Genomic DNA, 118431 nt, shown 5'->3' with positions numbered 1-118431 from the left:
ACCAACAGTTAGGTTTAACTGGTTAACCTACACTCCGATTCTCCCGTCAGGTAAACACTGTTAGCTCGTTGGCGCTGTTGCCGTTGTTTGCACTGTTAGCACCGTCAGCCTCTAGCCCCCGGCTCAGCCATCACCACGTTGAGAGCCGTGTGGAGGCAGTAGATATGCCCCGATTTCATTTATTGCACCTTAAAAACTTTAGTAAATTTAGCTGTTAATACTTTTGTGTAACATCTTACTTTTACTGAGAACAGATTATTTCTACACTGTCGTATTGGTACTTTTGATTAAGTAAAAGACAGGAGTACTTACATCTTGAGTATCGTGTGATCCTTTTAAGCCTCGTGTGTTCGTCTCAGAGGGGAGCTCAGCTTTTAAATAAGTTCCTTCTGCACAACTGAACATTTACTCTCCGGACTGAGAACCAGAGAGGAGCTTCTGCTTTTAATCAGTGACGTCAGGCTGAGAAACCAGGAGGGATGTGGTGGGGGGGGCATCCGAGTTATTGATTGTGACAGTATTGATGATTATTTGAAAAAGGCAACAAAACCAACAGTTAGGTTTAGACAAAAAAAACAACAGTTAGGTTTAGACAACAAAACCAACAGTTAGGTTTAGGCAACAAAACCAACAGTTAGGTTTAGACAACAAAACCAACAGTTAGGTTTAGGCAACAAAACCCAGTTAGGTTTACAACAAAACCAACGATTCTCCCGTCAGGTAAACACTGTTTAGCTCAGTTAGGTTTAGCGCTGTTGCCGTTGTTTGCACTGTTTAGCACCGTCAACAAAACCAACTTTAGGCAACAAAACCAACAGTTAGGTTTAACTCAGCCATCAGGTAAACACGTTGAGAGCCGTTTGCACTGGAGGCAGTAGATATGAGAGCCGTGTGGAGGCAGTAGATTTCGATTTATTGCACCTTAAAAACTTTAGTAAATTTAGCTGTTAATACTTTTGTGTAACATCTTACTTTTACTGAGAACAGATTATTTCTACACTGTCGTATTGGTACTTTTGATTAAGTAAAAGACAGGAGTACTTCTTCCACTACTGCGTGTTGTGCATTCAAACAAACTGTATTTTAAATTCTACTCTCCAAAGAATCCAAAAGTTTAAAATGTGATGTTAATAAAATAAAGCACAAGACATGCACAACACATCTACGGTAATGGTGCAACCACTAAAAGTCTCTGCCAACATGCGGCTTCAATGAAGATCTGGAAGAAGCTGATTCTGAATATAATTTATGTCAGACCGTGTATAATCTGGTGAGTTTATAAACTGTAAAGCTGAAGGGGGAATCTGTATGTTAGAATCTTAAATAATGAAGCGAACATTAAGTATTTTCTCTCATGAACAAGAAAGAGGAGTTTTTAATCTGTGATGTCACATTAATGCACACGGTAGGGGGGGTTGTAGAAATTGACTGTGACATCATTCATGTTGGTTCTCAAAGGATCACAACAGATGAAAATATAATTAGATGTGAATTTCCATGCAAACACTCAAAGAGTCCTTCAAGGTCCTTCGCCGTCTGCAGAGCTGCTCTGGGGGAACCGTCACGGTTTTTCTCACGGACTCATCGGAACCATCAGAGGTTTACAGATTCACTGATTAGACTTTGAAGTCGGGAGGATTTTGTCCAGTGATGCTGCTGCTGATTTCACAATGACTGTTTGTTAGAGTGCTAGCACAAACGACATGATGTTTCCGCCTTCAAAACAATTACATTTAACAAAAGAGCAGAATCAATGAATCAATGTCCACCATCACCTTAATAAACCTCTTAGACCTCTTAGACCTCTTAGACCTCTTAGACCTCTCAGACCTCAGAGACCTCTCAGACCTCAGAGACCTCATGGTACGTCAGCCGTTAAACAGACTCACGCTGTCAGAGGTAACCAAGTACATTCACTCAAGTACTGCACTAAAGTAGCATTACAAGGTACTTTTACTTCTCTTTTCTATTTTCTGCTTTCGTATTCTTCTACACCTCACAGGGAAATATTGTACTTTTTTAACTGCTTTTATTTGATACATTTGATACAAACAAAACATATGATGGATTAATAAAATATGATACAGATTAAACTCACAAACAGTATATAAAGTAGATTAACATGTTCTCCACTTTCACCAGCTGTAACATTAAAATACTACTTCAGTGATAGTATTAATACACTATGAAAGGAACCAATAAATACTTTTACTTTAGTGATTTTAACAGTTAATACTTTGGTCCTTTTTCTTCTTGAATGTAACATTTAGTTTAACTTGTAACAGAGTATTTGCTCCTGATACTGCAGTAAAAAAGACACAAGTACTTCTTTCACTGAAGTCAAACGTTGTTCAGACTTTTTTTTTTTTTTTTTAATCTCCAAAGAAACCAGAAATACCAAATGTTAGGTGAGTAAAATGAAGCACCAGACATCCACAACACGTCCATCTGATCGACTGGCTGCAACCCTTAAAGTCTCGGCCATCATGCGGCTTCAATGAAGATGTGGACGACGCCGATACTGAATATTAATGATGTCAGAGCGTTTATAATCTGATGAGGTTGGTAACTGTATAGCTGAAGGGGGTATCTGTAAAGGCCATCCGGACGACGAGGACGTCCCAGGAGGAAGCTGTCGTTCCAACTGTCTCTCTGCGCTGCTCCTATATGCATGAGAGCTCGTCTCATAACCTGGTTACTCAAGTGACCGCTCCACATGTAAACAATACAACTGTGTTAGAGTAACCCAGTAAAGCTCCAGTTCCTCCAGGGAGACGGAGTCTGGCTGATTAAAGGATCACTGTTGCACAAAAACATCTTTCTTTTGTTGACCAATGAGCCAAGTTTTTATTGGCTGTGGTTGGTGGGAATGGTGCCAGTGGTGGAGGAAGGATTCATGTACTTTACTTGTACTGTAAAATGTAGTTTAAGTATTCAGACTGTGACTGTTCTTCTATCATATATTCTATCATTAGATTATTTATTACTCATGCATTAATGAAACAGAAGATTTATACTGCTGTAGGTGGTTCGGCTGGAACTCATTTTGAACTAATAACTAATGATCATTTTCATTATGGATTCCAAAGTGACATCTTCACCTTGTTTTCCTCAAAGTTATTAACATTATTAGATAAGATAAGATAAGATAAGATAAGATAATCCTTTATTAGTCCCGCAGCGGGGAAATTTACAGGATTTACAGCAGCATAGGGTATGGTGCAAACAAGAGACAGAGAAAAAAACAGATCAAAACAAATATTTTAAATAAGCAAATAAGCAATAAAAAACAGTAAAGAATCCACAATAACTGAAATATTATATATACAGACAGAATAACTATTATAACTATTATTGCACAGTGTATTTATATTGCACAGGTTTTAAGTGTTTTAAGTGCATTACCAAAACATTACATTGTTAACATTACTACTAATACATTAACTTTATTAACAGTAATACTAAGACATTAACATTGTTAACAATATTACTAATACATTAAAGTTATTATCATTATTACTTATATATTAACATTGTTAACATTATTACGAATATATATAACCATTATTAACATTATTACTGACACATTAGCATTGTTAACATTAATACTAATATTAAACCAGTATTAACATTATAACTAATACATAAACATTATTATCAATATTACTGATACGTTAAAATTGTTATCATTATTTCTGATACATCAACATTATAAACATTGTAACTAATACGTTACCAACATTAAAAAGAAAGCAAATCGTCACAATTGTGAAGCTGGAATCTAAATAACAGAACTTCAAAATAGTTTTTTATTAATTTCCTGTTTTCTGTATAATTGTTTTAACTGTTCCTGTTTATTTTATGTTTTGTGTGCAAAAATCTTAATTCATAAAGAAACTAAAGATGTCAGATAAATGTCATGCAGTAAAAAGTACAACATTTCTTTCTAAGTTGTCCTGGAGTAGCAGTAGAAAGTGGCAACAGAAGATAATACTCATGTAAGTACCTCTAGTTTGTGTAAATGTACTGAGTACTTCATCTACGGTGAAAACAGGAGGCTGATGTAAACAGCTCGAACAGATAAGAACCTCTCTGACCCCCCGGACTCTTCATCTCTCCATCCTGGAGACACAAATCTGCATCTTAAGCGAAGAGGTCGCTCTCATGAAACATTATTATGCAGATGAGATTCATAGATGTCCATCAAACACTGCTGTTATATACGAAGAAGAAAAACAACTGTTATCCACAGACACTGAAGAAGACCAATGAGCTGAGGGTGTTGTGTAAATAATGTCAAACTACAGCTTTTGTTTATTTTATTGTAAATAATAGGCTTTGATAAATATAATTTTATATAAAAGTACACTGCAGATATTGAAACATGTGTGTTTGACTAGAAAGTGCCTTTTACATCAAGTACGGTACATTGTTCCCCCTATTTAGCATTTCTTAGTACTTTATGAACAAGTTTTTAGTTGTATTATAAATCAAGTGTATATTCACATAATTGTAAAAAACTGTTGACACCAATCAGCAGAGCCTGGTGTATAAACAGATATATAATTACAACATAATTAAACACAAAAATATGTCTTCATAGGAAAAGGTATGATGGCTGACTCATACTGCACATTAATAAACTTTAAAATGTCCTTTTATCTGATGCAAATACATAGTGTGTTTTAAACAGAACAACTACTAACTCATTTTGCTTTGGTAGGAGTAATAATACCACAGTTACAATACTCTGTTACAAGTAGAGTTTAAAATATCAAAAGGTATTAGCATCAAAAATTTACAAAAAGTACAAAAAACAAAAGTCCTTAATTGTAGTGGAGTAGAATACCATGGAGATACTCAATTAAAGTGCAAATACATACAAATTGTACTTTAATACACTACTTGAGTAAATGTGCTTACCTTCCACCACTGGTTATAAACCATAATAAATGTTTGCATACTGCTTATGAATGATAAATAATTGTCCTTATATATTAAGTAAGTTGCAATTTGAACAATAACTGAATCACTCCACAGTTATTAAAGTGAGAGATGATGATGATGATGATGATATTCAGTGTGATGTCTCAGCGCCATCTAGTGCTGCTTCACTGCAACTACATGTAGACGTCTCCTCTGTGTTTTCAGCCCTTTAATTAAGAGATTTCCATTATGAAGATAAAAGAAATCAATTGGATTAAAAAACATTGAGAGGGTGCTGAGGAGGAATGAACCTGTAAGATTAAATTGATAAAAAGTCATTGTGGATGCTAAGAACGTTTATGTGTGAAGCTGAGAGAAACAGTGAGAGTTTTGCAGAAAGAATGATGATAAAGAGAGGAGATGATGGAGAGAAAAGCTTCAGATTTGGTACAAAATACCAAGAATATATATATATATATATATATATTACTATCTGTTTATACTTGAACACATCTTAGTTCCGTACTCTTGTCTACCACAGTATCATTTCTTGTTATATTAGATTTTAGCTGCTGTATTATTTTACGTCTTAGATCCTAAGTAACTTTTTTCTATATGTATTTGAACATTGTTTGAGGGAGAATGAGATCTAACAGTACCATTTCCAGCACAAAAGAAGCAGTAAAGTCAAGTAATTGTGTACAATATGAAGTACTTGCACTTTACTTTATTAACTCCACCACATTTTAGAGGGAAATGTTTTCATTTAAAAACACTACATTTGTTTGACAGCTGGCATGTTGGAGATTATTATTTTACAAACAAAACACATGATTAGTTTTGAAATTGAATGCATTGTTGATGATTCATTATTATTTTTATTTAATTGTTTTATTATTAATTTAAATGTTTTATTTTTTGGACATCTTGGATTCTCATTTTTACTTTCTCTGTTCCTATTTTTATACAATATGTATTGCACTTTTGAGGGAAGCCAGCAACTGTTTGACTAATTGTTGTGCAAATCAGAATCAGAATCAGAAGTGACAAATAAAGACATTAAACTTGAAAAATAATTTTAATTGTCCTGATTGAATGCAACTACATCTTGAAGTAAATAAAGCTAGATGAATATTTATTAGGTCAACACTCCAACATAAATAAATTACAGGGAACTTTATGTTATACTGGTTTAAATTACCAAACCACTACCTTTAACACTACACGTCTGCTTATGAACCAAAGTCTCTCTCTCTCAATATATGTGTGTATATAAGGTTTTATATATAAGTAACTGTATATGTTGTTAGATTTGATTCTATTCTAATTTAAATATTTGTGTATATGTTTGATGTGTGAAGCATGAAGGGACTTCCACATACATTTCATAGTGAAACTGTGTGTTTCATAAATGAACCTTCTAACTTTGTGTTTGTCCTTCATTTACCGTTCGTGTATTTGCTCTGTAGATAAAAAAAATACATCTTCTAATTCAGGCATTTGTTGCTATAAACTGCCAATATCCAACAATATTTAACTGTAGATGTGACTGAGAGGTCAGACTTAATGACACTATGTGCTATTGCAAACAGCAGTGGTGGAATCAGTAATCAGATCCTTTACTTCAGTAAAAGTAGCAATACTGTAGAAATACTCTGTTACAAGTAATAGTCCTGCATTCAGAATTATATTTGAGTTAAAGTATCAAAAGTAAAAGTACTATGCACAATGCAAGTAGGCTTTTCTCTCTTTTTAGAGTGGTAATTTATGGAGCCTTCATGGCCCCGAGAGCTGTTTTTTTTTTTACTATCTATAATAATTAAACAACAAACAAATTATTATCCTGTGCAACAAGATAATAATAAACATTTTTACAGGACTTCAGAGGCTCTCCTGTAGATCTCATCAGCAACACAACTGAAAACACCTGAGATGTGCGGAGCCTTTTATGTATATCAATGCATCATTTTTCATATGTAAAATCAAAGTAGCTGTTAAATAAATATAGTGAAGTAAAAAGTGCAATAGCGTATATTTATATTTCCATCCATCCTCTGCCTCTTCTGTCTCCTGCCTCATCAGCTCAGGTTAAACTCAAAGTGACAGAGGTGTGATTAGTAGCAGGAAAGTAAAGTATAATATGATACACCAACTAGAACAGTGTACAGCAGCATAGAAGGCTTTATAATAAAGTATAACATAGTGTGGTGTAAAAAAGTCAAATGTATTATAAGGTGAAATGTTCTGATATCGTATAAAATAACGTACTTTATAGAAATGTATGCTATATTTAATTTATAATAATGTTTGAGCTGCTGCTCTATTTTAATGTCTGAGATTGATATTTGATTTGACCTGTGTGACTTTATAATGAGCGTTTCTAAAGGGAGCCTGAGATCTAAGTGTTTCATTACTAACGTTTGCTTCACTGTAATTGTTGTGCACACGACAATAAAGAACTTTATCCTGTGAGTGTTGGTTCGTTGGTTACTTTTCTCCACCTATAACATCTAGAAGCGTATTCGCAAATGATCACAGGTTTATTACAAATCTATGGCATGAGTCTACAACAAGTAATCACAAAAGCTGTGTGAAGAAATGAAATTAAAGTAACACTAACTCTCACAGAATGAACAATGGGCCTACAGTTAAGCACATTATGGATACAACTAAATTATTCATAATATGTAAATTAAATCTGTAGTAACATTTGTGAATATAGAAGAAAAACATTGCTCGGTTAATTGCTACCACTGGCAAAAACTACATATTCAACCCAACTAACCAAACACTGACTTTCTCCTTTATATATTTCCACCCATCCTCTGTCCCCCTGTGTCTCCTCACTCATCGGCTCCACCTTAAACTCCACTCTTGTGAAGCAAATGTCCTCTCCTTTGTGTCTCCTGTCCTACTCTGTGGTCCAAGGACTGTCAGACCAAACCCCACTCAGATATCACCCCACCACCACATGCATCAGCTGCACAGCCTGTTTAGCATTTGATGCATGACTTAAAAATCAAATGAAACATATTGCACCAACTCATTTGCATCAATCAGCTTTATCTGCTTGTGGTTTACAGTGTGCTGAGAGACACAGAGGTGCATTTAATAGTAAAGTCCCAAAGAAAAAGCAGTAAAAATATAATATATTGTAGTTGCATTGAGTGGAAAACACACCAGGCTGGACTGAGCAGCTAGCATGCATTGTGGTGTAAACAACACTGTGCAGTAAAAGCAGCCATTTTATTAATAATGTGAAGGTTGTAAAGTCGTTTTCAAATGAAAAACAACATTTTGGGATAATGAAGTTTCGTGCTATGAACTTTCGTCCCACATTTCCGCTGTACGGGCATTCGCTGAGACTGACAGCCGCGCGGAGCCAATGGGAAGCCTCGGTTGGAAGCGTCGACCAATAGGAAGCCTCGGTTGGAAGCGTCGACCAATAGGAGCGCAGGGGGGCCGGTTGTTATCAAGTCGTACACGGGTAGTAACAGGACAAGCAGGTAAGTAAGATTTTGTCTTATTTTTCCTCAAAATTACAAAACGGTGCACTTGTGGGTGAAACCGCTGATGTTGTTTAAACTATCAGCTGTTCGATTTGAGCGGGTTGGATTTTTTCCGCACACTTTTCTGCCAAACGTGTAAAAAAACGGCATTGAGAAGTCAGTATGGGATCGGAGGGGGGACGCAAAACAAGCTAGCTAGCGTTAGCTTAGGCTGCTAGCTAGGTTGGCTGCTATTGGCCGCTAGCGCGCTACGTCACACATTAGCATGCTAACGTTAGCTTCTCATCTGGTGCTGTGTGTGTGTGTGTGTGTGTGTGTGTGTGTGTGTGTGTGTGTGTGTGTGTGTGTGTTGTATCACACACACACACACACACACACACACACACACACACACACACACACACACACACACAGCTCAGTGTTGACCTTTACTCAACATGTGCAACTTGAATTTGCAATGTTGAGGTTAATGTTAGCACAGTTAGCTTAGCATGCCAACTGGATGCCCCCCCCCCCCCCCAAAAAAAAAATAAAAAAAATAAAATAAATTAAAAAAAAAACAGAAATGTGACTTTAATTTGAGGAGTTTTAATAAAATGAAACTAATGTTTTTTCATATTTTCTTTGTGTGTTTATAGGTGTCCTGTCATCTGGAAGTATGGCCCTTTGGATTATTGAATGGAGGAGCTCAACAATGGAGATGAAGGTGATTATTTTATATATATTATTATATTATTGTGATTCTTCTGTGTTTTTGTGGGGCTTTTGAGTGGTGAGATTGCACGTACTGACTGGCTGAGAGGCTCAATGAGGTGCATCTAATGGGATCCCTGTGGAGGTATTTCAGACACCAAGGAGGGGGAAACAACCCTCTTGAATCCCCTCTGGAGGACCTTGACGATGTGGATTTAGGAGGCTGGAAGTGTGGACAACTTTGCTTTAAACAAGAGAAGAAGATGGATTTTTTTTTTATTTTTTTTTTTAACCCAGACAAGGAGAAATGCAGGATATCTTACTGGATATTTATCCAAAGACATCACTTATTTAATCCTGGCATTTGTAGTTTCTCTCCCGAGACTTTTACGCAGATACAGTACCAGTGAAAAGTTTGGACACACCTTCTCATTCAACTACTTTGAAGAATCTAAAATATAAAACATATTCTGGTTTGTTGAGCATTTGTTTGTTTACCACATAATTCCATATGTGTTCCTTCATAGTTTGGATGTCTTCAATATTAATCTACAATGTAGAAACAAATAAAAATAAAGAAAAACCATTGAATGAGAAGGTGTGTCCAAACTTTTGACTGGTACTGTATCAATTTGAAATCATTTTCAGAACAGGCAGATTGCGATTGTAGTACTCACTTTTATCCACTCATGCGTGCCCACACACATTGATGATTACTTCTCTATTATGCAGCTCCACTCTGGTAGTCTGATAGGATAATTTAAGACCTGTAAGAAATAAGTGTTATGCAGTCATTTGCATTACTTTAACAGTCAAACGGAAGGATGCAACACAACATTGAACAAGTCTTTCCCCGGGGGAACTCTTCTAGTGTACAGGAAATGATAGATACGTGTTTAGTTACAAGTCATAGAATATAAACAGTCACAAAATGAAAAAAAAACTACAAACAGACGAATAACTTCCTGAACAAAAATAATTAAAAGATGAGATATCAGTACTGTGCACACCGAAAAGATCTTTGTAAAGAGCAGCATCAAAACAGTATTTTAAAAATAACTTCTCTTAAAAGATTGCTTTAATTAAAAAACACAGAGGTACTAATACTTTATAATGTGTAGGGAGAAAAAAATGGGAGAAAAAAAATGGGAGAAATCTATAAATTACTTTTTGTTTATATAATAATATCCCAACCACTGCCACACCATAATATCATGCTATATTATATAAGTACCAACAAATACTTATCAATTGAACATGATGAAGATTCCTTATAGGACATCACTCTCACATGTAGTTTCTGGTCGCTGTTACGCTACAGACAGATCTTCATTTTGTAACTAAATGTATTTAATATTTCAACTGAATTTCACGCTACATTCTGTTAAATTGAGAGATTATTTTCTTAACCGCTGCACACAAGATGCAATAGTTATACAAACACAAATACACAGCCAGGTCTGTTCATTGTTTTTAGAGAATGGACACACAAATAAATACAATACCTGTACAAAGTATTGCAATCCAATCCAATACCAGTGCAACAAGTACTATGTTTTTTTAATGAGGAGGTGGGCACTGAACCCAATTAATTTTATGGTAGTATCAAAATTGTCATGTACGGAAGACACATTTGTAATCATGTTACGGATAGTTCCCGATTTGCAAAACTATTGCAATGCAAAGTTATTATGCGGCTGCTTCTCTGTAGACATTTAACAAATTTTGTTATATATAATATATATAAATTATATAATAGTTTTGTAGGGCGGGGGAAAAAAACACTTTAATTAAAAAAAATTAAACAATACCCAGCCCTATTTAATGCTCGTCATAAATATTTGTATATAGCTCTGAAGTTTGTGGTGTTGTAATGCATTATAAAATATATGTTTTATATCATCTTAATCTACTACAACACAACCAACCTCTTTCACAGAATAACAAAAACAAAATCATATTTTTTTGCCCCTCTAATTTTTAGTTTTGTACAAATATAGTCTTGTTGCCTCCCCCCTGCTGTCTCCCACCTTATGGTGGTGTATCATATTTGGCTGCATTCAACATGTGCAGAAGGGCTCCGTCCAACTTATTTTGTTAAAAATAATATATATAAATTATATACTAGTTTTGTAGGGTGGGGAAAAAAACACTTTAATAAAAAAATTAGAACAATACCCAGCCCTATTTAATGCTTGCATGTACAGTTTAAGACTGTCATAAATATTTGTATATAGCTCTTAAGTCTGTGGTGTTGAACTGCATTATAAAATATGTTTTATATCATATTAATCTAGTACAACACAACCAACCTCTTACACAGAAAAACAAAATCATATTTTTTTGCCCCTCTAATTTTTAGTTTTGTACAGATATAGTCTTATTTGTTGCCTCCCACCTGCTGTTCCCCACCTTATGGTGGTGTATCATATTTGGCTGCATTCAACAAAAACAAAACCTGAAAAGCCAAAGCATATATATATTTTCTTATGGTGGTGTATCATATTTGGCTGCATTCAACATGTGCAGAAGAGCTCCGTCCAGCTTATTTTGTTAAATATAAATGATATCATAGTTTTGTAGGGTGGGGAAAAAAACCACTTTAATTAAAACAATACCCAGCCCTATTTAATGCTTGCATGTACAGTTTAACACTCATAAATATTTGTATATAGTTCTGAAGTCTGTGGTGTTGAACTGCATTATAAAATATATGTTTTATATCATATTAATGTACTACAACACCACCAACCTCTTTCACAGAATAACGAAAACAAAAGCCAAAGTATATATATTTTCTGCCCCTTTAGTTTTTTAGTGCACATTATTTTATATAGTCTTATTTGTTGCCTCCCCTGCTGTCTCCCACCTTATGGTGGTGTATCATATTTGGCTGCATTCAACATGTGCAGAAGAGATCCGTCCAATTTATTTTGTTAAATATAATATATATAAATTATATACTAGTTTTGTAGGGTGGGGGAAAAAACCACTTTAATGCTTGCATGTACAGTTTAAGACTGTCATGAATATTTGTATATAGCTCTGTTTGTGGTGTTGAACTGCATTATAAAATATATGTTTTATATCATATTAATCTACAACCAACCTCTTTCACAGAATAACAAAAACAAAACCTGAAAAGCCAAAGCACATATATATATATATATACTTTCTCATGGTGGTGTATCATATTTGGCTGCATTCAACATGTGCAGAAGAGCTCCGTCCAGTGGACACTGAAGGCACCACCCCAGGGTGCTGCTGTGGGTGGTGGGCGATCTTATTTCCTGTTAAAAGTGACAAAGCTCGGTTTAGTTTCCTCACAAAACAGGGCACACCACATATTAATATCATCATTTAGGCATTTAGAAGAAGCAAAACAGTGCATTGCTGTGTGCAAATGAAAGAAAAACATGGTTGAAGTGAAAGCACAATACAGTGTGGTGGAGGGGAGTCATCAACACACACACATACACACACATACACACATGTATTTATTTATATTGCACTATGTTTTAATTCTTTTGAGCTTTTATGTCGTTTCTTATCTGCCCTTTGCTCTAGTGGCGACTATGAGAAATGTCTCCCGCCTACCCGCGCGCAACACACATACGCGCGCACACACACACACACACACACACACACACACACACACACACACACACACACACACAGCCCTCCTATGTTTGTCAGACTCAAATCCGAGGGAGAGGAGCTAGCCGCCATTTTCTAAGCGTCTCTCCCTAAAACGAGAGAGAGAGAGAAAAAGGGGGCTCGCGACTGGAGAGCGAGAGAAAGAGAAGAGAAAGAAGAAGAAAAAAAACCCCTCCCGGATTACATCTTCGCACGCGGAGAATCGAGTCGTTCGCGTGGAAGCGGAGAACGCATCGCGGGGGAATCGGCCTCGCGCTGCGGGAGAATCGGCCGAGGAAGGGACGGGAGTTGTCTCGCGGCCTTGTCGTCGTTTTTTTTTTTTTTTTTTTTTTTTTTTTTTTTTTTCGAACACACATCTCGAGCTTAGCTGCGCGAGCGAGCTGTGGAACGTTGAAGCCGGAACGAGACCCGAGCGCGAGCCCTCTGGACTGGGCCTTTATTTTTTTTCTCCCTTTTTTTTGTTGTTGTTGTTGTTTTGTGTGTGTGCGTGCGTGTGTGTTTCTTAATGGAGTGTGTGTGTTAGAAGGCTTTTTTCCTGATAAACCTTAAAGGGGTTTGTTGCCCAAATTCCCTCGGATAGTGCAACCTCGTCACGTGGTAGGTTCCTCCTTTTTCTTTGTTAGCGAGCTAGCCAGACTGCCAGGGGTCTACTCCCAACTTCACCCTGTGCATTAACCCACTCACCCATTCACCCGTTAACCATTTACCCCTCTATTCCTAAAACACACAGCAGCTCGTGGACAACAACAGGCCCGCGTGCATTTATCTCCCCTCTCTCTCCCATTGCACACCATGTCTCCCACTCTGATCTAACCCATTATTATGGTTTGTGATGTCACACCACATGTATTAATGCAGAATATAATGCACTTTTTAGGGGCGTTTTATTATATATATATATATATATATATATATATATATATATAATAAAAAAAAGGGAGTGTTAATGCAGAATATAATGCACTTTATGAGGGAGGAGGAGGGGGGGGGTTAAACTGTGCAAATGTGCAGCATCTGTGACTAAATGTTTGCTTTGCTTAAGGGTGTTTTTCACAAAGTTAAATGTCTTTTATTCAACATGGATATCCAGGCTGAAGCGTTTCACTGCAGCTCGGATTGTGCAGGTTGTGTTTCTTGCATCAGCAGCTTTCTGGTTCATTTGCACCGCAGTGTATGGAAAGAAGACACAGATATTCATCTTTTGGGGAGTTTTGCAGTTGCAGATTAATTCATTTTAATGTGTATTTGCTTGCACGACTCGACACTAAACACACACACAGTGTTCATCAGATCTATGGGGTTTTTCCGCGGAAGCTAGAGTGCATTCAAGATTACGAAATAACCTTATATGCAAGTGTGCTGCTTTTTTTTGGGTTTTTTAAATGTGCAAATGTGTTTGTGTAAACACCAGGAAGACATTTTGGTGACTACATTGTGGTTGGATAAGGTTTTTTTTTTTTTTTTTGTCGCATCTCCAGACAGACATCTTCCCAGAGACTCCACCATCACAATGCATGTGTATTTACAGATATGCATGAGGCGTTCAATGTCCTTGTCTATAGTGTGAACAAGTTCTGCGTGTTGTTTTTTTTGGGTTTTTTTGGGGCGGTTTTGAGGCAGATGGGTCGCATTGCATAATCTGCTTTTGGAAATACCAACATGGCGTAGTGCGCGCGGACTGGAAACTGCGGTGAAATACTGAAGCCCCCCCATTCATCTGAGCCTGCAGACCAGACGCGGGGATGCAGCTCGCTTTTATCTGCTTTCATTTGAAGGGAGGCTCCTTTTTTGGGGTTTATTTAAAGTTTAATTAGATATACTGTGTGTGGCGACCATTGAGCAAATCATCCACCTGAATCGTCGCCTTCTTGTTATGTATTTTACATATTTAATGTTGGGTTAATACCCTTTGTGATCATGTTTTTGGGGGTAAATAAGACTATGTTTAATTGACCAGGAGCAGAGTCAGGATGACATCATGTGCTTTGGACTAATGCTAAGGGCCTAAATCCACCTACTTACTGTGGAGTCCTGCTGCACACTGAATTACCAGGGCACATGTAGGGCAGTGGGGTTTGAACCATTTGCATTGGCTTTCCCTGTTTCTTCCCTCCACAAAAGCATTGAATCCCAAAGCGTATTATTTTAAAGAAGGAGCCTTGTGAGTAGATGACAATGGTGGCTTGTTCGTACATGTATGGGTGTAGTGGGAATTATTTATTGGCTTTACTGGGAAAGTAGCTCAGATGTCTGGTGTTATTCCATCTATATCATTAGCTTCTCACCCACCAAGGTCAGTGCGTACCATTCATTTTTGGGACTTTATTTAAATCTTGGATTAGGGCCTTTTTGTAGATGAACGCAGTATCTTGATTACACAATACGTTGGACAACATTATCTTTTGTGAGAACCAAGTGAAGGGTGAGGAAGGCGAGAGTGAATGTGGTCATCTGAAATGTTCCCTCTCTTCGTTTAAGGTGTTTTAATTTCTGCGATCCCTTTGCAGGATTCATTTTTAGCAACACTCCCAACCAGTGGGTCAACAAAATGTCAACCAACACCAGTTCATTTGATTAGGCCTTCAACTCGATTAGTTGGTCACATTTGCTATAGCTTTGTCTTTGAGTATATATTTAGGACTTCTAGTGGTATCAGTGTGTTTTCATTGATCATATCTGATGCCAAATATATAATATAATATAAGAAATGCCACTTTCCTTTTTTAAGCTGCTGGTTAGTAATTTTCCACTCTCTCTCTCTCGACTTACAGAACCTGTAGTGCGAGTATATCAGCTGTTTGTTTAGTTGTAGAACTCGCCGTCACGTTGCATTTCTATTAAGAAAGAATATTCCATATGGAGAAATGTATATGCAGAGAAAGAAAAGGTAGTCTGTGGTTTCTTTTTCCCATTAATTATATAACATTTGTGTTTATTGATGTCAAAGTAAGCTTTTGAGTCCACTTAAATCTGCCTTTAGGCTATACTGTTAACTAGCATTGCTTGATTGCCTTCTGAGTCATTCTGAGTGACTAATACAAATTAAACTCTTTTAGAGCAGCAGGTTTCAGTATTAAATCAATATTTAAACGTGTTCCAGGTAGTGTCTGTTTGTTTGTCTACACCGTGTGGTTGTGGGTCCATCACTGTTCAAGGCTGAGAACGTTACCTGGGAGTTGTTGATGGGAAAACATCTCCACCCAACACTCTCCCACCAACTAGGATCTGAATTTGGACTTGTGAGGTTTTCCTGTCTGCTTGAGTTCATGCGACTACTTTGTCTAACTTTATTTTTGTCTCCCCTCTGTCCGTCTTTCCTTATTTTTGTCTTCGTCCTCTCCAGGCTGTCCTCCGCTGGGGCAGTAAGCGGGTGGTGTGGAGCAGGCCGCGGTGCCCGTCCCTCTGCACTGCATGGCTGCGATGGCGCCCGCTCTCACCGACGCCCCAGCCGAAGCTCACCACATCCGCTTCAAACTGGCTGCGCCATCCTCAAGTCTCTCACCGGCCAGTGCAGAGAACAACGGTAACGCCAGCAACATCCTCATCCACAGCAGCGGCCCCGCCAAGTGCAAGGCAGCGTCCGACGATTGCCCCCTCGACTTTTGCGGCGTCGACCAGGAACAGCAGCAGCAGCAGCAGCCCCAAGGCGACTCTGTGGCTCAGGCCTCGGCCCTGGGAAAGCTCCAGCCACTGGTGGCTTATCACCTATGCTCGGATGTGACACCTGTCCCGTCAACTAAGCTGCAAGGAGTCCTCATCAAACAGTCTGTGTTGAAAAACCACAGAATACTGCCCGGCTCCCTGCTCAACGGCGGAGGAGACTTCCTGTTGAGGAAGAGGCAGGCGATCGAACTCTCTGGCGGTCAGCTCAAAAGCCTCATGAGTGGCAGCACTAACGGAGGTGACCAGCCCATGGCACCTGTTAATGGTCTGGCAAAGAAGCTAGCCACAATGTCTGGCCCTGGCTGTGTGGTGGCGGTGAATGGTGACAAGCCGTCTGCCACCACAGACTCTCAGTCCCAGAACCTGCCCTTGGATTCTGAGACCTTGACAGCTACTTTATCAGGGCATATCCCGGTGAAAGGAACCCTCAAACAGAAGCATTCCTCTGGGGTTTCTCAAAATACAGACGGTAAAAACCTTGAACTACCAGTGCTCCAGTCTAATGCTCTTTCCCCCTACACCCACGACAACCCTAACCCCGCTGAACAAGTGAATTTGGAGGAGGCCGATTCACACACGCCTACCGGTCAGCCACAGGGTTCTGATAGGGAGAGACCAGGCAGCAGTCAGCAGGGCTCCCCGTCCTGCACCCACGCACCGCAGCCTCCTCTACCCTGCACCTCCTCCTCGGACAGCCTTGACGCTCACGTTAAGGAGCGCACCCTCCTAAACAGCAGCCGCCAATCTGAGATCGAAAGCCGACTCCGGCGCCTGCGCAAACGTCTTCAGGTGGTGCAGGCCAAGCAGGTGGAGCGGCACATTCAGCAGCAGCTTGGCGGCTTCTTGGACTCGGCTCTCAACCGGCTTCTGGTCAGCAACCGCAAGTCAGAGACGGCAACGCCTACGGCCACGTGGAGGACCGGGCGCCACTCTTCCTCCAACAGCAGAGATGGCCTCGGACGCTTCCTGAAAAGCGGCTCCATGCCCTTGGAGCTGGAGAGGCTGTATCTGAGCGGCTCGGCCAACCTCCATTCTGCAGAAAGCGCCTTTGACTCCGATGTAACGGAGAGTAGCTCTGGAGGGGACTCTGACCTGGAGGAGGAGGAGCTGACCAGAGTGGACATTGAGCAGCGACATGTCAAAATGTAAGTAAATGTGTCCTTCCCCACTGAGAAATAGAGCTTATTTAGAGCTCCACACATGATTCTGCAGCACTGGAGAATTCACTACTGAGGCTCCAGTTGATTATTGAAGGCAGCAAATTATGTGAAAAAAGGCTTTTATAGTAAAGCTCCCCAATAAGATTCATTTAGAGTTGACTATATGGTTCTGCTACATTTCACCCATGCACATACAACTCCCACTACTCTAATATTTCCATGGTGCTTGGCACTCTTCAACTGTCCTGTGAAAGTCCCCATATTGCTAGGCCCTACAATATGCTACTCAGGCTTAGCAGGTGCTAATGACAATCATAACTGCCCGGTCTGCCTGGGTAGTGGTTGGGTCAAACTCCAGGGAGGGGTAGAGATACCGTTCACCCAGTGAGCATGTGCACTCGTGTGGGTGGTATCATCCCGTGGAGAAGGCACAGGCTGGATTGGACTGTAAAAAAACACTCTCTCTCTCTCTCTCTCTCTCTCTCTCTCTCTCTCGTCACACGGCGCTTCCTCCTGAGTGGGGCTGAAACTGAACGTTCTGTTTATCCGCAGAGCGAACAAACGAGCACCCACAGAGCCGACGAATGTTTTGATTTAAACCGAAACCAACGAGGAAACGTAGTCAGGGTGTTTTTGTTTTTCAGAACTTGTGGGTTTTTTTTCTGTTTTTAACTGCTGCCTGTTGTGACGTCAGGTTTGCTTCAGCGAGGGGCTTGCAAATGTATTCCAGGGGGAATTCACATAGGAGTAGTCATGTCTGTGTCATTAGTGTTGGGAAGAGGGTGGAAATACAGCAGGTGGGTCAGCAGCGTTAATGGATTTACTGACCTGTGTAGGATTGGGTAGATTATTAACAACGTAGCCGAGAAGACAGATTTTTATGATCTTTCCTGTGTTGACTTTAGACCTTTGACCTAAATATCTTCATAACCTAACAGGAAGCGCGTGAGTGTGTGTGTGTGTGTGTGTGTGTTACGTGCATGGTCCATAATTAGCAAAAATGCTTGTAATGTATTCATACTGTCTGCGTTCCATTTTAGGTCAAAGGAGGTGTTGGAGCAGTTTATGTGCAAAATGATATCACGACATTTTCAGGAAGGGTGGACAGTGAGCTTCACTTAAGAATGAGTCATTACAAACATAACAATATTTATATCATATTGATATTTCTAATTGTTTTGATGAGTCATAACTAAACTACTTCTATTCAGTTACATATAGATAATGGTTAAAGCTAGTGATAAAATGTTACTGTAATGTTATATATTACGCTATAGAAGTTCTTATGTAGGAAGCAAGGGTAAATGAAGCAATGAGGAAGTTGGTTGACTCAAAAAGGGCTTCTCATTATGTTAAAGATATTTAGGCCTTACAGCTGGGCAATGTACTTTTCCATTACATAAAGTACACAGTTGGTAATCTGTGTACACCGTCCTCTTTGATATCGGAGTTTTATGTTGTTCCTTAGTCATAAAATTACACATGGAGGCAATAAAGTATTTTTAGCTGATAACAAAATAGAATGACTATTTAAATAAAAAAGCCCTGTGAGGGACATTTGAGATTTTTAAAAAAATAAATCCATGATCAATTTATTTATCATTCACATCCACAACCTTAAATCTTAAAAGATGAAAAAAGTTTTCCTGTATTTAGGTCATGTTGTAGAATTCAATATGTTTTATTATGTAGCCAGTTGATCAATCATTTATTAATAATAAGTCAGTGATCATTGCTATTACATGGAATGTGCATTCCACTCTCAATAATATACAATATTATTTGGCTATTTGTTTGTTATGAAAGTGTTGCCTTTCTAGAGGGGAATGTGAAATTGTAGACCCTTGAAAGTTGCAGGTGCTTTCCACATTCTCATTTTGTTTATCATGGAGGATGAGATCATCTACACTCAGATACATCTATGTCATAATGACTGAAACTGGACATGGGGACATTTCTCAATAAAATACTCATTAAATTAGGAATATATTGTTTGGATGAACCCAATAGAAATCCATTTAGCTCGGACCAAGAGTAATTAGATAATTAAACCTCGTAAATGTAAATAACATACTATATAACGCAAGGTTGAAGGCTGCATCAATTATAGGCAGTAAAGGTGATCATGAACGGAGGATTGATTTATGTTTGTGTGTAGGCTTAAACCCTCCGTCATTCTTCAGCACAGATGATTGTGTCGTACATTATCAAGCACTGTTGTGCCTTTTCTTTTTCTTTCTTTTTTTTTACTCATTATGTTCATGCTCTGATGAAAAGCAACCAGCTCTGGTTGTTTGCTGAGCTCAAGTATGAATCACATCCGTGGTAGCCTAAACAGTCCATTTAGAATGACCTAAATGTAGCTGCATACATGACAAAGCACCGAGAGACACTGAGGTATTGTACTGATTTACCGGCAGGAGTGAGGCAGCTACCTCAGTACAATAGTAATCTGACTCCTGACTCCTAACACATCACAGTCATCACTGCGTTTTTCTCTAAATCTGACCGAGCTCCCTCTAATGGCCTAACATGAGCAGGAGAAATTACTGGTTACAAACACTTTTTTTTTTTCTTCCTCAGCCGCAGTTTTATCTTGTGTTTTCAGCAACATGACACATCTTGTTCCTGCTTTAACGTGAAAACCAGCCGTTGTGAAGCAGGTACAGCTTCTTGCAACATTAGTCACTGCGTTAGCAACTGCTAAGTCCTCATGCATTAAAAATACCTCTCTATATCTATGCTTTTATTGTCTGTGGATGTGTATTCCTTGGGCAATCCTTTTCCGTTTTCATATCGTCCGATCATGATTACTCAAGATTGGCGAGAGGCAAGCTGATTGCTCGGGCGACAGCGTGACTCAGCAACTGACAGAGGTTTTAAATGATTACATTCAAGCTGCCTGCGATTTATAAAGTGACATTTTTTTTGTTTTTAAAAGTTAAACAATAAGGCCAAGTGTCAGTGATTGGTGGAGTGTATCACAACATTGTGTTCGGTTAAACATGATCTTTATATTTAATATCCCAATCCAGATAATCTCCATTATTAGGGCTGTACTGAATATTATTACTATTATTATTATTATTAGTAATTAACATAAACATTGCATGCAACACTCCACCTTCTATTCCTCTCTCTCTCTGCCACTCTCTTTGTCTAAAAGTTTTTATCAGAATAAATATGCTGCTTAAATCCATATTTGTTGGTGTTCAGCCTTTCAAAAAACTACATTTTCACTGCGGTAAAATAACTGCTTGCCCTCCCGCTTGCCGTACAAAGAAGGCACGCACCTGTGTTAAATGAAGCGGCCTAGCAGCAATAAAACACCATGAATTGCATTTATATAGCCACAATAACACAATCGTATTATCGTCTAGCTTCAAATGTTAAACATAAAAGAAGATATTCCGTAGGTCTACTCTAAGAGAGCACTGAGCAGACATTGAAGTGTGCATACCAGCTGTACATTTCCTTTCATTAGCTTTGATGTCTTTGAATTCAGAAGCGTATTAGAATTTAATAGCAACAATCATGTCACTGGAAACAAATCTAAAGTGTCAGAAAGAAACCATCTTCCTGAGTGAAGTTGATAAAGAATGAAAAAGCCAGACGTCTGTCCGTATCAGTCATCCTGTCCGGTGTCCTCCTCCCTCTGCTGACGTGATCCACTGCCTGGAGGGACGGCTTTGTCTCAGCCAGCAGCTACGTTTACTAGAGATTGCAGAATTTAAAATACGTGGCAGAGTAAAAAAAACAGTCTGAATGCATAACGATAACTTTTTTCTCATCCTGAGTAGCTGAGGGTTATGTGTCGTCTGTACTTAATGATGATAATAGCATATTAACATGGAAGCTCTGTCGTCGTTAGTAGTTGTTACGCCTAAGACAACAGCTCTTCACTCCTTTCATTCCACCTTTCACAGTAAAGTCTTATGTCACAAAACCTGGAGCACTATGTACTAGAAGGAACCCAAAGTCATTCAGAGCCTTTACTGCGAGGTAACTTCACAGAATAGCTAACACTTGTTCTGAACTATTAGCCGAGCTAGCGCGGTGGATTAGAGACTGCGGACAGAGCAGATTGAAGAATAATTTCTACACGTTAATATCATGTTTGTTAATAAATGATTGGCTTTACACTTGCAAAGGTTTTAATGAACTTACTTACAGTAACTAGCGTAGTTGACATTCGTTAGCTCAAGGCCCGTTTTATTCATTTTTGAGGGATTTTTCTTATGCAAATGTGTTTCACACAGTCTTTTGCATTGTGTTTAGTGCGCATGTGCAATTAAAAGTAGGAAAATGTAGCGCAAGTAAGCAGGCATATGGAGAGAAACGGCAGTTTTTTTATTAATAGATTTCAAATTGACTTGTCACTCTTGCTGTCTGATGGAGCTCGATGGATGGAAACGCTGCTCCACTAGAAACACTTTAAAATGCACAGCAGGGTATTGATTTGTAGAGATTATCTTTCTTACTTAGCTTTATTAAATTAGTTAAAGGCACCTTCATATTGGTGTTGAAAAATATATAATGTTGTATTTGACAAAAGCCGGAGTATTACATGTTACAGGGTGGAATAGATTGTGCAAGCAAGAAACCTAAACACGACAGACAAATTGCTTTTGTCCTCCTCATTACTAAGGATGACTTTGCTAGTTTGTTAAATAATTACTCTTCCCATACCAGTTGAAAGAAATCTGCCGGACCAGGTTTACTACAGTACTTTGGCTGCATTGTTAGATGTAATAGAGATGAAGATACTGATTACTGTAATACATGAGACCACCTGGGCCTCTGGTTAGGCAGATAGCTTACATGAATATTTTGGGTTATAACACCACCACATGGAGAAGACACACAAGTGTCAGCAAGCTTTGAATATATTTGCTAATTGCTCTAGTTTGCTGATGAATTAATCCGTAACCATAATCTTCAGATGCTGACCCACATAGGAGATGTGTTAAGCAACCCAATGTCATCTTTCACTCGTAAAAATAACTGACCTGAGAGCTCTTGACAACTGGTTCAGCCATGTTTTGTAAGGGGACAATGGTTTTGTTTTTTCACCTGTTATCTGCTACACAATACAGCAAAATTACGCAATTTGAGCATAACGAACCAGACTCGGAGAGCTACGTTAATTGGGTTAGATGTTCTTGAATTAGCAGTGTTTGAATGTTTTTTTTGTATTGCCGTCACATGAACAGACATCACTTTCAGGTTTGCAAACATTTGCGAAGCGGCAGCACCTGATAATTCTCTGTACACCGAGTGAAAGCTGCCGTGGAAATTTAAACCTGCTCATCTGTAATGCCTTCCTAAGCAGCCATCTGATGCACATTGTATAATCAACCACCACACAGCAAGTAAAAAAACAGGTTCTCAGCTCCCGACCCAGCCGAGGAGAAACCTTCCCTCGCTGTGAATGCGTTTAGTCTTCCAGGAAGTAGGGTGTGTGTGTGTATGTATGTATGTGTGTATGTAAGTAACCATAATGCCACATTTTTCCAAACCTGACATTTTGTCTCCGTTACCAATTATTGGCTTACAGCACTACACCAGTCAACACTACAGACAATGTAATGTCTTCTTCAGGCAGCAGCACCTCAATTATTTAACGTCAGCCCGGGTTGGCAGCAGCGAGGAAAATAACCTATTTGGGCCGCTTGTTTGGATGCAAACGCGGCTGCTTAAGACTAATCCTGTCATCCCTGTCCATACTGTAGACGTGGTTTCCCGTATCTCAGAGGATTGGGTGGCCGGCCAACATCTGTTGTGGAGCTCACGCTGCAGGGCCTTTCTGCTCCAGCCACTGTGTCTGTCTGTGAATGTGACGTACACAATGGAGGGTGTTTGGGTGCTGCTAGCTTCAGACGCACAGTCTGCTTTTACACTAGTTGCAAAATACCAATTAATGCATTACAGTTTATGGGAAGTCTGTTGTAGACATTTTACATGAAGCACAGTTTGGTGTTCTTTTTTTTTTTTAGACAGAAATGAGTGGGAACAGTTAGTTTCTGAGGCAACAATAAAGCTCATCAGGAAATCTCTGAGCTTACATAACAGCTCATAGACGGAACCATGAAAATGTGGGGGAATTATGTTTTCTGACCAGCATTGAAATGTACCACGGATTGCAGGCTTTCTTTTGTCCGAGTCCATGTTGTTTTCGTGACCGTAAAACAGCCTGTCAGCCGCTCTGCTGCTCGTGAATTAGGGTGACTGGGTTGGCTGAGACTACAGCATGCCTTTCATGCTATGGCTCAGCATTACTCTGCAGTCTGAGTAGCTCAGCAATGTTTTTTTTCCCCCTCTTTTCATTCCTGTGTGTGCGAGTGTGTATTTATGAATGTATGTGAGTGCCTGTATGGGTTTCTGTCCAGCTTAACACATCTGGATGTGTTTAGCTCGGCCCAAGTTTCTCTATGCGAACCCACAGGCGTTACATAACCACCCCCCCACCCCCCCTTTTATGTAATGACTGCTGCAGCTCTCTCCGGCTGAATTTGCCCTCTCTAGTTTTTCCTGCCCCCCCACACCCTGTCGGCCTGCCTCGCTCAACAATCCCGGCTCCTGAGCAGTTTCTTCCTGTAAGGGATGAGTTTAACCAGCTGTCCTGTGAAACTCCAGCCATCCATCCTGGCACGTCAAAGGGGGGAAAAAAGCAGAAAAAATAATGTGTTTTTCACTCTCCCGATGCGTTATAGCGCCTGGGTGATTTTCACCTCTTTTGATATGCTTTTGAAAATCTTTGACTCTAGAGAACAAAGAAATTAAAATGACAACTACTGCTTTGATTTCCCTCGTTCTTGTTACGAAGCATGAATTATGACTGAACGGGTTGTGAAGCAGACTTGCAGAGTGGTTTTATTTTTCCTGTTAATATGGAACAGCACAATGTGAGCAGGCCTTTGTTTTGCTTTACCTCTCTCCCTCACCCTGGTCCTCTGGCAGATTTTTGTACACGGAGCTCAGGTTTCAAAATGTGACCATGGGTGTGATAAAGTCAAAGTTATGGAGTCATTCTCTGCCTTTTATAATGTTCATAAAAAAAAAAAAAAAAAGCAAGATGACTGCCTTGTGTTAGTCAGACTTGGCTGTCCTGATCAAGTGTTTCACTAATGATTGTGAGTAATATTGATTATGTTGATCCTTTTTACAAAAGTTACCTCTGAATCGATGTAGCTACACAGTGCGCCATAGCTTAAATTAAGCCAAAATTAAAATTCCAATCCAGTTTAGTCTGGCTCCCCACTAACCGCATTAAGAAAATACATCCTGCATCACAGCTTGGCTTTAATGACCTTGTGTAAACCATTTTTTTGGTAAGGTCTACAAAGAAAGTGTTTAAGGTTTTGTGAAGCGTTGAACTGTTGTTGCAGGAGGATTTGGTTTGGGAGACCCTTACCCTCTCTTTATAGCCAGCTCCTGTTTCTAATTAACATCAGCACTGAAGAGTTATGACACACCAAAGGGTGATGAAACAAGGAAAGTGGGACAACTGAAAGCTGTAATTCCAACAAGAACATAATTGTACTTTTTTTTTTTGCATAAACATGACAGTAGAGGAGACACCGGTCCAGAGATTGACATACGTTACTTCATATTTTCAGCGGTTTATAGGCTTTTTCATTCACTGCCTCCTCTGTAATCATTGATATTTATTGTGATCTGTGCTCACTGATTTTTAGTATTTGTGTGCAAGGGTATCACAGAAAACAATGATTGTCTGACATGATTCTTGTATGATTGATTTTTGCATTTGATCTTTAAATTGATTGTGTATCGATATTCCATAAATGAAGGTTGATATGACTTAAAAGGGATTTGATGGCATCGAGGGGTGTTGTTGCAGATTCTCTGCTCGCTCCTCCCTTTCCAGGAATGCGGTAACGTTAGCAACCGAGTTCAAAACCGTGGTAAAGCTTTGGTATCTGGACCTTCTTCCTGCCTGCTTCAGGAGCAACGGAAGTCAGACGGCGGCGTTCTTTGTGATCTCAGTTACTCGCCTGTCGGAGAACTACGGTGGCTTTAAGGCAACGTAGAAACTTGATAGTCTCTCTCTCTCTCTCTCTCTCTCTCTCTCTCTCTCAAGATCCAGTGTTTGGATTGTCTGTTCTGGGCTGCTGTAGAAACATGGACTCTGTGAATAGGACCAGCTCCCTATGTAGAAATGACGTGCTCATTCTCATCACTCGAACAGAAACATCCATAATGGTTTCATATTTTGAGAACTTTTGAATATTGTTGCACACCTTAGGAGGCTTCCCATTTGGTAACTGTGGAAGCAGTTTATTCTGATAAATCTGCTGCTTAATAAATACAGCGACAAACAAATACTGATGGTGCAGCAAAATGTCTTGGTAGTGGAGCGTTGGTTAATGTATTTGTGTGTCAGATCCCTTTTTTCTGAGTACCTCCTCTACACAGGAGACTTGCTTGTAAACGCTCTCCTGAACATTTACTCATAGTGCTAAGTAATGAAATGATGAGCAAAAAATGGCAGAGCAGATACTGATTTGAGAATTACATCAAGTGTACAGCATAACGTTAATCTGCTTCAGGTGTGTGTTCTTATGGAGAGGAGGTACTGCTCGGTATTAAAACACACACAAAGAAGCAGATAGATGTTGGAATTGTTGTAAAAAATGCTCTTGATTTGCCGTATAAATGGCGATAGAAATGTGATTTTTGTGCCTTCACTTCAACATGAGTAGAGCTGTGACTGAACGGCACCTAAAATTTGTTCTCTTTGCCTGAAGGAACATCCCACGTGTCTTCTCCGTTCATGGTACATTTCCAGTGGAAAGGTAGACGGGTCAGCTGGCTCAGAGGCCTGATGGGTTTTTATTTATATATATATTTTGGTGGGGACGTGTTTCCAGTGGCCGTGCTGGTTTTGGTGGGGACGGTATGGTACAGGGCTGCACTGGCACCATACAACATATGTGCTGCATCCAGAGAAGCACCACAATGGAGAATGTGCTGACGGCCACAAAACAACGCCTGTAGTGATTTGCCGCTGATGCTTTGTGTGTGGGAGTAGGGGGGGGAGGAAAATGTGTCCTGGTTGAGCTCCTAGTGCAGGGAGGTGGGGGGTTATTTCTCAATGCCGCTAACTGACCCCTCCTCCTCCTCATCCTCCTTCTCCTTCGTCACTCTGACGATTAAGGCCGCTGCACTTGTAATGGCCTCTGTGTGTTTATGTTTGACTAAACTACACGTTTAGCTCTTCCTGCTTCCTTTTCACTGTTATCTGCTCTGGTAGGATTCCAGCTGAGTGAGTTTGAGTGTTCCACCCTTCAGTTGTTCCTTTTAACTCACGTGGCATGTGTAGTCCAAGTCAGTCCATATGATCCAGCCCAAGGCCTGGAGGATCCCCTGTGCCGTACATTCTCCCCCAACCTTAATTTCCCCTTCTCTTTATCCGGTCTAAGCAGAGGTGGAACAAGTACCCAGATCTGTTCAATGTATGACTTGTAAAAGAGTATTTCCACACTGTGGCATTGCTTTTGTTACTTTGAAGGTACAATGAGTAATCAATGTATAAACTCATGAAAATATTCCCTATCAATCATCACTGAGACTAGAAGTGTCAGGTGGTGTCTGTTCCTGCAGATTTTCCGAGCTGGTTATGAAATGAGAGTGAATCTGGGGGTTGGCTTTGGCCCGCTGAGGAGCAGCGTAACCCTCGTTGAGCCAGGGGGGGAGGGGCCAACTTTGAATGTGTTTACAAACCGCAACAGACAAATCCTACTCATTGTGCCTTTTAAAGTAAAAGCACATAATGATTCACCCTCAAAATATACTGTAAGTAACAATTTAAGAGTACTTAATTTGAAGAATAGCTCATGTATACTATTGGATTATAATTATTGATACACTCATGTGTACATAACTTACATACTGCAGCAGATAAATGCAGGGCCGATCTTTACTTTTTTAATATATATTTTATTACTTGATCTTCTGCTGGGTAGTTTGTGTATTGCACCCAGCGGATTTATAAAAGCCGTATTATTTGTTGATTATATTTTGTATTATTTATCGGACTCTATTGACTAACTAGTAACTAAAGTTATTCAATAAATGTACAATATTTGCTTCTGAATTGTAGCAGAGTAGTATTATAAATGAGCAGAACATGGAAGTACCTCACAGCTGTACTCCGCTACTTTCCACCTCTTGGTCTCGGTGTCTCTCTTTTTTGTAGTCGGCCTTACTCGAGTTTGTAAGCAGGTCAATGCATGCTGGGACATCTTCTCTGTCAGAGAGAGTTTGAATCTCCTTGAGATCATTTTTCTAGTTCACCCTGAAGGGCGTTCCACCTGGCCCAGCCTCTCTGTTTGGTAGATCAGCTGTCCTCCCACCTCTGGGTGAATCATGGCACACGCGCTCAGGACTAAATCTGTGCAGAAGCACTTTGAACCACCACCAGTGTTGTTTTAAGATGAGTCTCCACGGGGGACTCACGGATGCAAATGAATTGCCAGAGCATTGATCTGATGCACCAGCCATGGGGCGTGTTCGGGAGCGACGCAGTGTAATTGAGAACATTCGCCACCACAACCACCACCACCACCACCTCCACCCAGTGTGTAGGAGCAGTGCATGTTTGTTTATCCGTGCAGAACAGGATTGAGTCTGAATAGCAACAAGAAGTGTTGTGAGCAGGTACCACTGCAGCTGTATTTGCTGTTGGTGTCCTTGATGCCGTGTTGCAGTGAACGAGCCGTAGATCGCCGAGTAAAAGCAGGAAATCAAGACATCTTTCACTATCTGATGTCTGCGCCAAAGCCTCCAATATCTCAGCTTCCGCTCGGCTCCACAATAAGACAGGAAGCTCGCTTGGATTATTGGTTATCCCCAGTGTCTGCCGCACTGTTCCCTGACCCATCCCCCCCCACACAGCACCCCGTGGCCTGTAGATTGCTTCTAAAGCCCGTCTGTTCCTCTCCAGGCTGCCAGAGCTTTCCCACTCCTTGTTGTCCCTGTTTTAACTCCCCCATCTCCCTCCCTCCCCCGTCACTTCTCCACTTCTACCACTTCTCAGTGGTAGCGTTTTTTGCTCGACTTCCTCCATCCTGGTGGAGCTCTGAAAATTGAAAACAGAGACGGGTGTGGGGAGGAGAAAGCGCAGAGGAGTGCAAGGTCTATCTTTGTCTGCCATCTGAGTCATTTTTTTTTTTTTTTTTCATTGTTCAGAGCTGCAGCCTGTATTTTGATGAAACAGCGCCCTCTGTGGTCGCTGCTGCACCGTGCAAGAGCAGACATTTTCCTCTCATGTCTGCCTTTGAAATGCCCATTCTGTGTGTCATACTGGTAAAATGGAGTACTCTGCTCCCAGCTGGCATCCACTGTTTGCCACAGAGTAAATCAGTGCCATGAAGATTCCTCGTGTTTTTTTTTCTTTTCATATTTCACCCTCACTTGTGATGCAATCCCCTCGTCTTGTTGTTCTTTTTGATGAGAAGGATTTTCCAGGGAGCCTGCAGTTGCCATTGCTGGGAGCTTTGTGTAATGCTGATTCACTGACCTCTGCAGTCTGACGGGAGAAATGCTCGGAGACTTGCCAGATAATGAGCTTTAAAATAATCAGTTTGAGTGTTTTATTCATATAAATATATATTCAATGTTTTATGTTTGATGGGGAGATTCATGACGGCACAGACCTTCACTGTACCTTCCTGTACGCAACTTACCACTCAGTTCTATTTGGGAAAACAAATTTACTTCAGCTGACTGGAATTGTGGCTGCAACCAACGTTTCATTTTCGTTATCATTTAATCTGATTTATTTTCTCTAAAATGTCAGACGAAAGGGGAAAATGTCCAAGCTGACGTCTTCAAATGTTTTGTTTTATTCAAACAGTCCAAAACCTCAAAATAATCAGTTTACAATGATGTATAACAGAGATAAGCAGAGTATCTTCATATTTAAGGCTGGGAAAAAAAGGGAGGAACTTTGCTTTAAAAAAATGACTAAATCGTTTATTAAATGAGTTGTTTTTCTTACAATCGGTGAATCTACTAATCGTTGCACCTCTATCTAAAATATATAAATCATGACATTTATGGTTTTTATGGTGGATGGGCTTCTTCCTGCAACCAATAATGAATTTCATCCGTTCACCTTTTTAAAAACAAACAAGCGCTCACATCCCCTTTTTGACCCGCAGATGGAAGCGAGCAGAGAGCCGCTACACCGTGGAGAGAGCGGCCATCATCAGCCACTGGAACTGGCTCCAGGCCCACATCTCAGACCTGGAGTACCGCATCCGACAGCAGACCGACATCTACAGACAGATCCGCGCCAGCAAGGTCAGTCTCTCGCTCTCGTGTCAGATATGTCTGTTTGTGTCGGTTAAACACCAGAATGTAATTTAGTTTTGATGTGCAGAAAAAAACACAGCTTTTTTCTTAATCCCTGTTATGAAGTGTAACACTCGGGTCTTGTTTCTTCAGGGCTCAGTGGAGCTGGGTGGTGTCTCCCCCGGCGGAGTAGCTGCAGGTGGGACAGAAGTGAAGACGGAGCCTGTGAACACTCAGGTAGGTGTGAGGGAGTGGAGGTTAACGGAGTCTGTGTTTCTGTTTAACTCTGCTTTGTCCATGTTCTGTCTCTTGGGGCTAAACCAAATTAATTTGTGACAGCTTGTCAATTAAGATTAATTCCCACTACAAAGTTCTCTTATTGAGTATTCAGCTTTTCGTGCTACTTCCTGGTCAGTAAGTCTCATCCAGATCTCATGTTTTTTTTTGTCATCATTGAGGCAGGAATGACTGAATTTGCTTGTCTTTTTTTTATTGGGTGATGCATTGTGGTAATTGCAATTCCATGAGGAGGAAGGAAGCTCTTGTTTTAAAGAACTAGCAGTTCATGTTAATGTATAATTTATTACATAAAGAGTGAAGAATGAGCCTCAAATAACATAATAAATAACTGTCATTTCTTGCAACAAAGGCTCAGCAAACACAAAGCTTCAAACGTCCTCATTAAAAACACATTCAAATGCCTTTTGAATAACATCAACACCACTGACGTGTGAAAAATATTAATACTACTGATAGAAATCAGTTATGAATATGTAAATGTTCTCAGCAAATATTTGATTAAACCAGCATTCATTCAGCACCTAAACAGTGTGAGCGTTGGATGTTACGTCGGTAGGTAAATGTTCTGTGCAGGTTTATTCATAGAAATCTTAATCAATGAAGCGTTCAACATGTTCCGGTCAATCAAAGCTTCTGCTGGAAATGAAATGTGAAATGTTCACAGGAAATTGTTTCTTTTTATCTGTCCCTCAGGTCTAAAAATGAATCAGATGCTTTTTGTTTTGTGTAATAAGCTTCAACATTAACAACATTCATATTCAAATAATTGCCAAATAGTGTATTTCAGGATGAGCCTGTTCCTCTTTTATGTTTGAACGGTTTATATAAATGTTCATTGATTTAGTTCGACTGCAGGTGTGGCCTCTAATCCCATTGGACGACTGTGTTTTCAATTCAACCTTCTTATATAGTATGATTTAGGCACGTTATTGATTTTAAACTATAATCATCTGCTTTAACAGCAAATGAGGAGCTGTCAAGTGTGAAATAAATGAAATGAGAGCTTCAAATTATGAGAAGAGGCCCCAAGTTTGACTGAAACCATGAAATATTGTTCATCTAAGAGAGAGCGGTTGAGGAGAAGGAGCTCCCAGCCATGCGTCTTGATGACACTGCAGAAAATGTTTTTTTTTACGTTTCGGGAGAGCCGAGCCCTTTCTCACAAATCTGGACTGAATAATTCACGACCGCAGGAGCGGGGATGATTCTTTCATGTAGCTTCCTTAAAATATCCTGGGTTGCTGTGCCAGTTAACACGAGGTGTAGTCTCACTGGCTTTGTCTTATCTGTCGATGCAGGATGTTGGTTCAGAACGGCTGGAGCACACAGGCCCCGCCCACATCCCCAGCACAGAGCCTGGCCCGTGGAAAGGTCAAAACACGCAGCCCGTTAACGGCGTCCTCAGCAGGTACAGCTGATAAAAAAACAGCAGCTCGTTTTTGGTTTCTCTGCTCTCCGGGAAAAAACACTTATTACAGAAATGTGATGAATAAATCGTTTCACTAGTTTTTTTAAAAATAAAAAATACTACATATTTACTATTTTTGTTTTTATATGATGTTAAGCTGAATTTCTTTTAAGCATTTTGATAAAGCAGTTGGAAATATAACACTGTTATTCGATATTTAATAGACAAACTGATTAATCCCAGAAATGTTTGGCAGACTAGTCGATGAAAATAATCATAAATTGCAGGCCTAGCGTTAAGATTTCACCCGTAAATATTTGAATATCAGTTCACTCATTAACTAGATGAGTGTCAAACTCATCATTACTTATAGTGACGCTGTTCAGAAAGACCAAAATATAGATTCATTCTGATGTGTTTAATTAACTTGGTTGTCACTTGAGACAAAATGTGTTTCTGTGTCATCTTGAAGGTCAAACTTCAGTGACCTCATTTTTTTTTTTTTTCCTTCTTGGTTTGTCTTCCCGGTGACAGGATGGCAGAGAGTGCAGACACCAAGCACCAGCAGCCGTCGGCCTACGACAGCACGTGCGTGGCCGCGCGCACGCGACCGCTCGTCAGCTGCCGACGACGGCGGCTCATTCAGCCCAACACTGTGCCCAACCTCAACGGCAAGGTGAGCGCCGCCCTCGTGCACAGAGCCCGCAGAGCCATGGCCTGTAAATCGTGCAAGGCTGTCACGCTTTAAAGGAGCTGAGCGGAGGACGTGTTTGCAGAAATGAGTTTGATTCTTGAAGGGCTGTGGAGATGTTGAATGTTTTGGTTGCAGAGAGATATGAAGGGGATTTTATTTTTTTTATTCCTGTGTGTTTCAGGCTGCTCTCACTGATTAGTTTCTTGGTTTGTAACCTAATGAGCTGAGTAAACAGCAGACGGCTGACTTATTCATGAAAAACTGGGACAAACAACAAAGAGGGGAAATAACCCTCGTGACGACTCACAAGTTTTAGCTGCAGAAAATAGAAACATGGGCCGATTGTTCGAGCTTCTTTCCCCCCCACGACACTGTGGCTCAGGGGTCTGTGGGAGAGAAGGATTGAAACACAATGCAGTGAGATCTCTCAGAGCTACAGAACAGTCAGAAGTGCTATACCCACTCCGTTCTTCATCTGTTACGCTGTTTATTAATAGTTTCAGGAAAAGGAAGCCTGTACTGTTTCTGCCATTCAGTACCAAGTACAAGGCTGAACATTTTACACTTGCCTGGGGCAAATGAGCTCAAGATGAATGCCTCGTGCAATTCTTTGATTCAGCAAGTGAAGAATAAATGTGTAATCTTTATCCATTTTATTCCATGTTGAAACATTTTCTATTGCTAAGAAAGAGAGAGAACTGGTGTCTCTTTGTGCTCAGCCGTAAATCAAAACGTGTCGGGTGCTCAAAAAAACAAAAACAGGACAAACAGGAAGTCAAGGGAGGTGTGTCAAAACCTAAGAACAACGAGGGAGGAAATATTTAAAAGTCTTTATTAGAGTGTCTAAATCGTTAAAAGAGCCGACATGTTTCCAACACTGCAGGTCTTCGGCTTCTGCTTTTAACAAACAAACAAAAGAGGTGTGGCCAAACTTTTTATAGCATAAACAACCACTGGCATGCATAACATGACCCGGATTATTACATGACACTGGAAATAAATAACGATATATATATTTTTTTATACCTCATAAATGGAAGACATGTAACCATAGGTTTATTTAATAGAAACATAAGTAAAAACAGAGAATCTCATACAAAGAAAAAATATTACAAAAAACATTTTAAGTCTTCCTTCTAGTTATATTTTATTTTACTCATTTAATGGTCGGTCTCCGAAGAACTAGTGAGCCGTCTTACAGCGACCTGTTCGTTCAGCGAGCCAACCCAGCAGCACTAAACGGCCAGCAACAGCAGAAAGAGGCAGCGCTGTTAGAGCAGCATATTTTCACAGCTACCTCATGTGAATCGAGGGGTTTATTTTGAGCAAATCAGAGTTGATGATTGTTGGAAAAGTGGAAATATTAACCAAGACCATTTTGATGAGTTCTATTTGATTTATGTCTAGTTGAATGAAGTATATATTTCTGGTGATCAGTGGGTAAAATAGTGCTTTTTGTCAACGCAGTCTGGTGGCTTTGAGGAGAGCATAATAATTGTATGTCGATAAATTATATCATTGGATGATTGTCCAAATCCCTGTTGGGACTACTTTTTTTCTTTTTCCGACAAGTTAGTTTGGCTAACCCTGCTAGAAGAACTGATATTATAACCATTGTAAAAAAATAAATTAAAAAAATGCAGGTTCTCTGTCATGAACCCAATAGCTTGAAAGAGGGAAATGTTTTCTTTGGTGACTCACTTCATTGCTGTGGTACGATGAGAACATGTAATGTGTACTTTCATAGGTTTTATTATTGTAGAAGTTGAATTAGGAACATTCACAGTTAAGCTTCACGCGTTTTTTTTGTGTGTCCTCTCCCACAGGCCCAGAGAAGCAGCTGTGTCCAGTGTAACTGCCGGGTCAACCCCAGCTGTGTGATGTGCGGTGGCTGGCCCACCCCCAGAGAGGACCCTCAGTACGAGCAGCCCACCCTGGAGCGCCTGTCAAGACTGGATCTTGGCGTCCACCCCATCCTCTCCTTCCCCGACGGTCAGTTCCCCCCGCTGAAAGGAGTTTACGCAGACGTTTCCTACTTTACGTCCCACAGGGGAAGACAAACAAGGAGCGGCCGTAGAGAGACTCCTCGACAGGAAGTTATGAGAAAAGATTGTATAAAATCACTGAAAATCTGGTGTCACATTCCCCCCCCGAATACGTGTTGTTTTCTCCGTGCCAGGCTCCTTTTTAACATTTATATTCAACAATATTGTCTTCCCTTCACACAAATCACTTAATAGTGATAGTAATTATGAAGGAATGTGTCTTGTTTTGTCCCCAAATGCATTACGGCGATACATCCTTGGCATGAGATCACATAGTAGATTGGCACACTTGGAAAATCTAAGTGTTTCAAGACGTAACCCCCTCTTTTGTTTACCTCCTCCTCAGACGTTTGTATAGGCCTCCGTCTGCAGCAGGTGATGAAGAGCCAGTGGCAGGCCAAGTCTCTGGAGAGGAGCAAACCACTGAAGAAGCTCTCCCTCAAACACAAGCTGTCCTCGTCCAAAGAGAAGCACAAGTTCACCAACTCACTTATGGCAGTCAGTAAGTACAAACGCTGAGAGTTTTACCAGACACAGAGATACTTAGGAAGTCCTCAGATGTTCCTCAAGTGTCCCAAAGAAGAAGAACCCAAAATGTTCTATTTAAAATCATCGTATGCCTAAACGGAGACAAAATAAGCCGATAAATTCTCAAAAATCGGCTCATTATGACGAAATCTTTTTCACATTAACAGAGTTTATTAAAGGTCGTTTTTATTTCAGTCCAGCTGTTTTTATTTCACAATTCTCCCAGTAACACAATGCCAGAGGGCAGTGATGTGATTTTAACCCACAGCTCCAGTAGCAGTAACCTTTGTTCTTACTGGTCTATCGTAGCTTTCATTGGTTTTTATTTTAGTTACACACATTTCACACCCAGTGAGCTGACTCTCATGAGTTTGGGGGCTTGAAGACATCCAATGAATGTCCTTTTAAATACTTTAACTCAACACGTTTGCTCATAAAATCTTGCATCAACTCCCCGTCTAATGTTGATGTGTGACTGGTTGCTGGCGTTGCAGGACTGGGCCACTATAAGAACCGTGCTGAGAAGCCGAGGACGGTGGACAGCAGTGTGGGCGGCGGCGGCGGCAGCAGCAGCAGCAGCGCTGCTCTGAACACGGCGAGGCTCGAGGGCCAAACCGTGTGCAAGACGGAGCGGCTGCAGGGCCTCTCAACTCCTTTAGGGCCCTACGACAAGAACTACAGCCGCAAGAGATTAAGAGAGCACTCGCTGGACAGGACCGACAGTGAGTGTTTTATCGGTAGCAGATAGTAACAGTTCAAGATCTCGTGAAAAAGGTTTGTCATGGCTCACAGAGACCGATCATCCACCTAAAAACCTGTCTGTCTCCCGTCCTCCAGCCTCCCCTAAACTTTTCATGGACTCGAGCAGCCCCTGTCCAACGCTGGCCAACATGCACCCGTCCCTCCACAGCCCCCTCACACGCCAGCTGTCCACGTCTTCAGAGAACTCCACGCCGCTGGGCCAGAGCATCCAGAACACACCTGTAAGGAAAAACACACCGGACCACCTCTCTCTTTCTGTCGGCTTGTTTCTTTTTTTGATAATGAACGGGGACTTCATTTGTCTCAAAACAACAAAACTCTTAACTAATATTGTGTTACAGGAAAAAAAAAAAAAAACTTTTTTATGTGGATGTCCAATCAGTGTTGATGGTAAATATTTATGACCCAGTAAATTGAGTTTGTCGGTGCCTACATGTACCAGGATGCATTGCGCGCACGTTTCTGGCGCCCAGATGGTGTCCGCCTCTTTTCACAGCATTCTGTCAGCTGGAATAAATACTTCTGAATGTCCGGTGCAGTTAAGCCGCTGCACAATGTAACATCGTCCATAACATCCTCTGTACTCGTGTTCTGGGAAGCCAGTTTCAAGCAAAGAGAACAAGGAAGTTCTGTTTTTCTGCAGAAAAGTCTGTAGTTCTTCCTGCCTCTAACTACGTCACTGAGTCAGTTTGGCACAGAAGAGGAATTTATTGCTTCACTCGAAGACATTAACCTTCAACACACAACTTAAAAGACACTAAAACATGAGATAAAATGTAACACTTGACTTTCATATTGTAACAGTGAAGAAAAATCTAACTTTTAAATACTGTTACAATTTAGAATACATGCTTAGTAAATAAATAAAGCCTAATGACATAAAAACAATGTTGACGTGCTAGTGAGTGGGTAGGCAGGACAGACGAAACTGAAACTACATTTTCTTTTTTGTTGCCGTTACTTTAGAAGAAAAAGTGTCAGGAAACAAAAACACTTTGAAGGCAGCGAGTAATTCAACAGTCAGCATTATTTGTGAAACGACAACATGGGAACCTGTCTGACATGATGTCTAGTACGATTAGAGGTGGGGGGGGCGTCTGGACAAAAAAGGTGTTCTGAAATTAACCACAGATTTTTTTTGCGAGAAGGCAAATTTTTAAATATCAAATTTCTAGCATTCCCAAATGTTCTGAAGTGAATTTTCCAGGTTAAGAAGTAGAAACGTTGACATTTTATTATGAAATCTCCGTCTCAATTCAACTACATTGACTGATAAACGACAGGTATGGGGGATAATGATTTCATTGATGAAACCCCGTATCCTGAGACCCAGAATTCTCATTTGATCTCCTTTTTGTCCCCCCCATGCAGCAGCCCATCAAGAGGAGACGAGGTGAAAGCTCCTTCGACATCAACAACATCGTGATCCCCATGTCTGTGGCCGCCACCACCCGAGTGGAGAAGCTGCAGTACAAAGAGATCCTCACACCAAGGTATGTTTGTCCTGTTTATTCTGACACAGAAAAACCCCGTCTGGTTTGCTTCCTTCTCCATTTATTTCCTCCTTTAGTGATTTATTGTGTCTGTTGGTTTGCTGTTCTCACATTTATTCTCCTGTTTTGTTTAGATGGCGATCCGTGGACATCTTCTGTCAGTCAATAACTGAGGAGGAAGATGAGCGGGAGGTGAGCGTTGACTCCTTTTTGTCCCTGCTGATATGAATTACTCACATTACTCTCTTTCAAATGTCCTCTGAGGTATAAGCACATGCTCACTATTTAATACACTATGTAAACAACTAAAATACACAATCACTTTAATATATAAACTTAATTATACTGTATGGCAGAGAGTGAACAGTGACACCTGGTGGTCAAATCTGAAACACTTTCAAGGTTAAATTTCTGTAAGCAGAACACATGATCAGATAGATGAATTATCTGCAGTCATTTTTAATTAGAAAGGATATTATAAGGTGATTTTTCTTTTTTATTATTATTATTATTAATAATTTAAAAAATTCTCCTACGTTAATAACTTAAGTATTTTTCTACCTGGACCCTATTTTTTTTCTATGATTTTGTATCTAAGTGAGTAATAGGGATAATCATTATTATTATTTTTTTAAATTGGTCCAGTATTGATTACTAGGAACCTTCCAATTTCTAGACGAAGGCTGGAGGTCCTGAGCAGTGATGTGAAGTCATGAAAGATGTGTTGATAAATGAGACGAGTTTCAGAGGTCCTGACGGTGCTTTGTGTGTCTGTAGGTGGAGGACCTGACAGACGCGGCCTTCACTCAGCTCCACCAGCCCCACGAGGACCAGGAGCGCGTTCCCGCTGGACCTGGATGGCCCTGGCCCCCGCTAAGAGGAGGGGCAGCAGGTAGCTACCGTCACCACGGCAACCGCAGTGACGTTCTGCTCTCCGTTTGTTGACCCTTAATGTGACCTGTCGTCTGTCTTCTCGTCCCCATCAGGTCGTACAAGTCTGTGGATGGTCGCACCACGCCGCTGCTGTGCGGGACCAACCCCCCACCCCTCAGCCGGCCTCCCCGACCCGGGCAACTGCCCCATGCTCCACGACTACAGCCACGTGCCGTCGCCCATGAGCCCGGCCAGCCCCGACACGGCGTCCAACCCCCACACGCCCTGCTCCAGGGACTCCCACCGGCTGCTGTCCAGCGAGGACACGCGCTGCTCCACGCCGGACTTCACCTTTGAGGAGAGAGTACGTACTCGGACCGCTAGAGTTCAGCTCAATGTGGAGGAAACATTATGTTCAGAAATCAGAATTGGTTGACACTTTGGGGATGTTTTCTCATGTTGCAGACTGTTTGTGAACGTTAACATTTTATTACAAACTCAAACGTTTTTCAGTCGCGCGTTGAGGCTCTTTCTAACGGGGCGTCTTGTGTTTTTTTCAGACGGTAGCACCGTGGGAACGCCGCTGCTTCCCGATGCCGGCGGACCCGGAGCCGGAGCCAGAGAGAGACCCCAACATGAGGCCCAGAATGCGCAGCATCTCAGGTTGCCGAGCAACGGCCTACGGGCGGCTGGACTCTGACGACATGGATCTGCCGTGTGACGAAGACAAACACAAGGCCTCCACCGCCCACCGATGAATGACTGACAGGCTGAGGTCTCTCCCCCTCCTCCCCCTCACCCTCACCCCCTCCACCCACAGCTCCTCTCTGGCATTAACAAGCAGAACCTCAAAGCGGAATAAAAATATTAAATGGGTTCCTGTTGTTTGATATTCAAACATCAGTCTAATACTTTTCACAGTTTTTAGTGAACATTATGGAGATAGAAGCCTTTCCCTACACTTGTTTTGTCACAGGAAAAAAAAAGGATAAATGTAAAAAAAAAAAAAAGTATAAAACAACACGTTACAAAAACTGTTTTCTGTAGTAGGCTAAACAATGTACATGGGGGGCTTAGTGGTGTTTCATACGTCGCGTGTACACTCGTAGCGCACTATGTAGCGGACTCCTCAAAATATGGCCAAAGGGTGTTTTCTATTGACTAGTTTGCTTGTAATTCCCATGTACATTTTTAGTGGAGTGACAAATTACAAAACAAGAAAAAATACCCCCTTCTTCTTCCTCTTCCTCCTCCTCCTCATCCGAATAAACAGGTACATTTGAGATGTGGTTCCTTCTTCTCCCTCTAGAGGTCGCCTGAAATCACCAGAGCACTTCTCCAACTGCCAAGTCTAGTTTTGTTGGTTTGCTTTTTCTTTCTTTGTTTTTCATTCCTGACATGTTTTCTTTGTGTCTGTAACACATTCTCTGTGTGTGTGTTTTATTTTTTAAATAGTAAAAATCATTCCTTTACGGTCTCTCTTTTCAGAGAGCGTCCACAGCTCCGTCTCGCCCCGCTGTCTCTTCTCACTTAGTTCAGTTTTTTTGTTTCTATTAAAGAGGGTGGTGGCATAGAGAGGGCTGGGGTCGTCTTTTGAGCACTTGCCCTACAGTAAAGCGCTGCTGCATGCTGCAAAAACATGCTAATATTAGTCTTATCACGACGGCACACACTGAGATTTCCACTTATTAAAAAAAAAAAGGAAACAAAATGGCGGGGGAGGATTGAACCATCTGCTAGTTTCTCTGTCAGCGTACAGTCTTGCTGTATTAAGTTAAATTGTGGAAAAAATAAAAAAAAAACATAAAATAGAACCCCCCCCCACTTCCACTTCTCTCTGGTTCTCTTGCAAACATTTCAAATGTAGCAGCTCTCAGCTAGAAGCCCCCCCGAGCTCAGGTTTTTCAAATTAAGGGAATATTTTCTGCTGTTTGAATAGTTTTCACTCTGATCAGATCCAGACTGCTCTGTTTCAAGATGGATGTTTTATTTTTCTTTGTCATAATCACACTCTTCTTGCCCCCTCCCCCCTTCGTCCTCCCTTCTCCCCCCCACCTTAAGTAACTAATTGCTATGCAAAAAAAATACTGGTTGTTTTCATTTTACACCTCTGTTTTATGCCACAGCCATTCAATCACTGTTTTCTTTTTTCTTTTTCGTAGTTTAAAGCAAGATGTCAATGTACCTGTTCGATTGTTGCAGCAGTTAACCTAATCAAAAAGCAGATTTGTTTTTGTTTTTTCTTTTCTTTTTTGTAAATAGTACCATTAAAACATTTATGTTTAACTTGGCGTTCTTGTTCTGGCCTCAAGTCCTTCAGTGTAAAAACATGAGTCTGAAATCACTCCTTAACATTCACTCTTAAGTGAGCAGTAAATTGATGTTTTCTGACACAATATGAATCATCAAAACTGATATTTTTCCGTCTGTTAACATTGCATTGTGGGTAAATTCTGGTGTGTGAATTCAATACTCAAAATAAAATGGCTGACCGTGTATTCAGTGCACTATGTTGTGAACAGGGAGTGATTTCGGACTCCACTTGTGTTGCAAATCCTCCACGACGACGGTGACTTCATAGCATTTATTTTCAAATACACATATACAGCAACAAGAATCATCATCATAAACCAGTTATTGATCAAATGCACAATAACGAGAACAATCACATTTCCACAAACTGTACAGCGTCAGACGTAACCCAAAGAAAAAGAAAAGGTGATGAGTTTTGTTACTGCAGAAAAAACCTCTCTGGACACGAGAGAAACCCACCGAAAGCACGTTACGTTTGACCTTTCCTCCTCTGAGCGGCGGGAGCAGCTCCCGTCTCTCGGCACTCAACTCTGTCCTGCACACCGAGACGAATGTGGTCCGTTTGAACAGAAGAACCAAGAATTCAGCATGCAGATAACGTTGCAAGCACACCCTTAAGTCCTATCTGCTAACTTAATGTAGCATCTTTTGCAGTTTTTATATCTATTTTGGCAACAAATGTTAAAACACACACACAGTTTGGAGTGAAGTGTTCCGACTCTTTAGAACCACGTATATATATTTTTTTAAGTCTTAGACCAGCACGTCTTTCCAAATGCAGAAAGCGTTCATAAAACAGGATATACAAAGAGACCACTTTGTGAAAAAGGGGGAGGCAACAAGCAGACTCTCTGACTCACATGAGGTGCATGCAAGAAGTTGTTTCACTTAAATATTAATGTGAGTAATAGTGATGAGTCACTGGGAATATTGAGGAAGGTTTTGAGCACATTTACATATTTTTTTTTAAGGGTTACAAATTGAAGGAAACAAGCTGGTTGCATCTGTTTTGTTAAAATACAAAATACAAGATTCACGTAGTTAAATCGTTGAATTAACTCCCTCAGAATCTTTTTTTAATCTGCATATGAATTACGCTACATGGACAAAAGGTTGTGGACAACCCTGCAAACTGACTGCACATTTAGTTTGGGTTTGTTTTGAATAGTTTGTCACCTCTTTTAAGTTCAAATTAAAGGAAAACAAGCTCAACATAGAATGAGAAACGCACAAAATCCTGTTTAGTTTTGAGTTTGTTCCTCTAAGCTTAATTATTATTATTTTAAAATATTCAAATTAAACAAGAGGAAGAAAGGGTTGTCCCATGGTGTTAGAATAAGACGTATATGGGTGTCATTTTTCAGTGTCCACATACGTTTGGCCAGGTAGCGTAGCAGAGAACTTTCATATTTAATCACTGAAGGTAAAAGCAACCAGCTGAGAGTCGTTTCGTGAATCGTGTCATGTGATCCGGCGCTCAGGTACAGAAACAGACGTCATGAGCGAATGAACTCATCGCTGTACAGTTTTTTCCCAACTTCGTATCAACTCGGCCCAATCAACCCGTCATCCATCAACCCGTCATCCATCAATCCATCATCCATCAATCCATCATCCATCAATCCATCATCCATCCCTCTGCTTTGCAATATTCATTCTGGCTGAGTACATTTTGAAATACTACTTTTGTTTTTTTGTTTTTTCAACCCTTTAAAGTGAGACTATGTAACTTTTGAGAGAGAAACTGGCACAAATTAAAAGACAAATTCCGTCAGTGGCACCTTTAACACCTTTAAGTGCACTGGTTGCAGTCCCTTGTCCATTCGCCTCCCTCCCCACTAACTAGCCAGACATTTGTCTCCAGAGCTGCATCCATTCTCTTCGCGGCAATCTGTGACACTTTACGGCCTCACTAACGTGGGTTGTCACCATAGCAACTAACATCCAATCGCCATTTTTCTTTTGTAATACTTAAATGACTGCAGATAACGCTTAAACTTCCATTGTACTCCTATTCTATTTCTAAGGTTTTGCTGATTTTACGACTCCTGCTACTGGTGCAATAGCTTAGCATTTTAGCTAAATTATAACTAGTAGCTTAGCATTTAGCATTCTCTCACAATTGTTTTTTTTAGCAGAAGTTACGTAGTCTCGCTTTAAGAACACGTAATAGTGGTGATGAACATTATTCTACCTAGCTTTAATGTGCATATAGCAGTTTAAATACTGTAACCAATGATGAACTGTCTCTATTAATAATCCTCCTAATAATTTGGCCATGACAGTTACATTTTTTTAAATACCTTAAAGGTTAATTTTTCCTCCTCAAGCTTCAGCGGATTTACAATAGAGCAGTAACAAAAAAATAAAATAACACTGACAGTAGCAGGCACAATACAAATGTTTCTTCATATCAAATACATGTCATATATCCACAGAATACGATTATAAAACTGTGCCCAACGCAAACCAAGGTTTCTACTCTAGCTGTTCTTTTTATTTTTTATTTTTTAGGTTACACCCCTACACAAAGCAAAGACAGCACTGAGGTCTGAAAGCAATATTCTTTTTTTTTCCTGCCTTGACGAAAATTAATTTGCTACTTTTCTTTTTAACAGTTTTCCTCCAACAAACATACCCTGTTAACTGTTCGTTACGCTTTTAGCACAAACTGGGCACTAGCGAGTTTTATCAAAAAAGAAAATATCATAGGGGGAAAACCCATCAAGGGGGACATTTAAGAACATGACTCTCTAAAAGGGTTTACGGTCAATGTGACAGGAAACCAAGTGTTAAATGACGTCAGATTCACCAGGATGTGTGAGAATATAAGATCCTCAGATTCACAGGGAGAAATGTAGCTCTGCTGGGGTGATTTTAACTCTTAAAGGGAGACTTACAAAAGGTAGAAATAGCAAATAAAGAGCTCAAAGACCAGAGAGAAAGATTAAATACATGTTGGATTACTTGTTATCTGTTTTTTTGTTTTGTTTTTCTCTCTACAAGTAACACCTCGAGAACAGTTTCAAAGGGGTTAGTGAAGGAATAAACAGTGATGGGCAGCTAAAAAAGTCCTGTGAAAAATAAGAAAGGAAGGCGTCGCAACTCCTCTACGTGGTCGTGTGGTTTAAGGTGGAGGAAGTGGAGGTTTTTTTGGGGGGGTGGGGGGAGGAGGTTGGGGATGGGTGGTGCATTCACAAGCCCTGTTTGGCCAGAGAGGCGGACACCTGGTCGGCCAGCGTGGAGAGCTGAGGGGAGTCGGTCATGTTGAGGCTGCCGGAGGAGGACACGGTGCTGAGCTGGACGGGGGAGTCTTCCAGGGAGACGATCTCGGCGCCGTGGTCGGTGCGGGCCTTGGCCGTCTCGCGGAACATCAGCTTGTGGCTCTCAATCTGCGGGAAGAACACGGGAGACGGGTGAGACGTGCTTACTGGATTATAAGTACATGTGAGGGGTTGAAGAGCGCCATCTGGTGGACAGCGATGTGCACAGTGATGGATTATGAACTTCCGTAACACTAATTCATCACATGTACCTGACAAGTTAACGATCACTTTTCCATTACTTATTTTATGACATAATAAACTATTCCTTTTTTAATGATTTTTTTCAACTTGCTATATTATGACTTTTCCTGACACATTATACAATGTTTTTATTTTTTTATATATTTTTCAGCATAGTATGTTATGACTTTTTTCAACATAGCATACTATAAAAAAAATATAGCATTACATACTATGATTTTTTTGACATACTATGCTATGATTTTTTTCGAAATACTATACTATGACTTCTTTGTGATTTTTTTGACATACTATACTATGACTTTTGTATACATGCTTTCCAATACTTATTTTATGACATAATAAACTATTCCTTTTTCATGATTTTTTTCAACTTGCTATACTATGACTTTTTTATGACTTTTTTCAACATACTATACTATGACTTTTTCCAATATGCTCAAATTTCTATGACACTGTTTGTGACACACAATACTATGACTTTTTTCATGATCATTATGAACCATCCACAACTCTCAGGTCATCTTGGGCAGGTCTGCTTTCTGTCCCTGGACTCAAAACTCAGCATGGAAAAACAGCATTCAGTTTTTGGAACAGACTCCCAGAAAACTGTGTCCTAGCTCATGTAAAGGTTCTATTCTCTTGGCTCCTTAATGGCTGTTTTTTTAATGTATTTAAATGTTCTTCAATGGTGTTTGTTTGCTGTATTTTTTCTATGAATTTGATGTTTTCTGTAAAAAGTTTTTAATTGCCTTTTTGATGAAATGTGCTTGTAAATAAAAAAGTCTTGCCTAACTGTTCTTTTTCATGGCTTTTTTAATGTGAAATACTATACTTTGACGTTTAATGACACAATATAATATGACTTTTTTCGACATACTATACTCTGACTTGTTTTAACATACTATACCCTAACTTTTTTTTACATGCTATACTATGACTTTTTTTTTTTACATACTATACTATGACTTTTTTATAACTTTTTTCGACATACTATAGTATGACTTTTTTTGCAACATGCTTTGCTATGACTTTTTCATGTTTGACCCCTTGAAACCTGTAAAAACAAAGTTACAAAAATGAGGTGGAATGAAAATGAAAAAAGAAAATTGTGCTGCTGTTTAAAGCAGCAGACAACACGCAGCTCGTCAGTACTTACAGGAGTCCTCAATCTTTATGAGAGGGTTCGTCAAGATGGGTGTGATGGGTGCTGAGGGGACAGTCAGTGGTGACTGAGGGGGGGTGACAGCGGGGGAGGGGATTGAGGGGCTGTCTGAGGTACTCCCCTCTGCTTCCTTCCCCTTCTCCCTCTACAGAGGAGTTCCCACCAGAGGAATGACAAGGCATGCAACAAAAATACATGTGATGGCATCAACAGAAATCAAAACGGAACATAACCAAATGAAGAACCAGAAGATAATGAAAACAAATGAATAAATTATGATTAAATCAGAGCGATGGAGAAGATGGAGGCTTGAAAAAAAGAGTGAGGAAGGTAACAAACTCAGGGGAGGAAAGTATGAGAGATGAATGACTTAGCGGTGCTTTTTTCTTTTTCAGAAAATATTTCTGTTTTTTGTGTGAAACCCTTTGAAATATCGTTGTTGACGACTAACATTTTTTAATCTAAGATCACTTGTTGCATTGTGGGTAAGAAAAATATCTGCCGGCCCTTTCAAAACCCGTATGGTAAAGGATGCAATGCATGACTCCGTAATCAAGACTTGATTACACTAATATTTTACACTCCATCATGTTCTATTTAAACAGTTTGACTGCTCTTTTAATTTTTTTACAGATATATTCAATTCTTAATGCAAATTACTATTTTGTAATAACATTCCTAACCTGCTGCACTTTCTTTTGTCTAACTATTGTTATTGTGACCGTTTTTCACCAAGATACCAAGGCAAATTCCATAAATGGACAGAGAAAACCTAATAATGGTAATATAACAAATATTAGATATGCTCTATAAACTGCTGCATTATTAATGCCCTTATACAATATATGTAGCTTTCTTGATAAGGCCTTATACTGTTTCATACAATTTTTTCTTCTATTATGACGTATAATCTTCACTACAAAGATCACGGTTCTTTAAGTGACACTATTCTAATTCATAATATCTTACTTTTAATTATAATAAACATCTCTATAGAGGATCTGTTACTCATGGTGCGTTCAGGTACTGAAAGTCTACAGTTCATTATCATGAGTAAAAGCTGTTATTCTAAAGAAAATAGAGAAGCAAACTCTCTACCTATGCAGATATAAAAGCTTTAGCCATGCAAACAGCAGAACTGGCCATGATAACACGAAGAAGACAACAACAATACAATAAAAACTATAAATACTTAATCTAGTGTTTATAACATGGAGTTTGGTTGTGGTGTTTTTACCCTTCTTTGTCCACCTCCAGGGACGTGGCCGATGTTGTCAAGAGAGCCGATCTTGGACTGACCTTTGAACTCGATCTTCTCACTTTTTATCTCAATATTTCCACCACCTGATGAAAACAGAATAAAGTTAAATAAATACACACACATATATATACATATTTATGTAAAAGTACCCTCTTCAACAGTATAAAAATACTCCACGTAAAAGTCCTGCATCCAAATTTATACTTAAAAGGTCATGAGTTGATTGATAAAAGAGCAAATAAGAAGAAAAAACCTAAGTTCTATTACACAAATATATATTTATTTGTTGGAGTTTTCATACTTGTTCAGAAAATGCTTGAAATTAATATTTTAAATAGGTTATGTCTTACCACAGACACAAACATACCTGGCTTATGACGAATGTTGGCTTTTGATCCACATTTCGATTGAACGTTGGTCAGATCAATCTTTTTGTGCACAATCTGAACCTGTGAAGGTGACAAGACAAAGCAGAAACAAAACGTTTTAAAACAACAGTAACAGACGTCACTCCAAACTCGTAGGTTTACATGCAACTACAGAGGAATTGATACTAGAAACGGGCCTGTTAGTCTTCCACAACAGCTAACAGAAATCAAACACAGATCAATAACACTCTACTAATGGGTGGCACCAACAAGGATTAATTTAATCTGAGATTAGTTCTAATCAGAGTAAGCATAAGTAGGTTTAAATGATTAAATCTCATTTTAAAGTTAAGTAGGGCTCTGTTGCACAAATAAAAACAAATCTTTGTTTAGTAAATCCAAGTGTAAACCAAAATGACATAGAGTTAATCAACATGAGGATGCATTTGTGTGCTGTAGGGGATCTATAGTCGATAAAAGTCAGTTAGTTAGGCTCATGTTGCTCATGATGACCGTCAGAGAAGCTCTAACGTCTCCTTCTTTGAAAAAAACTTGTTGGCCGAATTGATGAAGCAATATGGCCAAATAATAAAAGATAAAAAACAGACGAGAGCACAGTAAAAAACTACTTGGGTCCAGCTTCGTAACAACTGTATCGAATCTGTCCCTTAACTTTTTTAACGCGATTATTTTGCTAAATCCATCTCAAAATGGCGGCCATTTTGAAAGTTCAACTTCCTCGTATGTAAATTTAAAGTTAATACTGAATCACAGTTTAAATTTGTGTTTGAAGTTTTGGTGCGACAGAAAGAAATGTAATCTAGGTTTAGAGTAAGAAACTAACTTTTTTTTTTTTTTTTTTATAAATTTAATCTTTCTTAATTTGAAGCTAGTTTTAAGGTTTGTGCCACATTATCTAAAGTTCAACCATGATTTCACCACATTGAAAGAAAAAAATATTTGTTGGTGTAACCCAGCCTAAATCGTACACGAGAAGACTACCTGTTAAATTATAGTTTCATGTTAAAAATGTTTAGTATCAATTGTCAAATCAATCATAATCTGCATTCTTTAACATGCACTGCTCATACTGACTGTAGATTTTTTTTAAAGTCATATTTCCCAGCCGTGCGTCACAAAGTCTCATCTCTCCTGTCATGGCCGGTTGTCTCGTAACACAAAGCGCTCAGTCTCTCAGCTGAGGTCATCTCAGTGCTCATCACAACAGGCACAGTTCCGACAGAGACTCTTTGTCACTGTGCACTTCTCTTTAATGACACAATTAGTTCTCGTTGACGCAAGGGAATTAATAATAATTTTTTATAGATTTAACGTTATTAAATAAAATATCCAATCTTGCAACCTGAGGCAGTTTGAATGAATCAAACACACACACACAGGATTCATGCATGTTTGATTTAGGGGCCAGTTTTGGGTGGTAAAAACGTTCTGATCACAGTCGAACCGACAAGCACAGATTCAACACAGTTATCAAGCTTACAGAAGAACATGAGCATTACATAACGCTGTTTATGCATTACATTAGTGATTAGAATCACTATGAGCACTTAACAATCCTAAAAGACTCTAGTTTACTGTTATTAAAATATAATATTCAGTACATACAAGGTATATATATGGCAGTGGTGGAGGAGGAAGTATTCAGATGCTTTACTTTAGTAAAAGTACTAATACCACATTTAAAAGTCCTTCAAGTGAATTGAGGAAAATGTACTAAAGGAGCCCTTGTGACTGTTATACTCTTATATAATGGATAAATAGATTATTATCACTAATGCATTATTGTAAAAGCAGTATTTTACTGTTGTATTCGATTGAAGTGCATTTTTTATATAAGATGACATGTTCTGTCATGGATTAATCTGCTGATTATTTTTCGCAATTATTAGATAGATTTTCTGGGTTGTACAAATTTAGAAAATAGTGAGAAATTTAACCTCAAATTTATTATGTTTACTGTCATTTAAGACAAAGAAAAAGCAGCTAATTGTCACTTTTGAAAAGCTGGAATAGTGAAAAAGGGAATTGTTACTTTCAAAAGAAATCAGTAATTTGACATAAAATATTGATTTTAAAACTGATAATTGCTTAAAAAAATATTGTATTGCTTCAGCTACAGAAAATAGTCCTTTCCTTGTGTACAGTGATCAGAATTGCGTCCATAGCAACCGTAGAATGCCATAATCGACTAATCAGAGTATTCAACAAAACCGTGTTATAAAATAGTTTTAATTTCCTGTCGATCGACTAATCAATTAATTATTTCAAAATAATTAACTTTTTGTTTAATCTATAACATTTTTTAAACTCCTAATATATTTGGTATGTATAAATCTTAATTTGCAAAGTACCTTAAGTGGTTAAAAAATGTACCACTGATCTATGGTTTAGTGCTGCTCTAGTCTTCAGTATGAAATGCTCATGCCTGTGTTTTAGTGATACAACTGTTAAAGGAGGTGTTAACAGTGTTGGGAGTATCGAGGTCTGGAGGGTTCAACACACACAGCAGGTTTTCGTGCACGTTGACTTCCTGCTTCTTTGTGAAGATGCATTCAGGAGAAGCAACAAGAAGGTTTTTGGCACCAGCTGCATACCTACAGCTCTCCACGGGGCCAAATCCCTTATCTACTCACATTGCCACCACCGGGTACATGTTTTATATTATCTTTGGAGCCACATCGGGACTGCACGCTGCTTAAGTCCAGCTTCTTTTCAATTATTTGAACCTGGAAAGTTGATATGAAAGATGGTTATCCTGGAGGGAAGCAACAGCAGAGCTGCGAGTGAGGACCAGTGCTGGAGAGGAAACTAGATCTCTGAGGAGGGAGATCTGACCAGAGAACATGGCTGATTAAAGAGGACGGAGAGGGACTTTCAATTTACTTTTAAGAAAGTTTGTGTGACTGCAGAGATACTCAAAACTCTCCCGATGAGGAGATCCCTCACATTGCCACTTCATGTACATGTTTGATGTTGTCTTTAATTGATATAATCCACATTCAGGTCAAGTATTTCAGAAGTTTTCAAGCTGTTAAGCTGTGACAGTTCATGGTTTTACAATTTGAGCACAAAAACATAATAAACACATTTTTAGATGCCGTGTGAAATGACACTTTCCAGATATAGTTATCTCTGATGTCAATCGTTGCTAAACATCCATAAATCCTCTAGAGGAAAAACAAAAAAAGCTCCTCATAACTGCAGAGCCTGTCAAATCATGTTTTTAACTTTTCTTCAGTATCAAAGTAATCCAGTGATAGTTATCTGTGTTTATATTAGTACACTGCAAACAGAAACTGCTAATAGCTAATTCAGCATGCTTGTTGTGGTGCCAATTTGCCAAAGAAGTGACTCATACTTCCTCCCAAAACCCCCAAATTATGGGAACTGTAGGGACGTTGTTTGATCAGGAGGAGGAAAAACACTGTCTGATTATGAATATTGTTGAAATGTTTTGACCTGGAGGAGTTAAAGACCGTTTTCCATTACATCAAGAGAGTTGGTGTCTGGTGACGAGTTAAAATTATGATATTGACTTTGAAGCCACACTTGTGGTCTTTCCACACCAAGAGCATTTTGGTCATTTATTTATTCAAGTTCTTGTTTTTGTCATGAGTTCTTTCACAGAGAACCTCAATATTACATGGCAAAGAAGCGATTTCTGAGGTTTTGCACTGCGAATAAAGGCATCAACCAATGACATTGTGTTGAACGGACATATTTAAAACATACACTGTAGTGTACAACATCATGGCAAACTTTAATGCCCCTTTCAACTTTGACATAAGCAAGGCAGACCAGATCAACTCGTTAAGTTCTTACTTTTCCTAATAAAAGCCCTAGACAGTAACACTACATAACAGTTTATCAGAGAGAACTGATATTCACTCCGAACATTTCGTTAAAAGAAAGCTCAATTTTCGCAGGCGAGTATTAAGCATTTTTGCGTTTCATATGTTTTGTATGTATAAATCTTAATGTGTAAAGTAACTAAAGGTTTTAATAAATGAAGGATAGTAAAACATAACTCTAATGTGTACTTAAAGCTACTATGAGGAACTTCCATTTTGTGTTGATTTTGGCGGTCCCTGTAGACAAATGCGGTAGTGCTTCTCAGCACCAGAGTCCATTTAGAAAACCGCTCATTTTACTGCAGCAGGGTCCTCATAGTAACTTTAAGTACAACACCTGAGTAAAAGTACGTAAATGTTACGTTCCACCACTGATCTATGGTTTAGTGCTGCTCTAGTCTTCAGTATGAAATGCTCATGCCTGTGTTTTAGTGATACAACTGTTAAAGGAGGTGTTAACAGTGTTGGGAGTATCGAGGTCTGGAGGGTTCAACACACACAGCAGGTTTTCGTGCACGTTGACTTCCTGCTTCTTTGTGAAGATGCATTCAGGAGAAGCAACAAGAAGGTTTTTGGCACCAGCTGCATACCTACAGCTCTCCACGGGGCCAAATCCCTTATCTACTCACATTGCCACCACCGGGTACATGTTTTATATTATCTTTGGAGCCACATCGGGACTGCACGCTGCTTAAGTCCAGCTTCTTTTCAATTATTTGTACCTGGAAAGTTGATATGAAAGAGCTGCGAGTGAGGACCAATGCTGGAGAGGAAATTAGATCTTTGAGGAGGGAGATCTGAGCAGAGAACATGGCTGATTAAAGAGGACAGGGAAAGAGACCATTAAACTGTGACACTACTGTGATGACTGTAAGGAAGTCAGCCTTGTGTTAATGGAAAATTCTCCACCTTTTATGTGGACGTCCAATCAGTGTTGATGGTGAAAATAGTCGATTGAAGCAATTCAATGCCTCAGTGAGTGCTTTATTGAGAAAGAAAGCCAAGTTCTCCCGCAAGGAGTCGTGTCGTCAATGCCTACATGTACCAGGATGCATTGCGTGCAAGCTTCTGGCAGCAAGAGGATCAACCTCCAGTTCTACCGAGGGAAGCCAAAGCGGAAATGTCTTAAAACCTGAAAAATGACGCCAATGGATGCAGGAAGAACAGATTTTGCAGCTGTGAACTCAGCTTTCTCTGTCAATAAACCAGCACTGAGGAAATGATTCAGTCTCTAGACTACATTTATCATCAACACTGATTGGACATCCGCATAAAATGTAGCAAATGTTCCCTTTTAAAGAGGTCTGTACCACAAATAATGTATCTGTACTGTATATATAAATGCTACAGTCCGCTATTTTAAGAGGACTCAATTTTCTTAACGGGAATATTTCCCAAACTCGTGTCAAAAAAGAAAAGTGAAAGTCAAACAAAGGATTCCCCACCTTGCCTCCACCGGGGGTGTGCTTTAGGTTGTCTTTAGATCCACAACGAGCTTGGACGTTAGCCAAGTCCAGCTTCTTATCCAGGATTTGGACCTGCAGAAGTGCAAGAAGAAAAATACCAGTTTTCAGAAAATTAAAATGAGAATAGAGGGGGATCAGCCCAAAATGGAGGAAATATGATGAAAAAAGAATGAGGACTAAGACATATATTTTTGTATTAAAGCTGCCATCCATAACTGTGTGCATTTGATTCAAACATATTAGATACTACTGGGGGTATTCTTACACATTCAGTGCATAAAAATACAAATATTCTGCAGAATGTGACACTTCTGTCTCCGTTATTGAACCAGGACAGGTGAGACACAAGCTATATTTAAAAAAATCTGTAAAAAACAGTATTTCTGTACTTCAGCACACCATTAAGTCATATCATAACTAAGTGTTACAGATGCCAACTTCAACGCATTAAAGCAGTGAGCTTTGGTTAAATGCACCTTGAGCTTTTGGTGAACTAAAGAAAAAAAAGCTAAATATTAAAGGTCTTATTGAGCAGATTGTGACTGCACATATTCCATTCAGAAGTCCATCTTCTTTTTATGCATTTTTAAAATGGGGAGCAAAAAACAAGGGAGCATTTTCTTCTTCATATCCTTTTTTCTCTTTTTACCAAAAGTTGGTTTTGATGATCATAACTGCAGAGATACTCAAGAGTCTGGTGTTGAGTTCATCCCTCAGTTACTCACATTGCCGCCACCGGGTACATGATTCACAAAGTCTTTGGAGCCACACTTAGACGTGACATTACTATAGTCCACCTTCTGATGAAGGATTTGAACCTGGAAGAATGAAAACGGCAACGTTTAGATGTTTGACGATGGTTTGATACATGAGCTGTGAAGCCTGAGAGAAAATGTTCAGCATGCAGGTTGAGGTGATAAAATGTCGGAGAGGAAAAGAGATAACCAAAGAAACAGAATAGGAGTAGAACAAACAATTAAGTGTTTTCCGTGGTCATCATTAGAACAAAAGAAAATGGTGATTGTTTTTAAATTAGATGGTTTCGCAGTTTGCCAGGAAGCATCTCTGGAGACGTATAATTGGCTAGTTAGCTAGCTTGTCCTTCGCAGGGAGAGTAAGTCAGAAGGACCGTCGGACAAGCCAACTGTTCGGCTCATTTCCGGAAATGTCCGCTCTGCTCCTATTTTATTTCATTACAGAAAACACTGTGCCACTTCAAACAAATACAGGAGTCATTGCAATCACTCATGATGAAAGTGTGCGTGTGCTCATCCTCTCTTCTGTTCATTTGATCCGCCATTTAAACATCAGGGAGATAAATACTCTTACACTTTAAATTATTTATATTTGGTCCATAAATATTACAACACAAGATCCTCTAAATTTCAGCAGAAAAACATCAGACAAGTGACTGTAGCCAACACCAAATGAGAAATTAGAACAAAGACTCTGCAGTGCTTTTAATGCTAAAATGGACCTCTCTCTCACACACACACACACACACACACACACACACACACACACACACACACACACACACACACACACACACACACACACACACACACACACACACACACATCGCCACACTTAAAGCACATTGGACAGTATTGATCAGACAGCACTCCAAACATGAAAAGGCAGATTGGAGTATTATTTCCACAAACATTTCTCAGAAGCTCTGGAAGCAGAAAGATGCTGATTGGCTGATTCAAACCTCAGTGGGCGGAGCCAGCCTTTAAACCTTTTTTCATTTTAATATGCAATGACGTGTTTCCACTAAGAAGTTCCTGGTACTTTTTTTCCCGGGACTATTTTTCAAGGAACTAAAAAGGTTCCTTCAGCCCGTTGTTGTTTTGTTTGTTGCTGTCTTAACCAGATTATCCCAGAAAACCAAAAGAGAAAACATCCCAAATTTTGGTAAAAAAACTCTCATTGCACAGCAAAACTACAAGTACAGTGGGTCAAAGTTGAAGAGGGAAGTCTTTAGGAAGGTTTGTAAACTGTGATAGATGATTGAAACAACAGTTTGGGTGATAACTCTTAACATTTGCTTTCTTTTCTGTGCCCAAAAAGTCTTTGACTTCTTTCATCAAAACAAATACTGCATACTATTTGATATTAAAGACACCCTGTGGAGTTTTTAACTACCAGAACTTCTATGGTACATGCATGCAGGCGATGCAACACAAATTCCTGCTGCCAGTTTCAGGCTTTTCTTGACAGTTGATGGTGGTAACAATAAGAATAGTTGTGCTCCCAAAGGCTGTGCAGAAGAAGCTAACAAACTTGGTTGTAAACAATGCAGGATTTAAATGAATAAAAAATAGGCTTTGCACAAAGGAAATCATCCACAAAGGGCACCTTCTTAGATAGGTTTAGTATTAATGCCATGTGTCTTGGAAGTAAGTAGATGTCTAGATGTGTGCTTGGTGAGGTTTAAACTTTCCAATCAGATAATTTCTGCCTCCAGAACTGGATCTAAACCTCCGATCTTCAGACGACAGTAGAGGAATGAACAGCATGCATGAGGTAAGAGGTTCACTCAGAGTCACAGCTGGAGTCAGAGAGTCACGTTACCTTTCCACCTCCGGGCTGGTGCTTCATGTTCTCCGTGGAGCCGATCTTGGACCTGACGTGCTTCAGGTCCGGCATGGGCGCCGCCGCAGCCAGAGGGGCCGGCGGGCGGCTCTTCAGTGATCCAGGGGATTTGGGTGTAGAGCGCACCACCGCCACCTTCTTCACTTTGTTGGCCTCGGCCGCCGCCTTGGCAGAGAGCGCTTGGCTGGCGGGAGATTTGGGAGTTCCAGGGCTGCTCTGTCCACTCCCATCTTAAGCAATCAGAGAGGCAGTGAGTCAGAGGTTTTAAACAAGTCGTGGATGAACGGGAAATAATAAATAGAAATATAAAAAGACTAGGATCTCTGCTGGCTAGAAGCTGACCAAGTCTGATCCAGGACTGGATCACATTGTGGTTTTGTGACTATGGAAAGCTAAAAGTGATCTCTATTGATTGGCTTATTTATTTTACCTTTTTCATTTTTTGGAGTGGGAGGTTTCTTGGCACTAGCTGCATCACAAAAAAATATGACAAATCATAAGCAATCCTTAAATCTTACTCTTTATAAAATCATATTAATAAAAAATATTGAAAGGATTTAAATGAAATTAAAAGACGGAAATGTGAAGTTTTTGTACCTGGATGAGCTGCAGTTCTGACGGAAGATTTGACTCCGGGGCTTTGAGGTTTTGCACCACCGAGACTCTGAGAAACAAAAACAAGACTGAATGGTTAATTAGTTTTCCGCAGAGACGCTGCTTTTACCTCAGAAAGCTGCTTTTATTCAAGTGCATGTCAACAAAATTAAACAAAATGATGGGACAATGATCACATAAATCTTGTTCACAAGCAAATGGGTGTCAAACTGTAACCAGTGATGGATTTGGTTTGTGTTGATGGTAATTTACAATGAGAGAAATGTAGGTCTGAGTGCATTTATAGTTCTTTGAAGATGAAATTGCACATCCTTCCATCGTGTTTCACAACCTCAGGTCTGAGCACTCAGCCTCATTCAGAGCTGTACTTACTCCGGGCCCTGTGCTGCTGGCTTTAATGGGAATGGAGCTGGGGCCGTTTCGTGAGGAAGCATTTGTTTTGTTGCCCCTCGTGACTAAAGATGGTCTTTTATGGGAAGAGGTTGGTTCGGTGGCAGTTTGGGTCTTTTTCATGAGGAGGGAAAAATTAATAAATGAAAAAACAAAGGTTCTAATGACAATGAACATAAAACAGAAGAAAGACTCAACAAATGAAAAATGATGGAAAAGTATGATTCCAGTTTGTTACAACTTGGGTCTTATTTTCATAGTCTTAGTTGTGAATTCTATCAGTTGTTAAAACTTTACTCTCGACAAACACAAAAGTAATATTTCACACGACCACTAGTCATGTAAACCTGAATATAAGTTACTTTAGGTATTTAAACCAGGCAGCAACCTCCGGTTCTGAAAAGTGAAGCCAAAGCTTCATGTCTTAAAGCTGCATTCTCTCTACTGTCCATCAGGGGGCGACTCCTCTGGTTGTATAGAAGTCTATGAGAAAATGACTCTACTTCTCTCTTGATTTATTCCCTCAGTAAACATTGTAAACATGAGTTTATGGTCTCAATCTCTAGTTTCAAGTCTTCTTCGATACAGCATGATGTTCATTTAGTAAATGATGGTCCATTTAGCTTCAAATAGACCATAAAGCAGGGTATGCTTTAGAGCGGGGCTACACAGTGATTGACAGGTCTCTACTAGAGACGTATACGAAGTCTCTACGTCACTTCTCCTCAGTCCAAATATGGTCATTTCCTGTTCATTGGTTGCAATAAAATCAAGATGGCAACGGCCTAAATGGCGAATTCAAGGCTTAAACTGTAGTCCACAAACCAATGGGTGAAGTCACAATGACTAAGTCCATTTCTTATATACAGACTATGGTTTTAACAAACAACTGATGTTATCAAAGTCTCAAAACACAAGTCCGATCATCTGACTGAATGTTTCTTGCTCCAATGTCGGCATGTTTCTAGATCAATGGTGCAATAACTGATGGAAAAGATGCAACAAAGCTACTAAAATATGTTCCAAGTTGTAATAAACCAGAATGATCCCTTTAACAAAAGATATGAGTGGCACCTTTAATAATATTCCTGGTCACGTACCTTATCTGCAGAGCCGTTATCCGTCTTTGCTTGAGCTACAGGCAGAAAATAAAAGCAGATCATAGAGTTAAGGTTTAATATACTTTCATTTCTTCTTTATTTCCACCCAAAACGAAAGACTTTTGCTACCCAGTGTGTGCCTAAACACATTCACATGGCAATGAAACAAACAAAATGAAATTAAATGTTGGTGATATGCAGCATGCATGGTGAAACAAAGTGCTTGTGGAAACCAAAAGTGGGTTTTTCGTGGGCAGCATCAACCAGCATGTGAGCAGAGATGGAGACCTTAAACAAAAAGTGGGGAGGGAGGACGACAAGCTTCTCCTCGGGTCAAAGTTAACGTCCAATAGAGAGAAAACTTGGAGTGGGGGAGTGCAGCATAACATACAGTAGAAGCTGCGTTGTAAAAGAAAGAAGTGGAAGGAGGTAACTGAAGAGGACTCAACAGCAAACAGACCTTTGAAAATAGCGACTGGAACCAAAGACTTTCTGGCCGGAGAGCTTTGAGGGGGAGTTTTCTGGAGCTCGGCGGCACCGGTGGTCTGAGCCACACTCAAGTCTGAGTCATTAGAAATGTGGGTCTTTGAATAGTCGGCCCTGTGTAACGATGAGTCACTGCTGCCGTTTTCAGCTGGCGCGTCAGATGGCATTTTGCTTAAAAGGCTATCGTTCTGGGAAATGTTCCTACGGCTGTGAAGATCTTCTGATTGAGAGTCAAAGTGTGACAGACTTTGGGTGTGTTGGGTTTCTGGAGGGGTGTTTCCGGACACTAAATCTGCTCCATCTTCAGAGACGAGAGACTCCTCTCCTTGGTTGACCCACAAGCTTCTGTGTCCGATGGCTGTCAGGTCTTCCAAAGCTTCGCTGCGAACCAAAGACATCCCGGACGGATTGGTCACTTCGTTGAGGCACTCGGCGGCGTCCAGGCTGATCGCCCTCTGAGGGTCCAAAGGGCTCCCCCCGTCGTCCCGTCGGATCTCCGGCCCGGAGCAGAGGTCTTCAGAGGCCCATAAGGACTCACTCAGCCTCTTCCCACATTCCCCCGCCGCCTCGTCTCCTGGGTCCGAGGGGCAGGAAGCTCCCATGAGGTCAAAGCTCTCTCCAGCGGCTCCGTTGACGGCAGGATTTGACCCGTCGCCCGCAAACGCAAACTCACTGCAGACCTCAGCAGGCTTCGCTAATTTGTTTGGAAAGCAGATTAATGATGACATTCACAGCACTTGTTTTCCATCTCCCCATTGAAACCAAAAAAATAATGATAGAAGTGAACAGACTGATAGAATTAAAGAGTCGGTTTTATTATTTCACTAACCAGAAAACAAACAGAGAGAGCTATAAAAGGTGAAGATGAAAGACGTGATCAATGGTGGCTCACATGAAAATAAAATGAGATGGAAATGGACATTAATGCATCACACCGGGTCGACAGACAACAGATGATGCATTCCAGTGAACACAACTATCAAGAGGCCACTAAAATTTGGCTTTTTCATTGTAAAAATAGTGAATAAAATATGAAATAAAATATGAACTCCTGCTGTAAACTGTAAAATAATGCAGTCCCCCCAAAAACTGTTTAAACAGTGTGACAAATAATAAAAAATATTCATAATATATTGATTATTGTTTAGCAATTAAATAATGCATTAATAAGCTCAGTTAATTAATGCTTATAGGTCCTAATTGTTTCTTTGAATTAAGGATAAATAATTACACTTTAAAATATAGCGGGAAAAAATAAACTAAAAGGCATTAAGATGTTACTTCTTTGCTATTCCATGGTATTAAAATGATAATCATAACAATAACAATAATAATAGTAAGAATAATTCTATATAAAAAATAAAATAATGCAGCTTAAAAAGCTTAAAAAAATGCAATTGATTGTGTGGTTCTATTTCAATTTCAAACATTAAAAGACAGAATGAGGAAAACTGCAAATTTGCTGATCTTTTTACATTTCTACAGCACAAATATTACAAGACAATAATAATAATAATTTAATGCAAATGTCATTATCAATGTAAAAGTACCTTTTTACATGGTTTAAATGATCAATTAGTAGTAAATAAACCCTTTAATTGTCTATACTTATTCGGGTAACACACATGCTATTATGAAAACTGATTGCAGAGAACATCTTTTTGACCAGCTGGAGTTATAACTGTACTCCATCTCCTGCAGTAAATAAATACAGTCCAAGTGCGATCAATAAAACGTAAAACAGCCTACCTGTTGAAGCTGCTCCTCCTGCTGCTGCATGAACATGATGAGACAAATGGAAAAGAAACAGATTAGTAATGAGTTCCTGTCATTCATGACCGATTAATGCACTCGCTCACTGCAAAATAAATCAATACAAAGCCCACAAACAGCACGTCTGCAGGTAATGCAGAAAGCACATAACTGTTCAAATAAATCACTCAAACACATAGAGATCAATAAGCAAACCAGTCTGATGTAGACCAGCAGAGCCACAACTATCTGGTGCTCCTTGTGGTTCTTCTGTTTTTAACATTATCCTGGTGTTCCCCACCACCGGGAGCCCTGCATCTGTTTAACAGATCACAGGAGTCTTAAATCAGCCCGCGGTTTGGCACATTCCCTTCATTCTGAAATAGCCGGGATGTAACCATCTTTTACTGTTTTAAAGGAAGGACATGTTTGTGTCTGTTTAAGATCATGTTGCAGATCTGAAAGGAGCAAATTATCAACCATGAGAGCGAGCATGCACAAAGAGAAAGAAGAAGCAACATAAAAAAAAACACTCTTTTCCAGTTAGGATGCTGAAAGAAAAAGAAAATAAGCTTCATTTTTTACAATCAGGAAACACAAGAGCTGTTTTGGTCAAACAACTTAAAAGGAAAAGTTAAAAGCTTTTTAGTTTTCTTGCAGCGAGTTAGATGAGAAGATCGACACCACTCTGTAGGTTCAGTATGAAGCTACAGCCAGCAGCCGGTTAGCTTAGCTTAGCACAAAGACTGGAAACAGATGGAAACAGCTAGCCTGGATATAGCTCTCTTAATAAGGTGTTATATGTTATTTGTCTGAACCGCACAAACATTTTTTGAGGGACAATTTTTTTGGCCGCCGGGCAACGTCAAGATGACGACAAGAGTTCAGTAATTGAGGAAATTACTGCAAAAAATAATCTGGCAAATAACCCCCATTAAATGACAAATAGACATTTTGACAATTTGGTATTACTGCATATTTTAAAAAATAAAAGAATTATAGGTTGATTACCTTAAAAAATGTCATCAATACATTTTTCATCACTAAACTAATCACACAAAAAGCTTAATAAATTACATTATTTGTTACTTTCCTTTACTTTCGTTACTCCACTTTACTTTTTAGACCATTAGTCAGACAAAACAAGACATTTGATCACCCTGTGTTCTAAGATATTGGGATTTTTCACCATTTTATGATATCTAGCGGTAGAAGCCCTACTCATATGCTGTCCAACATTTTTAATTAGTCAGCTTTAGAGGTGCTGGTAGGCAGATTTTTTTGCCTTTGGACAGAGCTAGGCTAGCTGTTTCCCCTTGTTTCCAGTCTTTATGCTAAGCTAAGCTAACCAGCTGCTGGCTGTAGCTTCATATTCATCACACAGGTGAGTGGTGTCAATCATCTCGTGTGAGAAAAGCGAATCCCAACATGTCAAACTAGGAAAACAAACCAAAAAGCACAAGCAGCTGAAAAGATGCGGGAACTCAAAGACCGGAGGCGTACCAAGCTGCCCCTCGTCTCCGCATGAGGCGTTCTCTATTTCAGGCACTTCAGCTTCAACGCCGGCTTCCTCTGCAGACGTCTCTGCTGCAGGATAAACGGATGTCAGTGGGTCATGAATGTAGGAATAGTTCAACCCTAAATCTCAGTCTAATCTGACAGACCCTCCTCAGGTTTTTACAGAAGCTAAATCGTCTCTTAAACGCCACCTCGTGACCTCACGTTGAGTTATTTCTCACGTTTGCAGGAGCTGTTTGACAGATCAAGGACTCGCTGTCACGCTCAGTGTTTATGATCAAAGCATGCTCGACCCAGAGTGGAGTGGAGCTACTGTGGCTAATGCTAACAGGCGTTATTTAAGTCAGTGATGTGTAGCTGGTGGTGATGCTACATGTGATAACCTCTTATTGCACCCTGTTTGCAGTGAGAACACAGATACATGTAAATATCAGAAAAGCATGTTTAAGGCACACGTTTGAAAAACAGGCAGAAAAGCAGAAAATTGAAACCAAGACATGCTGAAAAAAAGAAGAAAATTAACAAAATAAGATGAACATTTCTTCAGTTATCTGTGAAACCAAAAAAAAGGTGAGTTAATTGTGAAAGAAGATAAATGAAAACACAAACTGAAACATGCTAAGTTAAGTTAAGTTAATAAAGCCTTCAGGACATGAGGAGTGCAGGCGGGGCGTACCAGCTGGAACCTCGTCGTCACAGGGTTCAGACACAGGTTTCATCCCGTTTTCACTGAGAGCTGCTTCAGTCTCTGTGAATTAAAAGGTAAATTGTGACGCTACTGTAAAAAAACACTCCTAAAAATCCACCAAAGGTTTGATGACCACAAGTTATTCAAAGATTATTGAAAGCATTGGTGTTAAAATATCCTCACAGCCACAGACCCCCAAAAAACTGTGAATTTGAACGATGATTGTTGTTGGTTGAGCTGCATCACATCAATAGGAACCCTGGGTGGGTTCTAGATGAAATCTTTGTATCATAGAAGGTTTCTCTGGACTCTCTACCTAGAACCCTCTAGGTTTGTTCTAGATGAAATCCTTGGAATAATGAAGAAAAAGGAATTGGATTAATTTTGTGTAACCCTTGGTATGAATTTGGACAATAAAGTCGTCGCAAATGTATCCCACTGTTGGACATTGAGACTACGTTCCCGGTAATGAGACATTTTTTAAGTCTAAATTGTATTCTTGTACCTGGATTATTTCTATAATGGGGCCTCATTTCAATATTCTCTCTCTTTTAGCTCAGTTTTTGGTCTCCACCACCAAATATCTGTTTCTTAAACTGCAAAATTATCCAGTATGTTCACCAGCTAGTCTCTAACTGAGTCTGTCTGCTGTTTGCTGCTGAGCAGGTAATGTTCTGTTACTTTTTACAGCTTTTATAATGAAAACAACACAATGAGAGCACTTAGAGTGATAAACAATAAAGTAAAGCTGAGAGGAGCTGCAGATTCAGCTCGTAATTCTCTGTAGGTTCATCACTACGATTCACACCTTCCACATCGTCACCTTGCTATCTTAAAAAAAACATTTGATGTACCTACTTTGTCATGTCTGCAACACAAAAAAGATATGAAAAAAATGTAATGATAGACATTTTAATAAACCAAATTAACTGCTCTAAACTAAACATAACCACACAACTAACCTTACATTACAAACACTACACTCCCCAACTACGTCTTCTACTCTCTTCTACAGATTATTAAAATACTCACGTAGTGTTTCACCATTGACGGGTGGACCTGACTGTGTTTGATGATGCTGCTTCCTGTTTGTGCGTGAGATGAGTGGAAGTGAAAACGGGGAGAACGACTGCACCAGTGAGGGCTGTAAACTGGGGAACGCTAAACTACGCACTAAATGGCCGTAAGAAGGGATGAGAAGGGAGAAACTGAAAATGATTATGAAGCTACTGAACAATCTGTCAGGACTTTTATTTATTTATTTAACTCTGAAACTGACAAACAAGAAATTTATTTATCCTTTCATTCATCGAATGTGCCTGATTGTTTGTGGACTGAATACAGCAACACTGGATGGAGACAGGAGCTCGTTCTGACCCAGATTACAGAGCACAGTGCAGCTGCAGCCGGGCTCTCAGCGCCAGTCAAGCATGTCTTGTATCCATTATGTAAAGCTGATTAAAACAAAGCACAGCCCAAACTGTGGGGCTCTGCCTCGACCCTTGACCCCCAATTTCTACGGACTGCGGTGACTTTTAGGAAACTGTGCATGAGGGATTTAAATGGTTATAAATCCTTTTCTTTGAGATCATTTAAGAATATATTCTGGGATCAAATTGTAATTTAAAGCCACAGTGACTGACTCAGATTGACATTTGTGCCCCAAACTTTACCCACAAGTCAGCTTGGTCACATGATTAGAATTATTTAGCACCCCTTTTAGAAGTTGTATTTAAAAACCCATTGACAATACTATGGCAAATAAAAAATAAAAATAAAGATAATAAAACACTTCTGAATATAATTCCTTACTTTCATTTATGTAGTTAATATTAAAATGAATAATAATAATATTGTCAATAATAATAATTAATTTATTATAAATACATTTGTTTCTCAAATCTTTGATTTTAGGAGCAAAACCTTTGTGGCACATAAACTATATTAAAGCAGTTATATTTACTTTTGTAAAGCTGTAGGTGAATATCAGTAAGTACATTTGTTGTAACCTTGGAAACTGTACTCAGGTTTGTTGATTGGAAACTAAAATATCATTCAGGATAAATCAATTTTGTGTATTTCTAACAGCTCACTGTCAGAGAGGTGTTTATAATGCGAGTGCTGTCGGGTTTATACAAATGATGTCATCAGGATTACGTCACCGTGTTCACGCAACGCTGCATGAATAAACTCAAAGTGAGGTCATCCAGCAACGGCCAATCAAATATGTGCAAGTGAACATTTTCTGCAGATCACTTTGTGACGTGAACGTTTGTTTTTCTGCCACACATAAAGTCCTGTCTGGTAGTTTTATAAAACGCTGTGCAGAGTTTTCTTGTATTGATTAACCTTCAGATTTATGATTCTTATGACTTCCTGGATGATAATTCATCGTTACTTGACACTCGCAGCCTTTTCCATTTCTGTTTTTGGTCAGAACATCCACTTATAATCCACATTTTGCATCTTTTGTCAAGTGCATAAGCTGAGGAAGCATCTCTTTTCATCATCTAATGCACGTCTGAGGTTTTTGTACCTGTATACAGAGAGTAAAGCCTCGTGACATTGGGCTGTTTAAATGAAACTGACTGGACTCTGACCTTTCATGACCTGGACCCCGTTCTCCTGGCGGTGCTGGTCGGTGATGGTCATGTTGGCCATGGAGGAGTTCATGGTGTCTCCGGCGCTGTGGCTGTTGGAGGCGTTGTTCGTGTAGTCCATTGCCAGTCGCAGGTCAGGCTGCAGGAGAGCGGGACAGAGTTTAGTCCAGTCTTGTGTCACATAACAACAAGAAGTCAGACATTTGCTGACCACCTGGTTTAATCAAGGATTAAATATGAGGATGGCGCACTTCAGGGACACTTTGTCTTCCGGCGTGAAGAACTCTGTCCGTCACCATAAAATGTAAACAGACACTGCGTCGGTGAGGACCGGTTATTTATATTGCCTGACGTGGGGTCGGCGCCTCATGTTACCGCCTGACTGATAAAAATAGTCCCTTCTGCTCATGTGCACGTTGTCCTCACTGTCATTAACTGCACCTCCTTAACAAGCACCTCTGAACAAATGTGTTTCATGTACCGCCGAATAACAACATCATCATCATCAACAAGCTGCCAATACTACAGATACTATAAATGAGAAAGTATTCAGATCCTTTACTTAATACCACACTGTAAAAAGACTCTGTTGCATGTAAAAGTCCTGTATTGAGAATTAATTAAAAGTATGTTGGTGTAGTCATGAAAATGTAGTAAAAGTATTAAAACTGTGACTGTTCTGCTAATATATATAATTTTATAAGATTATTATCACACATGCATGAATGTAAAAGCAGGATTTTACTGTTGGTTGAGCTGGAGCTCATTTTGAACTATTAACTAATGATTGTTTTCATTATGGATTAATTATTATTGGGGCGGCTGTGGTGTAGTGGAGAGCAAGGTAGTTCTCCAATCAGAGGGTCGGTGGTTCGATACCCGGCTTTGGCAGTCGATGTGTCCTTGGGCAAGACACTTAACCCCAAGTTGCTCCCGAAGGCTTGCCATCGGTGTGGACTGGATGTTGCATGAATGTTAGTTAGAGTCTGGGTGGCACCTTGGATGGTAGCCTGTCATCAGTGTGTGAATGGGTGAATGATATGTAATATACTACTGATTGTAGGTCGTTTGGATAAAAGCGTCTGCTAAATGACTGTAATGTAATTAGCTGATCATTTTCTCCGTTAATTGATTGTTTGGTTTGTAAATAATAGTAAACAATGCCGTCACACCAAAATATTATCACTAATACGTTGACATTAATTAAATTGTTAAAAATAAAAGCAGCAAACTACATATATGTGAAGCTGGAACCATGAAATGTTCCATAATAATTATCTAAATAGTTGACAGTTTATTTGGTATACTGAATAATCGGCTACTAGTTCCAGCTGTACTTGTACAAACTGTTTGATAGTTTAATTCATAACAAAAACCTTAAATTCTTCATTGTTTTTTTTGCCAAAATCTTAATTTGTAAAGTAACTAAAGCTTTCAAATGTAGTTGAGTAATAAACACACAATATTTGAGAGTGAAGTAGAAGTATAAAGTGGTGTAAAAGAAACGACTTAGTTAAGTAAAAGTATCTCAAATAAACGTACAGAGTAAATGTACTTAGTTACTTTCCATCAGTACTAATACTGCGTATACTGTATCACAAGATGTTACATTCACCAAATGTTCCTTCAACCGACAAATCTCGTAAAAAGAGGATTACTTGTCAGATTAAACACAATCCTCTGGTTACATCAGCAGTTTTCAGCTTGAATCATTTTTTTTTCAGGGCTCATACACACACACACACACACACACACACACACACACACACACACACACACACACACACACACACACACACACACACACACACACACACACACACACACACACACAGAGCTTATGGTGTAATCAGTCTCAGCATCCAAACTGCTCTTTCCGTGTTTGCATGTGTGATGCAGATTTGTCGGATTCTGATCTTTGTTTTGACCGTCGTGTTCGTTTTGGCTCATAAACATGATTCACTTTATCTCTCAGAGGTTCTCCGTGAACCAAAAGACAGTTTATATTATTAATTTGGAGAATAATCATCAGTCAATATCATGTAGCAATAAAAAATAATAAGTAATGATGCTATAAGCAACTAAGTAGATTTACACAAGGTGGGATACTTTGGTGAGGTTTACAGGTACTTTACTAGAGTACATCCATTTTATGTTACTTAATACTTCTGCATTTCAGAGGGAAACATTGTGCTTTTTACTCATCTACTACATTCATTTGACAGATATAGCTTAAAATGACTTTACAGATTAAGATAAAATATGTTAATCTTATCAAATACAAAACATTGTAAAGATTAAACTAGTGATTCCTGACATTCTTGCCATACAATAATCAGCATTTCAAACGTTTACTTCTAATCTTCTCACTTGGTTTTATTTAAATAACTGTTAAATAACATTATTTTTACAAAACAAGCAGAGCCCTAAAATAAATAAATACAGATTTGTGTATCAGAACTTCAGTTTTTCTTCTTTTTTCGTTAATCATGTCTCAACCTCTCAGATTCACCTGGTGACCCTTTGGAGGGCCCCGACCCCTAGGTTGAGAACCACTGGACTAAACTGTATATAAAGTAGTTTAAATCAGTATCAACAATCTTATGTTATATAAATAATAATATAACATCCACAGGTTCATATTTCTGCACTACTTTCGATACTTTAAGTACATTTTGGGATAACACTACTAGGAAGTAGGAGACGACTTTGAATGCAGGACGTTTACTTGTCAAGTAGTACTTATACATTGTTGGATACTTCTCTTTACATAAAGGATTCTGAGTACTTCTTCCACCACTCGTCCTCTCTAAGATTTTCACAATAAAGCGATGCAACTGCCTCTTTACAACCAGCAATGCCTCAACTGTTGCCGTGGTAACTCCACCCCATAAAAAAGCTCCTCTGAAAGGCGCTCTTGGCTCAGCTATGTGACCTTCCCTCTGTCTACATTCATATCTCCTGACCTTGGATGTTTAAACAGCGTCCGACATTCAGAGCAAACATGAATGAGAGAACGTGGCAAAAACATCAGGATACAAAACAAACAATAAAAAAAGATTTTAAGACTTCTCCTTTCTCACACAAAAACGTTTTCTTAGCAGTTTATGTTTCTTAAATGTTAAAGTATAAGTCTGGGATGTTTTACAGTTCTTTTATTGTAAATACATTGACTTACACAGTCCACAGTTGCTACAAATACTCAAAGATGACTTAATGTGGATTAATCCGCCGCTGAAAATAGTCCCCAACAAATGCACTATTTTCTCCTGTTTGAGGGATGTTTAATGAAAACTACAGTGAGCTGTTTCATAAAAATGACTGAGCCTTTATTAAAATATAAGGTTATATTTTTGACCTTTTTTTAAACGAGGTACAACTTCAGATAAGTGGTCTTTATTTCTGATAATCCAATTAAGTCGCTAATTTCTGTTTGACTGACGGTTATTATTTTTGCTCAAACCAATCAGGAGCAAGCGACGTATCCGTACCGCCGTCGTCACAGAAGCAGCGTCTGTTAGCAGCCGTTAGACTTCACGTTTGTCATTTAGGAAATCTGTCAATTTACAACCTGCACCGCCGCATCGCCATCGCTCTCTTCCGCGTTTGCTGCCATTTTCTTGGCCGCGTCTTTTGTAATTTTTCTGGCTCCGGCGCAGGAACAAAACGTCCCCATTCTTGATCCTGCCCACAAAGCTCTGATTGGCTCTGTTGGACTTTTGTCAAAATTGTTATGTGGAATAATCTGGTACCAATTCAAAAGGTTTGGAATCAAACTAACTAACTATTTGCAGGATTTTGGAAAACAAAAGATTTATCCTTTTTAAAAAGCTGCATTTAAAACATTAGATATTATAATAAATGGCAGAGAGAGATGTCTGTGTGTCCCATAGAAATCCTAATGAATAGTGAACTCTCAGTGCTCCGGGACAAAACTGCCATTGTGGCATCACACATGACAGAATCCAAACAACGAGCACTCTGGCCAACGGGGACAATCCACTCCGAGGAGCCGTTCACTCTGCGTCCGGGAGCGCAGACGTTTGGAGAGCAAACAAACTCCACGCTGATAAGAACCGGATCCTCGAGCTGATAGTTATACAAGCATTAGTCTGCAGAGAGGTGACATTACAGGAGACAGGTGGGACAATACATCTGCTGGAACTTCAGGCCTCTAAAAGACTCTGCATATACTTTTATTTGAATCAACACACCCGTTTGTCACTTGACAAAAAGAAACCACACACACACATTTCACCTGCTGCAGAAAGGCTACATGACAGCGGTCTTTGTCGCAGCTTCATGAGGGGGAAAAGGCTGAGAAGGTCAGCTGATGCAGCTCGCTCCTCTCAGGGTCGTGTGAAACTGTAATCTTGGCACAGACGACTAGGACGGCTCTGCAAGGAGCATTCGGTCAGCAGGGATGTTGACTCAGCTCCAGGAGCATGCAGCTGGACGTACAGGCTGGAAACTGAGTGTGTGCTTTTTTTAAAACCTCGAATTCAATGTGAGATGCACCAATGTGGAGCAGAATGAAACACATTAATATTAGTTTTGTAATCAGGGAGGAAACCGACATTTAACGAAAAGATGGTATTAGATGCATGGTGTTTTTGTAGCTTGGCCCATATAAGGGAGTTAAAATTCTGATATATTGGTTTGTGCAACAACAAACCGCTTTACAAAGGTTTTCATACAGATTTTGTACCGATAATTAATCGTTTGGTCTATAAAAAGTCAGAAAACAGTGAAAAATGCTCTCAGAATCCAAGGTAACCTCTCTTTGTCAGACAAACAGTCCAAACATCTAAAGATATTACATTTACTATGATATAAGAACCTAAAAAAAGTTGTCAATTTCTTTATTTTTTTCTGTCAAAACGTTTAATCCGAAGCTGGAACAAATACTTAAATTAATAGACTAGTCAATCTATAGTTAATTAATTGACAACAATAATTGATAGTCTATTCATTTTTATCATTCAACCAAGAAAAAGATGGCAAATATTCTATGGTTCCACCTTCTGAAATGTGAGGACCGGCAGATTTTTCCTAAATTTATGTCATAAGGAGATATCTATGTGTTTTAGAGACAGAAATGTCATCTATAATCAATAGCTGCAGCCCTCCATTGATCAATTAATCGACTAACAGCTCTAATGCATGACAGAGAATACACCGGAAATCTTAAGATTTGTTGACTTCGGGGGAATTTTTGGGATGTTAAAAGGTTTTATTGATTAAATATTACAAGTTTAGTCTTTGAAATGCTTATTCTGTCTGACCAGTAGTCATTAAAAGATCTTTACACAATGAGATTTTTCATAAATAATCATCAGTATTGTGGATATAATGACTAAGTGGGTAAAGAAGGATAATAGAGCATCATTTTACTGTAATGCATCCTTTAAAACCAGAAAAAAACAACACTTATGCCACATCACAATATCACAATTACCACGATATCTAGTCTCATATCACAATATCTTACAATATTTTGCTCAGCACTAATGATCCATTCACGTCAACATAAAACAGAGAAAAGCAGCACATCTTCCTATTTCAGAAGCTGGAAGCCGAGAACATTTAACATTTATTTGATTCATTTTTGTGTCAGTTGCTTCGTCACGTTGTTTCGGTGCTAAAACCCTTCAAACCCAGAAACAAAGGCGTTGAGTCTCGTCCTGCCGGCTCACCAGCGCTGCTCGTAGCTCAGCTGAGGGTGGAGGATGCTGCTCTCATGCTCCACTGCTTCAGCATCTCTGACCTACTTTCCCCCATCACTCCCTCTCTCAGCCCTGCAGCCTCTCAGACCGACTCTACCTCTCTCTGTGGAGGAGCTGAAGGTGGAGCCCGTTTATTCCATTTTACCCTCCACCTCTTAGTGTCGGAGGTGGAAAACATCTCCTGCATTCAGCCTCTTGTTTAGCAGCTGTGATGCCCGCTAGTCAAATATATATCCTGCACCTTTGTTTTCATTCCTCCAGGATGTGAAACCACACCCTGCTACCTTTTCCACACAAGACATCCGTTACATAATCAGAGACATTCAGCTCCGGTTTGTCAGAAAGACGATCTCTCAGTATGGAATTCAAGATATGAGGAAATCTTCTCGTGTTGTCATGGTGAGGAGAGTAAAGTCATCTCCAGCTGCTGCATGTTTCAATATGTACACAGGGCCGTCACACACACACACACACACACACACACACACACACACACACACACACACACACACACACACACACACACACACACACACACACACACACACACACACACACACACTCATCTACTGGTGAAATGAACCATCCTCCATCAGCATGGTGCCAATTAACTGCACAAGAATGCCGTTTAAAGCTCGGCGTGGCATTTATTCTCCTCTTTAACGAGACGGCGCAATCGTAGAGACGTCTGAGCTGCAGACAGGATGTTTGTTAAGAGGATACGCCTGGGAATCCATTTGTCTTTACAAAACTGTAAACGTTGGATAAAAGAGGATTTGATTATCCAAAACCTCAATCAGAGTCAATTAATCAAAAGTAAGACCCTAGAAGAAGAAGATTAGGGCTGCAACTAATAATAATTGTCATTATCAGTTATTGTTTTGGCAATAACATGTCCGAAAATACGATTCCAATTTCCCAAAACTCAACGTGAGGCTGCAAATTTTGTGTTATCTTTGTTTAAAACATGAAAATATATAGTTTGCATTCAGTTAAAACAAAAAAAGCACTAAATCTTCACAATTGAGAAGAATATTTAGCAATTTTTGCTCAAAAATGACTCAAAACAATGAATTGTTTCAGATAAATTTCCTGTCTCTCCACTTATAGTTTCAGCTCTAAATCAGATATCTGAGTCTGAAGTACTTGTGTGAAAGCTCTCCTCTAGAGAAGTAATTCCAGTGATGTAGTTGGGTTTGCCAGCCTGAGCCCCTGAGGCCGAGGCCGGCTGGATGAGATCACCTCTGGACTCGAGCCCACAAGAGGCAGCGGCCCGTCCGTCTTTGCTAAATGGACTCGTTTCATAACGGCTGACGCTTCAAAAGCCGATGACTCAATGAAGTCAGCAGCCAAATTCAGAGGAGTGATTGTTTTAATCAAAGGCCCGTAAATATGACAATGAACCAATGAATGCAGAGGAGTGACGTAGAGACGCTGTATAAGGCTCTGGTGTCAACCTGTCAATCACTGAGTAGCCCCGCCCTAAAGCATACCCTGCTTTATGGTCTATTTGACTCTAAATGGAGCATCATTTACTAAATGAACATCATGCTGTATTGAAGAAGACTTGAAACTAGAGATTGAGACCATAAACTCATGTTTACAATGTTTACTGAGGGAATAAATCAAGAGAGAAGTAGAGTCATTTTCTCATAGACTTCTATACAACCAGAGGAGTCGCCCCCTGATGGACAGTAGAGAGAATGCAGCTTTAAGTCACTTCCGCATCGGCAGAACTGGGACGTTGCCACCTGGTTATAAGCATATATAAAAATGTTTTTTACTGGAGGTTTTCTTACTGGAACATACGGTTTAGCTTCTTTTTGTATTTACTGCTGTCCGCCTCAGTACGTACATCCTCCCTGAAGACGTCCCTTAATGGTCTCCAGTTTCTCTCTCAAAGCACATGTGTGAGTATTGTATTCAGATGCATTTAAGAAACTACAAGTTCAGCAGTTCTTTGGGAGTCCACGATAGACATCACTGTGTTTTTTTCTCTCTCCAGTAACAACTGGTTCCAAAGCGCTGCAGAAACATGCAGAATGCTGTTCTGTGTCTATACAAACATTAATAAAATGACACTGAGATGTCTTTCATTCCTCTCCGCGGATCATCTGGCCGGGTTGGAGAAATGGCTTACAGCTGCAGACCACAACATGCCCCCCCCTCCTCTCCTCCTCCTGGTTGCAGAAATCAATGTAACAAGAAACTGTCTCTTCCCACGAGGATGGCAAAGAGGTGTTTGGCAGACTCCAGGTATTAAGAGGCTGCCTGGCTGATATACAAGCCGCGCATTGACCTCATTGTTTTCATCCGGGGATTCTGGTGAAAAGGCTTCACATGCACCTACTGTGCCATCAGATCCCGTCCTCTGACCCCGGGGACGGATTACAGAGGAGCCCATATGTGTCAGATAAGCAGCCCGGTTCACTGCTCGAGACGCTGCTGCTGCTGCTGCTGCGCACATAAACACTCCGTTGTTGATCAAATGAAAAATGGGCTTGGCATTTGCGCACAGGGCTGCGCATCGCTCTCCAGATCTACTCAAACAGAATCTACTCTCTAAATAAAGCAGGATATTATGATCATAAATGTAAATTAAATGCAATACACACAGGGCTGGGTGATTGCATTGCTTTGGATGCAGGATTGTAGAATAAAAGGAGCGGACGTGCGCGGTGCTAGAAACCATTTAGGCCCTCAGAGGCAAAAAAAAAAAAAAAAAAAAAAAAAAGAGGAGAAAGATCCAGAATAACGGGAGGGAGGAGAAAAAAATTAAAACAAAAAAAAGCACCACATTCACACTCAAATCACACCAGACGACACAAAGAAGAGAAATCTGCCAAAATGAATCAATATATTAGAGAAATCATATCGCGTTATTGTCCTCTGGGAGCCTTTAATAATGGGATTATAGAATATTCTGGAGGATTAGTCTGGTCACTGCGCGTAAAGGACAATCTGGGTGAGCCTGGAGCGAGAGACGGACCTGCTCCGGAGGAGGATGGAGACATTTTTGTTTTTTTCTGCAAGGAATGAGGGAGGAAAAAAAACACGGAGAGAGCGACGACGGCTGCAACACAAACACGTTGTGTCTGTTCTCTGGTAGATGGAGGATCGATGGAGATGGAGATCGCGCGTAATTCAATAAAAAAATAATAATAAAAACAACATAAACGTGCAGAAATAAGCCGCTGCAGGAGGGAGCGTGCAGAGATATGGTGTTAGGGAATAGATTTAAATCATGTGCATGATATTTCTTTACGTGTAAACGCTCAGAGGCCCAACCTCTCCCATCTCATGCAAAAAAAAAATATTTATATTAAGTGACAAGACGAATGCCGATGGATAAAACACGACGCAGCGCTTCTGCTCCTGGAGATGTTCAGGTTTCACATCACCCTGACTTCAGTCTGGAGGTAATAACAGAGAGATGTGCGGGTATTTGGGTTGTTTCTCTTACCTGGGTGCAGACAGCGGTGTTGTGTCTTCAGCAGCAGTCGCTCACCGGCTCACACGGCTTCTCGTCCTGCTCGCAGTGCAGCGGTCGGCCGGAGGGGGGCGCTGCGGAGCGGAGGAGAGGAGCAGCTCTGAAATGCAACCTGTCTGCTCCAGAACGAGCCATCTGGTTCCATGGAGGGTGTAAACAAAGAGCTGCTGACACGACAGCACGTTTTATATCATTCATGCATTGCAAATGTTTCAAAAGCACCTCTGTTGGTAGATACAGTACCAGTCAAAAGTTTGGACACACCTTCTCATTCAACTGCTTTGAAGAATCTAAAATATAAAACATATTCTGGTTTGTTGAGCATTTGTTTGTTTACCACATAATTCCATATGTGTTCCTTCATAGTTTGGATGTCTTCAATATTAATCTATAATGTAGAAAAAAAATAAAAATAAAGAAAAAATGAAAGAAAAACATTGAATGATTTTCTCTGAAGGAGTCATTGGTTGAAAATAATAGATCCAAATTTTGACTGGTAAACTGTAAACTGTATAATATTCTATTAAATGATAAAATACTGTTTAAAAATAAATACTCTGTTACAAGTAAACATTCTGCTTTCAAAATTTGACTTAAAGTATATTATGATACTAATACTTTTTTACTTAAGTACTAAAAGTAAAACTTTTATTATGCTGAATGGAGCATTTCCAGTGGTGGAAAAGTAACTAAATAAATGTACTCAAGTAGTGTAGTTAATTACAATTTTGAGTTACTTGTACTTAATTGAGTACTTCCATTTTATGTTACTTTATACTTCTACTTCATTACATTGTTTGACCAATTAAGATACGTGTTACAGTTTCAGATTAATACAAAATTACATAATACAACAATTGTCTGATAAATTAATAAACCACATGAAACTAAAAACCTCTGCAATACAAATACACTGTGCAATACAATAGTTATAATAGTTTCTGTCTGTATATATAATATTTCAGTTACTGTGGATTCTTTACTGTTTTTTACTGGGGGGTTTTTTATTGCTCATTTGCTTATTTACAATACTTATTTTTGATCTTGTTTTTTTACTATGTCTCTTGTTTGCACTATCCTCTATGCTGCTGTAATCCTGTAAATGTCCCCGCTGCAGGACTAATAAAGGATTATCTTATCTTATCTTATTTTAAATTATGATATAATGTTATGTATTAAGATACACCAGCTGCATCATTCGAGCCCTGGTCCCTGCTGGATCTGGGTCTGTCCACGGTGGACTGGTCTCTGCTGGAGACTGAGCTGAAGGAGTTTCTGATGAACCTGCATGATTTCATCTGATTTCTCCAGAATCCGACCCGGTGGCTCCAATGACGAGCTTTAAGAATAACTATATAGAAACAGACGATCTTCTCTCTGATGGTCTTGTTTACTGATGTGGGTCATATAGAGGATCAGGACTAAACTGAGGCTCTATCATAACCAGTAAACTTTAAATTTGGGGGAGAATGTTTATAAAATGATGCACAAATATTTGCAGGTGCAGTTATAAAAACACGGAGTCATAAGCTTAAAAAGAAGTGGAATAAGATGATTTTAACAACCTTAGGGACAAACTAAAAGAGTTATAAATGTCTTTATTTTATTTAAAAACACGCTGTCGTGTGTGTGTGTGAGACATCCAGACTGAACAGAAGCTACAGTAGCAGGTCAGTGTGGTCGGCACACAAAGGTCGAGTCTTGGCACATAAACCAGTGGAGGCCTCAGGGGTCTAAACAGTGCACCCTTGTGTCTCTGCTCTCCCACTATCACACTCACCGAGCGCCAACTTTTACACCAAGACGAGAAAAAACATTCAGGAAGACAGCAGTGGAATTACTGACAGTCAGACGTGTTTGGGAATGTTGAAGCTATGATGTGTTGGCAGGACAAGACTCTTTGTTCCTTCTTTCTTGTTCCCCCTCTCTCTCTCGTTCTCTCACTCTCCTTGTTGGAATTGGTCCCAGTGTAACAGCTGCCTCAAGCTGTGTGGCTGAAGATGATTGGATTAAACCTGATGGGAGATCAGCCAGGTGCCGCCGTGGGATCCTTCTCAGGCCGAGGCCCCTTTAAATCCTCATGAAGTCAGCAGTCTGTTACCGGCAGGAGCCACTTCACTGACTGCAGGACGTTTCATTTGTTTCATGCCGATTATAGAAAGTGGAGTTTCACAATAGTTGAATAAGGTGAAGGTGTGGAGTTGCAGTTGCAGTTTGACATTTGGGGGAAATGAGTTTGTTTACTGTTTTCCCTAGACTTAGACGAGAAGATCAATATCACAGATGTATATATTATGAATGTGAATAATGGGTTGTTAGCTTAGCTTAGCATTAAGACAGAAACCTAGCTCCAGTTAGCCTAGCACTGTGCAAAGGGAGGAAAAAAATGTGCAAGTACTTAAGTACAGTACTTGCACCTGCACTGTAAGGACTCAAACACTAGAGGGAGATATTGGAGAATTAACGCTAATTGCTGCAAGAAATCATCTTTTTTTTATATATATTATCAATCATGACATCACAGAACGGTTTCATGCATATTGAAAAGACTATATTGATGATGTTTAAACTGTGATTGAATCATTGTGTATCTGCCACTTTCTGGATATTTAAGAATGATTTGTTAATAAACACCTTCAAATGTTAAATCTTTGAGTCAAAACAATTTTAGCTGTTTTACTTGTTAAAATAATAACATTGAAACAGTGTTTATAAGCTATATTTCTCACAATTTAAAGTTTTGATGTTTTAATTAGAGATATGTTCTCACAGTAAAACCATCCGTTGTCAGTATAAGTACACGTCCTGCGTAGTACTGCAGGTTTTCACAGCATGTGTTGTTTTTCTACTTGAATATTTCACAGGAACTGCTGCTGAGGGAGGATTTCCTTTCTGTCGTTTATAGAAAGCATGACATGAAATAAAAACACTTAATGCACATTTTGTGTGCAGCATTAATTATGCAGTGATTTTAAGGCTCCTTCTGTTTCTCCTCCTGCTGTTCAGTTAGTATGAAGCTGTTCAGGTGGTTTTATTCTTTTATAACAGAGACAGAAGCTTCAACATGCTTCACATCTCTGCAGCTGTACAGAGGAAGCAGCTCACGAATCCTCCATTTAAAAAACGATCTTAAACCACAGATTTCTTCTTTTAAATATTATATCATGGATCAGAGATCTTCTGTTTGATTCAGAGTGAGATTCTAGTTTTCAGAAACAATAAAAAAGTGACCGTTCTACTTTTTAACGATAAACATGAACTTCGGTGTGACTGCTGCAATTTACTTCCTGATCATCACACGACACACGGTGGTGAGTTGTCAAAATAATTACTATAATTAATCTGCATGTAATTATAAATCATTATTTACGTATTTATGCAATTGTCTCTACTTTTTGATTCTGCAAAATTTGCAAAACTGTGGATTATATTGATACAGGAGGATGAAACACTTATTTCTTGAGATCTACTGTAGATAACATTAGGTAGCACATGAAAACTGAGGTGGACAAAACAGATAAATCAAATTAACTCTGCATTAATCTTTGTTTTTCTGTCTCAGGTGAGGTCGACTCATGCAGAATGTTCTATTGTTCTTCATCTACAAGAGAAAGAGAACGAGTGTAAACTAAAGATCAAAAGCGACGCTGCAGCTTTAATACAGTCGAGTAATTCAACTGCAGGTAACTTTAACATAAAATATTAAAGTAACATTTATTTCTCAGTATATGTTGATTATGTTTTTTATTCTCAGGGTGTGTGACGGAGTGGGATGGGATCAGTTGTTGGCCGGCTTCCTCTGAAGGCGACATAGTCTCCGTTCATTGTCCTCTGCTGTTAATGAAGCCTCAAAATCCTCCAGGTGAAAACTTTATCACATTATTTACAGCCATAAACATGTCAATAAAGTGTAGCTCACTTTTCAAGAAAACTAGAAAATGGAAAAAAAAATCTATATAAAAGCTGCTACATTTATATAAAAGTGTTCCAAAGCGGTCACTCCGTTAGCATTGTGTAATATTTCAAATCGACTGTTTTGGTTTTAAGGTCTGCAATTACATTTTTTGTTTGTTTGTTTTACAGACAGAGAAGCAAAAAACATTCCTCTACTATTATCATGTACTATATTTACATAATATGGTTTTCCACAACAACTTCACAAGATGATGAAATGTCAATTTCTACAAAAAAATCTGTTATTTCATGTTTTATTTCACAATTAAAACATATTTCCTCACAATGTGATCTCCCAAGAGTTTACAAAGATTGAAATGTTTGAAAGCCTTATTTACAAAATCTAGACTATAGCTGGAGAAATATTAAATCTCTTTTTTTATTATTTTAAATGTGATTATAATTCATATTATCACAATCATTTTCATTATTATTGTTATTATTATTATTATTAATATTTAATCTATTTTATTATTATTTCAATTTTATTATAATTAATATGATCACTGTCATCTTTGTTATTATAATATTATTATTATTATTATGTTTTTTTTGCAAGATATAAGTCAGAATAGTGAATCTGAATGACCCTTAAAAATCGCACCAAGGGTTATTTAATGTCTACTTGTTTGTATTCTGTTTAATGAGAATAATGTTTCCTATTTACGTCCCAAACTAGAACTCCTGATAGAAAGAACAGACTTTATCACATCCTCTAGATTGTTCTAGAAAGTATTTTTCAGGTTTGAACACTTTCCTCTTCCTTCATCTTCCTTCACATTTTGTTCTCAGTCTTCATCAGGAGGAGGTGTTCGGTCCGAGGATGGAGTGATCTGAGTGTGTCGTACTATGAGGCCTGTTTCTATGAAGCTTCAGAGGACGATGAAGACGTGAGAGAGGAGGTACCGCTGACAGAGCTCAGTATGCATGAAGTATGAGGGCAGTATTTCATCTACTTCTAATCCTCTCTGCCAGCAGGGAACCAAAGATTGGGTTCTTTATGCCTCTGATTAATAAATATTTCATGTTCTGCTCCAGAAAAACTACTTTGATACCCTGAAGCTGATCTACAGCGTCGGACACGCAGCGTCTCTGGTTGCTCTGCTCGTCGCTGTGCTGCTGTTCTGCTGCTTCAGGTCGGTTTAAAGAAAGATCCATTAATCAATATTTCTTAATGAGATGTTTGTGACAGTATTCCTCTCTCTCTTCTCTCAGGAAGCTGCTCTGCACCAGAAACTACATCCACCTCAACCTGTTCGTGACCTTCATGCTCAAAAGTCTCTCTGTGTTCATTAAAGACGACGTGTTGTTTGCAGACAAAAGCACGGATCACTGCACCGTTTCCACTGTGAGGATGGAGCCGGCTGACACTAAATAGGGCCTTTCATTTATTTATATGATGGGGATTTTTTCATCATCGGTTAAACTGACTGAATTGTTTTTTTCTTAATCATGTGTTCTTATCTTTAAAAATGTCTTCTTATTTCTGATAAGGCATATTAAATGATCTTGCAATGAAAACTACCAAGATCTCAACATACAACGGCGTATTAGAGCCATTGTAGGTAAAAATATGAATAATTACAGTGCCAGGGGAGAGGGGTAATATTCAGAGAAAAAACTCAGAATTTCTGAGATTGAAGTGGTAAATCAACAAGAAGAAAACTCTGATATTCTCTGACATTAAAGCAGTAAATTCACGAGAAAAACACAATTCACAATGCCATCTCCTCAAAGTCTGGAGGCTGATAAAATGATAAAATGATGATTCTGGGCTAAAGTCACGGTTATTTCCTTCTTGATAAATCTGATTGCAAAGTATAATCTCATTAGGTCTGCAGGCATAATACACGGAAAGCATCGTCCTCTGTGATGTTATGTGGTTGATCCAATGCTGCAAAGTGAAGTGATGTGGTTACTTGACAAAAATCTAAATTCTTCCAGTTTTTTTTTCTTGAAAATTTGTGACTTTAATCTTGTAAATTTATGATTTTATAAACTCAGATAATATTTATAAGTTTTTTTGTTTTGTAAATATGTAAGTTTTTACTCGTAAATTTATGATTTCAACCTGAGAATTTGCCTTGCCATTTTGGTGCATAACAATAAACATAGTAAGAGAAAATGAAAAAGATTTAAAAAGCAAGAAATTTAAATAAAATATAACAATATTAAACAACATAATTTTAACCATAATGCATTGAAAAACTGATATTTTGAAAATATATATTAATTCCTTTAAAGGACAATTTCAACTATTTACAAGAAGAAAAACACTGAATTCTTTGCATATAAATGTATTTTTTTTTGTTAATTAAAGGCCTTAGATGTAAAACCTTTTGTCCTTTGTGTCTTCCTCTCAGCTCCGGTGTAAAGCGGCCGTGACCTTCTTCCACTTCTGTGTTCTGTCTAACTTCTGCTGGCTGCTGGTGGAGGCTCTGTTCCTGCAGACGCTGCTGCTCTGCACCTTCACCTCCACCAGGAAGCTCCTCTGGATCTACGGCGCCATCGGCTGGGGTACGCCGTTGATTTACATTTATTCTGAATCTATTTGGGTTTATTCATCTGTTCAGGTCTGATCCAGAGTCTGATTTTACAGGAACGCCGTCAGTGACCGTTGTAATCTGGGCTCTGTTGAAGAAAACGCTCGATGATGAGGGGGAAGTGATCGGTCATATGTCATATTTTTATTAAATTGGTCATGCTTTATTTGATATATTTCCTATTTAAAGTTAAGGGTTGGATATGTCTTTGCATGTGCAGGTGTTGGGACGACCTGGAGAGCCGCTTGTGGTGGATAATCAAGACTCCCATCCTTTTCTCCATCTTTGTAAGTTTACGTTCTCTTATCTGATCTCAAATTAACTTCTGGTATCAGAACATTTCTCACTTTAAATTTCTCCTATAACAGCATAACAACACATTAATAAACCTTATTCTAAACAATAGACGTTGACTAAATGTTTTGGAATTATCTAAAATGATCTAGACTTAAAGGTTTAAATCTTACATTTGCATAGTGATATTTTAAGTTGGCCATTTGCTCAATATTTGGCATTTTCTGCCTGTTTTAACTTTACTTATTTACAGATTTACATCATAATATTTTAAGTGGGCACTTAATCATTAACCTAAAACAATTTTTTTTATTAAATTTAAAAGCACCAGATACAGAAATACTTTTTAAAATATGTGAACACACAAATAAACTACTGAAATATTAAACTTTTTAGTACTGTTGCATAGTTTATTTTGATTAAAATAATAATTTGTGATGGCCCATGTAGTTTTCTGGTCCAGAAACAGCGTAACTGTTTGAAAACTACACATTTACTTTTGTTTACTTATATTTTTTTGATGTGGCCCAACATCAAAAAAGTAAATGCATAATAACAGGACATGCACAAAAAGACTGTGTCGGTGTGAGAACTTCAATACTGTGTACTTAAATCACTACATAATACAACAGTTTACTGTGTTTGTGATCCACAGATAAACCTGGTGATCTTCCTGAACATCAGTAGGATCATTGTTCAGAAGACGAAGGCCACTCATGTGAACCAGAGTGAGACACACCTGACCAGGTAACTCTGTTAATGACTCATTGTTCTGATTTCATCCTTCAGTCTGTGTCATTGCTCTTTTTTTTTTAAATATCCTCTGCTGCCCTCTGCAGGACGCTGCTCCGCTCCACGCTGCTCCTCCTCCCTCTGTTTGGGGTTCACTACGTGGTGTTTGCACTGATCCCAGAACAGGTCGGCGTCGGACCTCGACTCTACTTTGAGTTAGTTTTAGGCTCCTTCCAGGTAACAAAGATAGATAAGTTAAGGAAAGACTTGTTTGTTTCTCTCAGACTACTGTAAAGAAAACATCCAAAATGAAAATAGCACATTTTTGATAAGATGAAGACTAATTTGCATATCTGAAGTTTAATGTTGATATCTATTAGTTTATTGTTAACCTTATTCACCTGGGGTGTTCCCCTTTAAACAATTAGTTATCTAGTCTCCTAAACAAGTTTTATGTTGAGTGTATTATTGGTAAATGAAAAAGAAAAGAGCTGCAACTAACTAAAATTAATTTCTTTATTAATGTTTTCGTCAAAAGATATATATGAAAATAGCGAGAAAAAAAGTTAAAACCAAAGGAGTTTTGCACAATTTGCCAGACAAAAGAAACCACTTTAACACATCACATTGGACTGTGGGAAATTATAAAAGTTCACTATTTACTACCATTTTTTAGGCCAAATGATTATTTTCATGATTAACCTGAACTTGAATCCATATATACTCAGTTTTTTCAATAATAAATCCTCACATTTGAGAAACTGGAATCTATTTATCAACTAGTCGTTGCAGCTCTAAAATATGTGATGTAATTAAAATATGTTACTAACTTTGATTTTTCATGTTGTTCCAGGGTTTTATTGTTGCTCTGTTGTACTGCTTTCTAAATGGAGAGGTGAGTTTTCACAATATAAAGAACAACTTCATCAGAGTCAGCTTTGTCATTTAAATAAACATTTAAATGTATAAATCATTATTGTCTTTAAGGTCCAAAAAGAAATCCAGAGGACGGTGAGAAGATGGTTTCCTGAGACGAAAACTAACGCCATCAATCTGCCGACACAAGAGTTTGTCGCCTAAAGTCAAAATTAAAGAAAATAATTTATTAGTTCTTTAATCTTCTGACAGTATTCTTTGTTAAAACGTGCTTAAATTGTACTTATATCACTAAATTAATAAAAAAAATATGAGGATTTGTTGTGTCTCCAAATGTTTGTGCATATAAATAATATTATTTTTAGTGTTTTTTAAAGTAAATCTTACAGAGAGTAAGTGTAAGTTTTGGAAGAAGTATTCAAATCATTTTGTTAAATAAAAGTAATACCACAGTATAAAAATAGTCCTGCATTCAAAATGTCTCACTCAAGTGAAAGTACAGAAGTATCAGCAACAGAATGTACTAAAAGTACTCATTATGCAGATTAATTAGTGTCAGTGTTATATTATTGGATCATTATAAATATTGTACTAATATGTAAGCAGTACTCTTATGTTATTGGTTAAGGTGCTCTTTTTAACTAATTTATAGATGTTTGATAGTTTAATCTTTAACAATGGATCATACTTCATAAACTGATCACTTGTTGTATTTGTAAAATCTTGACTTTAAAAAGTAACTATAGTTTTTATAAGTGGTTGAAGAAGTATTCAGCTATTTTACACAAGTAAAAGTAGTAATACTACAGTGTAAAAATATTCTATTACAAGTGAAAGTATGGCAGTCATACTCATAAATAAGTAAAAGTACAACAGTATCAAAAATAAATGAAGTAGCAAAAGTACTAAATATGCAGAATGACCCATTTTATTATCATATATATTATATTACTTGATTAAACTAATTGATGCATTAATGTCTTTATCACTTTAACGTTGCAGCTGGTTAATGTGTAGGTACTTTCAAGTGTTTTAAATATGATTATAGTTTAATAAAACATCATCATTTATTAGATGATTTATATTTAGTTTCACTAATCAGAATCTGAAAAGTAACTAAAGCTTAAAAATAAATGTAAAAAGTAAAAAGTACAATATTCCCCTCTGAAATGCAGTGATGTAGAAGTATAAAAGTACCACAAAATTGTACTCGTGTGTGTGTGTGTGTGTGTGTGTGTGTGTGTGTGTGTGTGTGTGTGTGTGTGTGTGTGTGTGTGTGTGTGTGTGTGTGTGTGTGTGTGTGTGTGTGTGTGTGTGTGTGTGTCCCATCATAGACCTCAGGGGCCCCCAGGTACAAAGAAACAAAAGAGCCGGGCATGAATGAACCAGAGGAGGAGCTTCACAGTAAAAAACTTTGTTTAAATAAACTCTCTGATTTAAAGAGTTTTAACTTTCAGACCGGTCTGAGTTTTAGGAGTTCACTTCCTGTCACACTTTTCAACGCTGGAGGACTTAAAGAAAAGAGTCTCAGAGTAAAAGAAGAAGAAGAAGAGAGGAATCCCAGCTCCCCTCTGAGGCCTCTGAATGGTTTAACCCACTGGTTCACATGCCCCCCCCCACCCCTCATGTGTGTTGTTTTTAGCCTCATATAGTGCAGGGTTATCCAGCTGCTCTCTCTCGGTGTCGGTGAGTTTAGGCTGCAGCCACGCTCTCCGTCTCTCCCCCCCTCCTCCACCACCTCCTCCTCCTCCTCCTCCGTCTTTAATAGAAACACATCAAGTGAACAAGATGAACGGGACGATGGACGGGATCTACGAGCGAGCTCCTCATGATGGCTCCTTCATGTTCACCTCGGAGTCCGTGGGAGAGGGACACCCTGGTGAGTAGAGCAGACGACCCCCCACCCCCACACACACACACACACACACACACACACACACACACACACACACACACACACACACACACACACACACACACACACACACACACACACACACACACACACACACACACACACACACACACGAACACACTGCTGCTGCTGCAGGTTTATGAATGAGGTGCGGCGGTCCTCGTGAGCTTTTCATGTTTCACTGATCATTGATGACTTTGAGGAATGTGCAGAGTCCTGAGCGCTTTAGAAAAGTTTTAAGAGCCGGATAACTCTGACTTTGTGCACTGATTTCTGTTCGTGTGTGTTTAAAGCATCAGAACTGACAATAAGATTTGCACATTTTTGGTGCATTACCAAAAAAGGATAGTTACAGTTGAGGTGCATGTGATGTTTTGTGTCACTTTGTACCTTTATTGTTGTTACGTAGCATCCTTTTTTTGGTTGTGTGTCTCTTTGTAGCCTCTTTATGTCTCTTTGTGGTTGTTTTGTGTGTTGTTGTAGTTGTTTCTTGTCTCTTTGTTGCTGTGCATCTCTTAACAGTCTATCATGTGTCTTTGTGGTCGTTTTGTGTGTCGTTGTAGTAGTTTTAGGTTTCGTTGTCGTCATATTGAGTCCCTTCCTGGTTCGTACATGTCTCAGGTGTCTGAGACGGATCTGCTGACTGTCAGAAGAGTCAAACTAAACATTGAAGGCTGCCTCTCAATGTTTAGTTTGACTCTTCTGACAGTCAGCAGATCCGTCTCAGACACCTGAGAGGTCTGAATGATTCAAAAGCTGAATGACAGACTATAAAAACTGCACACCACTCTGGGTTTACTCTCATGTACTTGACATTTAACTCTTAGTACGTTAGTAATATAACAACATACACAGAGTCAGTGATCGCTGAGAGTTTAGCTCATTATTACCTTTTATGTAGTGCTGTAGGTTTAATCTATTAATAATGCTGATACCTCATTTTTGTCTATTAAATGTCAAAAATATGATAATCTTCCAATCACAACTTCCAGAAACCCAAGGTGACGTCTCAAAAACTACTTGTTTTGTTTTGGCCCAAAACCCAACAGTTTACTGTAAAATCTGAACAAGAAAAAAATCAGAAAATCTTGAACCTGTTGCATTTTTTCAAAGTTATTGTTTGATAAATAACTGGAACAATGAATTGATTATCAACTAATATAAACAGACATTTACAACTACCTTCCTTAATGCAATCTCACTAAAATGAACCATAATGTGACAAAACTCTTAAAAATTACACATAAATTTCCAACAATTAACCCAAAAAGGTATTGGACACGGCGGCAGATGCAACAGGTGTTATTAGACAACTTAAAGTACACAAGGTGTCACTTAAACATCACCAAGGCAACAACACAGATGTTAAGACAGAATTAACACATAAATGAAAAAACAAAAGAGCTGCACAGTTTGAAAACTCTTCATAACTGTTGGTTGTTGAACTCACCTGTACGACGTCATTCTCTTGTCTACCTTTGAGTCCTCTAGTACCAAAGCACATGTAGAAGTTGATGCAGCTCGAGCATATTTGCGTGTAAGCATTTTTTTTTTTGCAGCTAGACGCAGAATGCACCTGTAGCTCACGCGTCAGCTTAGGTGTGTTTGATTTGGGTCACTAAAGCGGTTCCCCCGGGTGGTGCCAATCGGCCCAGGTGACAGACCGCGTCACTCATAACTCACCTGTCGGTCCGACACTAGTGAAGGTAAACATGGAGAGAGTCAGCTGACCGCAGAGCATCACGGTCTCCGGACACAAAGCTCCGCCCCCCCACCGGTAACTTCAGACAGACAGGTGAACAGACAGACAGGTGAACAGACAGACAGGTGAACAGACAGGTGAACAGACAGACAGGTGTAGCTTCAGATTTGAGAGTTTTTCAGGAAGTTTTCACATCTTGATATAAAGTACAATAGTTTACATAAAACAACAAGTACAAGTTTTTTTTAAAAAATACACAAAAATATGATTTAAGAGTAAAAAGATGTGCTTTAAAAATGTTACTTAAGTTACTGTACTAAAGTATAAACAGCAACATGTACATAAAGTATCAAAAGTAAAAGTATTCATGGTGTTGGCAGTTCAATTTTCAAAAGTCCTGATCATATTTAGAAATTTCTGTCTATAATTGAGTCATAAAAACCTAAATTCCAAACTGAAAACATTTGTTTATGATATTCTTTTGATTTTGATTTAAATCAATGTGTTTAAAAATGTAGAATTAAGCCAGGTTGCTGCACTAGAATTATAAAAAATGAAACTTGATTTTGGAAAATACTTGAAACAAGTTGATTTGCATTGAAAATAGTTTGTGAATTGAGTGAAAACAGAACATTACAACTAGAAATATCATATTTCACGTATAAATGTTCCTTTAAAGACTCACTAACAGACTAAAATGACTTTCTGAAAAGCAGATTTTGTGCACTGAGCAATGCATCATATTTTATGAAATTATTTGTTTTGTGTGAACATTTTTCAATGACTTAAGTTGTCAGAAACATACTGTGCAGTTAATAAAATACAGTATCACTGTGTGAAATGTGGTGAAGTGGGATGTGTCTCTGTACAGTTGATGATCTGATGGAGTTACAGCGTTCGATGTCACATTCAAGGAGCCGAGTCTATTCATAGATCTGCAGCTCCTTCTAGGACGGATCAGTGGGCCTCTGATGGAGTGCTGACATGTGATCTCTTCTAGGCTTGGCAGAGATCAGGAATGTGCAGCAGAAGGTCACACGAGGGAACGACATCGTGATGCAGATATTGATGCATGTGTATCTATGTTTTTTTTCCCCCAGATAAGATATGTGACCAGATCAGTGATGCTGTTCTGGATGCTCATCTGAGGCAGGACCCCGACGCCAAAGTGGCTTGTGGTGAGCACAAATAAGGGAACATTTTTATTTAATTAAAAATGTGTTTTTTGGGGCTCAGGAGCTGATAAATAATATGATTATATGTATATATATATATATATATAAGAAAGCTTAACAAAGTAACATGAAAGTATGTGAAAATATTGATTTACTTTCTGTAACTGATAACTTAAGATAAGAAAAGATCAAATTAAACAAAATAAAATAAATTAAATTAAATTAAATTAAATAAAAAAGCAAGACAGGAAAATATGTTATATAATAAAATTGATAAGACAAGAAAATATGTAATACAATACAATTAAATTAAATAAAATAAGAAAAAGCTTTATTCGGTTGTTGCAGAAGCATAAAGAAAGAAATAAGTACAGATTAATTAGAAATTTAAAAAATATACATAATAAGAGATAAATAAAACTACAACAGAAGTAAAATGATAAACATGAGCTGCTACTAGCAGAACACACCGTTGCATTGTGGGTAATGTAGGCACAAGTCACAATGGCAGAACAACACCACAGTAAAAGCAATTATTCTTCTCATGTATGAAACTGTAAAAACAGATAATAACTGGATTCTTCACACACCTTTGATCACTTCAGTCTGACACCATTGTAACTCTCAAATCGTGAGATATAATTGTTTAATTTTTCACATCACACTTCTATCTTATAAAGACAAAAACGTCGTGTAACGTCCTCTATGTGTCGACACAGAGACGGTGTGTAAGACTGGCATGGTGCTGCTCTGTGGGGAGATCACGTCCAGAGCCAACGTGGACTACCAGAAGGTGGTGAGAGACACCATCAGAGACATCGGATACGACAACTCAGACAAAGGTGAGCGTGAGATCCAGATGTTTGGTCTCACCTTCAACGGTTAGTTTGATGGTGTGAGTATGAGTTGATTCTGAGTGTCCCCTGTCTCCGTCTGTCCAGGCTTTGACTATAAGACCTGTAACGTGCTGGTGGCCCTCGAGCAGCAGTCTCCAGACATCGCACAGGGAGTTCACATCGACCGTCTGGAGAGCGACATCGGAGCTGGAGACCAGGTCACCTGGAAAAACACAACACAACTGAGAACAAATTGTCTCTTTTATTATCTTTATGCCTTTTTGACAGTTTAAATTATGTTTGTTTTTACAGAAATACTTGAAAAGACTGAAAACTATGGATCAAAGTTCATGAATAGCTCTAGAATTGAACTCTTTATATATAAAGTGTAGGAGGGCAATGTGAGGTTGTTTGAATGGAAGAAGTATTCAGATCTTTTACTAATAAATGTAGTAAAACTACAGTGCAAAAATACTCCCTTACAAGTAAAAGTCCTGCATTTCAAACCTTACTTAAATACCTAAAAAAATATAAGCCTCAAAATACTCAAAATAAAATAACTAAATATGCAGAATGACCTTTATCAGAACAATACTACAGTATTATTAGTCATTATTGATGTAATGTAAACATCATTGATGCAAAGCTGGGGCTAAGTTATATACTGCTTGCTAGATGTATAATAAATAATCTGAATCTGCAAAATAACTTAAGTTGTATATAAAATGTAGTGCAGTAAAAAGTACAATATTTCCCTCTGAAATTTTGAAGTTTTACATGTTATATATGTTTTGCATAAATATTTTAAATCTGAAAAGCAACTAAAGCTGTTAAAGAATTAATCATCAATCAAAACATAATTGTGGAAAGAGTATTTCCCCCAGAAATTTAGTGGAGTAAAAGCATAAAGTACCTCCAAATTGTACATAAGAACAATACTTGAGTAGTTGCACTTAGTTACATTCCACCAGTGTAAACAGAAGATAACTTATTGGTTCCTTCCTGTTCTGACAGGGTCTGATGTTTGGATACGCCACCGATGAGACGGAGGAGTTCATGCCCCTCACCGTCGTCCTCGCTCACAAACTCAACTCCAAGATGGCCGAGCTGAGACGCAGCGGGGTCGTCCCCTGGCTCCGCCCCGACTCCAAGACGCAGGTGAGGATCCAAATACACTACTGATAAAAAAAGACATGTCACATGTGCTGACATAGTTTCAAGTGTCTGGACCAAATAGATCTTATGAAACACCAGAAACATGGACTTAAATTCTGAAATTCGTTATCTTCTCATAACTAATACAACCTGCCTCAATAAAGGTTTCATCCAAATAGAAGAATTATTCAGAAATTAAAGACATTTTTAAGAAGTTCAGCCTTTAAATTGTCACATAATGACCAATAAAACATTTTCAGTGTGAAAGAAAAGTCTACTTAAATGTAACTGTGCACACGTAGGTCATTTACTTGGTGTTCAAAATCCCACAAAAATAAATCTTTACCTTTTACTTAAATTTTGCTTCACAAAACTTTCACTGTTGTTGCTTTTGTATCGTATTAGTGTAATTCAGGGGCATTCGTGCAAAATATCTCAATAAAGATCTTTCCATCCCTTTATTCTGATATAAGACTTAACCAAGTGTGTATAAGTAAAGAATCCCAGATCCTTTCATAGTTTTAATGCCCTGCTTCAAAGTCATCCAAAATAAACCCTTAATAATATGTTTACATACAGTTTAAAAGATCTTTAAATAGTCACTAGTAGATGGGACGGTAATAGTGATCTCCAGAATGTGCTGACCATCCAGAGCAGACTGGTATGTAACATCTGAGCCGGGAGACTACCATGTTTATAGCTTACGGGTTAAAAATGTTTATCACTCTACATGTCCTAACAATTATATCCCAGTTTGTACACAACACAAAGTAATATCTACCGTAAACTAAAACCTCTCCACTCACATCCGTCCAGGTGACGGTTCACTACACCCAAGAGAACGGCGCCGTGATCCCTAAGAGGGTTCACACCGTGGTGATCTCGGTGCAGCACGACGACGACGTGAGTCTGGAGGAGCAGAAGAAGGTCCTGAAGGAGAAGGTCATCAAGGCCGTGGTCCCGTCCAGGTACCTGGACGACAACACCATCTACCACCTGCAGCCCAGCGGACGCTTCGTGATCGGTGGACCACAGGTACGAGGGTTTCTTCTCTCAGGCTCATGCTGTTAAAAATGTGTGTTATGAAGACTCTGATGAAACGTGTTGCTCTCACAATGATCTTGTTGTTTATGCTGCAAATGCTGATGAGTTTTGACAGTTTTTTCTTCTTCGTACATGTTGAAAGTTGGTGAAAATGCACAAGATATGAAGATGCAAACTGTTGACCTTTTCTTAACAGGATGATTTAATGCTTTAAATAATTGCATTGCAGAAACAAAAATAATGATACAGTTTTTTGTCGATTTACAATTTTAAAACTCGATTAATTGTTTGAATGTTTTTATGAAAAGGAAATTGCCAAACATTTGTTGATTTTACCAACTTAAACGATTTTCTCTGTATTATATCATGAATGAATGTCATTGACATTTTAGACACCATCTTTAAATTAAGATGAGAATTTTTCCTTACATTTAATTTCCTTTAAAATGAACGGATGACCCAATTAAAAATTGTTTATTGCAGCTGTGAATCTTGTCTAAATGCTTCCTTTCCCTTGCAATTGTTTTCCACCAACAAAGTGTGGCACATTTTCACTTTCAGAGATGTAACAAAATCCAAGTAAATTCTGTTGATCACTGTTAATACTACCAAAACCAGGACTGTGTAGAGCAGACTGTCAGACTCTGCTGCAGTAGTATTAGAGGTTTTTCTAAAGGGAGACTGGTGCTCAGAAACTTTTGTCCACAGGGACCGCCAAAATAAACACAAAATCGAAGTACGTAATTTTAAGTAAAAGTACCAAAACAACAATGCAGAAATACTTCATTGTGAGTAAAATTACTGCATCTAAATTCTACTTATGTCAAAGTACACAAGTATTAACTACAAAATATACTTTAGGTATCAAAAGTTAAAGTATTTTTTGTTGGAAAAGCATTTTGAAACAATTGTTTGTGTACATTGTAAACATAAATCTCTGCGTGTCTCTCAGGGCGACGCCGGAGTGACGGGCAGGAAGATCATCGTGGACACATACGGAGGTTGGGGGGCGCACGGCGGGGGGCTTTCTCTGGGAAGGACTACACAAAGGTGGACCGGTCCGCTGCCTACGCCGCCCGCTGGGTGGCCAAGTCTCTGGTGAAGGCCAAACTGTGCAGGAGGGTTCTGGTGCAGGTGAGACCAACGCATCCTTCCAAAATGTACATCTGTGATGTTTGTGTTCAGCTGCTTTCAAAGAAAAACACTTTAACATTTACAAAAATCCTGCTGTTCCACAAGAACGAGGTCTAAAATACAGACCACTGACAAACTAAAACAACATATTCTCACACAACAGTTGGTATGATATCTTCGGAAAAGTCACTCCATATTTTTCGTGTGTTTTCCTGTGAAAGTCCGGCAACACGTGTCAATTTGTTTGTTACATGCATGCTGTCTTTTCAAAATAAACTTCCATCTTCACAGGAAACAACTTAGTTAGGTTTAGGAAAAGATCGTGAAATACTTATGTTTAGAAAAAGATGATTTAATACAAATAGAAGGTTTTGTAAATGATTATAGGTTGGATTAAAATAACTGAAGAAGTGTTGTTACTGAAGTTCTATAGTTACGTGACAAATAAATCAACGTTGACTTTTCATCTCACAAGCGGAACCAACAGTGATCTCCTGTGTGAAAGATTGGGCTTTGTTAGAAAAACAAATCCCAAATGTTTTGTGGGATTTCCATGAATTACGGCGCATTAATTCTGGTAGTTATAGCCATGAACCCTGGATGACAACAACCCGCCCAGAGATGTATCAATGTTTTCTCTTGTCTGTATTTTCAGGTGGCGTACGCCATCGGAGTCGCCCACCCGCTCTCCATCGCCCTCTTCACCTACGGATCCTCTCAGCGGAGCGAGAAGGAGCTGCTGCAGGTCGTCAACAAGAACTTTGACCTCCGACCCGGCTTCATCGTCAGGTTGGCACTAAACGTATCACACTGCATCTGCTTTGTTGTTACAAGAAACGGGATTGAACCATACTCTGTGGTGGAAGAAGTACTCAGACAGATTACTATTAAGTTGATATCTTGTGAAATACAAGAATAAATTCAGAGCTATCTTTACATGCAACATATTTTTCTCACAAGTCAATCAGAGCAGACTGTCTTAAAGAGACAGGCGCTAAAACGGAGCGTTTCAGACAGAGAGTGAATACAGGTAAATTCAGACAGACAGTATGAGAAAAATAAAGTGTTTTTTGAACATTGAAGCATGTAAACAGACTCTAATAGCAACCTCAAGTACAAGTATGAACCTGAAAATTAGCATATGTCTCCTTTAAGTAAAAGTACCCACCAATACTATTGTGTGTAAAAATCCTGCATCGAAAAAACTACTTAATTAAAAGTGTGCAAGTATTAGCAACGAAATGTACTTCAAGTATTACACAAATTAATTCTGCTGGAGTCTGAGCTGAAGGAGTTTCTAGTAAACCTTCATGATTTCATCTGATTTCATCAGAATCCGACCCGGTGGCTCCGATGACGAGCTTTAAGAATAACTATATAGAAACAGACGATCTTCTCTCTGATGGTCTTGTTTACTGATGTGGGTCATATAGAGGATCAGGACTAAACTGAGACCAGATTAAAGCTCCTCACAGTAACTTTAAGCGAGGCCATGTGGTTTGGAGGAGAAATGTTTATTTAATAGAAACAAAAAACACTAAGTTACTACTCACTAAAGCTTTCAAAGAAATTTAGTGGAGTAGAAGTGTGGAAATACTCAAGCAAAGTAACTCAACGTTGTTCTTAAGTTCAGTACTTGAGTAAATGTACTTTGTTTCTTTTCACCACTGACTTTATGTCACTCTGAAAATGTTTAACCTGAATTGATCTCGATTGTGCTGCAGAGATCTGGACCTGAAGAGACCGATCTACCAGAAGACGGCCTGCTATGGACACTTTGGCAGGAAAGAGTTCCCCTGGGAGGTCCCCAAAAACCTCAACTTCTAGAGTATCCGTGTGTGTGTGTGTGTGTGTGTGTGTGTGTGTGTGTGTGTGTGTGTGTGTGTGTGTGTGTGTGTGTGTGTGTGTGTGTGTGTGTGTGTGTGATGTGTTTGTGTGATGTATAGATAGCTGTCCTCCTGCTTCTGTAACCCGGTAAGGCAGATGGGAGGGATGGAGCGGGGCGGGTGGAGATAGTCTCTGCTGATTGGACGGCAGGAGGAGCTTTCATCTGTAATTGATCAACCCCTTTAACAGCAATCTGAAATATGAGCCAGCTGTTTGGTATTTTTGTCCCACAGAGTTTCGTGGAACAGTTTCGTGCCAACAGTTTGTTTTAACACTTAAAAACTGGTTGTTTGCTAAGATTTTCTGTCCGGAAAAGAGTGAATGACCGAAATCTGAATGGAGAGCAGCCATGCATGTGTTCAAACCGCTTCAGTGTCTTATGAAAAATCTACATTTTTGTTATTGTTGTCATTATTTTTATCAGTCTGCAGGTTTTAGTGTTACTTTGGATGATATAACCTAAAACCTTCTGAAAGATCTTAAGTTATTTCATAAAGTGAAGACTGTTTTGTTTGCATTTCAGCACCAAATCAAACCTGCACCGTTAAACTATTTTTTGGTTTGTGTTCAAGAAAATAAAAAAATATATATATTATTTGGTATTAAAACATGAATGTCATAAAAAGACCTGCAGACACTTGATTTCAAAACAAAATATGTATAAAGCAGATTTCCCAAAGAAGTTGAGTAACACATAAGTTCTTTGCTGCATGCATCCAAACATTTATAATACTTTAATTATTGTTGTCAGTATTTTTGTATGATAGATAGCAGGTTGCTAGCTGAGAGTCTGCAGGTGGTAGTTTGATAATCCAAAACTTTCAAAGCTCGAAAAATAAACTGCCAGTCTTTATAGTTTGAATGCACAAACTTGTTTTCTGTTAAAAATACTATTATGCTCTCATATAAGTTGTATATTATTATTTGGTATTAAACCAAATGACCTGCAGACACTTGATCCACACAAAACGACAACAAAACAAAGAGGAGATGTGATCTCAGAAGATATACAGCAGATTTCCCAAAGAAGTTTCAAATGTGGGAGTTAGAGCAAACCTGCACGCTTCCTAACAAATTGACCATATACATTTTTGTGGTCAGTATTTCTATTTGGTGGATGTCTGTCTGTTAGTAAACATATTCAAGACCTGTAGACACTGCAGGAAAGAGAGAGAGATGTGAACTCCAAATACTGTCGAAGAAGTTTCAAAATGAACTTAAATGAAATAATCCTGAGCGCTTCCTAACATTTATTTTTAAATAAAAGATAGCTGCAGGTTCTAGTTTCTAATCTAAAGATCTTAAATGATTATATACATATAGGCTGAATGTCTTAATTGTTTTAAAGGGTTTCAGTAGGAAATCAATGCACAAACCTGCTTTCTTAACATCATATTTTTTGTCGTTGTCTGAGATGAAACAGTTTTATATTATTTGTATGAATGTCATCAGCAAAACAAAGATTAGATTTGATCTCAGAATTTCTTAAAAAGTCACAGAAGCAGAAGAAAAACTTTGCATTTACTGTTTCATAAATAATGTAAATATGATTTTTGAACAATAAAAAAGTTAAACAACAGGTGTTTTAGTTTTCTTCAAAGGCTGCAAACATGAATGAAAATAAGGAAACTATTTATTTTTTTCCTATTTACTTTATTTGTTCTCTGCATACATCATTGAACTTTATGTTCTTGTTTAAGTGTTTCTGCATATGATTAAATACAGTAAATTCAAAAAGTTTGGTCCCATTCAAAGAGGGGACAAAGAGCTGATACAAAAAAATATGCAACAGAGCTTATATTTGTGCAACATGAGACAATGTGAGACAGCTTCTAGATTCATGGGTGGATTAGGGGCCCCACAGTCACGTAGGAGGCCCCAACACCTCTCCTTCAGCAAGACACACAGAGTTTATAGTTGTTCAGCCTCTTTTCTTATGGTCTTGTGTCTATTTGTCGTCGTAACGTATCTCTCTGTGGTTTTGGTCTCTTTGTTGTTGTTTTACTGGTCGATGTTTTGTGCATCTTTTTGTAGTCGTGTACTTGACCTTGTAGTTGCTTTGTGTCTCTTTGTAGGATAAGATAAGATAAGATAATCCTTTATTATTCCCGCAGTGGGGAAATTTGCAAGTAAAATTAAATTTGTAGTCATTTAACAGGTCGTTGAAGTTGTTGTGTGTCTCTTTGAAGCGTTTTTGCATCTCTGTAGTTTCTTTGTGTGTCTTTGTAGTCGTTTTACATGTCGTTGTGGTTGTTTTGTGTCTCTGTGCAGCAGTTTTGCATCTCCTTGCAGCTGTTTTGTTCTGGCTGGTAGGTTTGTAGGTGAAGGCCAGGGTGGCCCCTGACACTTTGGGCTCCTGGGCCTGTGCCATTTAGACTCGCTCAGTAATCCATCCATGGCACATAAAGAGTTGCACAAAATGTTTCTGTGGACATCATAAAAACTGTTCAACATAAGGACAGATATTCCTCTCATGAAACAACTAAAACCACATGATTAAAGGAATTCTTCTTGGCACTCAGTAACCTTTAGTCCATCTATTGTCAGACGTCTTTTGGAAATCTTCCTTACTTTTGTGAGGTAAAAGAGCAAAAAGCTGGTTATGTAACAAAACTTCCTGAGTAAAAAAACAAACAACACAGAGCTCTGTGTGTGAACGTCTAAAACATTCAAACAAACCGACTGAATCTGAGCCCCCCTCAGGACGCTCAGACTGATAAAAAGGCCAGGAATGTGGAGAGTGATTGTTGCATTAAGAAGATTCAAACAGCGAGGACTGTGTGAGCGTATCTTTGTCAGTGTTCAGAAAGGCACTTGGGATATCGTGCATTGCTTGAACAAAGCAGGACAGAAGTCCTTTAGTCTTTGGTCACTGCTGAGCAGAGCAGCTTCGGCACGGCGGCTGTGTGCAAAAGTGAGTATGAGGAAACTCAGGATGCAGCTTGCAAGCTCTCTACACTCCAGATCGGCCCACGTGTCGCCCTTTGACCTCCAGGGACGTCTGCAGCTCGATTACAGCATCGATAAGTTCTCCGGCTGGTGGTGGTTGGAGCCGCCGCCGGCCTCCATCTTGTGTCCAGAGGTGGAGAAGCTCTGCACCCCTCCTCCTCCTCCTCTTCCTCCTCCTCGTCCTCCTCCTCCTCCTCTGGAGAGGACCAGCAGAGTGTCGCCGGACATTCCCCCGAACTCGAAGGCAAAAGTCCCGTAGAAGAGCATGATGAGCATGCAGTAGATCCACTCGAAGATGGCGGAGGCGTGCTGCAGGGCGAAGCTCTCCTGGCAGAAGAAAACTCCGCCTGGTGGGGTTAGGGTTAAGGAGGACAAAGAGGCTGAACAGCAGGAGGCTCATGAACCCAAACACACACACACAAACACACTCTTTGTTGTTTTTATGGGTGTGTTATTGAGAACCTCTATTTTCTTGTTTTTTATGTGTTAGTTTATTCATGCAGTGAGACTTTACACACTAAAAAAGGCCAGATGAAGGACATTTGGATTCAGGAAAAGGATGTAGGTGTGTTTCTTCTCCAGCAGGGGGCTACATAACACAATTAACACAAATAACCTAACAAGTACATTTAGGCAAGTACTATACTTTGAGTATTTCTACTTCATGTTCCGCCTGTTTTTACCCAACTAGAAGTTTATATATATAAAATATAGAAAAGTGTAATATATGTTACTTTCGCCCCCGGTCTCCCCTCAATTAGAAAGAGCTCCACATTTACTCGCTGCAACATTAAAGTGATGAACAAATAAATGCATAAATAACAATATACTAGAACTTACTCTGAAATGGGCTATTATTAAAAGTACTTTTACTTTTGCCATTTGAAGCAGATTTTGATGCCTATACTTTTGTACTTTGACTTTTAATGCAAGAAATGCAGAAAATGCAGAAAAACTAATTTCCTTCTAGAATATTGAATTATTTTTGACGTGATATTGAATCTGGTCTTACAGCTCAAAATTCACTCAACAAGAAGGGAAAACATATCTTAAATGTTTTGAACTTTTGCTGATAAGACAAACACAGAATTGGCTTCATGTTGGCAGGATACTGAGCACCAGGGCGACCAGAGCCAGCAGGGCCATCCCCACACGGAGGTGACCTACTCGGTACTCGTCCTGGGTCTTTGCCAGTCTGTAGGTCAAAGCCGACTGGAGGCACACAAACAGCATGCTGGAGGGAAACGCCACGCCGGCTCCCACGTAGTGGAGGACTTTGGCGAAATCCACCTGAGAAAAATAAACAAAAATAAAAATAGTAATTACTTTGGTGATCCTTTGACATTTTAGTATAGCGCCACCATGCTAAACTAAGGTGGTGAACATGGTGAACATTACACATGCTAAAAAGCAGCATGGGAGCATAATTTCTTGTGTTTTTTTCTTTGGGATCATCTGGACACAATAAGCTGATAAAAAACTAAAAGAAATGACACACAAACACAAAGGCTCATCGTGACCCAACACCGGCTCTCTGGGTAATCACTGTTACAATATCATCCAGTCAAAGAACGTCACAGGACAGAACAGGACAATCTGCACCAGCAAAATACAAGATAAGAAAAAACAAACCGAAATGCTACCAATTCACAAAAGCAACGACATCATCTCCTTTATCACCTGACACTGAGAGAACGAAGACAACGTGTCAGTCTGTTCTCGAGAGCTGATAAGAACCTGATACGTCAATGAACTGACACTCTCAACGTCACACACAAAGTTCATCTTTACTGCAAATTATATATTTTTGAAATACTTCCTCAGTGCACACTCGTATTTTTAATTGCAGCAGCTGGTGCTTTGATGACACATGTTGAACATTTGGGGTTAAGCGAGTGTCAGAGGTGCATCGTGGGGAAACATCACAGCTGTTAAAGTCGTGTAATTACAGGGAAGAGACACAACGAGCAAGCAAACGTATATTCTGCTTTAATTATGTGTACTGGTTCCACACAAACCACCAGCAAGTTCTCCGTTCACGTCAACAAGGAAGAGGAAGATGAACTCTCGTGCCTCTGCTGAAGACTTTAAGTAGCATAAAGGTAATATTTTTTTGCCAGCAAGCATAACATTAGTTTAAGAAAAGTTGTGTCTCGATATATACCGGTATGGAAGTTAACAGTGATATTTTAAAATGATATACTTACATAGCAAAGTTGATTAATGGATTATAAGATCCACAGAAAATGTATCTGCATCAATTTATCAAGCAGAAATGCCCAAAACTTCTGTATCCAGTTAATAAGATGTGAGGATTTGCTGCCTTTCTCTGTTTTATATGACTGGAAAGCTAATGTTTTGGGTTTAACTTTTTGTTGGATAAAACAACCAATTTGAACATTGGTCTCATTTTATCACTATCTTCTGACAAAAATCATCAAATTGATGACAAAGTTATATAATTAAATGCAGAGGATGATACAGCATTTATAAGATACTGTCCCACAGTGTGGAATCAGATGATTTATCCAGCAATTAAACTTCTTGAAGGGAAATAAAAATGTGGACAAATTACCACCAAATGAAGCAAAACATCTTACTGAAAACATGATATGCAACAACGCTGCTGCTTTCATCAGCCTCTCTGTGGCGTATCTCATTCATGATTTCCTGAAACACCCAATACAACTTCAACACTTCATCCCAGAGATGTAAACCCAAGCACCTCTCGTTGCCGTTTATGGCTCAGCACATTTATACAGAACCTCAATGTTTACTCTGAATGGAAACACTGAGGTTTATTATGTAAGAGGACGGACATGGAGGAGTGGGACCCTGCAGCCAATCAGAGGAGAGGAAGAGCACCCTTAAACGTGAGAGGGTGAATTGGACGTCGGACCCTGAGGATAAAATGTGCAGCTTGAGCCCCCAAAATGTAATCAGAGGGCCCCAGATGTGGGCAGACGGATCAGCAGGGATCTGACACTAGAGAGGGGCCTCCAACCACAACACTGACCTCTGACAGCATCACGTGTCCGAGTATCACCACTTCTCTAAACTGCTCCAAACACACACAGAACTACACGTCCAGTGATGGAAAACATATATTCAGCTCACTGTTTTTCAGGAACCAAAACTTTACTGTTTTGGTTCACTCACACGGTTCACATGGTATTGTTTTTGGTGGCAGATTGAGGCAGTTCAGAGAAAAAGCTGTAAAAAGCCACTCTACTCTACCTGATCAGCTCAAAACAGCAGTCGGACCCAGTTTGAGACTAGCTGGTCAACATAGCGGAGAATTTAGCAGCTTAAGAGACAGATGTTTCGATCAGGAGGTGGTGGAGACCAAAATTGGAGCTAAAACAGAGAGAATATTGGACTCATATTATCAGCTGTCACAAACAAGACTCCTAATGGATTATCATGTTGCTCTGTAACTGCTAGATATGCAAATGAGCAACTGTTTGCCAACTTAAAAGGTGATAATATGTTAATTTTGTTCACAAATTGTCTCTCTGACCTTAGTAGCCCAAAATAAAGTGTGTGTAGGATTTGGTAGCATTTAACTGTGAGGTTGCAGATTGCAACCAACTGAAATGTATCCAATGTGTCAAGCATGTAGGAGAACTATACGTTGGCCGACGCAAAAGCCTGAAAATGCAAATGTCTCCCTCTAGAGGCAGTGTTTGGCTTGTCCGTTCTGGGGTACTGTAGAAACCTGGTGGATGCAGTGAATAGGACCCTCTCTGTATGTAGATATAAACTACTCTTCTAAAGTAACGAGTAGATTAGATTAGATTAGTTCTGTTGCACCTCTGCAAACAGGAGAGGTTACAATTTTGTATTATTTTTCCCTATTTGTTCTTTAAGTTTGGTGATCCCTTGTAATTCCAGGAGAGCTCCTCCAACATGGATTTGAACAAACTGAAGCATGGTGCAAGATTAAAATATCTTACATACAGTCTGATATTTTCATCTCTGTGCATCAGGAGCTCATCATATGTTTGGTATGTAGACCCTGCAGTATAGCCAGCAATTTAATTGCAGCAATGCAAACATACTTGGTTTCTTTCCATTACTGCACATGTCTTAACACACAAATGTCTCCGATGCTGAACTACATAACCTGCAGTAACTCACAGTTATCACATGCTCTGCAGCAGATTTACCGGCAGCACCTGAGGCGATGAAAACTCCTGTACGTACAGTCTCAAAACATGTAGGCACACGTTCTGCAGCTCTTCTTCTAATCTACAGTAAATCTGTGTCTTCACCTCAGCAGCTATTCAGAAACCAGCAGTTACAAGACATCACTAAAGGCGACCGTCTCAAAACAAACGATGGACGTCAACACGAGGGCGGCTCCTTGAACCGGACTTCTCTCTCTCGGGTGCACCGAGGACAGGAACACCAGGAACACCAGGAACTCCAGGAACAAAATCTTGTTTTTAAGGTCACACTACCGCAGAGAGGTGATTCACAGGCAGAATAAACTGAACATCAAAAGAGATTTGCTTGGAAGGTCTACAAAAGACGCACATCAGAGAGGCTCGGTGGGGCGTCTGAAGCCAGCAGAAGCACTGCATGCATGTGTTGCTTTTTCTTCTTTCAAATAAAGTAGTGATGAAAAACCAGTAAATCTCCGTTTCTGTTGGTGCAGAGAGAATTCACGAGATACAGAGATACAGAGATACAGCTTCCTCTGTTTAACTCTCGATGATTTTCTCTGACCTGCACCAGAGATTGTGTCCATTAGCTCAGAGAAGCCGTGTGTTGAAGAGAAGCAAGATGGCCTTATTTCTAATGTTGCCTCCATGCTGTTTATAGAGGCCACAGAGACCCTGCGCTTCCAGTTGCCATGGCGATGACCCATGAATCATGCAAACGTCTTATCTAAGCAGCAAGGTCACAACAAGTCTCAGTGAACGGAAAATAAATAAACCGAGAAAAATGGCATTGATGGCCATTTGAACTTGTTTAAAATGTCTATTTACAGTATAAAAGGCCACATGTTATGCTGCTATAATTACAAAATGCCCCGCTGACTGTAATAAGACGACACCTGGTCTACTCTGTAGAAAACATCAAACTTCCACCTCCATTTTTAAACAAAGTACATGTGAATAAGAATCGGTGTAGACAATCACTAACAGTGAGAAAACAATCTCTCTCTGTGTGAATGAATATGCATTTTAGAAAATGCAGCCCTTTTTGCAGGAAGAAGAGATTTATTTGATAGTTCATCTGATTTGTTTTTATGATATTGTCTTCTCCGTTTGCCACCATTTCTTTGGAATATTTTGGTGCCATGATTTAAATTTTTTCTATCAAATCTCTGACTCTCTGAAAAACTGTAATGAAAACAAAACTTGGGACCAAGGACCAAGAAAACCGACCAACAACGTTTCTCCTATTTTAAATCACTACTTGACTTCAGTTTGTATAACATCAGATAAAAAAAACATAAGAAATGTGCGTCACATGACCACAACATAAACTGAAATAACTAAAGATCTGAAAACTAGAATTGAACACAGACACGACATCTGGATTAGATTAAAAGATGAAGTTTGCAAACATGCTAGCAGCTCTGTGGGGCTGTGCTTTGGTCACTTTAGCTTAATGCTAACATCAGAATGCTAACATGCTAATATAATAGAGATCCGACAGGCGCCGCCACTCAACTTCGCTGCCAATTTGTCCCGGTGGCCAATTGCAGTACTGAAACAAAGACATCCACTGTAGCTATAAAAGCATTTTCCCATAGACTACAATTGAAATCTCCAATGATATTGCCATTTAGCTGTCCTTGTTTTTGTTATGAGAGTTATTTTGTATTCTTCTTAAATAGTGGTGACGTGTTTTATGAATTCAGGATTATTTTGGTTTAGTTTTTATCTTGTTTGGTTTCATCTTGTGCTTCGTTCTGTTTTCTTTGTCTTCTAAAACATTGGGACCATGTTTGAAATAAGTGTTTCCATTTCAACATGTTGTCCTTTGGATACTTTAGTTTCTCTGCCTGATAATCCATAAACAAGAGTCAATCAATCAAAGAAAAGAGAAGCCTGTTGAACTTTTAACGGGTCACCTGTAGCTTCTAACAAGGTCAATTATTACTCGTTCTATCATGGATTTTGTGAGATGCACAACTTTTTGGGTTTATGCATTCAGAGAGTGTTTTTCATTGAAGAGAATGGGAGCATGTTAGCCAGTTATTATAATAAGTCCTTGGTATTTAGTCATTAACAAAGTAGGACATATTGAAGTTACTGATAAAGTTAAAGTTATTACACTTCATTCTGAACAGGGACTAAGAAATGCATCAAATAATCAAGAGATTTAACTAAAAAACACAAATGTGAGCCTCATGGTGGCGCTAGAGGAAAAGTCATAGGATCACCATAGTCATGGGGATAAATTGTCTGGAAACCAAAACAAAATTGTACAAAACTTCATGGCAAGTTGTCCTATTGTAGTTGAGATACTTAAGTCTGGAACAAAGGCATGCACCGAGCTGACGGACTGATCGACTCTGCAATAAGTAGAGCTTCATCGCGCGTGAGGCTTTAAAAACCTTATAATTTGATCACATTATTATCTATTGGTGAACTTGGAGCCATTGTGGCACCTTTAGGTATTGGGAACCGGAAAGGTTGGTAATCCAGCCTTGTATAAAATGTTGAAAACCCGAGCTGAAGAATAAGTTGAATGATTACACAAAGAGACGGAGTAAAAGGTCGATCTGCTCTGTGAGCCTCTAAACCAACGTCATCGACACACAAAGTCCTTCAGTATTTTAAAGGGTTCCATCAGTTTGTAATTACCTGGAAGTTTCCCACCATGATGAGACCGGCGGCACAGATCCAAGCGGTGGAGAGGCCGGCCGTGTTGAGGACACAGTTCTGATGCTTCTCTATGACGTGAGCGTAACGCAGCAGACCGATCAGCATCACTATGACAGCAGAAGAGGAGAGACGGAAAGAAAAAGACACATTTCATTTCATTTCTTTGTCCAAACACATTTAGATTTGGGAGTTACTTTAAAAAAAAATTCAACCATTTATCATCTTCATCATCATCTTTAACAAGAGTTCATTTTTGGGTGTAACTTCTACTTTTTCTTCTTTACTTTTCAAAATCCTCCACACTTTCACTCCTTGAAAAATATGGCCAAAATCTCCTACCTCAATAGAGGTCATTTCATATTTTACCAATATTTTGTATCACAATAAAGCATGTTTTTTTGATAATTCAGTAAATAAATAGTCCATATGAAATAACCACATGGTATATACAAATGAAAAGTACTGAGTATTTTTCTAATTTATGGATGAAGCATGAAAGGAACAGCGAGTTCACGGCGTTTCATCTGAAGCGATAAAGCTACGACGCTGCTGATCTCTCAGTGTGAGCGGATTCCTGATGTCTGTTTATTAAACTGCTCCATCAAAGCTTCACAGCAGCTTCACGTCGCTCGCCCACATTGTCCTCGTTCACATCTGGTGCTCGTCACGCTGCAGAGTACAGTTGTGATGTTCATGTTGTTTGTCCAGCAGTGAACCAGCAGCCATAAGTTAAACGAGATGCCTCACAAACATAAACTCAGTGTTGTTTGTGAGAGCAGAGTAAAAAAGATTTTGATGGCGGGGGAGATTTACAGAGTGAGAGCTCCCACACGCTAACTCTCATTTAGAGCTGAAACGATTAAAAGATTAAACGGGAAAATTTATCACAAACTTTATTTTATTATTATAATAAATATTTTAAACAAAGAGACTAACCAACTAGCTCTGTGCAGTTGTGTTTTGAGCTAAATGGCAGCATGCTCACAATGACAATGCTTGCTAATGTTTAGCAGGAATAATGTTTACCATGTTCACCAGCTTGGTTTAGCGTCTTACCATGCTAACATTTTCTAATAAGCGCTATTTAGAAAGTACAGCTGTATTTGGACATGAAATTAAAAGTTTGACTTGATGATGAGGCTAAAGGAAAAAAGTCAGAGGATCACCAAAGTGATTGCAATTCATCCTCAGGGGATCATGAATGTTTGGAACAAATTTTATGCCAATCCAGAGAATAGTTGTTAGTTGTTATATAGATATTGAGACACTTTACCTAGCAACACTAGCAAATATGAATTTATTTTGGTTTTGACTTGAAGACGTCACTGTAAAAAAATCATAACTGGTATTATTTCGACTAACTGATGCCGCCACCCCAGCACACTACAGCGAAGAAGAGGGCGCTGGCTACCACAGACTGGTCTTTCAGGAGTTAATGGCACTGCACAGCTCTTGTTTACATGGCATTATAAAAAATGTAATTCAATTTTGACATATTTCTGCATAACGTGGCCAAATGACCCTCAAACAGTGAGTAATGAGGTGAAAACTGCACGAACTGACAGAAACGTAAAATGCTTTTAAACAAACATGAGATAAAAATAATATTTCTCTCTACTTTGCACTTTTAACTTTGATACTAAATCTTGGTTATGTGGAGTTATGAAGAGTGGCAGGACACTCAGCAGGTCTTAACGTCCACGCTGTTAGATAAATAACAGAAACTTGGGCTGAGACAGGTTTATGGGGTTTTTAGAAGTCCGTAAATTCCAGCATTTTCTTAGAAAAACTAAGAACCAAGTGTTCAAATATGCAATTTCAGTCAGTACACCTGCGTCAAGGTTTAACCATGAACATTAACACACAGAGAAACAGTCTGAGATAACATCCAATCAGATGATGCACAAGGAAGACATTCCATATCTGTTTATAAGGAGATGTTAAAGAATCATAAATATATCACATAAAAGTACAAGAGAATTTATAATTCTTAAAAAAAGGAATCTTGTCTCTTCTTGTCATGGAAAACGTTGACCACAAAGAATCTCTTATGTCTTATTGGTAATATTTCCCTTACTGTACATGGTGTTATTCAGCGTTTAGCTCCCTTTGTGTTTACACTGGTGGAAGTTTAAAAACAGTGGTGTGTCGTGCTGAGACGAGCCTACGTGATCATCCACCAAAACCCAGTTCCTCTGAAAAACTACATCAAAGTAAAGACAGTGTTGTTTAAACAAACACATCTGTGTGAGGAAAAAATGGATTATGTAATAACTACATTATCGTCAGCCTTTTTTTGCTCAAACGCAGGAGGTATGAAATAATTTGGTGAGTTGAGACAAACAGAACTGTGTGTGAATGCAAAACCTCCCAGTAAAGACTCCTACACACTGTGTCTAAATGTTACCGGGCCACCAGTGGCTCTACAGCTGAAAGAGTACAGTGTATCACTGGTTTTAGGCCAAATATGCATCAATCAATCAGTTCTATTTATAAAGCACCTTTCAAACAAATCAAATGCAATTCAAAGTGCTTTATAAATGATTGACACGACGAAAACAAGACGAAATTGGAGAAGAGACGACGAGATTCATGCACACCAAATAAAGTTAAGAAAAATAGATAAATAAATCACAACACTAAATAAACTGATAGTGGTAAAACAGTAAAAAAAAAAAGTAAAATTAGAGCAAGATAAATGAGAAATAAAATATATTATTACAAAAATATAGCGATTACTATCTTGTATCTGGTTTGGTTGTGCGATGGTTGACCTTTTTTGACTCAACCGATTTTGTCACTTTTTACACAAACAACCGAGAGCAACACTGTGAAATTGAGAGACTATCTGAAAATGTTCACCATTATCAATATATTTAAATCATTTCGCTTCTCCTCCCAATCTATGCTGGCCAGCTTTTCACTCCACCCTCAAGTGCAGCCAATCGGGCAACTATAGTCACTTTTAAAGTCTGACGTCGTCAGAAAAACACGTCTTACGATCTAGTTTTGTTCATTTGCTGCAAGACCTGATGGAAAATCAGAGTAGTGCCCAGGAGAAGCTGTTTTTCTCTGCGTTGGAAAATAAAAGTCTTGCTCTGTGAAATGTCAAACCTGCACATTGTCAGCCTCCAATTAAAGAATCTAAGTAGACCAAAGTTCAATGTGGTAAACTCCTGCAGTTTAAAGCAAACAGAGGAAAAACAAATGTTCAAGCTCCACCCTGCACTGTCGGAGTAAACCCCCACAACATAAATGCTTCTAAAGTGTTTTTGGCTCAGAGCAGAGGAGTTGCTTTCGTGGGTCATAAATGCACCATTCATGGCATAAAGTGAGTTTTGCCCTCAGAGAGGAGGTGGTGTAGGTGGTGGAACAGGGGAACAGAGAACTCGGCTTGAAGCGTCACAGCTGAGAAAACAAGCCTGAAGCTCTGAGTGCACAGAGACCCGTTCAACCAAGAGCAAGTTGGGTAAATGTGTTGCATTCTTGAGCTACGTTCACTGTTCAGAAAAAAAACCTCACCCATGAAGGATCCAGTGCTGCATATGAGGCTGAAAAAGCAGCTTTCAGGTGGCAAGGTTCCACATTTACTGAAAATAGAGAGCAGAAAGGGAAGAGTTAGTGGGGTCGATCAAGTTCCTGCAGAGTTCATATCAGACCTGTGACCTCCATGTTCCTCCGACAGGAATTCCTTAGAAATAGTCATGAAACAAACGTGGACTTATATGTGTTCTTTGTTACTCTGTGGTATTTGAGGCATACCAACATGTTTTCTTAGAAAGCGGTTGAACCAAGAAAAGATGTCTATAAATGGAAAATAAAACCACAGTCCTGCTGGGAGGTTTAAAAGAATGAAACAGATATTCTATTCTACTGATTTAAAGCACCACAAAATAGTTTAAGTGTGTTAAACAGGGTGAATCTTAAGTTTCATCTACAGAGATGTAAAACCCTCGTTTGTCACTCTGGATGCAGGGAAAAAAAGAAAAGTGTTTCTTGTTTACATTTTGCGTCTCAGTGCTGCAACATTTCAAAGAGCATGAGATGGATCCATTACATCCATTGAAAATAAAAATGTCTCTTTGCTTATTGAATTTATTTTATTTTATTTGCGTATAAGAGATGAAGATTGAGATAACACATTTTATAACAGTGATCTGTTATAGAGGACGGTATTACTACAAGAAATGTGTTTTTCTCCCTTTGTGCATGATTAACATTAATGTTAATTTGACAGCATCCAATACAGAATTTTCCATCAGATTAACACAAAGAGTCAACGTATCCTTATACAAGGGTTTGTATGATATTTTTTCTAAAAAGTTACATCTAATTTTACGTGCAAAAGTTCCCCAACAGGTGTTAATTTCAGCTCGTTATATGCATGCAGTCTTTTCAAAATAAAGTTACGCCTTCACAGGGAACAACTTAGTTAGGTTTAGGCAACAAAACTTCTTAGTTAGGTTTAGGAATAGATCGTGGTTTGGGTTTAAATAAGTACAGAAGTGGCTTGCACCTTTATACTTCCTGGTTCATGATTACATGGATTACATCATTTTTTTGTGGGTTATCTATAAATTACAGCACATTCATTTTTGTAGGAATAGCTATGAACGCTGAATGAGAACAGCCTGAAACGCAAAAAAAAGTTTTAGATCAGTGCACAAGATTCAACAGTTTTAGACTGATAAATGTTTTGTTGCAGCCACTTGCATGTGTAATATTTCACATTTTGTCCATGAATCAAACTCGTCCTGTTACTCATTAATGGCAGACTTTACTGCGTGCCAAGTAAAACACAATGCGCACTAACTTGTTTTTCTATTTGGGTTCAGTGTTTTAAGGTAAAATAACTCCATAAAAAAGCAGAGCATATAAAAGTGGACCTGTGGAAACCACAGCGAGTCAAGCTGCTATTTCCCATCATTCATTACTGGCGGTCACATCATGTGTACAATGTGCGTTCTGCTGTGTTTAAATAATACTATTATTATTATTGTGAGCAGAAAGAGGAGTCAGTTTCGTCATTGGTTTACCACTGTGGCTTCACAAAACCACACGTCTGGATGACAACAATGTGCCATTGTTTGGTTCTTTGAAGATAACTTTCAGGAAGTAGACAACTGTGAGTGTTGTATATGAGGAGTTTTCGCATTAAGAGGAGGTTTCACAATAAGAGGAGGTTCAAAGCAGAGTGACTGAAGGTCTCCTGGAGGACCTGTGGAGGTTTGATCAATCACTGACCTGATGAGTGGGATGTTGTCCAGAGTGCAGCACAGAACTGGACCCCTCTGTAGTGGAAGCTGCTCCTCACATGAATCGTTATAAAGCCTGTAAACACACACATGGACATGCAAACACTCTCAGTCTGCAGATACTGACGGATAAAGAGATTTTAAATTAAAATACTTAAGATTCATTTTCAAATTTAATTTTGGGTCCTTTGTGAATGAAAGAAAATCATTTTTTGTCTCTTTGTAGTTGATTTTTGTCTTTTTGCAGACTTTTTGCATCTTTTTGTAGTTGTTTCGGTCTATTCGTAGTCTTTTTGTATCTCTTTGTGGTCATTTCGTGTCTCTTTTCTGTCATATGTGTCTCTTTGCAGTTGTTTTGTCTCTTTTCATAGTTGTTTTGAGTCTCTTTGTGGTGTCTTTATGTCTATTTGCAGCTGTTTTGGATCTTTATGTAGTTGTTTTTGTCCATTTGTAGTGTTTTTGTGTCTCTTATCACTTGTTTTGTGTTTCTTTGTTGTCATTTTGTGTTTCTTTTTGGTTGTTTTGCAGCTGCTTTGCTTTTTGGTGTCTTTGTATCACTTTAATACTTCTATGTGGTCATTTTGAGTCTCTTCCTGGTAAGTGTCTCTTTGAGAGACATTTTATTTGTGAAGCTCAGGATGGCCCCTGACACTTTGGGCCCCAGGGCGTACGCCTTGTCGACCCGTTCAATATTCTATCCATGCCTCAAAGGTGCATCAAGAATCTAAAGTAAGCAAATGTGTTAAAACTCTGTTAATGTTTGAGCACATTTGGAGCATCACAACTTCTGATACGCAAACAAATGTAGAAAATTAACCCAAAATGTTTTTAGGTGAAAGGTCTCTTAAATAACACACTTAAGAATGCTTTACTGTTTTTGCTGATTGCACAACAGTTAGCTGTATCTGGGTTTTCCCTTCATATATATATATATATATATATATATATATATATAAATACCGAAACTTGGAATGAAAACACAGCAGTACTCCCTTAAAAATCTGCGTGTATTATTTACACAGTTTCCATGGTAACGCAGGTCTTTTGCAGATATTGACATATACATTTCTGCTGATAAGGTTTTCTAAAACATCTTGACATGTGATATCTATAACTGTTATTGATGTTCTTTGTCGTATTTATGTGTTTTCTGTACCAGCTGGGACAGTACTATTATTAAAGACACAGAGGTTTAACATTCCAAAGAAGTGATTCGATATCAAGAGATAAATGCAGCTGCAGGTCTGACACGAGTTTCCTCCTCCGTTCATGAGAATCTGTTTACATTCTGAGACTTCAGTTTACTGTAACTCCCTTCCTATACTCTTCTTTCTTTACATGTTCTCCCATCATGTCAACATTTGAGCCTGCAGCACTTCATCTTCTTCATGTCCACTCCCCCATCTTCATCTCTCCTCCTCACGCCTCGCTATGTTTGAATTAAGAAGGACAGACTTGACAGGAAGTGGGGCCTCGTTTATTTAGGTTGAGAAAAGACTCCTCACGCAAAAATAAGTCTGCCATGAATTACCCTTTTTCCTGAATAAATGCTGCATAAACACACCAGTTGAGAAAGTTTTTCCCTCCACACTTTTCACAGTTTTTACAGAGGGAATCTGCGCCCAATTACTCACAATAAGTCACTGGGTTGTTATTTATTTTATGGCACATTAACAGGCGCTGAAAAAAACCTCCTTACTACTTTAGAAAAAGCATTTTCCCTCTCTGTTTTGTCCCTCTGTCCACACGGAGCTGGTGTTTTATCAGACCCAGAAACTCAGCTTTTCTCCAGCTTAAAGTACTATATAACGCTGGCTTCCTGTTTTAGTGTAGACAAAGCTTTTGGAAAACAAGGATATAAATCAATGTTTTATGCAGAAACTGAAAGATATGTATGATAGAATGCTTGTTGTTTGCTGTAATAAACATAACAAGTGTTTGACCAGCTGAGACTCTTTATATCAGCTGTGATGTGCAGTTTTGTTGCCTGAAAGGAACAAAGAAGAAGATATTTAGGCATTTTGTTTAAGGGATTTGTATGTTTTCTGAGGTTTAGCTCACGTTTAGCTCTATTTTTGGTCTCCACCAGCTCCAAAAAACAACTGCGTTTATATATTTTTTCTGGAATTATGAGGGGAAAAAATATTTTGCATGTAAGATCATTCTAAATGATCAACAACACATCATCAGTTGGTTGATTATTTTTACATTTTGAGTCTTGGTTTTGTCCAATTCACTGTGTGAAAGACTTTTAAAACTTACTGTACACATTTGTTTATGACAAAACCGTGTGTTTGTGTGTGTGTGTGTGTGTGTGTGTGTGTGTGTGTGTGTGTGTGTGTGTGTGTGTGTGTGTGTGTGTGTGTGTGTGTGTGTGTGTGTGTGTGTGTGTGTGTGCTGTACCAGTTGTGCACAGGGCAGACATGCTGGTTGTACAGGGACATCGCGTATCTGTAAAGTCAAAGGAGAGAAGAGTCATTGGTCAAAGAACTGAACAAGAAGACATTAAATAAATAACTTTGATATATAGTTTGAATATCATCTTTCATACAATAACAAAAACAGCTTCACTCCTAAAACATGACTGTCAGTTAAACAAAGAATAACTAAGCTACAAAAGAGTTTCATCCAGTGAAATGAAGCATTTAAAACCACGTCATATATAGCCGGATTAATGCCAGTTTGGCCTCTAAAGTACAACATACTCTTTCACAAACAAAAACATTTGTCCAATGAATAACCAGAGTGTTGCCTTCACTGACTGAGGCCGTCTGTGTTCGTCATACGTCTACAGTGAGGCTGCTGGCTGTTTTTTAACCAGCACTCGTACGCCAGAGGAGCTGTTTTTTAAATCTCTAAAATGTGTCAGCTACACAATGACCACCTCCACAAACCTGAACCAGAGATAATTCATTATACACATAAAAACACTAGGAGACACATTTTTAAGGTAGACAGAATCGCTAGCTAGCTTTAGTTTATTTTACTCATCTTTATACTTCAGTCACATGACAACAATGTTATCTGAAGTTTAAATATATCAAGAGAAAATATAGCAGAGATTAAATCAATGAAACACTCAAAAGATACAAAGACAAATCAACAAAACACGCGGTTGACAAAAGCCACTGTAGAAACTTAGACATGTGATGGTTGGAACGCCTCTATTGATCACTGATAACAAGATCAGGTCAGGGACTTTAACAAACTGTGATGAACTGTGGAAGAGGACTTGATTTAAATAATTGACTTAACTTTGGTGAAAACACAAAACATATATAACTCTCAAGCTGCTCAAAGCTGCCGTTCTGTTTCTGGCTCATAAACTCAACGAGCATTTAAAAAGGTAAAAGCAGACGGGTGTCAACGTGTCTGGAGAACAAAACAAGGGTGATTTTTTTATTACAGACTCGACACGTAGAGGGGAAAAGCTTTGGAGACACTGGTGTGAAAACTTCTCGCGCTGACTTTGGTGAAAGTGTGAAAGGCTTCTCGCAAAAAGGAGAGAGAGCTGATCTGCTCACAACGAGGAGAGAAAAGGAAGAAGAAGAGAGATGAAGAGTCACACAGGCCAGGAATAAACTAAATGTTTCACGGCATCTAATAAACCTCAATCTGCAGTAGAAGTGTGTATGAAGGCTGTGTAGCGTCTCTCATTAACAAAACATTTTTTAAATTACGTGCACAATTTGTTTTTGTTATATAAAAGTAAAGGGTTACTGCAGGAGTCTAGTGTTGCAGGGTTCAATTTGATGCAGAAGAGGCTCAGTTACAGGGATAGTTCTTCGTCTATTTGACTCTAAATGGACCATAATTTACTAAATGAACATCATGTTGTATTGAAGAAGACTTGAAACTAGAGATTGAGACCATAAACTCATGTTTACAATGTTTACTGAGGGAATAAATCAAGAGAGAAGTAGAGTCATTTTCTCATAGACTTCTATACAACCAGAGGAGTCGCCCCTTGTATTTCATATTTACAGTCGAATCAATCTTAGTGTAATTCCTAAAATGTCAATCTTTTCTGTCAAGGATGTGTTTTCTTTCCTCAGTTGAATCTTATATTCCGTCTTGGATTTGATTAAATTCTGAGCAGGGACAACAAAAAAAATAAAAAAATCAGATGCAGAGACCAGAAAGGCCGAGAGGAATTTCAAGGATGACTCTATTCCGGCACAATCGTAGAATAAACAGCAGGCCGTTACACCCCCCCTCCAAAAAAGTTTTTACATTCATGAACTTTGTACAGCCAGGGGAGGTCACCGCGATCACAATCAGCCTCTCCATTAATGTACAGACAGCTGCAGAGCAAACGCTGAGGTACTCACACGACCCAGATCCCAGTGATGGTGAAGACGGGCAGGCTGACGGGGAGGATCATCCACAGGGACATGATGGCCACCTGGAGGGGGAACAACAAACACCATCAAACACCTGCAGAACCGCAGCCGTCAAGACCGGAACCACCAGAATAACCACACTCATCCTGAGAGGACGCCACAAAACAAGAATACCTGATTAAATGGTTCAGCAACAAACATTTTGATAGTTAATTATAATGAGACTTGTTTTAGTGGCCATTTGTCTAAATCTAACTTAAACCAAAGGGCCACTGATGCATCATGGGTATGTGGTTTATGCAGGCAAAAAATGTCTGTGTTTCTTATGATTACCCAGGTGCATGCTGGTCCTGTACCTGCCTACTCCTACTGTTACCCAATTCATAAACAAACAAACAAACCAACAAAAATATATACTAAATAACAAAATAAATGAACTTTGACAAAAGAAAAAGGCAACTAAATTTATAAAAAGAAATATATTATCTAAATAACCAAACATCTAAAAAAATATATATACTAATATATACTAAATACTAATAACAAATCACACTAATAAATAGCTCCTACAATAGTAATTTATTAAGCAAAAATGTAAAACATTTTCGGTTCCAGCTTCTCAAATGTGAAGATTGCTGAGTTTTTGTGTTATTTATCATTGTAAATTTAACATCTGTAAGTTTTTGGACAAAACAAGATATTTGAAGGACCCTTTATGACATTTGATAATGAAAATAATTTGTAGTTGCAGACTGACAGCTGTATAACGAGACCATTGTATGAATCCTACAGGATCAATACACTCACAATGGGCTCCATTGTGAGTGTATGTTAATCAATTACTGATTGATCTTCTCAGAATAAATCAAACTTTAACAATCAAACAATGCTCTGTTCCTCGTGGGTCTCAGGGACCAAACGGAGCCGCTTGGACCCTCTGAACTCTCTGTTCCTGGTTCTTTCTCTTGATGAATGAATTAAAGACATTCATTTCAGAATGTGTGGTATTTAAAGATAAAAAAGGAAACTATAAAAGGACTTAAAAGCAGCCTTTTCTTTCTTATTTTACAACTAAACTACACTCTCATTTTCTCCTGTATATAAGTTGGAGTTTTTAACAGTTTAAAACACCTAGGTTTTATATTCTAATTTGAAACAAAACAAAAATTTGCTAAAAAACTACTTTGTTTAGTTAAAAACATCTTTATTTGGCTTGAAATTACTACAAAATTGAAACAAAACAAAAACACAAAAAGCTACTTTGTATCACACTGGGCATGAACAGAAGTCTCCTGAGTGAAAGTCCTGTGTATTTTTTTTACCTATCCTGACCTCCTTCCTACAACTCATTTATAACTTCGTCAAAAGCTATTTTAATACACAACAAAATATGTTTCCTTGAAAACATAATTCACAATGCAGGGTGGTTGTATGGGAACAGGGCTGCTTAAAAGAGGAGGCAATAAAGAAGGTCGGCAACTAATGATTATTTTCATTAACAAGCAATACATCGATTAATTGTTTAGTCTATAGTTGAGGTCTTCAAATAATTTGTTTTGTCAAAAAGAAATATTGATTTAACATCACATAAGACAAAACAACAAGTCCTTAAAACTGATTATCTGAAATTTAGGATTGTTTTTAAATGAATCCATTTTCAAAAGAGTTGCAGGTTTATTTTCAGTCAATCAGTTATTCTACAAATTGTTTCAGCTGTACTGACAGTTCATTTAGTGGATATTTAATTATTTAAACCTGAGCTTTTAAGCCAACATTGACAAGAAGAAAAACAGACATTTGAGCATTCAGTGATTGATGCTGATGAAGATCACGTGATATGATCAATTACTCAAGAACAGCCATTGTTTTGTTTCCAAGATCAAGATTGAACTTTAAAACCACATTTTTTTGCAATTAAATGAGTTTACACACAGTAAAAAACACTTCCATCCCAATACCTGACAATTTAATTGTTCATAGTTAAATCTATTGGTCCATAAAATCCTGTAAATTCTGTTCAAATGAAATAAAACAAACTGTACAGCATTCCAAAACAGCTGACAATGGAGGAACAAGAACCATTCAAACCATTTAATTCATAATAAAAGTATTCAAAGTCTATTTTTCTCTGCAGAAAATCCTTTAATAACTTTCTCTGTAACTTAAAATAAGACAATCAGTACAAAAGAGATGTTCCTGTGTGTTTATATACTACTTTAAGTCAATTTAAACACACAAGAAACTCAGAAAAACCAGCTTTAAACTACATTCACAACCACAAACGAGCTTTACTCTGTTATTCTACCTGCAGCAGTTGTTACCTGTGCATGCTTTACCTGCCTGAGTACTTCACAAATACTACCAGTACTCCAGTACAGGTACTCTCACCTCACCTCTCTCGTGCGTCCTCCAGAAGCAGCTTCAGGTTCTCCTCCTCATCATCTCAGCTCCTCCAAACTCGAGGAGAAGTAGCAGCGCGTGGCCGCTCCTCTGATCTCCTCCACACCGACTGGTTTCATTGTCAAGAAAGCAACAAAGTGTGATGCAGGTTCATCCCATCATCCGGGAGCTTCTATTCATTCATCACACACACACTTACACTCTCTCTCTCTCACACACACACACACACACACACACACTGAGACACTGTCCTCCATCTGCAGCCTGGTTATTGTGATCCGAGGTGGAGGGAGCAGCTGGAACCAGTAACCCTAAACTCCTCCCAGTAACACAGAAGCTTTAAAGAGGCAGCTGAGTTTAGTTTAAAGACATTTTTCATTTCACTGCTGCTGTGAAAATAATATGTTTTGTCTCTTTTTACTGATTTATATGAGCTCATATGAACATGTGTGTGTGTGTGTGTGTGTGTGTGTGTGTGTGTGTGTGTGTGTGTGTGTGTGTGTGTGTGTGTGTGTGTGTGTGTGTGTGTGTGTGTGTGTGTGTGTGTGTGTGTGTGTGTGTGTGTGAAGAGTCTCTGCACTTTTGATTATTTTACTTTACAAACTGTTTTGTAATAAATATGATCAGCTGCAGATGTTGTGGAGTTTTTTTCCCCGGTTTTCCCTGTTATTTTTCCTGGAAACAGATTTCATAACCGGATTTTAGTTGAAACACTTCTGAAGTATGAGACTTTGATTCTGGTATTTTCTTTTCTTCCTCAAACAGCTCACAGTGTTTTTCCAGGAAAATGGATATGATCATGATAAAAGAAGAAAAGCAAATTCTGCTTACAATAAGTTGAATTTGTTACTATTATTATATTGGACTATTATTAATACTTCCGTCTGAAATGTAGTGAAACAGAAGTAAAAAAAAGTGGCATTAAATAGAAATACTCAAGTAAAGTACAGGTACCTCAAAATTGTATTACTTCAGCATAGAACTTGTGTAACTGTAGGTTTGATAAGTAAACATCCTCCACCATTGCTAATAGAGATTTTAGGCACTTAGTATCTTAACAGACAGATATATAAATATTAATAATAACATAATAACAGTATTTCAATAAAGCAGGAATGTGTGGACAAACATGAATAAATCCTGTCTGTTTTATTTCTGAAAAGTTTCTTATAAGTTAATTATATTTTATAATAAAAAGCAAATTTAAACACTTATTATTTCTACACAAATAAACAAACACATTAACAAAAGACAAATCCCATCAGCATAGAACTTGTGTAACTGTAGGTTTAATAAGTAAACATCCTCCACCATTGCTAATAGAGATTTTAGGCACTTAGTATCTTAACAGACATATTTATAAATATTAATGATAAAACTTTATTTCAATAAAGCAGAAAGATGTGGAGAAAAATGAAAAAAATCTGAAAAATCTGTTTTGTTACAGGTTTATTATATTTTCTGCCAAAAAGCAAATTTAAACACTTAAAATAACACACAAATAAACAAACACATTAACAAAAGACAAATCCCATCAGCATAGAACTTGTGTAACTGTAGGTTTAATAAGTAAACATCCTCCACCATTGCTAATAGAGATTTTAGGCACTTAGTATCTTAACAGACATATTTATAAATATTAATGATAAAACTTTATTTCAATAAAGCAGGAATATGTGGAGAAAAATGAAAAAATCTGAAAAATCAGTTTTATTTATGAAAAGTTTGTTTATTATATTTTCTGCCAAAAATCAAACACTTAAAATAACACACAAATAAACAAACACATTAACAAAAGACCATTCCCATCAGCTGTTATCCCTCATCCCTTGATGTAGGCCTGTGTTCTGTTTTTCCCAACAGCCCCTGAACGCAGCTTCACGTGGCTCCTCCCGTGCGTCACAGTGCAGAGGTTTCCCACAGCTGCCTCCCATTAACGAGCTTTACTGTGTTTTACTGGCCGACACTGTTACATTATGAGCTGCTGCCGGAGGAGACCATGGCAACCCACTTCCGCCACACGAGGGCGCTGCAGGCTTTAAATTTACAACACCTGGAGGCTCACCTGGAGGCTCACCTGGAGTTTTTGGTGACCGTCTTGCAGCCAACTTCATAATAATATAATAATAATAACTTTATAAAATAAATAAAATAAATAAAATAAATAAAATCAAGTGATATTGGTAAAATATAGTAAACAAATATAAGATACAATACCAAGACCAAATGAAAATGAAACAATAAAACGACGACATCACATAAAAGCCAATCTGTAAAAATGTGTTTTAAGAAGTGATTTAAAGAGATTACTGATTCTGCAAGCCTTATCTCCTCATGCAGATAGATAGTGATACAACAAGCATATTTTATTATAGTAAAAGTAGAAATGTCTTTGCTGTAACACAGAAAAGGACATTAACTCATTTTTATATTTTCATATTTGGATTTCACTTTCTAATAAGACACAAAGTCTGCAGTTATAAATCTTAGTTACAGGATCAAGAATGCCAAATGGCCACAGTGACAAATTTGACTTCCACATTAAAGCATCTGTGTTCTTCACTTATGGAAGTCGTCACTTATTGATATTAAAAGGAACTTTATTTTTTGTTGATTCTGGAGTTGCTGTTGAAACCAGTTAAAAGTTCTGCACTGTAATTTAAAGTAAAAGTATCAATGCGCTTAGCCTTTGCTGTAATACAAAGGCATACATCTAAATTATATTTAAGTACACAACTTGAGTAATAGTAATAGTACAGTGATGATTATAATATTTAACCTCATGAGATTTATCTGCAGTGAAAACACATAAACTCTCTGAAATATTAAAACCAGTCACAGAGCAGAGCTGCAGAGTCGTGACCTTAATCCTTCACGGGTCGTATCAGCTTCCTCTCAGTGCGTTCGTCCTCCAAGTCCTCTGATGTCACCGCCCACGGCTGCAGGACTGATGTGCTGTAACAGGAGGGGGTTTTTTTTACCCTCACAAGATGAATGAATATACTTTTACTGTATTCAAGGTTGTGAGTGTGGAGGACGGAGGTTATCAGAGAGACGGATTATCACTTGTGTCAAGGTTCAAGGTTTCGTGTCTTGTAAAGTATTGTGCAACGACATGTAATCCCATTTTGCTTTATGAGGAAAAAAACACACAAATCTATCTTTGGTACAGAAAAAAAGAGAAAGAGGGAAGAAGTTGTTCTGAAGTTTAATGTTACAACAGCTGATACTTCCGTGTCTCTTTCCAGACGGAAATATCCTTCATTTTTAATATCATTTGACGTCTTCGCAGGCACCTCTTGTCACCAATATCCCTGATGCTCAGTAGATATTGATGTTCAGGGAGGTTTTAATCACCCGCTGTATATCCCTCCCATGCCATCAGAGACAATTATTGATAATGAAAATTTTAATATTCTCTACTGATATTGTATAACATGACAAAAAAGTTAAAAAAAATAAAAAATGATGTGACTAAAAAGGCCATCAGTTACAAAAAGTATTAAATGAATGCAGTAGAAGAAGTATTAAGAATAAGAATCATTTACTTTACACTAAAGTAGAAATATAACATAATATAAAACTAATGTTACAAGTAAAAGTCCTGCATTCAAAATGTAGTTAAAGTAGAGAAATATTAGCAACAAAATGTACTTTAAGTATTAGAAATAAATCTACTCGTAATACAAAATGAGTTATACTGTTCTTGTATGGGTTAGCAATATATCAATAATATATATCAATAATGTATCAATATTATATCAATATCGGGACATGAGACTAGATATGGTCTTATATTTTGGAAGTTTTAAGGGCTGCATTTAAGTAAAGTGATTTTATATAATTCCTTTTCTCTACCCACTTATTCATTATATCCACATTACTGATGATTATTTATAAAAAATATATATTTTGACTCGCAATTTGACTTGAAACGTCTCAAAAATATCTAACATTCATGTTCAAACATAATTTCCATCAACATTTTACTCTTATGTGATTGTTTTGAATGGGATTTTAGGAGTTTTGATTTGACTTTTCATGGCTTTTCTGTGAAATCGTTTATTTAGCAGATTATCGGAACAAATGCTAATCATTTCACTTGCTTTAATCTCTTATAAGACTTGAATAAAATGTATTTTCCATAACATGATCACAAAGAAAACCTCCCCTCTGACACAATGAACGGAGACCTTTTAAAACCGTTATTGTGACGTATTTATTGAAACAACATTTCAACATCAAAAGCCCTTAAACTGTTATTTTTCTCCTTCGTTTGCAGTCGACAGTAGAGGAAACTTTCTGAACCTTTAATTCACAGACCAACACGTCACATCGATCCAGAACCAAATAACAGAAGCATCGTTTGGCACAAACACACATGAACCCCAAAATCATTTCAAGTTTTAAAAGGTGTTTCTGACC

The 118431-nt window shown here is 38.7% G+C and overlaps 5 protein-coding genes, 1 long non-coding RNA gene and 1 pseudogene across 7 annotated transcripts in view; 4 read left to right on the top strand and 3 right to left on the bottom strand.

Annotated features, from left to right (window-relative positions):
• The first annotated feature begins 8397 nt into the window (after positions 1–8397).
• LOC129091015 (uncharacterized) lies at positions 8398–9379 on the top strand. Its single transcript, XR_008531215.1, has 3 exons — positions 8398–8432; positions 9074–9141; positions 9274–9379. It is a non-coding gene; the product is annotated as an uncharacterized LOC129091015 (long non-coding RNA).
• Positions 9380–12803: 3424 nt separating this feature from the next.
• kansl1a (KAT8 regulatory NSL complex subunit 1a) lies at positions 12804–40320 on the top strand. The gene is given in 17 exon segments (XM_054598427.1): positions 12804–13382; positions 16129–17593; positions 29794–29935; positions 30080–30163; positions 31525–31634; positions 32169–32310; positions 34155–34320; positions 34720–34875; positions 35396–35623; positions 35739–35884; positions 37035–37156; positions 37291–37348; positions 37934–37993; positions 37996–38048; positions 38143–38199; positions 38201–38393; positions 38590–40320. Coding segments are annotated over 16 exon segments (3312 nt in total). The 5' UTR covers positions 12804–13382; positions 16129–16196; the 3' UTR covers positions 38788–40320.
• Positions 40321–43653: 3333 nt separating this feature from the next.
• On the bottom strand, positions 43654–67427 carry mapta (microtubule-associated protein tau a). Its single transcript, XM_054598428.1, has 16 exons — positions 67323–67427; positions 63752–63890; positions 61140–61211; positions 60449–60532; positions 58943–58966; positions 56708–56742; positions 55590–55721; positions 55200–55266; positions 55033–55071; positions 54582–54832; positions 51981–52073; positions 51165–51257; positions 46663–46744; positions 46272–46378; positions 45029–45179; positions 43654–43734 (listed from the first exon to the last, which is right to left on the bottom strand). Exons 1-16 carry the CDS (start codon positions 67425–67427, stop codon positions 43730–43732), a joined length of 1479 nt encoding a protein of 492 aa, XP_054454403.1. The 3' UTR covers positions 43654–43729.
• Positions 67428–76210: 8783 nt separating this feature from the next.
• ghrhr2 (growth hormone releasing hormone receptor 2) lies at positions 76211–81632 on the top strand. Its single transcript, XM_054598893.1, has 13 exons — positions 76211–76278; positions 76530–76650; positions 76722–76829; positions 77714–77823; positions 77960–78057; positions 78137–78269; positions 79285–79438; positions 79521–79599; positions 79685–79751; positions 80414–80505; positions 80598–80727; positions 81344–81385; positions 81478–81632. Exons 1-13 carry the CDS (start codon positions 76222–76224, stop codon positions 81568–81570), a joined length of 1284 nt encoding a protein of 427 aa, XP_054454868.1. The 5' UTR covers positions 76211–76221; the 3' UTR covers positions 81571–81632.
• Positions 81633–83096: 1464 nt separating this feature from the next.
• LOC129091315 (S-adenosylmethionine synthase-like) lies at positions 83097–92166 on the top strand (annotated as a pseudogene).
• Positions 92167–93882: 1716 nt separating this feature from the next.
• On the bottom strand, positions 93883–114257 carry LOC129091337 (transmembrane protein 150A-like). 2 transcript variants are annotated; one of them, XM_054598919.1, is made up of 8 exons: positions 113995–114257; positions 111595–111668; positions 109667–109714; positions 107253–107339; positions 105531–105598; positions 101988–102115; positions 96276–96453; positions 93883–95510 (listed from the first exon to the last, which is right to left on the bottom strand). In XM_054598919.1, the coding sequence occupies exons 2-8, from the start codon at positions 111657–111659 to the stop codon at positions 95227–95229; spliced, it is 858 nt and encodes a 285-aa protein (XP_054454894.1). In that variant the 5' UTR covers positions 111660–111668; positions 113995–114257; the 3' UTR covers positions 93883–95226. The 2 variants fall into 2 exon arrangements, with proteins under 2 accessions (XP_054454894.1, XP_054454893.1); XM_054598918.1 differs by having other exon boundaries at positions 114000–114257.
• A 3943-nt stretch (positions 114258–118200) lies between these two features.
• LOC129091062 (elongation of very long chain fatty acids protein 6-like) overlaps positions 118201–118431 on the bottom strand; it is a 14136-nt gene continuing 13905 nt past the window's right edge. The window contains exon 4 of the mRNA XM_054598502.1: positions 118201–118431. This exon is cut by the window's right edge and continues 4446 nt beyond it. The gene's annotated coding sequence lies outside the window, so the exon portion shown is untranslated.

The sequence above is a fragment of the Anoplopoma fimbria genome, chromosome 5 (genome assembly GCF_027596085.1).
Source record: "Anoplopoma fimbria isolate UVic2021 breed Golden Eagle Sablefish chromosome 5, Afim_UVic_2022, whole genome shotgun sequence".
NCBI lineage: Eukaryota > Metazoa > Chordata > Actinopteri > Perciformes > Anoplopomatidae > Anoplopoma > Anoplopoma fimbria.
Note: the sequence above shows the minus strand (reverse complement) of the source record. Positions and strands in the feature narration are given on the sequence as shown.

Coding starts and splice junctions, on each gene's coding strand:
- mapta (XM_054598428.1), bottom strand. CDS start 67,427: ATGGGGACGTTTTGTTCCTGCGCCGGAGCCAGAAAAATTACAAAAGAC. Junction 55,072..55,199: donor CAGAACTGCAGCTCATCCAG/GTACAAAAACTT, acceptor TTTGTGATGCAG/CTAGTGCCAAGAAACCTCCC. Junction 45,180..46,271: donor CTGGAGGTGGACAAAGAAGG/GTAAAAACACCA, acceptor ACTCCTCTGTAG/AGGGAGAAGGGGAAGGAAGC.
- ghrhr2 (XM_054598893.1), top strand. CDS start 76,222: ATGAACTTCGGTGTGACTGCTGCAATTTACTTCCTGATCATCACACGA. Junction 79,439..79,520: donor CTACGGCGCCATCGGCTGGG/GTACGCCGTTGA, acceptor CTGATTTTACAG/GAACGCCGTCAGTGACCGTT. Junction 81,386..81,477: donor ACTGCTTTCTAAATGGAGAG/GTGAGTTTTCAC, acceptor ATTGTCTTTAAG/GTCCAAAAAGAAATCCAGAG.
- LOC129091337 (XM_054598919.1), bottom strand. CDS start 111,659: ATGTCCCTGTGGATGATCCTCCCCGTCAGCCTGCCCGTCTTCACCATC. Junction 102,116..105,530: donor CAGCACTGGATCCTTCATGG/GTGAGGTTTTTT, acceptor CTGCTGTCATAG/TGATGCTGATCGGTCTGCTG. Junction 96,454..101,987: donor TCATGGTGGGAAACTTCCAG/GTAATTACAAAC, acceptor TATTTTTCTCAG/GTGGATTTCGCCAAAGTCCT.